The 144179-nt window shown below is 34.1% G+C and overlaps 5 protein-coding genes across 6 annotated transcripts; 2 read left to right on the top strand and 3 right to left on the bottom strand.

Annotated features, from left to right (window-relative positions):
• The first annotated feature begins 28963 nt into the window (after positions 1-28963).
• On the top strand, positions 28964-32336 carry LOC145583097 (abscisic acid 8'-hydroxylase CYP707A2-like). The gene is made up of 7 exons (XM_081640246.1): positions 28964-29283; positions 29394-29712; positions 29924-30310; positions 30544-30718; positions 30836-30942; positions 31370-31488; positions 31639-32336. Exons 1-7 carry the CDS (start codon positions 29078-29080, stop codon positions 31736-31738), a joined length of 1413 nt encoding a protein of 470 aa, XP_081496372.1. The 5' UTR covers positions 28964-29077; the 3' UTR covers positions 31739-32336.
• Positions 32337-47499: 15163 nt separating this feature from the next.
• Positions 47500-69957, bottom strand: LOC145583088 (uncharacterized). 2 transcript variants are annotated; one of them, XM_081640233.1, is made up of 10 exons: positions 69868-69957; positions 69486-69612; positions 69181-69249; positions 67322-67351; positions 64860-64892; positions 61650-61720; positions 56945-57026; positions 55707-55808; positions 54504-54593; positions 47500-47721 (listed from the first exon to the last, which is right to left on the bottom strand). In XM_081640233.1, exons 2-9 carry the CDS (start codon positions 69588-69590, stop codon positions 54531-54533), a joined length of 555 nt encoding a protein of 184 aa, XP_081496359.1. In that variant the 5' UTR covers positions 69591-69612; positions 69868-69957; the 3' UTR covers positions 47500-47721; positions 54504-54530. The 2 variants fall into 2 exon arrangements, with proteins under 2 accessions (XP_081496359.1, XP_081496350.1); XM_081640224.1 differs by lacking the exon at positions 69868-69957 and adding an exon at positions 69739-69830 and having other exon boundaries at positions 47501-47721.
• Positions 69958-70356: 399 nt separating this feature from the next.
• Positions 70357-73473, bottom strand: LOC145568507 (uncharacterized). The gene is made up of 6 exons (XM_081627935.1): positions 73321-73473; positions 72986-73141; positions 71296-72338; positions 71052-71198; positions 70563-70905; positions 70357-70467 (listed from the first exon to the last, which is right to left on the bottom strand). Exons 1-6 carry the CDS (start codon positions 73471-73473, stop codon positions 70357-70359), a joined length of 1953 nt encoding a protein of 650 aa, XP_081484061.1.
• A 16901-nt stretch (positions 73474-90374) lies between these two features.
• LOC145568498 (protein FAR1-RELATED SEQUENCE 5-like) lies at positions 90375-94596 on the bottom strand. The gene is made up of 3 exons (XM_081627924.1): positions 94488-94596; positions 93618-93979; positions 90375-90917 (listed from the first exon to the last, which is right to left on the bottom strand). The coding sequence occupies exons 1-3, from the start codon at positions 94594-94596 to the stop codon at positions 90375-90377; spliced, it is 1014 nt and encodes a 337-aa protein (XP_081484050.1).
• A 43090-nt stretch (positions 94597-137686) lies between these two features.
• Positions 137687-141869, top strand: LOC145583082 (protein MODIFYING WALL LIGNIN-2-like). Its single transcript, XM_081640210.1, has 3 exons — positions 137687-138151; positions 138243-138454; positions 141587-141869. Exons 1-3 carry the CDS (start codon positions 138044-138046, stop codon positions 141807-141809), a joined length of 543 nt encoding a protein of 180 aa, XP_081496336.1. The 5' UTR covers positions 137687-138043; the 3' UTR covers positions 141810-141869.
• Positions 141870-144179: the final 2310 nt, after the last annotated feature.

The raw sequence follows: 144179 nt of genomic DNA, 5'->3' as shown, positions 1-144179 counted from the left end.
CAATTAATAGCTGACACATGGCACGTAACTTACAAAAACCGGTCATCAACAGGTAATGGATCTGTCAAAGAAGGTGGGGGGCAAAGGTTGGATTTTTGTAAGATTAATGGAAGGTTGGATTTTTATTGTCAGACCGGCCAAAGGTTGAATTTTTAGATTCCATTTTTCCTTTAGTAACAGTCAAATTAATATTACAATATTATGCAATCCGAATTGCCGAGTACATCAATCATATATATTGTATATCTCTTTAACATAAAATCTAATAAGCCATATCGAATTTCATCACGATTTAATAAGGTAAAAAACATACAAATAGTTGTCAAATATATCCATATAGGTAGATAAATGTCGATGAACAAAACGATGAAAATTATTACTTTCTCAAGTATTAATTGTTCCTTTTGGTTCTATTATTTGTTCCTTCTTTCCATTTGAAATCTTTTAGCAAGAAAATAAAAATTATTTTTACCTGTTTGCTTTTATACATATTCCAATGCTAACTTTTCTATACATTAAACCAATAATTAAACAACTGTAAATTTACAAATTATAATTTAATAAAAGACTAACATACTAAGACGGATCTATCAAGATAATTTTACATAATATCATACGAGTAATGTTTTACCTTATGTATTGACAAGGATATGTTTAATGTTATAATCGACACATTCCAAATGGAAAGAACAAAAATAACTGAAAGAGTATATTTGATTTGTAACTTTACTCACATCATATAGTGGAGTGTTACATGCACGCGTATATGTAAAAAAAATTAAATAATATAAGTACGTGCATAATGACATGGAGATGTGATGTATATTTGATATTTGTCTATTATTGTAGAATTAAAGTAGCTGTTATTGTGACTAGGCTAGATTCTTATCCTTCTTTTTTCTCCTTTAGGTTATACACACAAAATCATATTTTTAATTTTAACTTGTCACATAGTATAATAATAATTTAGACTTTTACAACCTTTTGGTATGATAATAGTATGATTTTATAAACTTTTGGTGATGTACCAAATCTTTGGAAGTTGGCCATCACTGTTTAAGGTTGGAAATTCCAGCTATATCACACCGTGCGCACCTTTTACTCATTGCAAATCTTTGTATATCAAATTTAGAGTGGCTTATATGCCCTACATGATGAGAATGTTAATAGACATTTCAGTTTTTCATTTACCAATAATCACATACTCTGTATTAAACCTAGCAATTAGGTTGTGCTTAGCTTAGTACAGAGTAGTAGTGTTTGGCCTAGTGATGCAGTACTGAAGTGTTTGGTCGATTATGGGATCGGATTAGATTCTAATAGGGGCTCTTTGGATGTGAGGATTCTCATTATCCTTCTCCCTCACTTTTGATGAGTCTGACCTATAATAGATATCGATCGATCGACCGATTCAGTAGAGTCCCGGTCTCTTACCTTTTTTTAAAAAAATAATCGCATATTAAAAGAAAATAATCACCTATAAGTTCAATTGTATATTTGATATGTATGTTCAATTTTTTTTTTTTTTTTTTTTTTTTTTTTTTTTTTTTTTTTGTCAATTCTAAAACATTTGATCTATTGTTACTTTATTTTATTTTTTTCATATTAACCATTAAAACTTTAATATGAAAGTATTGAGCATATATTTATACTTTGTAATTTTAAGATGTATCTAATCCAAAAATCACCTTGACATTATAAGAATTGATTGATTGAATAAAAAAAATTAGTTTGATAAAAATCAGTTTCTCAAAATTAGTTCAATTTTATAATATATTGCTCAATCATAGATTGGTTGACGATTTGACATATACATTATTAGTGCACACCATAAATTAATACTATGATGCATGTAGTTATTTGGTTCACAATAAGTCTATAAGTACAATTTCATTGGAAGTTGTACTTCCCAACATATAATGGACGAAGTTCCTAGCTTAACTCCCTCTTAGAATGTACTTTCCGAAAAAGTCAAAGTTATTGCATCTCGCCAAAAAAAAAATAAATTGGCAAACCAAACAACATGTCATGATTGCAATCAATAGTTAGATTAGTTGCTAAAGTTATTTTGACAATATTAATTAGGATCACCATTACTATTAAGTTCTACATGAGATAATTGTTATAGCAACTAATTAGATTTAAGTTAATCTAGGCTCTATAAAATCATGGATACAAACATTGGTATACCATACAAGCAAGAGAATAAAAAATAGAACAAAAAAAAGAACATAAAGTATGTGAAAACATGTTTTGTTTTTAAATAATTCATGTGTTTGAAATCATTTATTTTTTACAAGAATTTTTTGTATGTTTTAATTAAGTTTTTATATATTTCTATATTTTTTCCTATTTAACATACAAACAGGTAAAAATAATCATTTAATTAGAGCTTATTAGGCAAGAAAGGATTTTGAATCGGTATGCATGTGACGATGATGATGATTGTGTGTGTACATACGGAGTACCTTTTTTGTTAAAAACAATCACTTTTAGCAAACTTTATTAGATCAGTAAATCATAAAGTTATTCTTTGAGTGTTAGAGTCATGTATAGAAATATCTTAGTTAGATATTTGATACTCAAATTGATAAATAAGAAATACCTGAACATGATGTTTAATTTGATAAGTTCAACACATTTTTAATGTGTATGGCATGCATATTGAGTTGTTAACCGTATGCATATGTATGTGTCACTCACAAATTAAATACCCTAAATTGGGTGGTTTGGGAGAAACTTCTTAGGATTGGTGAAAGTGTGTTTGCCTCCTAATTCCAATTGTTGATTTTGTGTTGTTGATACATGTGTGATTCCTCTTTTTGAAATTGCTAATAAAGGAAAATTATTCAAACACTTTTATAGCAATAAATATGTTTACCCTTTAGGAAAGGTGAGAGTCGAACGCAAGCCTCATTTTTTGAATTTATTCAACTTTGATTTTTCATAGACTTTTTCTAAATCTAGATTTAAACTTGAATATGACATCATAGCTTGCACGTTGATGCATGATGTTTGTACCTTAAAACAACACAGATATTCTCTTTTTATTTATAAAATTGAAGTATTATTATGCTCATCATCCATTTTTAAAAATTTAGCATTGATTTGCCTTCGGATTGATGTTGGGAAGTAGTGATGTGCATGGCACAAATTATGTCACTAAGTCGTACGTAGGTATAAAAGAAATAGCTATGTTACTTCAACTTAGGAGCAAATTTCTTTTAAAAAAAACCAAGTAAACGCTTGTTTCATTTCGGATCAAAAACATACAAAAAGTCAACCACCCTTGAATAATTTTTATAATTAGCAACTAAATCATAGTACTACGTTTCTTTAAAATACATGAAAAAACTTCAACGGTTAAAAAGTCTTAAGTAGAGTTATACGTGTAATACTCTCAAGAAGCCATTTGTAGGCAATTAGTAAGCCATTGCCAGTTTGCAACATTATTTAATTATGTCTATAATTGAAAGTCAACCAATAAGGAGCTTCATTCTAGGTATGATTGCATGTGTAATTAACATTTTTGGTACTTTCGTATACACTTAAAATAGAGTTCTAACAATTAAATATCATAATGATTGATGTATAAGCTAAGCCGCAAGTGTAGCATTTGTAGCTACTAAGAGTCTAAGATGGGCATACAATGCCAAAGATCTAATTAAATATTATTAGACAATAAGAGTTGTCTACTAATTAAGATGATGTAATCATGAGTAGACCTAACACTCGAGTGTCAAATTATACGGTATTTTTTTTTTCTTTTTGTTATGTGCACAACGCATGATGATTACTCGATGAGCATGTTAAAATACTTGAGTCTGATCTCAATGAATATTGTAAAGCTAGATGTTGTTTGGTATATTAGAAGTTTAGCAACAAATTCCGCTATTAGTTATAAATTTCCCCGTTCCTTAAAATCTTAAAATTTACTTCCTCCGATTTTAAATACTTGCTCCACTTTCTTTTTGCTGTCATTTTTAAATACTTGCTCCATTTCCTTATCTGGAAAGCTTTTATAATATTTAATTCATTTCTCTCAGTTAGTGGAACCTAATTTTATTACTATTGTATTAGATTCTCTCTCCTCCAATTTACCTTCCACTAACTCACTACCTTTATATTTTATTACTTTCTCCCATTTCTACTAAAGATCTGCATATGGAGAAATGAATCAAGTATTTAAAAATGGAGGGAGTAGAACTTTGTATCATTACACCATTTAGTATGATATAGGTGTAAGGAAAAACAAGAACATGTGAGGTCTTGGTATATGTACTTTTAAAATATCTTTTTTGTTTTTATGACTTTTACTTATTAATTTTATACTAAGAATGATTAAAGTAGGTGTATAAAAGCATGAAATTCTATTGGAAAAGCATTCCTAATTATTCTCCTAATATGACATACCATTTGTTTGTGTCTCTCATTGGTAAAGATATTTTAATTTGTGATAAATTAGGTCAAAAAAATTTTATGTTATGGGGAGGTCTATCTAATAGAAACATCTATAATAATTATTGGTAGAATAAGAGTTCAAATTTGTATTCTGTTTTTAGATATGATTTCTATTAGGCAAGATTTTCATTGTAAGTGTAATTTGGCTTAGCTTATCATTAATTATAATGATCCTTTATCCATGAGTTGCAAAAGCACAATGTATAGTTAGAGGAATTAGAGCTAGACATGTTGTGTATGAAACGAGTCAGGGTATATTTGTGTTCGTTGGGTCAAGCTTTTGCCGATCTTCTCCATTTGTGAGGTCAATGCACGATCTGACGCATATGTAGTACCATGTTGGGCTAATAGACCCCGACCTAAATCATTTTTAGAATTTTTGTTAATCAAACAAACCATGTGTTGGCTCAGCCATACTCAGCACTAATCATAGATAATTAAAACTTTATAAATCAATCTAATGTCGGTGTCTTCCTCCATCCATAATTTAGTTCAAATTAAACATTTAACATTGTCGTCCAAGATGTAAAATATATGAATTTGAATAATATATGAAATATTCAATTATTTGGTGCAGCTATATCTGAATGAGTACCCGTTCCTTCTAGTCATTAAACCCATGCATGTGGCATATTGACAATCACCAAATATATATCCAATCCTATTGGATTAGATTGTACATACGATTAAGAATAAGAACCTATTATCGAACTCACACCTCGGACTATTAAGCCAAATATATAATTTCATTGGATCAATACGTACCAATCACATACATTATCCATTACTTGCAAGATTAAATCATAACATTTGCCCCAAACTTTAAAACCTAACTAAGAGCTATCCAATTTTGCCCAGTCTTACAACTTCCTACCAAATCCATAACATTGAAATTTCAGCCTCCTAATAAAGTCGGTCAATGTTGAAAGTATGGACTAAGTAAAACAAATATAAATGAAATAAAATAAAATAAAAGGTATGCATGATATTGGGGTACGGAACTCTACGTACCAAATGAAACTACTTTGGGGCCCTAAAAATAAAAATGCACCAAACAGACAAATAATCGACAATTTAAGCCCCCACCATTTTTTGTTTTGGCTTTTTTTCATCCCCAACTATATTTTTTTTTTTTTTTTTTTTTTTTTGCTGAGTTTATTAGTTTAAGCCCCCACCTTTTTACGCGTATCAAACGTATGTAAATAGAGTATAGATTACTCCCTTTGTTGAGTGAAGGGGTCGTCACTTTGTAACACTCTAATAATTAATATATCGAATGTAATTGATGTAACAATAGCCGTTTAGATAAAATAAATGTATCCCCATTCTAGTCCTTTTAGCTCCAGTCTTTCTCAGATGTGCGATTGGCCGCGCTTATTGTACGTCCTTTTGGTATTGATGGGGGGCTTGGGGGGTTGCTCTGGTGATCACGAGAAAAGGGAAGAGACGGGGAACACTTTAGTCGCTTTTACTATGGGCGTACGAGCCAAGTTTAGTTGAGTATTTACCTTGTCAGTCCTATTTAAGTTAAGTTAATTTAATTAGGAGCATTTAACCATGTTGAAATGGTTGTTAAAATTTTCTTAGGAATACTATCCTAATAATCGAATCCTATTTACATAATGTCCAAATTTTATCAAGATAAAGCAGTGTCAATTTTTTTTTTTTTTTTTTTTTTGGTGTTTAGAGAGCCACAAAGATGGGGGTGAGAATCAGTCCTAAGATCTCCTAGAATTGAAAGGGAAGCTCTAACCACTTCAGCTACCCCTCACTCTCTTTCAATTTAAATTTATAATTGTGAAAGAGTCAATAAAGTTTACTCTGTACAAACATGCTTTGATCAAGTTTCATTGTTAACTAACAAGCTAGCTCATTAATATATCAACGAGTTATTTCATAATATATATTCATGTTCAAGCTCATCTAATAGACGAATTTAAAGATTGTCCAACCTTGACTCGTTGGGATTTAATTGAAATCAAGCACGAGAATTACATTGAGAGTTTAAGCTTGTATATGTCCCTACATATGTTAGCTCATCTAATAGTCTTGGTCATATTAATGTTCATAGGCCCATAGCCTTATAATGAATATACGGAGTAATGGGTTCACATTATTATAACACTTAACTAATTTTTATCTTTACATCTTTGATCACTTAACACTAAACTGAAAATGTATGATAACTTAATTAGGTTATTATTAAGTTATACAACAACTAATTGATGATCATCAAGTTCAAAAGTATTTGCACAAAAACGACTTATTAAATGCACTAGAGTTGATTGACCTAGAATAGCTTGTTGTACCATTTAAGAGTACACGCACTTTCTTTAATTCCAAAATTTCTTGCATAGTAATGAAGCTCAATGAATATGAAAAGATGAGTAGGTGACGTACCATCCAAGATGATTGAGTATGATAGTACAATTTGATGATGATTTATTATTATGGGGAGCAATTGTGATGTCTCAACTGTTCTTTTTGCACTAATATGGAGGCAAAAAAAAAAAATGGTTCTAGTTGTTTTTTTTTTTTTTTTTTTTTTTTTTTTTTATTGTTTTTTTTTTAAAATAATTAAATATTAAACAAAAAAAATCATTCTTCATTAATGGGGGCCTTGGAGGAAAGTGTTAGGTGAAGGACAAGGTCCAAGACATGGTGACGTACTTACATTAGTTACATCCTCTAAATAAGTACTAACCTTTTTCTTCGATTATGACTATTAACCTAATCAATCCTCTAAATAAGTACACTAATTTGTGTGTCATATATTCTTAAATTAATATCCGATTAGAAAAATATTATATGTTTATTTTTAGCCCTACGGTCTATAATCTCTATATATAACATTTACCCTATATTATTTATTTATTTATTTATATAATTTTTTTGTTTCAAAATAAAATTTGAAACACTATTAAACACTTAGCCTGGTTGTCATGCAGAATTTTAACCATAAATGTATTTATTTATTTTACTTTGAAATATAAACTTAATATTATAAAAATTTGTAAGGAAATAAATTTAACAATCAATAAAATTAGTAATTAGGTCAAAACTTAGTGTTGTTGCAATTATTTTTAAACAATATATGACATATGTTTAATTGTTTTTTACGTAATAATAAGAAAAATATAGTCATAATTACAATAGTTGATACTCCCTCTTCCCCCCCCCCCCCCGGTTTGCCTTGTCATTCCATGCCCATGAGAAGCCAATTCGTAAATGATTTAAACCTCGTAGCTAAAAGGTAGCTTATTTATTACCTAATCAATGATGTATATTGTCCTTCTTTCCAACAATTGAGAGATTTGAAAGGAAAACTCCTAATTATTCCGCGTCCCTCCCCCCCCCCCCCCCCCTCCCTCCCACTTCCCTTTCTCTATCCAAACACACCGCAAGTCTCATTATCATTATCAAGACCAAGGCAACGCTAAGGAATGATAATTTGGCTTTGGCGAGAGTAAAAATTTATAGGACTAAGCTAGCATTAGAAATAATGTGAGAATAAAGTAGTGGACTCATGGTCCCTCATACTCAATTATGGTATACAGGAAATTTAAAAGGATATTTTCAAGGTTGAAAAGTAGGGCAATTTTTAAGGAACAGAGAGAGCGTAGTAAGATTTTATGATCTTACAACTAGAATTTTCAAAGTGTAGACCTATAACTCTAAGTGAATGTCATTGTTATCATCTACCCCTTGGAATGATGCTAATATCACCATTTACCACATCTAAATTTTCACACATAATAAGATCAAAAGTTGATGACATCCTAATTTAATTAAAAGGCCAAATATGAAATTAGTAAATATAAAAGGATCATAAATTAGTAAATGTCTTCTCCTGAAATGTTCAAACAAAGCATTAACTAATGAAGTGTTTGTTTCAACTTCAACTTTTGAACTACGAATGAAGTGTTTGTTTCCTTGCACTAATTAATGCTGAAACTAAGTTTAAATAAAAACAACTCTTCCATAAAATTACTCCACTATATTATACACTAATCTATTTGTAACTAACAGTCACACTGACCTGTTCCCCAACTTGAGCTACAATCAAAATAAAATTTGTTCAAAAATAGTCTCAACAGCTCATAATTTTGCAAATTACATGATTTTACCTATAGACACCTCGTAATGACTAGACCACATTTCCATATATACTCTATGTACTTAAAATTAGTAAAAATACATTTATTAAATCAGTTACAAACATTACCATTTTAGAATAGACGATTTTTTTTCTTCAAAGATTCGAAAATATTAATACGTGTATGTGACAACTAGTTATGATCACGTACGTGTAGAGTATTGAGTTCAAAAATCTAAATAATAGCGAAATGTAGGACCTAAATAACTATAATAGGTCCCTACTAAGCTACTAACCACTTATCACACAAATTTGACTAATTTGATTCAAACAACGAGACCTCTTCATTCAATTCTTCAATTCAAACGATTAATTATTAATTTAGGTTCATTACTAACATAATTGACTAAGATAATTTTATGATATTGTAGTAGTCTAATCAATGGTGGTCGAAAGAATAATAACGTGTCACTACGTGACAATTTTATTAGCAGCCTTGGAGCATAAAATCAATTATTTGATGGGAAATTAGTGAATCCAGCATATTTTTCACCATTTTTGTAACTTTAAATGCAATGCTGCTTAATTTGACTAAAGGGGCAACATTGCTCACGTGAATGATTGATTGCTTGTTGAAAAAAAATGTTAATCAACTATCTTAATTAATTAACATTATTTTTGCCATGCAAATAACAAAACAATTAACGTACCAATTGCTTAGAATAATTTAAATTTCATGCTACCTTCATTCGGCACCGAAATTAAAGAGTTAATTACTACATAAAAAAAAAATAGACGTGTACTAAGTTGCCAATTCATCGTTTTAGGAACATTATTGATGAGAAATACATAATATAAGTATATTCTTAACCTATATTTCTGAAAAAATTATTCAACATATTCCGTTGTTAATCAGAGATTACGTGGTTAGTATAATTTCAAATCCTGCAAGATCCTCGTCGTCAAATAGATTTTATTATAAATTCAACAACCAACAATTTTTTACATGGTCATTGTTGGACAATTTTAGAGCCAGGTGACAACATTGTAAATGACTATAAGCTGCTATCAAAAATGAATTTTTGACCATAATATTTGACTATGGTAGTTATTTATCCTTATTAAAAAAAACCAAGAAGTTGTTAGTTTTGAATGATCTTCCTTAATTTTGATTATGTGGTAACATTTTATCCTTACAGCTTACAAAATATTATTGGGTGTTGTGTTATATTATAGTTGAATTTATTCATTTCACAAATACGACGTTGGAATTTGCCATATAGAATGCGCCACCTTTGATCATTTGGATATTATTATACTACATTATTACGTATGTTTTGCTCTAAAAATGTATTTTTAAACTTATCTTCATCTTCAAAGTACTTACTTTAACAAAGATTATGAATTTAGCTTTAATTAAGATAAAAAAAAAAAAAAAAAATCAATTGATTATTCCCTCTCCACCGTACAACAAAGTTGGGATAGGAGTTTTTTTATGTTATAATAATAAAGAACAAATGTACAAAACAATGATGAACTCGAATTGCATGATATGCCATGGCAATTTAGGACCATTGAATTGAAAATGATAATTTAGTACCAAGGTGTTTAATTGTATTTGACAATTCATCATTATCAATATCTATTTTTTTTTTCTCGAAAAATTATAATTGATACGATACATTTCATTACTCAAAATCTTATTAGATACAGTACAAAGCTACATATGCGACATAAGTTTTATTTCGATCAACATTTACTATAACCTTTGCACTATATATATTCAATATTTCTTTGGTACCGTGAATATTAATTATTAGAAGAAAACTTAATCATGCAAGACCATCTCAAAGTACAATTTCAATTTAAAATTATTAAAAATTTTAATTTTTACTTATTGAGAATAAAGATAATACGGAGTAATGATAAATTTATGTATTGACATGCCAAAAAATTCAACGTATTGTCGATATATATTCAGATGAAGTATAAAATTGGTCTAATTTAATTAGCAAGCCAAAAAGTGATCATCTACCTTAGATTGGTTAACTTGGATGCCAAGTTGGATAGTCCAACCCCTAGTCGACCATAAAACTAGATTCAAAGTGAAACTCATCTTGCAATTTTTGATCAAGCATTGTTACATTTGGCATTATTTCTCCTTTAATTTGGAAATATGCACGAACTAATTATAAGATAGTGTATTAATGGTGTCTACGGTTGTCGAATAGAAATTGGCTAAAGCCTCTTCTAGAAAGTTTTGTTTGGCTGGCAATATAATGCCTAAGCTATCTACATACTCACACAATGCCGTGAACACTTATGTTTCTCGTAACCAAACTCGTTGGCACGCATTTTAAAAAAGAAATACATTTGATAAGTTAAACAGACATACTGATCTAAATACCTTAAACATCTGTAAAAAAGATGTGTTTCTCTTCTTAAATCTCTATCACAAAGTACTTATGTGTCAGATAGATTGATAGCAAATGAAGTACGTATAATAAATAAAAGAAGTACATCCAAAATAATTAATTTTTACATTTGTATAACTCAATAAACGCTACTTTCACTTATAATTCAAGGTTGAGTGAGATTTTGCTAGAATTAACTTATTCTTGATTCCCCTCAAAACACCTAGAAAATTGTCCCAATAACTAGAAGACATGCTCAAATGCTCAAAAGTGAGAAAAGAAAACAATTATAGACAAAAAAGTAAGAATTAGAATCAAAAGAAAATAAATCAAGAAAAAGGAAAATGAAACATATGATGTGTTAGTGTTACCAACAAATTTCAAAAGTCATAGAATTTTGCATCCCATGCAAGCTACACAAATGACGAAGAGACATGTGAGTCATTAGTGGCAAATTTGCATGGTTGTGACACTTGTAAAAATATTAGACATTCAAAAAAAAAAAAAAACAAAAAAAAGAAAGAAAGAAAGAAAATGTCGAGTAAGAAAAACAAAACAACATTATACCCATAAATATATAAGATAAGATCAATTGACGCGTGTATAATATTATAAATATATGGTTTCTTTTTATGTGTAAAAATAAAATAATTAAAGCTGCAAGAAGATCTGATCTCCCATTAATGTTTCATACTGTGTAATTTGTAGTTGATGAATATGACATTTGATAACCACAACTTTTATGTATGAGTATGTGTAATGTGTTTGCCTGATAAATGTGCATGGATTATTGCATCGTTGAATATTATGGATCCACCGGTGAAAGTTATCATAGGCAATACTCGTTTCTTTTCGATTCTAAACCAAACGGTTTTTTTTCTACTCTCTATCTCTTTATTAGAAGCCTATTTCTAATATTTATTACTCACTTAATAAAGCTAAATAGATTTCTTATTAAAGGAACGGAGGGATTAGCTGATAAACTGTACTCTAAAGATTTTCATTACAGGGAATAACAAAGTTTTGAATAGGTTGTGTTTGGAAGATAGCTAATTGGCTATTAGATAAGCCAATTTGGAGTGTTTGTTGGAGAGCTTATATTCAAACAACTTAGTTCAATAAATAACTTTTATTAAATAATAATAATAATAATAATAATAATAATAATAATAATAATAATAATAATAATAATAAATAAATAAATAAAACCTTATTAGTAGTTTTTTCATTAGTTTATTGAATATTTTAAGGTGAAATTATACTTATTATACCTCAATTTACTCTAAAACTTTATTTCAACTACATAATCCCACAATTAGCTTATTGGTTATTTCACATAGTCAACCAACTTTTAGTAATTTTCTATTTACCAAACACTTTTTATATATACAATCAGTTAGTCAAATCCATTAACATAATAATCTAGTCAGCAACAACTAACACACTAACACAGTCAGCTTTAGTTTTAAACTTTTAGCTTTTCACCAAATACAGTCTTAGTGTTGATAAGTTATAATGAGCTTCATCATCAGCATAAAAAATTGGTTGAGTTAGCCATTTGGTAAGGTATTAGAGCCAACGTATGAAAAAACCTAAAAATATGTCACAGATTTATAATTCATTCACCCTTCATTTGAATTCAAGTGCAATATCTAGCATAAATGTGAAAAAGGCTATGCTACATCCACATGTTAAATCCAAATGGCCCTCATCATGTTCAATATAATGTTTGTATCACATAAAAAGTTTACTAGAGTCTAGTAATTAGTCCAAATTTGAGCTAGGGCGGGACTTAGGATTCAAATGAGAAAGACCTTATCATCATCAACAACAACAACAACAACAACAAATAGCTTAGCAATAGTAGATGCATTCATCAAGTTCAAATTGGAAATCCCGAACAACCTTTACCCAAAGTCAGAAGGATACGATACAAAGTTTACATTGTTACAAAAACTCGTGTTATTAGTATAGATACGTTCATCAAGTTCATATTGAAAATCTTGTTAACATGAAACAACCCCTTTACTCGATAGTGGTCCAAGCGAGAATTAGTGCAATGTGCGTGTTAGGAATTAGGATACCACCGGTGCAAAAATGTTGTACTTAGAATTGTGAAAATTAAAACTTAGAAAAGTATTTGCTCAATTTGGGGAACATCGTAATCCAACTTCGTTGACATCATAAATGACAAGTTGCTTATCCAAAAAGGTGTTGCTCATCTTTTTCTTCCTTCTCAATACGTAGTACTCTATATTTTGAACGGTTTTCTAATATTGTGGGTCTTGCTCATAACATTTCCAAAGGACAATAATAAAAGTCGTTGAATTACATAAATATATTGTAGGGTCGCAAATATAGTGAAGTGATTTATGTAGATATGTCACTATTATCTGTTATGCAATCCAATATATCAATCTTAGTCCATGATAGTTGTAATTTGTAAAATTGTAATGTTTGAAGGAGTAATTAGTTAGTGATATATGTGTAGATTTGTCTAATCATGCTTTATATAGCTATTCATAAAAGTGATTAGAGTTAATTTGATCCATTACTTAGATTTTAACTTTATTGTATTGCCTATTTCAAATCTCCAACTAGTTCCCATTAATTTTATGGTACATTATATCATCATGAATCTTTCATGGTTGTTAAGTATTCCAAGTTACCTTGGATTTGATATTAGGGTGAAAGTTTGTCATCTACAATCTATTGATATGATGTTGTTACTTATCATTTCATGTATTTGCATAAAGCTAATTAAGATAACCATTTTAGCAAGGATTTACCTGATTTGCCCTTTTTTATAATAGAATGTTATTGAGGCCTTGAGGGGATATGGACCAATATTACAAGAAATATCAATGAATTAAGCTAAACAAGATGATGATCTAAATACACTTTTTTTTTTTTGACAAGGATGATCTACATACACTAGCAACCCATAGTTCCATAGCTAAAAAATGTATCTAATAAGCCCTAATATATAGAGTGATTAATTACTAATATATATAAGATAACCATTGTCAAATTTCACAAACTAAGACATCAAATTTCTAATTTGTATCACATAATTCACATTAGTATATTTTTGTTAGCCTTTGAGAAGATTTGATTATAACTGTCTAGTATGTATAACAAATAGTAATGTATATGTATTGAATGGCTGATTAGTTTTAGATTAAATATGTACTTCTATGTAAATGTAACTTTGTATTGCGCTATGTAATACTTATAAGTAGAGGTGGTTATTGGACAGGGTAATCCAATGATAATAGGGTCAGGGCCAAGCTTATAGGGCTTTTAATGGGCAGGGTTATTAATGGACAGGGCTCTTATTGGGTAGGGTCAATATAGGGCCAACATGTTTTTCCAATTTAGTTGATAAAAAAAAATACATAATGTAAAAATAATTATATAGATTAAGTTGTATTCATTTGTATTTAATAATGGCTTTGTCCAATATTTATTTTAATTGATATTTTGTAGGCCCGCCCATTATCGACCCGCGGCCCGCATTGTCCCAACCCTATATTGACCCTATAAAATGTGACCCTCTTTGACCCTGACCCGCAACCGACCCGCACCGACCCTGACCCGACCCGCCAAATAACCAGGTCTACTTATAAGTACTCAAAAGAGAATGAATTGCCTGTATGATGACAACCTTATATTAAAAAATATATAAAATACTGAAATGTTAATGTAATAGTAAATTAAAAAAAATTGGTTAAGTTACTCAAAAAATTGTATGTTGTCCAATCAACATACTCCAATCAACTTACTAATGCCAATAGATTTTGACAAATTCGATTGATCACCGATTTAAAATCGAATTGATTTATCTAATTGCAGCCATTCGAGTAAATAAGAGAAAGAACAATGATAAAATTAAAGTTGACTTCAAGTGATTCAAACTCTCGGGATGACTACATTCTTATATACTTAACCTAACCAATTTAAATTTAATATTGATTTAGTTGATGGCTAGATATAGTGTAGATAGATTACCCTAATTCTAACTCTACAATTAGGGTGCAATAGTGTTCTCACAACTTAACCTAGTCATACAAACTTCCATGCTCAAGTACAATTTTACAATATATATAATATAGATGCTAAATCAAGCACATATTAATGTAGTAACTAACAATGCGAAGATACTAACTAGTAACTATGTACTTTCTGCAATTTACAAATTTGAAATGAGACCATAGTATCTTAATTACTCCATAATATGTTTCAATTCAAAGGGTAAAATTTTATATTTTGCTAAGATACTATATTCCGCATTTACCATTGATTATGACCTATTATTGAAGATTTGCCATGTAAAATACTATAATTGTATCATTTTGGTGGTGATAATTCAAATAGAGGTAGCTATCATTGTGCACTGCCCAAGTCATTGATTAGGAAATAATAAAATTACCTATGCAATATCCACGCACATTATTGATTGTGGATTTGTGGTTAGTAAAAATGTTGCTAATTTGAGGTGTATAAAGTAATTTTTTTTTAATAAGCCATATATATTGTATTGAAACAAAACTTTTTCAAGATTAATCCCTTAGAGTGGAAAGAATAAGGGAATTCCGTCTAAATTTTATAAATGCACTATATCAAACCTGTAAAAGTTGTATCAACTATTTTAAGTACTAGTTCGCTTTAAGAAGCATAAAAAGTAAATGTTGCACTTCTAAAAGTCATCAAGTATATAATTCTATGAGTGGAATATACACAGTGGAATTCAAAGATGCTATAAATGCTGCCAAAACTCAACAATAGTCATATAAATGTTGTAATGTTAACATTGCACAAAAGATGCTAAGATTAACTTTTTTGACAACATATAATAACAACCTCACTTTACAATATATAGTACTAGATTGTATTTTGAAGATAGTGGAATATATACCAACTTAGTGCTAATAAATTAAAGCTTCTAGATGAAAATGGTCCTCAAAAATCTTTCAAAAACTCTGAACTTATAAATTCTATTATATTATATAATTTTAATAATAATTAAAAAGTTAGTGGATTGATCTTATACTAAGTATTATTATAAATAATTTTTCTAGCCTTCTTGTTATTGCTCCCGCCATTTTTTACTTGTTAAAAAATTCCACTTGTTTCCTGTATTAGCTTTGAGTGATGCATATTAAATATTTTCATGTGCTAACTTTTTGACCTAAAAGGAACACATCATAGTGACCATATTCCACAATATTAGCCATCACAACCTAATGCTATTGTACAAGAATAATAACTCGGCCACGTTTAAATTAAAATTAAAGTAAGATTATATATAGCTGCCTTTGTTTGAATACAACTTTAGAGATTAAACTGGTATTCAATTTCGCGTGTATTGTATTAAACAGTCTTTAAATTGCAATATAATTGTGTTAAAATACACGTGTTATTGTGTTAGTCATACAATGAAATTGTAGTTTGATCTAGTGAAAAATGCGGAGATAAGTCTTAATTTACCATGCAACTCAATGGCGTAGTAAAATAGACCTGCATGCCTTAATGTTTTACTTATGCAGGTAGAGAGAGTTGGCAAAATATTGTATGACTAGGGTGTCTTAGCCGGCCCTAACCCCATCTTTATTTATAATGCAAGATCTTTCTTGTTCTTAATTGTCCATTTAAAGTAGACGAAAGTGGATAGGTCTTTTGTCTTCACAGTGTTTATAATCATATGTATTAAAATAAATATCCCATAAATCTAATAAACTAAACCTAGTTGATCCCTTTATTGTTGACTAATTACAACTTTAAATTTGATTTACATCTAATTTTACATACATGCACAACTATATGATTAATTTTTTAGCAATCATCATAGCATAACACAACCTAGAAAAATACTTGAATTGTATAGTACTAAAGTACAGTACGTATTTGTACAATTATACACACACTATCTAGAATTTGTATTTTAATTTATCTTGCTATTTTATTTCTATAATTGGAATTGGACAGTGTATCAAATTAATGTCACGTGCTTGAACCCTTGTATTAAATGGTCAAACATGAAGTAATGCAAAAATAAGATTATTATAATTAGGAAAGATCTACGTACCACGGAATACTAATTATGGTATTAATTTCAGATTTATTATTGGTTTTGTAAATACCGGAATTATGCGCCAATAGAATTCTTCTATTAAGCCCACAGGAGCTATTCCTATTGGTTGGCATTGCATGTTATTATGTAACTATGCATGAAAAAATATATATTTAAAATTATAAGTTTGTTAAGACTTTACTTGACTTGTCACGTGACATTCTGTTAATGTAGTTAGAGTGTTAATTCTCTCTTAATCCATCAAGAAAGACATCAAGTTGATTCATATCCTCAAAGTACAAGTAATAGTACAAAGCTAAGAATAAGGAGTGAAACATTAATCATCAATAATGCTTGATTTGTGGAAAGAAATTAGGCCAATTGTTTAGGTAAACCTAAGAACAAGTTGTTGTATGCTTTGACTTCTTAATGAGTTTTAAAATCTCTTAGTTTTGTTCTTTATTTAGAGATTGACACACTCAGACTTGTTTATTTCATCGGATTCTAATCTATGGAACGAGGGAAAAATATATTTTTATTGAAAAAAAGAAGTAAATAGCTACTTGTAGTAAAGATTATTCTATAACTTATTAATGATTAGAAAAAATATGGATGAAAGTTTTGTTTAACATATATCTTTATTTTGATATTTTGTTTAAATTTATTATCGGTATATATAATTAATAGAAAAACTTTTGTATACATCCGGTTTACACTAATATTAGTGTACATCATATCAATAATCAATCAATAAATCTATACTAAAGGCGAAACCAGGAATGACACTTGTCATTTTTTAGTTAAAAATTTTCCCGCCTTTATTTTTTCTTTCCTTTTTAGTTTTTTGCCATATTTTAATAACATCCATTTTATAACCTAAGATAATAGTTATTTCCATTTTGACAATATATTTAATTCAATTATAATTAATTAAATTTCTTACATATATACTAGGAAACTTTAAGTTACAAACATACTAACATAAATTGTATTGGAATATATTATTTCCAAGATTATTATAATATTATCAATATCATTTTTTTTCTTCAACTTTTATCATATGATAATAAAATTTATTTTAATTAAAAAAGAAAAATTATTTTGGAAGCATACTTTGTATTAATTTTAAAATAATACATAAAATTTATAAGAACAAAATAATTTTGTTATAGTATACCTTATACATAACATATATTATATTGGAAAATTAAACCTAATTATTCTAAATATTTATGTGATTATTTAAACATAAAAAAAAATTAAAAAAAAAAACCTACTATTCACTAAAAACACATTTAAAAAGTTGATTATTGAATACTAATTATCCTAAAGTAAAATGAACTCAACTTAATTTTCATATTATGCCGATCAAAGTATATATGTTAACAATTTAAGGACAAATGTATATGAGTATATGGGTACTAACCTAAGCTAATTTTTTAATTTTCTTATATAAAAGTTTATAGCTTCTAAGGGTCTGTTCACATTTACTGAACTGAACTTGACTGAACTGAATCGAACTGATTGGAGCTGAACTGAACTGGAATGAACTGGATATTTTATGGGAGAAGGAATCAATAAACCTATACTAAAGGCGAAACCAGGAATGACAACACTTGTCATTTTTTAGTTAAAAATTTTCCAGCCTTTATTTTTTCTTTCCTTTTTAGTTTTTTGCCATATTTTAATAACATCCATTTTATAACCTAAGATAATATTTATTTCCATTTTGACAATATATTTAATTCAATTATAATTAATTAAATTTCTTACATATATACTAGGAAACTTTAAGTTACAAACATACTAACATAAATTGTATTGGAATATATTATTTCCAAGATTATTATAATATTATCAATATCATTTTTTTTCTTCAACTTTTATCATATGATAATAAAATTTATTTTAATTAAAAAAAGAAAAATTATTTTGGAAGCATACTTTGTATTAATTTTAAAATAATACATAAAATTTATAAGAACAAAATAATTTTGTTATAGTATACCTTATACATAACATATATTATATTGGAAAATTAAACCTAATTATTCTAAATATTTATGTGATTATTTTAAAAAAAAAAAAAAAAAAACCCCTTACTACTCACTAAAAACACATTTAAAAAGTTGATTATTGAATACTAATTATCCTAAAGTAAAATGAACTCAACTTAATTTTCATATTATGCCGATCAAAGTATATATATATGTTAACAATTTAAGGACAAATGTATATGAGTATATGGGTACTAACCTAAGCTAATTTTTTAATTTTCTTATATAAAAGTTTATAACTTCTAAGGGCATGTTCACATTTACTGAACTGAACTTGACTGAACTGAATCGAACTGATTGGAGCTGAACTGAACTGGAATGAACTGGATATTTTATGGGAGAAGGAAATTAGGAGATGAACTGAACTGAACTGATTGGAGGTGAACTGAATTGAGCTGAATGAATATTTTATGAGAGAAGGAAACTAGGAGCTGAACTGAACTAAACTGATTGGAGCTGAACTGAACTAAATTGAGTTGAATTGAACTGAACAGAAATTAAGCTGAAGTGAACAGGTCCTTGTACAATTCAATTCAATAACCTTTACGTATTTGGGATTGGTATAAACTAATTAAAATTCAAGTTATTTTGTAACAAATAATTTTTTTTGGATAAATTATTGTTGAATTAACACCATTATTTATTATTTATTTGCGATACATTTAATTATGAACGTGCATGGCACAGGACTTAACCTAGTCGAGCAATATAAGGGTAACTTTTAGCTAATTTAGGGTAATTTTTTGCCTTTTTTGGGTAACATTAAATATAATACAATTTTTATATAAATAAACAACAAGAAAAGTTTATAAAGGTAATTTAATTACATTCAATCATTAATAATTGAATTTTAGTCATTTAAAATGTGATTCTTTAATAATAAAGCGTAGATAATTTTTTTTTTGTATTGGGTTACTTTTATGCATATTGGGGTAACTTTTATACATTTCAGAGGTAACTTTAAATCACTTAGGGTCTGTTCTCATTGACTGAACTCAGCTGAACTGAACTGAGCTGAACTGAACTGAAATGAATATTTTATAAGAGAAGGAAATTAGGAGCTGAACTGAACTGAACTGATTTGAATTGAGCTGAACTGAACTGAACTGAACTGAATTTCAACGTATGAGAACAGGCCCTTAAGGCTATTTTTATAATGGATGTACAAAAACTATTGTACACCCGATTTTTTTAAAATTTTGTGTAATTAATAAGCGTTATGAGGTGGTTAGATAATAATAGCTAGATAAACCTTGTCATTAAAATTATAAATATTCATTTATTGATGAATGATATACCTATTGTCTTTTGCAACCGGTTGTATAAGTTTTTACAAATTATTATTCTATTAATACCAATCAACATGCCTAGCTAGTGTTTGGTAAAATCACAAACGGAGTAATTTGGTTGTGATTGTATGTGATAGATATTCTTCTCATAAATAATGTGCTTGAAAATAATTAAGAAATCAACTTCTATGATCCTTATCCTTAATTATACACATATAAGATATAACTTCATTCTTGAGATGCTAAATTAGTGGATATATAATAGCCAAGTGTTGAGCTAAAATTGGTTTAAAAACACTTGAAATAATGAGCATGAAAGTCTTGGAACAAAGTTCTGCATTTTTATTTATTTATTTAAAAAAATTAAAATTTTCTTTTAGGTTTAAAATTTTTCTTTTAGGTTTTGGATTGGAACAAACTGTGGTTTAATTCAAGTCTTGGCAGTCTTGCCACTTGTAGCAAATTATTATGTATAGCGCCCCTTCATGCATCAAAGTTTATCATAAACCAAGCAATATTCACAATTCCAAAATTTGTACAACAGGTCATAAAATAGCTATTACTTCAATGAAAAGGAAAACTCAATGATGAATAATGAAGCTTGCTCAGCTTATGTCAATTCTTTTCTTATAATGGAACAGTATAAATGTATAATATCACATTTTAGAATTTAACAACTGCTTTAAAAGAAAAGAAAAAAAGGAAAAGTTTGACAAAGATTGAAAAAAAAGAAGAAGAGAGACAAAATGAGAAGTATTTCCTTTAATTTGTTTTCTCAGTCGACATGTTTTGACTTTTAACATTATTCACAAAATATGCTTTGACTAGCTTTTGTGATTAGTAAAATTTAGTTAAACATGATTTTGTTAGAACAATGTATATTTTAACAAAGAATCAAATTTTTATGACTTTTTTACTCAATGGTAATAAGATAAATCAATCATTAATCTTGTGCTTTGATAAACATGATAAAAAAAAACGTCAACTAAAAAATAGAGAAAGTAAGGTGAATAGTTTATATAGCTATATATCCGTAAAAAAAATTAAATAAAAATAAGTAACTGGCTATATTTTCAAGTAGAGTAATAAACTAAGGGTGCAGTGTAATCCACCTGGTTTTCTCTTATTTCGAACTTATTAGAACTTTTCTAAACTTAATAAATCTTATAATAACTTTTAATAGTTTATTGTAAATTAAACTTGGGATACTTTTATCAATACACCTAAAATAAGTGAAATAAGGTGAATAGAATAGGTCCTAATTGTTCTTAAAATATGTCTAGCACTCACGTGTCACAATCTAGACCCTATTCTTGTAAAAATATAAATAATTTGAATTGAGCTAAGCCGAAACAACTTGGATGAACTAAATTATTTATACTTGTCCTCCTAGTACATATGAGGAAGCTCAGCACACATTCGATGGGGCCCTTCGATCTTCCTTGGAGCGTATTGTTACTGCTTCAGTGTCTGGGTTTGGCGATTGGCAGTGGCGACTTGCCACCTTACTATTTGCGTTTGGAGACCTTGGTGTTTATTCTGTAGAAGATGATGTTCATCATTATGGTTTTCTTGCATCTCGATTACAGTCTGCTGGGTTGCAGACTAAGCTTCTATGTCATGTTGGTATTGTTGGTCTTAGTCAAGTTTTTGAGGATGCGTTGAGTCTGTTTAATCAAACTGAGTTTGACATTTTGAGTAACCCTAGTGAGGTCGCTACTCCGAAACTCGTGAAGAAATTGGAAGATATATATTTCACAAAGGTTACCGCTTCTGCAGAATCCGTCTTTTCTTTATCTCCTCGACAATCAGCCTTGTGGAAAATTGCATCAGGGACTTGGCTTCGGGCGGTCCCTATTTCGAGGTTGGTCAGACGATGAACGTAAAGACTTACCGATCCGTGTTATTGTGCTACCGGTTAGGTGCTCTTTGTATCGACTTCATGCTCTGCTTGTTCAAGGGGTTTTTCTGGGGATATTTTCGATGATCACGTGGTGTCATGTTCTAGTTTGGTGGGTATTAAGAATCGACATAATTTTTTTTAGGATACCTTGTTGATGTTTGCTATCAATTTGGGATTTCAGCGAGAAAGGAGGTTGACATTGGATTATTTTCTAGATGGAACGACGGGCCTCTTAGACATGCAGATGTGTTACTTTATTCATGGGATCGTGGTCGCGATGTTTGTGTTGACTTGACACGGTCTTCTCCTTTGACACAGTTTGGGCTATCTGACTTTGTTCCTGGACGGGCTGTGGTTGATGCGGCTCATCGAAAGCGGGTCAAGTACGAATCTAGTTGTCAGGCGTTTGGATATGGTTTCATTCCCTTCTCCTTTTCTTCACTTGAGAAATTAAAGAAGGAGGTTGTTGAATTGCTGAAACGGGTTCAAAAATTCTCGACAACGTAAGACATTGGGGCATGAGCTGCTGCTCATATATTTACTAGGATAGAATTTTCTATAGCTAAAGGAGTGGGGGCCTAGATTGTATCTCGGCTTCCTACTAATTTTTTGTAAGTTGACTTTGTAGGGTTTTTGATGATAATAATAATAATAATAATAATAATAATAATAATAATAATAATAATAATTATAATAATAATAATAATAATAATAATAATATAATAATAATAATATATTTAAACTAATTAAAACGACCTAGACTAAACTAAGCTTCATTACAAATAAGTCTAAAGAACAAAACCTGGCCTTAATTTTCTATTGGGATTCCAAAATTATTTTCACATTTTTATTTTTCCCTTTACACTCATCTTCACTATAATAAATACTCACATAATAATGAAATATTTGTTATTATTTTCTCAAAAAAAGATAACAAGTTGAACTCAGATGAATAAAATATTCATGTAGAACATTTTCTTAATCATAAATGGGAAATGCATGCATATGACATTTTGCTCATGGAATCAATTTATTATGAATAAATAAAAATATAGCTAATCATGTAATGCTTCACTATTCTTAATGTGAAAAGTTTATAATAGAAAAAAAAATATAAAAAAGATGGAAACTATAAAATAGTATAATTATATTCTTTGAAACAAATGGAAATTGGTTGATAAATCTGTTGAGCAATCAAATATAACTAATTAACTAAGAAAATTTCATGGTCAATCAATAGATATACCCATTAAATAATACTCCACTTCATATAAATCTAAATTACATGAGTCATTTTTTGAATTTTATATGGCCGTCAACAAGTTACTACAAGCTATTCCAACCTTTAAAGTTTGCTTATGCAACATTGTAAAGTAGCACCATGCTTATGATGCTCACACACCCATTATAAACCTTATGGTGGGTTTTCTCATGATGTGACTTTGGTGCTATAAATATCCCCTTAATTTAATCTAATTTCTTTGATATTATTTTGTCCATGAAATGATACTATAATTAAACCTATATTTCCAAAAAAAACTTTACCAAAAACGCGCCAACAAATATACATGATGTTAACAACCTTATCTTCAAAATAAAAACAAAAAAAAAAAAAAAAAAAAAAAAAAAAATCATAAACAATATAAATAAATAAATAATAATCATAATATAAATAATAAAAATCCAGTTGTAATATTGGGTAAAAACAAAGGGTAGAGCCAAAATGAATAGTCCCTACACTCTACTTCCTACTGGTGTACTTAAAAATCTTTTTAAAAGTCAGTAATTCACTCCTTTAGCGTTGCTTAAGGGTCGTTGGCTCTTACCACTTTCATGATCACCTTTAAATCTTCCTATTATTAATATAAATATATATCATTTTCTTTGCTAAACCTTACCTTATGATTAAAATATTCCTTATATTATACTTGTACCATTTCCTATCTTCTTGTTTATCTTTAAAATTCTCCCTATTTTCTGTCTTCATATCTTTTATGAGGTTTTACCTCCAACTCTGTTTTTTTGTTTTATCTATTATTATAAATTATACACATGCCTTTGAAAATTTATAAATTCATCTTGTGTTTTCTCAAACTTGTGTGTTAGAATAGTTAACTAAATTTATACATGTATAGATTTTGTTAGGGTATCTAGATGTTTCCAAGCTTGGAATTAGTTTATTGCAGAGAATATAGTCTCTATGTCCCACTAATTACTCCTATTCCACCAAAATTCTTTCACATACAAAAATTGGTCAAATAAGATGGTTTAAGTAGGACAGATGAAGTAAGGAAAATGAAAAAAAAAAATTATTGTTATATTGAATGATATAACCTAATTACTATACTAAGTCTAAAAGCAGTAAATGTATGCATGAAAATTTTAAGATCATGTTTGCAACTTCAAATTAATATTAAAGGCGTTTTATAAACAGTTGTATGTATTAAGTGTAAATCAAGAATATAAAGTACTCTTAAGTATAAATACATATGTATCTATAAATACTATACTATGAGTATAAATAAACAAAATTAACAGGATGTAGTTTAGATAATTGAAACTGAACAAATAAGACGGGATGAGTCACTTTGTCTCTTGATTAAAATCGAAAGCAAATGAAATTCTAAATTTAATTATGTACTTTACTAAGAATATAATTAACCGGATATATATATATATATGTAATATCTTTATTGTATTTGCATTAACTTCTTATTTATTGATTCTTCTTTATCTAATGGTTGTATAAAACTAATTTAAAAAGAGATAATGGAGTACATATTAATTATAAGAATAACTAACTATACATTGATTATATTGATCTATGTGTGTTTTTCTCATGAGTTTCTAAATTTATACCAATTTAGAATAAGCATTTAATACTTATACGTGACCTTAATTTTCACGGCTAATTATTTTATTTATTTAGATTCTTGTGAAGAGTAAAATTAAAAACACTTAAAATTTGGCCATTTATATCTTAGAATTCCTTTAAAGCAAAAAAATATATTACACCCTCTGGTTTTTTTTGTTTGTGTCCCTCTCTTCCAATTGAAAAGTTTCTAAGTAGGAGGAATCTTTCTACTAATAAAATATACTCTGGACATAAACCTTATTGTAATTTTAAGTGGATAAAAAAAAAAATTACATTTTATCACCCAAAAAAATATTTAATTCTACATTTTACCACCTCCTAAAAAATTATGTCCATAAATTCGTTGATTGGGCTTATCTAATGATTTTTTTCCCCCTATTTTTCCCACAATTCTGATACCACTGAAATCACTCATCTTCAAAATTAACTAAAAATGAAACATACACATTCGACAAGTCTTGTGATGGCATGACCATATTTGTTTATATGAATAATATTTATTTATATATTCATTCATAAGGACCTTATTTTATCCATACGAGTAACCTTAATTCATTTTACAAGTAACAACAATTAACTACAAAAAAATAACTCCATCCATATATTTACTTGAATAACTTTTTTTTTTTTAATTACTCCCTTAGTTTTTTTTTTTTAAAAATTGTTACACTTATCACAAATGCGGTTGTTATTCACTGTAGCCCCTATTAAACAATAAACTTGTAATATATATCACATAATATAATAAGAATTTGTTAATGTTAAATACGGGTCTGAGCCGCATCCGTCACGGAAGAGTGTAAGTCCACCACTTTACAAGACCAAGGAGGTTCCACCTCAAAACCATATGATAATGAAGGGAGTAGCCCCTTAGTCTTATATAGTGGTGGTAACTCTTGCATTCTTTCAATATGTGATTCTATTACCATTACACTCCCTCTCTTTAGTCTTTTAGTGTGGGACAAGAGAATGCTCACATATGAGTTGTTCATGGGCTCAACAGTTAAAATCAAATTTAATCAAAGAAAGGAAAAATTAGAAAATAACACCACAAAAAAGCCACGATTTTGATAATAACACCACATAAAAAAAAGTTTTGATTATAACACCTCCAAAAATCTCAAAAAATTGATTTCACCACCGCATAGAGGATGCCGTCAAAAAAACCGTTTGTGGACCCACCAAATACACGTGTCACTTATATATTGGTTAAAAAAATTATAAAAAAAAAAAAAAAAAAAACTAAATCCTAAGCCCAGCCACGAATGAAGCTCACCACCGGTAGCCCCTACATCCCACCACCGGCACTACCCCCCACTGCCGCCAAGCCACACCAGTGTCCAACTAGCCACCCCCACCCTCCTTAACCAACCCCGAAAATCCCTATAGACCATCAAACGCAGCGGTTGAGACCCTAGCTCGCAACTCCATAAACCCTAGCCACCACAAAAATGGTGACTAGTGGTTGAAATCGGCCAGGTTAGGGCCTGAGTGGTCAAATTCGACCCTAAATTGGCCGATCTCGACCACTAGTTGCTAATTTTGTTGTGAAATGGAAGAAAAACGGTGGTGGTTGTCGGTTTTGAGTGGGAAAAAAGAGGTGGTTGCGGGGGTTGTTCGGTGTGAATTTCGTGGTTTTCGGTTGCTGGAGGGGTGTCGGAAGTGGTTCAAGGGGTGTCGCAGGGGGTTTTCGGTGGCTGGAGGGGTGTCGGAAGTGGTGTAAGGGATGGGAATTCGTTGTGTGTGGTGGCGGAGGTGATGGTTGCGGGGGTTTTCCGATGCGAATAACGTGGTTGATGGTGGGGCAAGGCCGAGCTGGGGCACGGGTTCGTGGTTTCGCCGGTTTTGGTGGGGCAGGGGTATCGACGGCTTGGGTTAGGCTGTCGGCGGTGGTGGACAGGTTGTGCCAGTGGTGGGGTTGGGCTGGGTTTGGTTGTTGAGGGTTTTTTTTTATATATTAATTTTTTGTTAAACCAATAGGATAGTGACACGTGTCTGTTATGGGCCCACTAACGGATTCCATCCAAAAATCCGTTAAGTGGTGGTGAAATCAATTTTTTGGTTTTTTTTTGTGGTGTTATAATAAAAGTTTTTTTTTTTTATTTTTTTTTTATGGTGTTATTATCAAAATTTGTGTTTTGGTGGTGTTATTTTCTAAAATTTCCTGAAAGAAATTGTAATTTATTTATTTATTTTTACAAGAAAGAAATTGTAATTTTGAATATACTAATGATAGATATACTCATATACACGTGTACCAAATTTTATGACATAACTTTTAGAATTTTTGTTTAGGTGTAAAAACTAGATTAGCTACCTAGATAAGGATAACAAATCACAGTAATTTCTAACACTGAAAGGGAAATAAATCATAGTGGGAACTAAATTTACAATAACTAGAGACAGCACAACGATTATATCTTACAATGATCTGATCTTACCCTACATAACAAAATCTCATATAAATTTACTTAGGTAATTAACTAAGATTTAAAAGAGTACTCTATATATTTCATAATAATGGATTAGAGTCAAAATTATTACATTTGAAACTCATATCAATTATCTTAGATAACTGAGATAAGATTACTCTATCTATTTCATAATAATGGATAGAGTCAAAATAATTACATGTGTTAATGTAAGAGTTTGACAATCTACAATTAAACCTTACTATAATAAAAATTACTAAGGTCATATTCAAGTTTATCAAACAAAAGTGAAAAAGGTTTTTTTTTTTTTTTTTTTTTTTTTTTTTTTTTTTTTTTGAGAAGAAGTGAAAAAGGTTAAAATGTGGCAATTATTATAAAATAGGGGGACTATCATCAAACAAAGTCTTGTGATTGTAAACTCAATGATAAAATAAATACTCCCTGGATTTTTTTTTTTTTTAAGTGTATCATTTCTCCTGACACACATATTGATGCAAAAATTTGACTAATAATATCTTTAATTATTAATAAGTAATAATTAAACCGATTACTATTCATTAAGATGGTTCCAATAAGTATCCACATAATTATATTTTATTTCTTATATGGCAAAGCTAATAAGCGCCTCCGGGGCATTAGATAAGAGAATTAAATTGCAAATATTAGAGTAAAATTAACATTAATTACACCGAACGACGCATGATTTTGTCAAGAATTCCTAATTTAATATCATTTCAACCAATATAATTTATCCATATGTAACGCCCCGGGGCGCTCGTTAGCAAGATCCTTCTTATATATAAATCAGTAACATTAGTCAAAATGAATTCCACAAATAGTGCAAAAAGTCAAAACATTACACTTTAATTAGAAAACAGAGAGAGTATATTATTGTAGTTTTTTTTTTTTTTTTGAAAGCATATTATTGTAGTTAAGCTAATACCAGTACAAAGTAGTTTCTACTAATTGTTTAATCAAATAAATATAGTAATTAAAATAATGAATAGAATAATGATAGTCAACCAATAGCTCTTAAATGAGCTCTATAACTATTCAAAAAAAAAAAAAAAAAAAAAGAGCTCTATAAGCTCAAGAAGTGACACGTGCAATTTCTCTCTCTAAGTTTTCTCTCTCTAGAAAGAGAGATGACATGAGCTGGAGGGAGAATCCGTGTGTGGAATTCGAGCTGTAATTGAAAGACTCATTCACCTCTTCTTCCTTTCTTTCGTTCCCTATAAATACACCTAAACATCTTCACAATTTCATCGCAAACTTATTTTTTTTGTCTCAAAACATTACTACTAGTAATTAACTTACTACTACTTACTAGTTAATTTTTATCATTATCATTATCATTCTTATTCATTAATATTCTTATTCTTATTCTTATTCTTATTCTTATTCTTATTCATTCTTTCTCTTATATACTATAAATAACAAAACTCACTACAACATCATACAATACAAACATATAAAAATGGTGATCATTTTGGTGGCTTTTGTAACATTAGGTGCAATTTTGATCCTCAATTATGCCCTGAAATCCCCTGTTTTCGCCTTCTCCGGTCGCCGATTTCCTAAACTATCCCTTCCTCCGGGTACCTTAGGATGGCCTTACATAGGCGAAACTTTCCAACTCTACTCACAAAACCCAAATGTCTTCTTTGCAGACAAAGTTAAAAAGTTAGTCATTTTTTCATCTTTTTTGTGTGTTATCTATCATTTTTTAGGCAGTATCTTAATTTTCCAGTTATAATTAGGTACTAAACTTCTCTATTTTAATTTTGTTATAGGTATGGTTCCGTTTTTAAGACACACATATTGGGATGTCCATGTGTGATGATTTCTAGCCCGGATGCAGCTAAATTTGTTCTTTCAACTCGATCAAATTTGTTCAAACCAACATTTCCTGCTAGTAAAGAAAGGATGTTGGGTAAACAAGCTATCTTTTTCCACCAAGGTGATTACCATGCCAAACTTAGGAAGCTTGTTCTTCAATCCTTCATGCCTGGGGCTATCAGAAGCTTTGTTCCTGATATCGACTTGATTGCTTCACAATCCCTTAAGTCTCTTGAAGGATCCTTCATCAACACCTTCCAAGAGATGAAAACTGTAAGTTTCACCCGAAAAAAATAAAAATAAAAATGTGCGGATTTAGTTGTCACATTACAGAAAAGTTCAGAATACATTCTGAACACGACATTTACTAGTTCAGATTGTATTCTGAACGTCACAACTAATTCCGGACAGTAATCATTTAAGGATTATTTTGTATTTATGTAAATTGGGATAATTTATTTTTTTTAATTTTTGTTGTTTGCAGTACACATTCAATGTGGCTCTGTTGTCAATATTTGGAAAGGATGAGGTGAACTACAGAGAAGATCTAAAGAGGTGTTACTACATATTAGAAAAAGGGTATAATTCAATGCCAATCAATTTACCAGGAACACTTTTCAATAAATCCATGAAAGCTAGGAAAGAATTGGCCCAAATATTGGCCCAAATCATATCAACTAGAAGAGAGATGAAAAAGGACCACCAAGACTTGCTATCCTCCTTTATGGGTGACAAAGAATCCCTCACCGACGAACAAATTGCTGACAACGTCATTGGTGTCATTTTTGCCGCGAGAGACACTACCGCGAGTGTCCTTACTTGGATCCTTAAGTACCTCGCGGACAACCCCTCTGTACTTCAAGCTGTCACGGTATATACACAGTGATTATTTCAACGTACTTCCAAATCAATCATATATATATAATTTTATCGACTGATAGTTCTCTTATGCGACACTGTAATTAAACAGTCGTCGAGTAAGAGGACTACATACGTGGTCGTAATTGATCTTATCTAACAAAATAGGAACCATTAAAAGTTTTCCAAATGTTAAGGTTATGTGGGGCTAATAAAAAGATTTGTGGAATGGTGACATTTTTTCAGGAAGAACAAGAAGCAATAATTAAAGAAAAAAAGGAAAGTGGTGAAGAAAAGGTACTTTGTTGGGCAGATACCAAGAAAATGCCCTTAACAATAAGGGTATTCCAAGAAACATTAAGGGTAGCATCAATTTTATCCTTCACTTTTAGGGAAGCTGTTGAAGATGTTGAGTATGAAGGTCAGTATTTTTGTTTCCCTACCCTAATTAGTTTTCCCACTTTTTTCTCTCTCTAAATCTATATTTGTTTTTCTCTCTCTAACAATTTTTTTTTTTTTTTTTTTTTTTGGATTATAGGGTACCTAATTCCTAAAGGGTGGAAAGTACTCCCATTATTCAGGAATATTCACCATAGTCCTGAAAATTTCCCTGAGCCTGAGAAGTTTGACCCTTCTAGATTTGAGGTAATTATCAAAAGTTTTTCTCTTTTTATTTTTACCTTTTCTAAATTAAATAATTTATCGGACATACTAGAAATAACCTTACTATATTAAGGGTATATTTCACCAACCTTTTTAAAGGTCCATGTTTTTACATTAAGTTTACATTTTGAATCAACTCAATATTTTACTTAATTCAGCGTTAAATTCTCATAATAATCTCAAACTCTATGTATGATGAAAGGTTTTTTTGAAATAAAATATGTATTTTCACTATCATTCACTTTGTATTTGAATTTTAGCAAGTTGGTTGACCAATCTTGCTAATAAGTTTACTCATGATTTTCATGATCTACCTATGTTGCATATCTTCATATTTTCATGAACTTATTTGATACAATCAAGTCAAATCAAGATTTTGTACTCAAAGTGTTATTTTTATTTTCTACAGGTGGCACCAAAACCCAATACATTTTTGCCATTTGGCAGTGGGATCCACTCATGTCCTGGCAATGAACTGGCAAAGCTAGAGATTCTTGTTATGTTACATCACATAACCACAAAGTACAGGTACATTTTTATCACTATTATCTAACTTTGAAAAAAAAAAAAAATTACATGAAAAAAATAAAATAAATTATTAGTTTCTATAAATAGTGTATTTAATGTTAGTTAAATAGTTGTGATATTTTTCTGATCATGGTTTTATTTTTTTTGCAGATGGTCTATCATTGGCCCACAAAACGAAATTCAGTATGGCCCATTTGCACTTCCCCAGAATGGTCTTCCCATTAAATTATCCCTCAAAAGTCAAGATTAGCTTAAGAGTCCTAAAATTGGGATCTTATTATGATCAAGAGGAACACAAAATTAAATGATATTGGATTTGAGATGAGGAAAACAATCTTTATTCATATCCAAAGTGTTTTCTAAGTCCGGAAAAAGAATTCTTGGATGAGAAAAATAACGAGTAAAGTAGAGCTGATAACTCAATTAAACGGATTGGATCGTGTTCTTTATGTTATGATTTGAAGTGAACGGAAGAGATCAAGACAAGAACCAGCCTTCAAGGAAATAAATAGTACTCCGTAAATGGGAAATAAGAAGAGAGGAGCCACAGCAATTGTACAAAAGGTTCTCCTCATAGCAACAAATTTTGAAAGGAACTTTCTTAGTTTCAAGCTATAGTAGGTTAATAGTAGTCATAATATTTTTTATTGTTTCTTTGTTTTAGCCCTAATTATTTTTAGACTGTAATTCTTTCCTAAGGGTAGGAAAAAAAACAAGAAGTCCGTAAAGAATAATTCTTGAAAAATTGTAAATTTAGATTAGGTCGTGATGATCAGGGTTAGTATGATTTTTACAAGATGCCGCAAGGCAAGTGAATGAGAATTCTATTTGACAATAAATTTCTTACCTTTGCATGTTGGTAGAATGGCTATAAGCCTAATAAGTTTCATGATTACATAATTTCATCAAAAAAAAAAAAAAAAAAAAAAAAAAAAAAAAAAAAAACAACAACAACCACACTACGGGACTATTCTCCTACTATTTTTCAGTTCAGCTCTAATAAGTTCACTTCAGTTCAGCTCTAATAAGTTTAGTTCATTGCAGCTCCTAATTTTCTTCTCTTATAAAATATTCATTTGAGTTCAATTCAGTTCAGCTCTAATCAGTTCAGTTCAGTTCAGCTCAGTTCAGTCAATGAGAATAGGCCCTACGTATGTGATTTAATATTATTAAGTAATACTCCTATTTGACCAAAAAAATCACTGCGATAACTTGCCTCGTTGATACTTCAACTTTTATCAATCGAAAATTAGAACTTTTAACTTTGCATAACTAATTTTTGTGGAGTTAAGATAACAAATAGGGTCCAACTTTTTGATAAATACGGTATTTGGGGTCCAACTTTTTTTTACTTTGTTTTTGGGATCTAGGTTAGAAATTCCGGTGAGTAAACCTTAGTTTAACTCACCATTAACCTTAGATAAAAAAGTTAGACTCTTGTAAAAAAGTTAGACCCCTTATCTAATAAATTTATACCCTTAATGCATTTAATTATAGAAATAACTAATAAAACAAACTTTTAAAAAAATCGGGTGTACAATAATTATTGTACATCCATTATAAAGATAACCTAAAGTGATTAAAAGTTACCCCTGAAATGAATAAAAGTTACCCCAATATGAGTTAAAGTAACCAATTCAAATAAAAATTATCTACGCTTTATTAGTAAAGAATTAAATTTTAAATGACTAAAAATCAATTATTAGTGATTGAATGTAATTAAATTACCTTTATAAAAGTTTTCTTGTTGTTGATTTATATAAAAATTGTATTATGTTTAAAGTTACCCAAAAAAAGGCAAAAAGTTACCCTAAAATTAGCTAAAAGTTACCCTTATACTGCTCGATGTACACTAATATTAGTGTAAACCGGAGGTATACAAAAGTTTTTGTAAATTTTATACAAAGATTCCAAATCATATAACTAATATATAAAGCTAAACTTTTAGCCAGGTCACGAAATTGTGACACTTGGCATTCTAACTTTTCGCCAAGTGTCGCATCACCTTGGATAGATTAAAATAGATTCATAATTAAGATAAAAAAAGTTAGTTAAAAATTCTTTTTTCAAACAAATTAGGATAGAATTTTAGAATAAGAGGGTTAGTTTAGAGTTTTATTTTCGATAAAATACCAAATAATAAACTTATAATTAAGCCACAAGACAACATCGTATACCATTTTAACTTTTCGCCAAGTGTCGTACCACGTTGGATAAATAAAGATAGACTTTGTAGAAAAAAAAAAGTTAATTAAGAATTCTATTTTCAATCAATTAAATTGAATTATAATATAATTTTATCTTAAAATTCCATAAACAACCCGGGCATCGTACAGGGTACAAAACTAGTTAATAATAAAATTTAATACAATGTGGAATACATATACCACTTTTTCAAATTAATTTAGTTCTCTAAATTATTGTGAATAATTTAGACGCTTTTAAGAATTTTTTTTTTTTAATTTGACAAAAACACTTTTTTTTATGGCTGACAAATTATCTGATTTATTTCAAACAATAAAATAATTATAATACTCCGTAAGACTTAGTAATTTATAAAAATAAATATTTTTCATAAAAAAATTAATATCATAATTATTTACAAAATAATATTTGATTTTTTGCTGTATCTGAATTCTCTAAAATAAGGGTGCGATAAAATCTATAAAAAAAATCACAATAAGGGTCTATTCACTTCAGCTTAATTTTAATTCAGTTTAGCTCAGTTCAACTCCAATCAGTTCAGTTCAATTCAGTTAACCTCCAAATTTCCTTCTCTCATAAAATATTCATTTCAACTCAGTTCAGTTCAGCTCATCTCAGTAAATGTGAACAGACCCTAATACGATATGTCAATTATGCATATTTTTTTTTTTATTAAAATTTAAGTTTAATAAATAAGATTCATATTTTATTAGATTGTTTCAAATCTTAGTATATTAAAAGATTTTACTATTAATTTAATTCTTAGTATTATTATCAATGTAACACTTTTAATTAATGAAAAATTATCTTAAAAATTGTGAAATATAACAATATTTATTGATTCTCTTTTTATTACATATTTATTGAAATGAAACATGAATTATTATTAAATAACAAATAAGCTAAATATATAATTTACTTACAAAAAAAAAAAGTTAATTATTATCAATAATAAAAAGTATCATCATATAGGAAATGATATCCCTATAACTAAAAACAAAATACTAGAAGGGTCCAAGTTTTTCAATTTTTCTAATTGGTTGTTTTTTCAATTTTTGCACACAATCAATTAAATCTCACCGGAAAAACTATTCTAGACCCCAAACAGGCAAACACTAAGGGTCTGTTCTCATACAATTATTTTCAGTTCAGTTCATTTCAGCTCTAATAAGTTCAGTTCAATTCAACTCCTAATTTCCTTCTCTTATAAAATATTCATTTCATTTCAGTTCAGTTCAGTTCATCTGAGTTCAGTCAATTAAAACAGACCCTAAGTAGAAAAAAGTTAGATCGGAAATACAATATTTTCCAAAAAGTTGGACCCAACTATGATCTTATCAAAAAAAAAAAAAAAAACTATGATCTTAACTTAATTTTTGTGCGAAAAGGCATATCTACAGTAAAATTGATTGAGATTGTAATTTTCTTATTAAAACATAGTTTCACAAATCAAACTTTTTCCTCGTTGGTACTTAAACTTTGACCAATCAAAAATTGTGTTTTGTTGAACAAAGTGTTTTTATATATGTGAAGTAGAATTTTGCAAACAAATATGACTATCTTTTGCCTTAAAAAAAATGTACTCCGATGAGTCTGATCCATACAATTTATATTTGCATAAATTATGAACTAACTAAATTTGCAAAAATAAATAAATAAATAAATAAAGGTTAAATTTGGGTTACTCCGAAAAGTCTGATCCATACAATTTATATTTATGGTTTTTTCTACAAGTTTAAAACAATAGAAAAGGAAAATTTGCGTGCCCAGAATAAACTCAATTTTGTCTATTTTGCTGGAATAAATCCGAAAATAATCCCAATTTTGAATTATTTTTTTAATAATCTGAACTTTAATTTGAATTTGCTTCTAGTGGTCTCACTTGACTAGTGACCGGTTAAACAAGTAAACTTTTTTGGGTTTAGTGTCACGTGTTACCACGTAATTGGTCATAAATTAAAATTTTTTAAAAAATTGAATTCAAATGAAATCGATGTCATTTTTTTGGTAAAAAAATAAGCCAACCACTAACCCAGCCACCCTCTTCCCTAGCCCCACCCTCAAAACCACCCTAAACAAGGGGTGGTAAATGGTTGACGGGGAAGGGAAGGGGGCCAACATCAGGACGAAATAGGGAGGGGAGCTGGAATTTGGAATCCGTACAGGGAAAGGGGCCAAAACATGGAATGGAATGGAGGGGCCGATATCTAGACGGGGAAGAGAAGGGGGTTGCGAAGGTGGAAGGGGCAGAGGAGGTTTCGGTGGTGGCAGGTCTGTCACTTTTTAAAAAAAATTTTTTTACCAATCACGTGGTGACACGAGTTCGGTAACTTGTTATAACCAATTGGATGACTGGTTTGCCGTTTAAATGCAAAATATTAAGCATTAATCCGAACTTGAGATTATTTTCATCAAATAAGGCAGAGTTGGGATTATTCTAGACAATATTTGTAATTGAAAATTGTAAACATGTTGACATAAATAGGTGGTATATTTGTGCCACTTGTCCCACATTCATGGACGAGCGGATATATGCTTCCTATGTTTCTTTATAGTTGTAACATTTTTCTAAAATAGAAATGTCACAATAATTCAACACACTATAAAAGACAGGTTTATATGGTGAAAATTGTACATTACTTTTTTTAAAGCTCATGATCCACTTGAATATATACTCCTCATATTAAGTGTATTATATCATGTGAGGTCCACTTTTCTTAAATATTGTGATAAAATGTGTGTTGCAGCTGAAAAAAAAGGAGAAATATAATAGACATGGGCGTAGAATAGGGAGTACAAGTGCTCCATAGCATAGGGCTCCGGTTATTAGAGGGCCTATATATATATCGATCTTGCTAACGAGCGCCCCGGGGCGTTAGATAAAGATAAATTATATTGGTTGAAATGGTATTAAGTTAGGAATTCATGACAAAATCACGCGTCGTTCAGTGTAATTAATGTTAATTTTACTCTAATATTTGCATTTTAATTATCTTATCCAACGCCCCGGGGGCGCTCATTAGCTTTTGCCTATATATATATATATATATATATATATATATATATATATATATATATATATATATATATATATATATATATATATATTCAATTCTTATTTAATTTTTTTTAATGCTACAACTCTCAAGAGCCTCCTTATTTGTAATGCACAACATATTCCCTCTATTAATCCAAGTTACCATATTAATTTCTAACACTTTTCATATTCTTCTATCAATTCAAATTAGTATTTTCACAATTTCATCAATTCAATTCCATGAAATTGTAATGTACATTTCTCCATTCCAAAATTTTCGACGTAAAAAAGTTAATTTCAGCCAAATTAAAGATAAACGATTCGTATTCTGTAACAACGACAAATCATTTAAGCAATTAATTTTTATTTTTCATAATTATTCTTATCAAGCTGCTAAATATCTTCCCAATATATAAGGATTATCTAATTGTGTATGGCATAAATAATAGGTTAAAAATTAAAATTTTGTATGATTTCAAATTATTAAGGGCCTATTTTTTTCATTTTAGAATAGGACCCTTAAAATCATTGCAATGGCCTTGACAATAGAGTCATCCCAATTACTTCGTTATCACCAAAATTTACTAAAAGTAAAATTATTGTGATTGCTGGTTGAAACTAATTTTTACTATTGCCACCTTCTCCAACTATAGCCTCATTTTATCCAATTTTCCCCCCTTTAAAGTCTAATCGTTTTGCCGCCTTCGATCATTACAATCAAACATCACTTTTTATTTAAACTGAACTTTAATAAACCCAACTTCACTAGCTACCTTAATTTATTTAACCAATTTTCACTATCTTATTTTTATTGGAAAAATTAGTAAAAATAACCCCAACTTTCTTGTATTCGTTTTAAATAATCCCAATTTTCGATTATTATTAAATAATCCCAACTTTGGGGGTCATCTGCTCAAATAGGCCTAAGTGACTGGTAACCGGTTAAAGAGGTAAAAATAAAATGGCTTTTTCGTAACATGTGTCGTCGTGTGAGCGCTGAAAATTAAAAAATATATATTAATTTTTTTTTAAAAAAAAAAAACCTAAAACAAAAAAATCATCCCCAATCCCAACTCACGACAACCACCACCACCAGCCGAATTTCCGACAGACTTCTCCTAACGGCTTGCCCAGACACTGCACCTCTCCCCTACGACGACGCCAAAGCCGGCACTACCCCCTCCCCATAACCCTAAACCACCCAACCGCCACCACAAAACCTCCTTTTTAATTAACCCTAACAATTTTCCCCAGATCTTGCAGCAATTTCTAGATTAATCTTCGTAGAATCATCAATTGAAGCTTTAACAGAACGTTGAGACTTGAATAATGCGAAGATTCCAAATTAATTTAAGAAGAAATTTGGTGGATTTGTGGTCGTTTTCCTTCATTTGCGTCAGGCTTCTTGTGGTGGCAATTTGGGTGCAATTGCCATTGAGAGGTTGGGCTGTCAGAGGTTGGGTGACTGGTTTTTTACAGGGCTGCTGCACGGTGGTTTCGCTGGTGGGGATGTCGTTTTTAGGGATTAGTTAAACCTAAGGAGTAATTTTTCTTGATCGATTAAAAGTAAAAATTAAATGTTCAATTTTGTTTGTTTATTGATCAAACGATTTTTACTAATTAAAACTATAAGGATATTTTGCAAAATTACACTACAAAAAAGATGAAAAATGGATTAGAACATTAAAAAAAACTTTTATTATAACACCACAAAAAAACGCAAAAATTAGGTTCCACCACCACATAACGAATTCTTGGATGGAATCCGTTAGTGGGGCCCACAATAGACACGTATAAATTGAATTCCACAACCACATAATGGATTATTGGATGTAATCCGTTAGTGGGGCCCACAACAGACACGTGTCACATACTTATTGGTTTAAAAAAAGATAAAAAAAAAAATAAAAAAAAAAAAACTAAAACCTAACCCAGCCACCACCTCCACCACCGACTTTCCTACACACCATCGCCGGCCAGCCCCATGCCGCAAACCCAACCAAGTTGTCGGAACTCCATCGCCTCACCAACCGCTAACACCATCGTCGCCAAAATCGTACCATCACCACTTGCCTCAGCAACATCACCCCCACAGTCGCCGAACTCCCCTCCTCTACCCAAAACTGTCGTCGAAACCCCAATTCACACCCAGGCCCAAAAAATCTCCCTAGTCCTTTCACCTTCACCCTCACTTGAACCAAACCCACGCCCATAAATTATATCGGGGTTGAGGTTGGGTACAGTTGAGCTGGTTTTGATGGTCGAGGGTTGTCGGTTGGGCTGGTTTTGTCGGTCGAGGGTGGTCATCTAGGGGAGCCGACAACGGGGTTTGGGGTGATGGCGGTAGGGGAGGGGGAACTAGCGCTGCCGACGGTGGGGGTGGTGGCTAGGTTAGGATTTTAGGTTTTTTTTTAGGAAAAATGGAAAAGAAAAATCCAACCTTTGCACTTTTTCCTCCCAAAAATCCAACCTTCATTTTATTCCTCAAAAATCCAACCTTTATACCTCACCTTCTCCAAAATATCCATTACCTGTTGATGACCGATTTTTGCAAGTTATATGCCAAGTGTCAGCCATTAATTGGTCAATAATTTTTTTTATTATTAAAAAACAAAAATAATTAAAAGAAAAAAAAAAGCAAAACAAATTCTGAAAACCCCGCCCCACCCTCCCCACCCTCCTTCCCTGACCACCCTATCCCCACCGCGCACCGCCCACCTGAACCTAGAAACCCCATTCTCCCACCGTACCAACTCCAAACCACCGTACCAACTCTAAACCACCCAGCCAATCGAATCACCAACAACCAAATCAATGAATAACCTCTCCAACATCTGCTTGTTAATCACCAACTACCAAATTCTAATTTTGTTCTTGTTCTTCACCCCAATTAACTCGTATTGTAAACAAATTCTAGGGGTTCTAATTCATGAATCAACCAAGAATACATCTTCGCTTAATCTAAGAACATTGGCTTGTAATGAATTTTCGCTGCTTACTTTGAAGCTTGAATTCGATTTGGGGAATAATTGATTCATGTAAACACCGTGGTTTGAACCAGAGATTTGCGAAGATGAAGAAAATGGCTGAAATTGTTCGGCATTTTTGAGTTAATTGAGTCGAGTCGGCCCGAGTGCGAAGCCATGGTTGGAGAGAAGATTAGAGCTCCGATGGAGGAGCGCGGCAGAGTCGGGGTTGGATATTGGAGCGGCAGGAGGGTGGCATTGGGGATTTCGGGGCGGCAGGTGGGTGGGTCTTGGGGTTTCGGGGTGGCAGGTGGGCGGATCTTAGGGTTTCGGGGCAGCAGGTGGTTGGGTTTTGGGGAGGCAAGGAGGTGAGCAGTGGCTGCATTTTATGATGTGGAGGGTTGTTGGGGTTGTTTTCCGTTTTGTGGTGGAGGAATTGGTGGGTGGGTTGGTTGTTTCCGTTTATGAGGAGGAGAGAGAAAGAGGGTGAGTGAGAAGGGAAATTTGTAGAATTAAAAAAAATAATAATTATTATAAACTGCCTGTTAAACAAGTTAAAGGTCAAATGGATCTTTTAGAGAAGGTGGGGTATAAAGGTTGGATTTTTGAGGAATAAAATGAAGGTTGGATTTTTGGGAGGAAAAAGTGCAAAGGTTGGATTTTTCTTTTCCATTTTTCCTTTTTTTTTTATTTCTTTTATTCCAATAGATAACTGACACGTGTACGTTATGAGATCCAGTGTTGTTTTTTTGGATGACGTTAGTAAAGTGGTGGTGAAATTCAATTTTTTGATTTTTGTTGTAGTGTTATCATAAAGGTGGTGGTTTTTTTAAGGAAAAATAATGGAGGTTATATCAAGATAAGCTTTGTTTGGCAAATGGTTGTTGGTGGTTGACAATTGATTGGTTCACAAGGCTTGTTTGACCAGTTGGAATATTTGGCTATTTAATAATGACTTCTGAATTGATTGTTTAAGCTAGTTGTTTATAAAAGTGTTTGATAAATTTAATTGTTAGCTGTTTATTAGATGATTTATGGGCCAACAAACCAAAAGCCAACAAAAAAGCTACTCATTGTAGCTTTTTCACCGAAAAAAAAGACAATTTATCAAATATTTTTGTAGCCAAAAGCTAATAAAAAAGCTACCAAAAAACCAATTATCAAACAGGACCATAGTCTGAAGATAAAACTACCCTCTATAAATATGTAAATCACATAAGAGAAATCAAAACTACTCCGTAATAACATACGAAGTGACATACTTTCATCACCAAGCTTACAATCAACATCAAAATCCACCAAAATCAATTAAAATCAAAATCACTATAAACTCCAAAAGTAGCATCGACATAATTGACCAATTAATTCCTGGTTTCCTTCAACGGATTGAAAGTAAAAGCTTAAATTTTGTTGACAAAAAGACTTTTTTGAATAATTTCTATCATTAAAAAATAAAAATAATTCCATAATTGTTGTTTATAGTCTAAGATTGTGTTCCCAAAGTAGAACCTGGTCCCTTACTACTTGCTACTCTACGTAAGTCCAAGTTGATGCCGTGGACCTTGAATTTTGTGCCTTTGCCTTTTTTTTTTTTAATTTTTTTTTTTAATTTTTATTTTTTTATTTTTAATATCCAATAATTATACCCATATAATTAAATAAAATATTAAATAAACATATAAATAAATAAATAAGTGGCCCATCCAGCTAAAAACCTTCGAAAATGTTCAAAAATTATTTGTTTAATACATTTAGTATAGGACAAAAATAGGCGGTCTAGAAGAAGGAAGCAACTAGGATCTAGCCTCATTAGGACTAGGAATAAATTGCTTTGATAAACTCCCACTTTAGCTACTTGCAACTTTACTAAATGATTGGAAGTGATTATGGATCTGTGATTTTATGTATCAATTTATTCCATATAATTGGCTATGAACCAACAATTACTAGCTTATGAATCACTCATCTAATAATAAATTTATCTTAGCTTATTATTTTTTTTTTTACTTATTTATTTCAAAGTTCAATGAACCATTGTTTGTTAATTACTTAAGTGTTTAGTCAATCATATTGAATAATTTATGTTCATATTATCTAATAATATTGTTTTACTATTGATAATAGTAAACCAAATTATTAGTCTCTATATATATTATTGTACTCTTTTCATATTAATCCCAACAACTTAAATGACTAAGTATTTCCCATCTTAAGTAGAGTGTAAAGTGAAGTCTCGTATTTTTTACAAGAGAATTCGAGTGTCTAGTAATGTCTAAGTACAAGATTATGATGATATCTTACATCTTTGTTTTTTGTCTTAACTAACCAACAAAAAAAACGCAAGTAAGAAGGAGAAAGCGGTCTGCTAGAGGACACAAAGATATCAAATGACCAGCTAGCAAACAACAAATCCACTTACAATCCTTGGATTTAGGGTTGTTTTTAGACTTAAGAAAGATGGTTTTTCTAGATTAACACTAGATGAAATGCACATAGTAAGATGAATACATACATCAAAGATCAAAATAAGGTAGTGGCCTTAAAATTCTACCAACATAAAAAATTAGTAAATCCACATTGCTAGGTGTGATTTGTGAATCCCAATGAGGCTATGTTCAATATATAGGAAGTACGATTTGCAACTTGACTTAATCATTTATGATTAGTTATGTTGTCCTTATCACCTTGGACTTAGAGTACTAATTTATACGTATACATGATATGTGACTCAAGTTTGTAGCTCTTCTAACTCTGTAATCTCAAAGCTAGATTAGTTAACACTATCTTAGTTTCTTAGTTTCCTTATAGATGCACTGTTTTGACTTTTTACACTATATATATTCTAACAATGACTATTTTTACTTACTGGTATATACTGATAAGTTAAAATATGCATATATTAAAAAGTGGAGGAAAACTCTATTATCTTAAGCTGAACTAAATTGAATTATTATTATTAATAAAACTATACTAAATAGAGCTAAACTAAATAGAGCCAAAGTGAGCTTAATTGAACTGAATTAAACTTTAGCCTTATTTAAAAATCAATTACTGAAGATAACGTTGTACGAGATATGATTTAATATATAATTCCCCGTTTCCAATTATGATGTTCAAATTTATATAATAACAAAAGGAAAAGTAATTAGCGATTGACAAACCCAAATATAAATGTAAGTATATGATATGATTCAGTATGGTTTTATGAGATCACTTACGAAATACAAATGCAAAAGACGATATTTGCTTAAAAAGTTGAATTGAACATAGCCCATAGTTAAACCCCTCTTCTACTGTTAACCACTTTTCAAATTATTACAGTAAAACAATACCCCCTTCGTCTCTAATTACATTTCTACTTCTCTCTATTATGTGAGGAATAAATGTTAGAAGTAGAAATGTAATATAAAGACCGAGAGAGTACATAATTTTAATTTTAAATTTAAATGCTTGTTTTGAAAGTAGACTAGATGTCTAGATGTTTCCATAATTAGACCGTATGATACAAGAGCTGCTGTCATAATAAATACGAGAATCAATAATTTTGGAATGCAGTGCAGCGTATTCGTACAGGCCGTATTGTACAGATTGTGGGGACACGTGATACCTTACAAATTTGCTGGAGATGACTAACGCAAGTGGCAGACCGTACGCTTTACACGTAATTATGATATTATGTTTTCATAATAATAATAATAATAATAATAATAATAATAATAGTAATAATGACTAATTAATCATAGCCGTCTATGCTTTAGATCTTTCTTTGACTATCTTTGCTCTTTGACACTCCTAAACCGTCCGTACCTCTTACATGAGTTACATCTAATTATTGATTTATGGCTTTAAATAATCACATTTTTTTTTAAAAATTATTATTATGATGGCCCTCCATAACCATCAAGTTGCATTGATCTTTCTTTGACTTGATTAGTGCAATGTGGAGTACTATTCAAATATCTGTATCAAATTAATTGTGACATTTGACTTTTACAATTTTCAGAATACTTTTTATTTTATTTACGCAGTAAAATAAATTATAAAAAAATTTAATAATCTAAAATTGAAATTAAATATGTCTTAACTAGATCTCAATTAATAATGTTGTTTTTTTTGTAAATTAGTTTTAAAGTATGGTACAAGTTTATATAACATTTGACCTTAAAAAATATAACATTTGACCTTAAAAAGTCAAATATGGCAATTTTTTGGAGGGAGGATTATTAAGGACTTAAGAGTAGAACGAGTAGAATTTTCACTAAGCTTTAGGAACTCTAAGTAAAGTATTCTTTAGTGTAATTAAGATTCAGCAAAAGTAACCCAAACACGATTATCTGATCCGAATATTAATGTGACATATTAATAAAATTAGCATGTAAATAATAGGCGGAGGAAGTATTACATATATACTAGGGATCTATAGGGAACAACATAGATCGAAGTAGAGATAGGGAAAACATAGAGTGCAAGAAAGTCATGGAAAGGGTGATAAATCATCCTATGAAAGAGATAACAAGTTGAAGAAGTATCAAGAGGACAAACTAATGAATCGTAAAATCATTGCGTATTTCTTTACTACAATGGATTCCTCAATCAAACAACACTTAATTATTTGTTTATTGTTAAATCTTATCGTTGCCCTTAAAAACAAAATTGATATTTGATATAAAATTCTAAAGCATTGACAAAGGCATAACATATTTACAAATTACAAGTCAAATCGACAACTCTTATAGCTAATTATTTTTTATTAACACTATGTGATGCGGTTAATGCCCCCATACCGTTGACTTTTTTAGGCAATAATTATTAACATAAACAATATCAAAGGTTAACGGTTTGTTTGGATAGCAAAGAAGGAAAGAAAAGAAGGGGAGGGAGAATGGAGGAAGGGAAGGGAAAAGAAAGGGAGGGAGAGGTGAGCTCCATTTTTCCTCCAAATCTCTCCAATTTTGGAGAGATTATGGTTATTATAGAGAGAGGGAAAATAGATCCCTCCCTCTCCTTCCCTTTCCTTCCCCCAATCTTTTACCCAAACAAGAGATTTTGTCCCCCTCCATTTCTCTTCTCTTCTTTTCCTTCCATTTCTTCCTATCCAAACAAAGTGTAAATAAGGATGCTTCTAGGAATGTTCTTATAAAGAGACTCTATCCATGAATCTCTATAACTTGTCAACTTCACTTGAATTATTATAGGGATTCAACTAACAATAATACTCACTTTTATTGTGTGTATTAGTAATTTAGAACTAGCTTTTATTATACTTGAGAGTAAAATTAGATCTTGCTTTACATACTCCTTCTAAAGGATTTAATAAAGTTGGATTCAATTAGTCATTATAATGTAACTTTTTATACTACAAGGAAGGTATGAAAAATGTGAATTAGAGTAAGAAAAGGTAGATAAAGTGGGACGACATAAATAAAAAAAAAAGATATGTGAAGATGATGTAAAAATTAAAAATAAAAATATAAAAAAATAGAATTATTAATATCCCACAAAAATGATCTAGATTGCGTGTGAGATTGGTCAAACACTTAGGGAGGAGGTAAGGCCGTGGCGATTCTAGGAATTGCTTGTTATGGGTTCGGACTCTCCAAGCAAATACTAGATATCAAATAGTGTCATATAATTCAAAATAAAATTTGCATTTGCTAATTCGGGTGTGCACAATATATGTCATGTACAACAACAATAAAAAAAAAAAAAAACACACAATAAAAAGTTTAACAAAATTACAATTAAACTCGACTTTCTACGATTTTTGCGATTTTGACACATGTTCTTTCCAAAAATACTCTAATCCTTTCATCTCCAAACTATAAGACACAATTCCAAAATATATACACATTAACATTCTACTTTCTACTTCACGAATTCTGATTTCACATTTTCACAATTCACATCATTTACCCAAATACCCATTTATTAATTAACAACTTTACAATTCCAATCAACACAACTTCAAATCTTCAATTAACAATATAACTGAAAATATAATTATATAACAAATTTTGAATTCAATAATAATTTAAAACTTAAAAATAAAATTAAAAATTAAAAGCGAAACTTAAATTGAAGAACAGATACAAACTTTCAAGATATGAAAAGAAGTTCACGAATTGAAGGGTGTTAGACTGTGAGGGTGATGCTTCGTATAATTGGGATTTGGGGGGAATTGGAGATTTTGAGATAAGTTTTTTTTGTAAAAAAAAAAACAAAAAAAAACAAAAAAACAAAAAGGAAAAAAACCGAGATTTGGGGTTTGGAACCCCTGACTTTTCTCCTTAAAAGTAATGCTCTAACCAGCAGTCCACATGTTGTGTATTGTATTTATGCGCATAATTTAATATTTAACCCTTTATAAATTATTATTATTTTTTTTTTACAGAAAATCTATTTGTTTTTTTCCAGATCTAGTATGGGTTCAGCTGAACCCACTGAACCCATACTAGAATCGCCACTGAGGTAAGGAACACCAAGAGCTAGATTCATCAAACTCAATACAGATGGGGCTTGGAAGAATGCTGAGGAAGGAGGAGGTGGAGGAGGTTTCAGAGAGTGGTACTTTGGCTACTCCAACAAGTACAATGCCAAATCGGCTCTTCAAGTAGAATTGTATTGCTTTGAGGGAGGGTCTTAACTTTGCTCGTGCTTTTCCAGTGCATATCTTGAGGTGAAAATTGATGCTGAAGTTATTGGAGCTATGTTCAACCGAGAGTCTGATAATATGCACCATGAATTGGCAATTGTTATTATTGACATTAGGAGGGACTTAAACAAGGATATGACAGTCATCCTTAGTCATATTTCCAGGGAACGTAATTCTGTGGCCCACTACTTGAGTCAGCTTGCGATTCGTATGAAGGGGCCATATTCCACACTTAGGCCATGTTTGGTTTGATGTAAAAGGTTTTTAAGGAAAATGAATTTTCCATGTTTTCGCATGTTCCTTTGTTTGGTTTGTTAAGGGGTGGAAAACAATTTTTCCAAGGGTGGAAAATTCCATCCTTAATAATGGAAAGCATTTTCCTTCCCAAAATAACGGAAGCCATATTTTCCTCTCTTATCCTTACCTTTTTTTTTTCTTCCCTTTCATTCATCCTTACATTTCCACTCTTATTTTTTTATTATTTTTTTTCTTGGACTTTTCTTGTATGCAACCAAACAAAGAAAAACTAATTTGCAATTGTGTTTTTCTTTGAAAATATGTTTTCCATGAAAACTAATTTTCCATTGAAAATGTTTTACATTAAACCAAACGGGGCCTTTGTTAAACTTGGTACAGGGTTAGAATTTTGGGTTTATTCAAATCTTTGGACGTTAGAATGTAATATATTTAGGGCTTTGTCCAAGTAATCCATGCTATGTTTTATGTTAAAAAAATAAGGAATCCTTGTGCTCCCAAACAAATGTAGCTAGTATAACTCGATTTTATGACCTCAAAGTTATGAGGTAAGTTCACCACCAAACTCAACCAATGTCTTTTACAATGATTACTTTATTAGTTTTCAAAAAAAAAAAAAAATGATTACTTTATTAAGTAATCTACAATTGGATCATGTATATAGTTTGTAACTATATCTTTTGATGAGAAGATTAACGACACAGCTAGAATTGCCGAAGGCTTTTTCATGTGATCATATTTATTGGTTCCTTGGGTGTGAGGGGGGAAGAAGTGATATGTGAGTAAAAGGTTCAACTTTCCAAAAACTGCCCATAACCCTTCTGTTACATTGGCTGTGATACAAAGATTGAGGATCTAACTTAACCAAAAGCTTAAATCTATAGATAAAGCTCGAGATTGGTTTATATATTCTATTAGTTACCATGAAAGATCAGTCTACTTATATTTATCAGAAAATATAGAAGATTTGATTAAAAGACAATGCATGGATATTAGGATATACTTTGTATAAAGAAGACTTCATTACGTCATAACATACAAATATCATAGGAGTGAGTGGAACATGTAAATGTTCAAATACTAATCAATCTCCTATGATCATTGCTTCACGTTTGTGCCTACAATTTTCACGTATTAGATGAAAATAATAAATATATTTTTTAAGAGAATAAACTTCTTTGATACAAAATGCTATAATGTCAACTAATTAAATAATGCTTATTGACTTTATTCTAGAATATAGACAAAATAAGCTACATATTAGTTAAGCTAATCAATATTTTAATGATTTTTTGTGCGCAAATTAAAGTCAAATCGTATTAGCAAGTAACAGTACGTCATTCACACCGTCATCACTATAGCTGGAAATCACCATTGTTTTGGCCTTACATATATGATCATCGATTAAATTATTACACAAGTCATTACCATATTACCTCATTCCTTTATTAGAAATAAAATAAAATAATACAAAGTATAAATTTAAGTTTATAGAGACCGGGTGGTTATACTATCTTGATATCTATTACGAGTAACTATTACTAAAATAGGTCAAGTTTACATTATCAATGGATACACGTCACCTTCTTACAAAAGCTTTCTCTTCCACTATGCTATCCAAACAGACTTAAAGTATGAGTTTTAACTATTCCAAACTTATGTTTGGTAACCAACAAGAGTTGGCTCAAGTGGTATGTCGTTTAAGGGAGATCTCGGATTTGAGCCTCATTGTATGCAGAAACTCTTGAAAACGAATTCATTTAAACTATTACCATTACCAATATTGGTTAAAAGGTTTGGGTAACCATTACCATTACCTAAAGACAATGGCTCAATGCTGCACATAAGCTCCGAAGCACCTCTTTCTAGAATATGTTTTCGGCTCTCCAGCACCATTCATTACAAGTTGCAAAGCTCCTAAAATCCATTTCTTGATAATGTCCTGTAATAAACTAAGCAACTTCTGACTCTAATCACATTCAAAGAGGATATGCTCATATGTCTTAGAGAGATTTCCACATAAAGGGCATATATCATCACCAAGCACCCCATACTGCATCAGTTTATTCTTAATTCTAAGTCTCCCCCGAGCTGCAATCCATATAATAAATCATATCAAGGAATATTGAACCTATTCCAAATCCAATTACACCAATTGACTTCAGGTTTAGAATTTTACAACCATCTGTAGCTGAAGACATTGTAAAGCCAGCAGTGTTATGATGCCAAGTGTTTCCTGTAAAGCCATGTTCAATCTGCTCCTTCACTCTCTCCAAATCTGCTTCCATTGCCAACTAGCTTAAGAAGGACATCCAACTCTCTTTCAGTTACTGTCTTTAATGTAATGATGATCGACCCATCTAGCCAAAGACTATCAATCTTATTTGTAATATCCCATATATAATTACCCATAGCAGCAATATTCCAAATAATACAGTCTTGAACCCCTAATCCACCTTGCTTCTTAGGTTTGCAGGTAATGGGAGGAGTTCTACCACATACTTTCCCATCCCACATACTACCTCCATTTCTTATTATGTGCAACAAAGGGGTATTATTTGTGAGACATAAAATATTCTTTTGTTGCACATAATAAGAAACGGAGGTAGTAAAATTTCTGCATACGGCCATCACACCTTCCATCACTCTTTTAGGCAGGATAAAAAGAGAAGCCCATTAAGTGTGCAAATACATAAGCACAAAACTAACAATACAAGACATAGTTATCCTACCCCAAGATCTCAGTATAAGACATAGTTATCCTACCCCAAGATCTTATTATGGCTACTATTTTGTCAATCAAAATATAACAATCATCCTTAGATAGTTTCTTGGCATCAACCTTGATATATGTGTTTATATGCTATTTTATCCCCCGTCCCACGATTATTTTTATGCATATTTGAGCTCTTCGGGGCTATTTTTAATACTAATGTGTGGGTTCGAGTGTTTTGTAGAGTTGACATCTATTTTGTAGGAATTTCCTGATTGTTGGTGATTTCTAATGGTTTTCCGGCCACTATGAGATATCGAAGCTATGATTACATTCATGACCATCTCTTGTACCCAAGACCGATTATTCCAGTAATTAAGGGCTTGGTTCGTAGAAATGGTCCAAGTAATGGACCAAGGAAGAGGAATTGGGTCACAAGTAGTTGGATCCCAAAGGATAAAAAAAAAAAGGAAACTCGGCCAAGAAAAAGACCGGAACCGATCAAAGCAGCGAGAAGAAAAGGCGGGCCCGATCGGGCGGCCCTTCGCCTGATCGAGCGCGAGTTTTTCCAGTGGTATTTAGGATTTCCGTTTTGAGTTAATTTTGCGATTAAGTATTTAAACTCTTTTGTAAGCTTTATTAGTTACGTTTTTTGGATTACAATTTTCATTCTTACGCTTTTACAGAGATTTTAGTGAGAAATTATGTTGAACTCAAGTTTACCCTTTTAGTGTAATTTCATATGTCTTACATATAGTATTATTTTTCCTCTCTTTCATTGCTTTGTTTATTGCTTTGATCTTAATTGATTTGTTATTTTGTGCTTTGATTTCAATCATGTTTTTTATATATGCTTTGATTAGTTTAGATTTAAATATGTGTGAGTTGTTAATTTCTAAGGTTCTTCGGAGATTTATGGTTAATACGAATGGATAATTTGTTATTATTAATTATTGATATTGCATGATAATTTCTTATTGAATTGTTTTAATTCTTTACAATTGGATTATAAATCGAGCAGATGTGATTTGATAGTAAAAGTATAACAATATTGAATTGATGAATCGAGCAAATGTTAATTTGATATTAAAGACTATTCTCAATAGTAACTTAAAACTAGTAAATTGCGAGAGCCTGTTAGATTTATGTTGATTAATAAATTGCGAGAGTCTGTTAATCATGTTATGTTTGCATTATTAATGGTTAATTGTTATGTTTTATCTCGAAGTATTAATTATTGGTGAACTTGTGACCTAGACTTTTTATTATTGATTTCTTCCTTAAATTAATTCATTCAAACCTTATTTGTTTCGTGATAATTTAGATTATTTTTATTAATTAAGAATAGAAGAACGTTGTTTCAATATGGATTTGACCCTACTTCCCTATCTATTTTAGTTTGTGGTTTTAGGAATTACTTTTAATAAAGTGATACGACTTTAGCCTATCAAACCTTCACCCCAAGATATTTTAAAGGTAAAACCCCCTCCTTAAACAAAAGATATTTCTAATGTCCTTCTTCTCACTTTGATGAACATTACAAAAATAAACATTTAATTTCCCTCCATTTACAACAAGACTAGAAGCAGCAACAAAAGTAGCTAATCTTCTCATCAAAAGAGAAGCAGAGCTAACATCACCCTTACTCATGACAATTAACTCATCTACAAACACTAAATGATTAAGCCTCACACCTCTACACCTAGGGTGAAACTTGAAATCTTTGTGCTCACCACTCTTCTGCAAGAGCCTTGTCAAATACTCCATACAGATAACAAACAAGAGAGGAGACAAAAGATCACCTTGTCTCAAATCTTTCTTACTGGGAAAAAGACATGAAACTCCCCATTAATCCCCGATGAAAAACTCGGAGAAGGGCACTCCATAATCAGTTTGACAGACTAATTCCCTTAAAAAGCTCCAATTCACATAATCATAAGCCTTTCTTATGTCCACCAAACATACAACCATGAGGGACAATTTTCCGTTGATATTTCCGAATTAGATCTTTCTTATGTCCACCTTAAACATACAACAATGCAAATATTACGACAGTTCCTCCTTTCTTGTACAAAACCAAACTGGTTAGAAGAAATAATAAGGCAACACCATTGTAAGTTTAAAGCAAATCAGCTTGGTGATTACCTTATAGATCACATTGCAACAAGCAATTGGTCTATAAATCAGTTACTGAGACAAGCTGGTCACTCTTAGAAAGCTAGTCCAGATTTGTGCTATTAATCTCTCTTAAAATATTTCCACTGCAAAACAACATTGCAAACATCCTCCCCTACAATACTCCGGAGCCTTAACTCTAGGAATACTGAACAAAGCTTTCTTGATCTCTTCCCTTGTAAAAGGAGCAGTAAAAAAATCCCCTTGCTCCCTAGTAACAACAGGCTCTAAATCAACAACATTTTGATCCATTTTCACCTCACAAACATTCTCAATACCTAAAAAACACTTATAGTTATCAACAAAAGCCTTAGCCACATGTTATCTATCATCACATCTATTCCCATTCATGTTTGAAATAAAGATCACTTTTTTTCTTATAAGCTTGTATTTTAATACTCTTATGAAAGAAAGAAGTAATATCATCACCAAGCTCTCCTAAGCCTCCAAAAATCTAGCTCCAATTCCAGAATACTCAATTCTATTCAAATTCTTTAGAGCTTTAATTTCTTCACTTTTTTCGGTTGAAACATTTTCTTGCCCCTCACATCTATATTCCAAGCATTCTTCATTATATCTCCAAAAGTAGGATAATTACCCCCACATATCAAAGAATTTAAAGGCTCTAGGACTAGTGAAGATTTGCTCCTCAAAATAAATAAGAGCAAGACAATGATCATACCACATCTTAGAGTTATAATGAACAAAAGAACTAGGAAAAGGATTAGATATGTCAATCTAGCTATAAACTCTAGCTTCCCCAAACTGCATATGTGTTACATTTCTAAAACCTAATGTAATAATTACCTTTAGCCTCTTTAAAAAGAGAGAGAGAGAGAGAGAGAAAGAGAGAGAGAGAGTTAGGTTTAAGTGATTCATTTCCATGGTCAAACCAATCAAAAGAAAAAGTAAGCATTAGAAAATTTCTTTCCTTCCTCATGTTGGTTTTCTTTCCACCCCATTTCTAATATTCATACCAGCAATCCCTTTATATCTACAAAATAAACACCCCCTGAAAGTCTATTGCCTATCCATTTTCTTTAAAACAAATGAATGAATTTGTCTTCCCAATTATAGTAAAGCTTTGCAAAGTTTTCAAATTTCTCCTAATATGGAGATATAAAACCGATATTGCCTTATTAGATTTTAGGTAGGATCTACTAGTTGTTTGGATTACTTTAAGCTAATTTTTCATGTCAATGACAATACAGGGAAAGCAGTTAAGCTCTATCATTGCCGTACTGTCAAAGTGGACACACAACAAGTTTAGAGAGCTCATGATATTGCAACTTTTGTCGCATTAATCTTTTCATGTTTAGTAATTCCTTCCTTTTCAGCCTTACTCTTAAGGAAATATAAAACACACTTCATTTAACTATGGTAGGAGTAAAACTATGATTAGGGAACTTAGACCTTTTAAAGTCTATTGCCCATCCATTTCCTTTAATTGTGGTTAAGGGTGTAAATGAACCGGAATCATCAATAAACTACTCGGGTTCGAACTCGCCGAGTACAATCTTATATAGTATTGCCCTTAATTTCTGAATTTCGGGGGTGAGAATATCTAAGTATCTTTATTACTTTCTTCATCTCTATTTTTTTTTTTTTGCCCCATTGGGTTTTTAGGGGTTAGGATTTGAAAACATTGACCGTAACTTTTCACTATTTTATACTCCCTCCGTACTTTATTACTTACTTAATTTCTCCACATACAGAGTTTTAGGAGGAATAGTAAATAATATTATTTTATAATTGAAGTGGGGTTGGTTAAAGAATAAAAAAAATCTGAAAAAGAAAAAGTGGGTATAAAAGGGAGGAGAGAAAATATGTAAAATATTTAAATATAATATGAGTGGTCCACTACGAAGAAGAAAATAGTTAAATATTATTGAAAGTTTACTAAAAAGAAAATAAAGCCAGTAATAAAGTATGACCACAGAAAGAAGAAGAAAAAAAAAAGGTGGAGCAAGTGGGGTCTTGGCATTTGTTAGATTCATTACAACATCTACTCTTTTTTTTTTTTTTTTTTTTTTTAATGAGTACAACATCTACTTTAAGAATATCAAATTTTTATAATTTTTAGACATGGAATTTAGATAAATACTTCGTATTTTTTAAGATGTAACTTGGAGATTGTGGCAAGTCAAATGGGAGAAAACATTAAAACGGAGGAAGTATATAAGCATTCATCATGTGGCACCTCTTTCATACACTATAAGCCAAGCATGTAACATCAATACATCATCCATCAGCTCTTTTTTTTTTTTTTTTTTTTTTTTTTTTTTTTTTGTGACAAGTCCGTTCATTCAACTATGAAATTATTAAGACTATAGATTAGTAAAAAAACGCTTCTAATAGTGTTTTAACTCATGACCTTAGAAATGTTAGCCATCTTTTTATTCATGCTTTCTATATCCATATAACTCAAATACATCAAGCTTTGATTAGGGGGCGTTTATTTTGTATTTCTTTAAATTAATTCCTCTATTGCTTGCTTATTTTCATTATGTAATTTATACATGGAACTCAAGTACCACAATATGATTTTTAAAGTAACAAGACAAGACATAACTAGTTTCATTTCATGAATAAAAGACTTGCGTAATGTTGTTAACATTAATTAGTGACAAAACCCTTGACATCATATTAAGTTACAGTGAGACCACATTATCTCATACGGGTTTTTGCCTTAATAGAAGATGACACTCAAATTTAGTTGGGGTTTTTGGAGTGGGTTGGAATAGAGCATTTTTTGGTGGAACAATTTTTTCCATGTAATCCCATACCACTAGTATAATCCCATTCCAAACCCCTACAATTTCATACCCACTTTACCCTCTAAGAATCTACGTATATATTCCACCCTAAATACAAATTTTAACTAGAACATTGTTTAAATCAAACAAATATAGCATAGTATTCCCAATCCATTCCATTTTAGTTTGCTGAGCCAAACAACTACTAAAACGATAACACATGTAATAAATATCATTGTATATTTTTGCAACGCACCAGTTAGACATGCCTACTTGAAATGCCTCATCTATGATCAGAATTCCCTTTGTCACTGTAACTCCCATAGCTAACCATCATAGATCTCAACTGCAATCATCACAGAAGTTTCAGAACATTAAAAATTAATTAAATGTTATCACTCTAGGATATATAACGTAATAAACCAGCACAAGAAATTCTGTTAGAGAGGAACTAGATTGAAAAAGTAAATTCTACAAAACAGTTAAAGCAGAAGCAATGATAAATCAAAGGCTCAAAGCAAAGAACCAGATCAGGGATCTGGTCTATATATGGCAGCTTTGTTATGCAAACAAATCAGTATTGTCCAGTAATCATATTAATTGCATTCTTTCACCAGACTGGAACATGCTTATTTTACCTCAAGGATATCTATAGCATATATGTAGTATAAGAGATTTATATTGTAACTTTCTATTGTCCACATAATCTTTCCAATCATTATATGTTAGGTTTGAGATATGGGCTTAGATTCTAAAGATCATCAACCAAATACATGGAAAGGGTTTAAATACTTTAAACAATTCTAAACCCATACCAAATACCTAGATTTTGTGAACCAAACCAGCCCTTGATATGTTACATGAGGAACATTCCCTGTGTTTTACTTCTTCAATAAGAAAGATTTGCTCAAGTTTCAAATTATTATTTATGTTCTTCAAGCTACTATGCTGGTTAACAGAATAGTCATAAATGATTGGCCAGAAAGTCGTTAAAGATCTAACAAATTTGTAGAAACCTCCATATTAAGAATATCATATATCAGTGAACATCATTTCATAAATGCAGAATGAAAAACTAAGAGAGTAAATTATACACCCCCCATTTTGTGTCCAAGAAATGTTATTGTGCAACTAACTCGCATTTTGTCACTAAAGATGGTGCCTAAACAGGTCTGGTTCCAGTCTGGTTTCAGGTTGAGGTCTTAATCTGCACACCCCTAATAAGAGTTACCAATGGTCTTTTTAAAACTTATAAGGGGCAATTCTTACATGGTCACTCAAAAGCATAAATGGTCTCTTAAACCCCCTTATGCATTATGATAATGATGATATACATTTATCACATTCACATAAAATACCAAATGAAATAATACAATTAAATTTCTACAAATTGTCAAATACTCTTTGGCATGACACAAAATTTGCATATAAGTGATAGGTTAAAAATTCAGAACTGCACCTTTTCTATAGTTTCTGTAGGGCCTGATGTGTCATCAGACGCTTCATGTTTCTTTTTGAGAAGTTTGATCTGCGCTTTGACTTTATGTTTCTGGTCTTCAACCTGGTTACACAAAAAAAAAAAAAAAAAAAAAAAAAAAAAAAAAAAGTAGCTGTGTTTAGAAAACATGAGGCAAAGTCATATACAAAACTGCAAGGTGCAAAGGCTAGACATAAAAATAATTAATAGCAATGTTTTTCTTAAAAAAAAGAAAGAAAAAAGAGGAGATGAATATAAGATCGTAATGCTGAGAAAATGAACGAAACAATAATACAAACCAGAAGAATCAGGAGGATTAAGTGTCATGCACTCAATTGGTGCTGCAAAGTAACTAATCTTAGTACAGCTTTCAAAATTTATCACACAATTTGACAGTGTGTACAGTGCAAACATCCATTAAAACATGTGTAGATCCCAATGCAGACATTGAACTTGCACCTCCTCAGACATGCTGACTATAACAAACTGAAATAGCATCAGATAACTCCCTCACACCAATTATTGCAAATGCAGGCTTTGCTGTTATTATCATATAGCTGTGGAAAGGTTGGAGCAGGGCATTTTACCCACACAAGCAAGACATGGCGGCACGGGTCATACACCCCAAACAATTGAAATAAAAACCCATAAACCCTAAAACTCTCGAAAAAAAACAAGCAAAAAGGAAAATTCTATTCGTATCATCGATTGTGATTTTAAATGGTCAAATTCGATCATGAAAAATCTATATCAAGAAGTTTTATGTTTAAATTTGACCTTAAAAATCTTAAATATTAAAGTTTACCCGTTCCTGCCGCCCTTTATGACCGTCACTACTTTAAAAACCAAGGAAAATTCGGATTTAATGACACCAAATATGACATTTAAGTATTTAACCAAGGAGCCTTGGGCAAAGTGTTATATGAGCTTCCAACTTCCTAGAGGAAAGCCTGAGATCAAAGGAGGAATAATGTACAGGGGGAGTTTTGGGATGTGCCTTCCTAAATTGGGCTGATAAGCCTCAGATTGGGCAGCCCGACTTGATCCCTAAATATAAGTCCGACATTACTTAAAAATTGAACAACACAACAAAATGATAGCATTGACATAATAAGTTTAGTAATGTCAGTCCTCAATCAAATAACCAGTACAAAAAGTGCACATTTACAGAATATTACATGCTATATATCCTTTTAAATTCAGAATAATTTGAATTTTACCTTATCTAGCAACTCCTCCAATGCCTGGACCTCATTCTCCTTTGTAGCTAAAAGATCATGCTTGAGATGAACTAAATTCGTTCTGCACACATGAACAATAAGTACCCAAAGGAGCACACACTTAGAGTTGATTGAGACAAGTTAATCAAAATCTTTCCATTTAAAAAAAACAAAATAATCGCTATAATTCATTTAAACTAGTACTATGACAATTAATATCAGATTAAGGTTATAGCTTACAATCAGCATCTAGGCACACACTTAGAGTTGATTGAGACAAGTTAATCAAAATCTCAATTAGAATAGAGGTTAGTAACCAAAAGTCCACTAAACATTTAAGATATAGTAGCTTAAAGAAAAAGTGGTCATACAACAATGTCAGAAGCTTCCAGGGACAATCTAAACTCACGCAACCCCTTAAAATCCATTCCCCCTCCTGCATAAAATTAAGTACTTAAAAGACAATTAAGGAACTAAGGAAGCTACAAAGTTCCATAAAGTTAATCTAATAGCTTAAGCCACATAGTAAGCCATTGATGACTATCTTCACTACAATATACAAAGGAAAGAAAAACAATCTACATCGATTGAAACATACTCCAAACAACTAGCCCCAAGAAGAAACATAATTCTTTTGATCATCCACATACAATATATATATATATATATATATATATATATATATATATATATATATATATATATATATATATATATATATATATATATATATATATATATATATATATATATAGATATATATAGGGGAGGGATCCGGTGAGAATAGGTCCATATGTGAGAATTTATACTTATTTGAGAACTTATCTAAAATTTAGAACATGTGAGTAAAAATTTAAAGGGTTTTTGTACACAGTATCCCTAAGGTATTCACTTTTCTAAGCTGTGCCCACCCATTTTCAAAATTCCACACTGTAACCTAAGGTATCTTTAGTGTGTACGATGTAACCCCCCACTAATCCTAAAGTTAACATCGTTAACTTTTGTTAAAAAATCTGTTTGAAAAAAAATACCCCCCTCCCTCCTGCAGAACCACCCACGCACCACCAACCCTTCCCTCCTCCAAACTCACCCACCCAATGAACCACCCACCGGACTTCAACCCAATCACCGGACTTCACCCAAGCCACCGCACCCACCCTATGAACCGCACCCACCCTGCAAACCGCAACCAACACAACGCACAACAATTCGCCGCCGATTCGACCACCAAAAATCCGATGCTTGAACCCTAAAGGACGAAAAACTCCAATCCTTTACCCTTTCACCCTCAAATTGACCGGAATCGACCACTGAAGAATAGTCGATTTGGCCGTTCAAAGGGTGAGGGAAAAGGCAGTGGTTTTGCACGGTAGTGGTTGGGCCTGAGGTGTTTTGGGTTGGGCTAGGGTGGTGCGTCGGCTGGGAGTTTGGGGTTGAGCTAAGGTGGTGCATCGGCGGGGTAGATGGGGATGGGAGTGCTGGTAACCGTTGACGGCAGTGGCAGTGGTGGTGGTGGGGCTAGTTAGGGTTAGGGCTGGATTCAATTTTCTTCATGGTGGTTGGTGTGTGGCGGTTGTGCTGGGTGTGGTGGTTGTTGGTGTATGGCGGTTGCTGGGTGTGGCGATGGTTGGGTGCGTTAGTTAGGGTGGTTAGGGCTGGGTCGTGAGGGATGGGTTTTGGTGGTGAGGCGACATAAAACTAACGGTAATAGCTAACGGCAACTTAACTACATCGTACACACTAAACGTACCTTCGGGTTACAGCGTGGAATTTTGAAAATGGGTGGGCATAGCTTAGAAAAGTGAATACTTTAGGGGTATTGTGTAGAAAAACCCAGATTTAGAACATATGAATTAAATATTAAAAAATGTGACTCAAATTAAAATTCACAACGTATGAGTAATAATTTAAAATATCTGCATGAGTAATAAATTAGAACATCTGCGTAAGTAATAATTTAGAATATCTGATTTAAGAATTAGAACAAGTAACTAAAAATTTATAAAATCTGCTTAATGAAATTTAGAACAAATGAGTGAAATTTAGAACATCTGATTTAAAATTATGAACATGTGAATAAAAATTTAGAACAACTGATATAAAGCATAGAAAACGTGAGTAAAAAAATTTAGAGCATATGCTTTAAAATCTGGATCAGATAATTAAAAAAAATTAGAACACACGTTTTAAAATTTAGAACATATAAGTTAAAATTTTGGAACAAATTTAAAATTTATAACATCAAACCCTATGTTACATGGACTCGGGTACGTATGTCAGACACGGACACGTGTCCAATTCGTCAATTTCCAAAATTTTAGGACACAGGAACTCTGTCCAATATTTGGACACGGGTGTGAGGACACGACACTTTCATTTTTTTGCAATAAAATTATAGTTTTATAATTTTATATGTTTTTATAAATAGTGAACAAAAAATGAAATACTCCGTAGTGTAATCACACACAAGGAATACAAGTATTACAATGAGTGAATGAGGGAGTACATTAAAAATAAAAAATTGAATCGAGATAGTGGAGTGTGGGTCCATACAGTAAAAAAAAAAAAAAAAAATAAATAAATAAATAAATAAATAAAATAAAAGTTATTTGAGATCTAGTGTCACTCAAACATTTAATTTCAGCCATAAATTTCTGAATTCTCTCTCCTCTTTCCTATACCCTCTCTCTTCTCTTAAATGGAGTAAATTTGAACGGTTTTTATCCTAGAACTTGCTTTTTGAAGCTTCAAGTACATGAAGCTCAAGTTGTCAACTGCTTTGAGTGCAATCAGGTGAGTCAGATCCGAATTTCGCACCGGTGCCCGTGTCGTGTCGATACGGGTACGTGATGATTTTTGCCAAGTCCATGTAACAGAGATCAAACTTAACTAATTAATGGTTTAGAACAAGTGAGTACTAAATTAGAACATTTGATTTAATTTAGAACACATATGGAAAAGTTTAGAACATCTAATTTAAATTTAGAAAATATGAGTAAAAAATTAGAACATAAAGAGTGTTCTCACATAAGAAAAATTCTCACATAAAGGAGTTCTCACGAGAGTCTTCCCCATATAGGGGAGGGATCCGGTGAGAATATGTTCATATGTGAGAATTCATACTTATATGAGAACTGATTTATAATTTAGAACACATGAATAAAAATTTAGAACATGCGACTCAAATTTAAATTTAGAACATATGACTAATAATTTAGAACATATGTCTAATAATTTTGAACATGTGTGTAAGCAATAATTTAGAAAATCTGATTCAAGAATTAGAACATGTGAGTAAAAATTTTAAAAATTTGCTTTATGAAATTTAGAACATATGATTAAAATTTAGAACATTTGATTTAAAATTTAGAACACGTGAATAAAAAATTTAGAACACTTGATATAAAATATAGAAAATGGGAGTAAAAATATTGAAAATATAAATAAAAATATAGAACATGTGAGTAAAAATTGGAACATATGCTTTCGAATTTAGAACATATAACTAAAAATCTTAGAACACACGCACGTTTTAAAATACATATAAGTTAAAATTTCGGAATAAGTCATTCGAAATTTATAACATCTAACTTAACTAAATTATGGTTTAGAACATGTGAGTACTAATTTAGAACACCTGGGAAAAAGTTTAGAACATCAGATTTAAAATTTAGAACATACGAGTAAAAATTTAGAACATAAAAAGTGTTCTCACATAAGAAAAATTCTCACGAGAGCCTCCCCCTATATATATACTTGTCGGGTAAATGATGAAACCCTACTCATGAAAGTTTAAAGCTCTACAATACTAAAAATAGATGCTACATTAGCCAATGTCTTTGTCTCTTTTCTTGATGCTCTAATTCATCACTTGCTTATTTCTTCTACCAACTCTTCCTCATAATTTCAAAAATATGACCTTACAATGTTCATTTTCTCTCTCTTAGCCCCAACCCCATACTTGGTCAATACGCAATCATGTAGACATAGATTCAAATACATTTCATTAGAAAGATTATAATAAAAGAGTTTGGTATATAATTATCAAATTGACTTTAAAAAACACAAAATAGAGACATCATTAACCAACTCCATTAGATTACAAATGGAAGAGTACCACATTAATGGAATTCTAGTCTTCAAGAATACCATTTAGATTTTAATATTTTTATTATCTAACCACTTATGCCTCCTCAATTCATCATCTTCTCACTCCTCTATCATACAGTATACCAGCTCTCTCTTGTGGCAAAGCAAGTTAGGAGATAGATGAACTCTAATCCACTACTTTAACCATATTGTCTTTTGGAGCAAGATTTGGCCATGAGTATCCACAGGATCATAGCAGGCTAATTAGAAAATATCTATGAGAAAAGAATAAAAACCAGTTAAGGCATTCCTTCTCTCACCTTTTATTTAGGGTACTTCTAAAGTGGAAAACTGGAAATTCTACAAAGCCTCCACACTACACACTTGCAACAGTGTAAGCTACCTAAGACCTGCGCAGACCTAAATAACCCGTCTGTTATAATAGGACAACATCAAAGAGTGACACTGGATAATTACCAAGCTCACACCCTCAGAAAAAGTCTACACAAGATCTCATGGTCTCAAAGTGACAAAGTGTAATTATAAACACTTGAAAAATTGGATAAGATTGACCATTTAGAACTCATAAGACAAATTGTTTCTTAGAAATGCATACTTCTTTGAAAATAAAGGATCCAGATTTTGCTGCTCCACAAGGTGCTCAACAGTGTCCAATGTGGTACCCACCTGCAGAACAAAGGAAGCACGTAAATGCATGTTGCATTAATACAGATGCTGTGGCAGCAATAGTAAAGCCAACTGCCATGAGAGTTATTCATTGCCAAAAGCTGTGCTTTTATTAGTGTTCCACAGGGACTAATCGTGTCTTCAATTTAAGATTTATGAATAGTAGGCAAAGTTGGGTTGACATGCAACATCAACCTCCCATCTTGATTAAATACTTGGACTTGAGAGCAAGGACCTGTACAAGTGTGGATCCAAGAGACCAAATTGCTATTCTGAAAATTTTATGTGCTTGAATCTAATTTGGAGTTTCTGAACATTAAACCCTATCCCTGAGGTTACTATGGAATGAATTATAAAGTAAACCTAATTTCCTCCCATTCCTGACTACTCTCCGCATGCTCAGGTCCCTTTTCAAGCTTTGAACCAAGCAAACATAAAAGTTAAATTCAATTGTTACAAACCTCAGAACTACAAATTGGTAGGACATGCTCTTCCAATGCCTCAAAGAGTCTAATTGTCTACACCTATTACACTTTGAAGTGCAAAGTATCCAACAAGATATTTGAGTTGAATTGAAAAGAGAGTCAGCATCATAAGCTGAATTTATCCCTCTGAGGCTATTTCACCTATTTTGAGGTTTAAGGGGTCTCCTAAAGCATGCAGTGGATGCTACAAAAAGCACAATACCTACAGATGATGAGCTCAATAAAAAAAAAAAAAAAAAGTTTCAGCCTTGCACTATGTCCTAATAGCTGAAAAAAGGGTGCTAATGGAACAAGGGATACAGGGTTTGTATGCTAAGAGGGGAGGCATATGCAAACTGTATAGGGGAAAGCCCGACAACTCCAAAAATTCAAAGTATATTTTCCTGAAAATCTTCTACAATGCAATTATGCGAGTCAAGTACTTTGACAGGAGTATTAGTTATCTTTTAAGATTTTGTAGATAAAACCATGCATTGTTCTACACCCAAAAAAACAAAAAAAAAAAAAAAAAAAAAAACACTTGCCAATATTGTCTATAGATTTTCCAAAATGTGAGGCTCGTGTATAGGATTAAAAAATCAGAAATGTTTATTGGTGGTGAGCTAATAATCTGACACACAATCAGCCCTAATTTTTGAAAGTTCAATAGGCCTTCTCATGTAAGTTGCTTGAGTGTTCTACCTTCACAAAACAAGTTGCATATGAGGCATAATGATTATCCAATAGAAAAGAATGATTGAAATATGGCTTAACAGAAAAAATAGTTGTCAATACACTCCTATTAGTGTCGGTGTTTTGTGCTTCTGAAAGCCATAACCTAGATAATTTAACAGCCATGTAGAACAATCATCTGGCAAAAAGAAAAGTCCCATTATCTGGAGGCAGTGTATATCCGAAGATTTTCTAAAAAAATGATTTGACTGATGTTAATCAGATACCATGGGAGGATAAGTATGCTGTGTCAAAGTAAAAGCAGAGGATCAGCTGAGTATTTTGTGAAGAATGTGATTTCACATATTTTGAACCGAAAATAAAAAAAATTCTACCGAAATATTGGACTTCTTTTTAAAATGATATAACAATTTTTTTTACAAGTACCACATAATAGGAGTACTAGATATGCACACGTTATTCTGTTGATATTGCGTTCAAAGACAAACCATAAACTTCAAAAAAAAAATATGTAAAGGCAATATACTTAAATATACTATGGCCTCTGTTGCACTTCTTCAATTGTGAAATTCCCTTCTGTTGGGAATCTTGGGATAAGTCCTTTATATAATAGAATGTTTGTTATAAGTCCTTTATACCATATCACTCCAAAAACCTCAATCAGACAATTCTAAGAAATAACCTCCAAACCCATTCAAAAAGTAAACATTACCTTAATCTCTACAAAATTATTCAATTACTACTTTAAAATAATAATCTCTTAAAATATTAATCACTCATCCTACCACAAAATCAACTGCCAATCATTGCAGAACATGAAAATTTAATAAGTATTATGTTATCAGTGTAATACCTATACGTGCATTTGCACGGTTACACTCTACTACTCTAGTGTGTATAAAAGTCTGTTGATTGCTGATTAGTCAACAGCTCAGCATGTGGCAGCAGTTTTGCTATATTTGCTTATCCCTCGCGAGCCCTTGAACCCCTAGGCCTTGGAACTTTATTATCTTCTGGGAAATCATTTGCCTTTACTCATTTTAACTTGGTCAACACCCAATCATTGTGAAATTCTGTTCACCTTATTTTCACTTATTTCAAGTCTAATAAGTTCAAATTAGTTCAGATAAGTTCACTTCGGGAAAATAAGTTCTAATAAGGGTTGCCCAAGTTCAAATTACAACTTGAGGCCCGCCTGAAGCTGGCTTGGGATTTGGACCACCCTTATAATACTAAAGAGGGCATTATGGAGTAAAGGCGAAGCTAGGGATGGCTAAATGGTTGTTTAACGCTGTCGCCCTACCAAATTAAGCAGTCAATTTTCATGGAAGACTTACTCTTCCCCTGCTTTGTAATACCACTTTTCATTCATGTGAGTGAATATATATTTCTCATCCCTCTCTCCAACACCTCCCCTAAAAAAAAGAGTAAGCAATTGTTTTTAAGACACAGTTCCCATGACCTTTGCAGAGTATCACTACCTAATCCTGACCTAACACAACATCAAGGATAATTTAAGCAAATGCTGAAAATGCAAGACATAATTTAATCATCAAAAAATTACATAATTGATTGGTACAGCTGGTCCCTTGCAGTGCACCAGTGTAGCAGATGATAATAAAAACAAGATGAAAGAGAAATAAGGTATAAGGAGTAGTTGATTGCAACCATAATTTAGTTTCAAGGCTCAATAGAAAAGAGAGAATTGCTAGTTAACCAAAGTAGACTTAGTCCACATAGATTTCAACAAGCACGGCAATATAACAACAAACAAAATTTGACAGGAAATTTCTGGTCTCTTATAACATAGGCTATGTACCACTTGTTTGTGAAAGACATCACCATCATGCTCTCTATTGTATCAATCAGCCAAATGATAGCAATAATTCATTGTAAGTATCAATCAATCAGTATCAACAATGCAAGCTTTGTAATTAGTTTGGCAATAGCTATTTAATTTAACAAGATATTATAAAGCATACCTGTGTTTCATGACATATTAAATCGAACTCATCCTGAAAAAGTGCAACATTTAAACTAGTATTAACAGCAGCTTGAGATGTTTCACACAACTTCCAAATGCATAGAGAAGGTTTCCAGAGTACTTATTAGATGCACATGGATTAATAATTTATATAGTCCTCAATCACAAAATAATTCAAACACTTATCAATGCATCGAGTTTTAGAAGGGCAGTTGAGTTGTCTTATCTATTGTTATTTTAATAAAACTGCTGATATAATAGGATATAGAGGGATAAGCAAATTGTTTTTAAAATGGAAAAGTAGATGTAAAAAGAGATGGTGAGTCCAAAAAGGAAAATAAAATATAAGTGTTAGGACACTAGGACCGTAAAAGTAAGGGTTGAAACTATTATGAAACAAATAGAAAAAATAAGTGTTCAAAATATTATGGGATGGAAGAAGAATACATTAGTATGGCAAACATTTAGAGACCAACATACTATTGATTTGACAAGAAAACACAGTATCTTGATTCTTGAGGGAAAGGGGGGAGAAGGGAGGTTAACTAGAGAAAGAATATTAATAAGCATGAGTAGATGAGTTAAAATAATGCACAAGCTTATTGCACAATTGAACAAAAAATAATTAGCTTCTATTTCTTTGGGAAAAAAAGGTGAGGAAGGAGATAAATTTTCACAATTTTTTATATGTGGCTGGTCACACCATATGGCAGGGGTTACACGTTTGGTAAGGGGTTACTCATTCTAGGGTTACTTATTCAAGGGTTACTCGTATGATCAGGGCTTACTTATTCAAGGGTTACTCGTATGATCAGGGCTTACTTATTCAAGGGTTACTCGTATGATCAGGGCTTACTTATTCAAGAGTTACTCGTTTAGCCGGGGATAAATTATAAGGGTTACTTATTCAGGGGTTACTCCGTCTGGTCAGGGGTTACTCTCATACAGAAAACGTGCTAACCGACTGAGGGGTTACTCTCATACAGAAAACATGCTAACCGACTGAGTAAGTAAGTCCTACAAGTAACCTCTGAATAAGTAGCTCATACAAGAATAAGTAACTCTGGCTTACAAGTAACCCCTGAATAAGTAACTCATACAAGTAACTCTTAAATAAGTAACCCCTACAAGTAACCCCCGCCACACGATGTGGCGGTAAATTTTTGAATCGGAATTAAGGAGGAAAGCATATAGAGAATAAAGAGACAGAGGCATAAGTAGAATAAATCAAATAATGCAATCTTGGAGACATTAGGGATGGCAACGGGTCGGACTCGGAGCGGATTATGCTCAATCCGACTCCGACCCGACAGGAAGTCGGAGGTTAAATCCGACTCCGACTCCGACATCCGACTCCGACTCCGACTCCAATATCCGACCTCTGACTCCGACTCCGATCCGACCCGACTCCGAGTTTTTTTTTTTCATTATTCAATATACTTTGAGATGTTGGGCTATTTGGGCCTTTACAACCCACACCCAATGCCACCATGACCCACACAAAAATCCACTATCTATTAGAGTCGGAGTCGAATAATCCGTTAAAGTCGGACATTTGTCGGAGTCGGATTTTTTCCTCGGATTTTTTTTAGGATCCGACTCCGACCCTCCTCCGACTCGGAGTCGGATTATTTTAACGGAGTCGAACTCGGATTACTTTTTTCTCGGACTCGGGGCGGATATTTTACCTCGGATCGGGGCGGAGTAGGGTCGGATCCGGACTAGATTGCCATCCCTAGGAGACATTGATACAATCCAAGGCATAGTGGAAAGGTAAAGGATCAAAGGGCACTCTGTTTCCATTTAAAGAGAAATCTTTAGTTAAATTCAATAAGAAGGCTATCATGGACCAAGATTCAAATTTATCAATTTTGTTGAAATAGTTAGAATATTGAGCAAATAAATCAAACTAATAAACACGAGTTAGCAAGACGGTGGTGGAAAAGAATACTTTTAAAACAGTGAAACAATTACAAAAATGAGAGCATGCTGATTTTTTGTTTTAGCATTCGCTAAGCAAAGAAATTCTTGTGGCCTTCTGGGTAATAAGAGACATGCCCTCTAGAGCTTCTACTCCTCTTGCTTTTGTAAAATATGTTTCCAAGTTGGGAAAATATCATTTTCATCCATAAGGCGGCTTGCAAATTTAACAAGCATAAAAGGGAAAATGATGAACTTAAAAAATTAAATATAAAAACAATCCATTCGTCCTTAGAAAATCCATTTTTACATCATTTTGTGCCGAAATCTCACTGAAAAATTGTTATTTAGCAAGATTATTAAAGAAGAGAGATTGAAAAGCGGAAATCTTTCCTACCAAGAAAGGAATACCTCTCTTATACTGAAGCAGGAAATGAAGAAGAAGAAAATATTGGGACAGAAAAGTAAATATTTTGCATGTGAAATAAAATAAAATTGCAAATAAAAACAGTTGAAGAAGAAAAGAGCAAAAAACAATACCTGCATATTTTCATGTAGTGATGTAATGACCTGTTAAAAATAGAGAGAGAGAGTGAATATGAAAGTCAGATAGCTCAATCTCGCTTAAAGAATAATAGAGGACTGGGCCAATTCAGTTTGAACCATATTGTGTTTTCTTCCAGTAAACAAAGATGTCACATACATGTAATTATGCTCTTTATATTTGAGGTATATTATACAACATAAAATGTCACTCTAATATTGAAAAATTCTGCTTAGTGACACTCATTCATAGAATGTAAACTTTATTTAGAATTAAACTGTATTTACTATATAATAATTGTTATGTGGATATTGAACTATTGTTTGTGGTCGACGTGATAGACAGCTAAACCTTTTACAAATTTTCTGCTATTCCTCTAAAAAGTACTTGATTTGATTTCACATTTAGGGGATTTCAGAAAGCTACAGGGCCATGTAAACTTTCACTAATTGTAAGAGCTTAGATTGGGTTGTCCTAGCAAATGACTAGAGCACTAAATTGCAACATATTTGAGACCAGAGTCCACCAGACATGTTTGTGGAGGCGAAGCCAATTAGGGACCGGATAGAATAGCAATTCAGCTGATATAAGAGTTAGCTAAACGAGATTTTGAGTTAATAGCAAGTGTTTCAAATATGTAGTAAACAATATCCAATCCTACAGACAGAAATACAATTGAAACTGCTGACCATAAAGCTCGTCATCTAACTAATGAGCATGTTTCTGGTCTAAGGGCTAAGTTGACGTCCTACTGTCCTAGTGAGGCATGGGTTTACTTATAGGTTTACATACCTGTACTGCTATGTTATTTCTAGTCTCTTAGAAAGTTATGAACTTCAGAAGTAGCCTCCAATAATCAATAAACAGAGGGCCAGAAGTTATACAATAAGTAAAGCTGGCTATAGAAAGCTTATGGCATAGTTTGATAATATGGTGCAAAGAAGATGACAAATTGATTATTTGCAGTTTCGTTTTCTCACTCTAGTACTCCTTAACTTCTCCAAAAGCCTTTCAGTAGTAAAATCAAAATTTCTTTTGACTAGATACAGTAATCTACATGGCACCAATATACAAAGCTCAATTTCAAAAAATTGAAGAGCCACTACGCCACTACAGGCTACATGATGTCAAATGTATCACAGAAATATCCCTGACAAACAATGCAAAGTTGAAATGTTCTACTTGATGAACATAATAGTCTTAGTAGATGCTAAACCTGAAGTTGCAATTAACAATGCAGATCTTCCATTATTATAGAGGATCCCCAAAAAACACTAAACAAAAGAAGCACCGCTTAGTACATAAATCACATTGACAACCGAACCAATAGCCTTAAGTGACTCCTGCAACATTTTCTCAGATTATAAAATCAAGCACATCATCCATTGCATTCCAGCAACTACAAAAAAACATGTCCTAATTTGGAGTAAGTTATGCAAGGCCAATCAATGCTACCATCAGCAGATTTATGAAGATCGCACAATTTATTTGACTGGACTTGCGATGTCACCTAGGTGCTATGGAAGAACTAACATGAAGGAGCCTGTGATGCAAGTAGTATGCCAAATTTCCAACAGAACTAAATTTCCCGGCAAATTTCTACCTGTCAAATGATCAAGTCATTCATGTGGAGGATCTAACCGACATCTTTCTTCTAACCTAAATTATGTTACGTGACACTAAGAATTTTATAGTCTCATTTGAGCTCCAAAATAATTGATATCCCATTACACTTATCACTGTATTAGACATATCAATTTACCACTAGACGAATAACTTGCAACATACGGAGCACATTACAACTACAAGAAAATGTTTAAGCAAACATCTATTTATACAATGTTGAGAAAATTACCTGAATATATAGCTGATAAAGTCGATCGTGTTCTGCTCCTGTGAACCTTGGAAATGCTCTACAGAAATCCTAACAAAAAAAACCAAAATTAAATAACTCGAAACATCAATATAAATACAAACTATACTGAATTCCATCCCTACCTCCGGATTTAGTTGTCACATTACATATTCAAATTACAACATCAATCAATGCGATAATCAATTCTTAACAAAACGAACTCAAACTCGAACTCGTGAAACAGAATACACAATCAAAAACTGGAAATTAAAAACCACAAAAATTACAATTTGGTTTAAAATTACCTCGAAAGGAAAAGCCGTTAGCAGAAAACCTAAGCAATGCTTAAACGATTTCTTCAAATTGGAGTGTCTGGTTCCAGGAATTGCAGTTTCAACTGACTTCTCCATTTATCTACCTTACGAGCTAAACCTACACAATAATGGCAGAATTTCGACTTACAATTGAAGAAAATTCACTCTCAAATTTCCAAAAACCCTAAATTTGCAATGTTTAATATGCAGAATTTCAGTCGGTTAATCGGTAAAATGAACTCACGTTTCAAATTAAGTATACTACGAAGTAATTACGAAAGATTAAACTGCAAAAAAATGATGATGAATATATTGGAGTTGACACCATTAGTAAAGTTGAAGAGAAAGAGTAAAAAATAGGAAAATAAATTACCTGAAAGTCTGAAATGAATTCAATTTTCTCCCCGCCTTCACTATTTTTTGAGGTAAGCAATTAAACGGCAATCCCGGCATCTTTGAAAAAAAAATTAAGGGGGGGTGTTTGGCAATTGGAAATTGAGGGTGGGATTGGGAATTTTAATCCCAATTGAAAAAAGTGAACTACTATTCATCGCTTCCATTTTACATAGTAACGCTCCCATTTTGACTTGAATGGACAAATATGCCCTTTATGCAATTTGTGTTATAAAAAGGACTTTTTTTTTTGGTAGAAAGGAACAATATATTACGCCATTAAGGGCTTAAAACTAGCAGTTAAGTAATTACAAATCATAAGTAGTATCATCAGAGCAGCTAGCTAGAGTTAGTGCCCATTAGTGGGCCAAAAGTGGGTCTATTGTTCACCCCTACATAATTAGATGGATCAGGAGGGCCATATATTACATTAAAGTGATCCAAATACAAAAGATTGTTGATGAAGACATCAGATAGAGTTAGAGTCCACCTTGCTTGTTTGGCCAGAAAATCTGCTTCCTTCACCTTCCTCCTCGACACATTCATTAGTGATATGGAGGGATTTGCTTGAACTAGGCCCCTGCACGTATCATATATAAAACAAGCTTCATCAGTTGGAGTCTGGCTGGAATTTATACCTAGGACCCCCCTTTGATAGTCAGAATAAATGCAAACCGAGTTACATTCCTTATATGAGCACAAGGTCAAGGCAACCAGAATAGCAAATAACTCAGCTTGAAAGGCACTAACAGCTGGTATATGGGCCCCTATTCCTTGAACCCACTCTCCTTTGTCATTTCTACACAGGCAAGCTATACCAGCAGAAGAGGTGTTTGTACAGAAAGCAGCATCCACATAAAGGGACAGAGCAAGAGAAGGGATAGGTTTACTGATCAAGGGTTTTATAGAAGAAGTACCCTGGTTACACAAGAAGCTAATCTCTTGAATAGAGGATTTCACCCCTTTTATCCACCGATCAGGGTGCCAAGCTTTTTTATTGAACACCCATAAATTTCTCCTGGACCATAGTTTCCATAGAATGACAGCAAAAGACAGATTCCATGGGGCATTGAAAACAGGGATAGGTGAGGGAATTTGAAGGTTAGAGATCATCCATGTCTGGAAGCAGGAAGGGTTTAGAGATGAATAGGTGGGGGAATGTACCTTCTCCCACACCTCCTTGGCTCGAGGGCAGTGTAAGAAAATATGGAGTGCATCCTCCAAGATACCAGGGCAAAAGGAGCAATGAGGAGAGGGGATAATATTTCTTTGGTGGAGACACAAAGTAGTGGGTAGCCTATCCTAAAAGGCCTGCCATAGAAAGGAATTTAGAGAGGGGATAGCCTTGAGGTCCCATATAGACTGCCAGTCTTCAAAATAGGTTTGGGATTGGTGTTGATTTTCCCACAGGAAAGAATATGCCCTTTTCAGATTGAAGTAGGAGCCCTCCCAAAGGGAGCAAAATGGGAGGTCCTCCTTGTAAGGAAAAATTGGGATTCCTCTAATTCTTTGCAAAATATTAGGGGGTAGGCAGAAGGGGAGAGAATCAAGATTCCAATGCCCATTAGATATGATACTTGACACAGCCTTGTTTTCATCCTGAAGAGGGAGGGGGCCTGGAATAAGATTCCTAAGAGGGTCAAGGCCAGTCCAGTTATCTAACCAGAGGAGACAAGAGTGACCATTCCCAATCAGCCATTGGGTGAATTGTTTAAAAATTGGCCATCCTTTACCCATGGCTTGCCATATATGAGATCCCTTAGAGAAGGATATAGGTAGTTGCCTATAACAATATTTATCTCTGATGATATTGGAGGAAATGTTGGAGGAGTTATGAACTTTCCAGCAGAGTTTGGCAAGGAGAGAAAGATTGTGGAGATGACAATCTCTAAAGGATAGGCCTCCCTTATTAAAAGGCCCACAGAGTTTGGTCCAGGCTATAAGAGGAGTCTTCCTATCATCATCTATGGTTCCCCAGAAGAACCTGCTACAAACTTGGTCCACCTGATGACATAGTTTTTTAGGAAGGACAAGGACTTGCATTGAATATTGGGGAATATAAGTGAGGATAGATTTGATGAGGGTGGCTCTTCCAGCTGTTGAGAGACATCTAGCTTTCCAAGATGAGAGCTTGGCCTTCATTTTTCTAATTATGTAGCTTACTTGGGAGGGTGAAGGCCTTTTATCAGTAAGAGGGAACCCAAGATATGTGCCTAGATCATCAGTGACAGCAATATGGAGGGAGGAGGAGAACCAATCCCTAATATGGGGAGTTGCATTCCTTGAGAAATAGAGGAAGCTCTTGGAAGAGTTCATTTTTTGGCCAGACAGGGAGAAGAAAAGGTCAAGAGTAGTGTTAAGAGAAGAGAGGGTTTGGTAGGAAGCTTCCCCAAATAAGATCAAGTCATCAACAAAGAGGAGGTGTGAGACTGAGATGGAATTCATCTGAAGCTAAAAGGAATCCAGGATCCATTATCACAAGCATCAGAGATAAGAGTGGACAGGTACTCCATGTAGAGTATGAATATGTAGGGGGAGATGGGATCCCCTTGCCTGAATATGTAGGGGGAGATGGGATCCCCTTGCCTGATTCCCCTGGAGGCATTGAAGGAAGGAGAAAGAGACCCATTAACCATTACTTGGAAGGAGGGGGTAGAAATGCAACTCATAATCAGATCAGTAGAGGGTTTATCAAGACCACTTCTCACTAGGCAAGCCTCAATGAAAGACCACTCAAGCCCATCATAAGCTTTTTCAAGGTCCAGTTTTAAAGCAAACTAAGCCCTTTTCCCATATTTTTTCCTCATTGAATGGAGAATCTCAGAGGCTGCAATATAGTTATTCTCACAACCTCTACCAGGGAGAAAGCTACTCTGGTTGGGAGAGATAATAGAGTCCAAGAAAGGTCTTAGCCTATTCACAAGAATCTTGGAAATGACTTTATAGGAAGAGTTGCAAAGGCTAATGGGCCTATACTGTTTAATGGTTTCAGGAAATTCCACTTTTGGAATAAGGGTAATAGAGGTTGTGTTCACCTCCTTAGGGACAGTTTTGTTGATGAAGCAAGATTAGGCAAAGGCATGGATGTCATGCCATACAGTACCCCAATGGTCTTGGAGGAAGAAGGGGTGGAATCCATCAGGGCCAAGAGCCTTGAACCTACCCATGCCAAAAACAGCAGAATAAGTTTCATGAATGGATGTAGGATGGGAAATAGAGATTGTATCCCCATAGGTTAGGTGATGATGTTGGCCCTGTATTTCAGAAGTAAAGAGGGAGGAGAAATATGAGTTTACATGAAAGAGGAAAAAGGAATCTGGGATAGCTTCCCCTACTTCATTTCTTAGATTGAAAATTCTGTTTCTCCTTCTTCTTATCAGGACAGAAGTGTGGAAAAATTTGGTGTTCTGTCACCATTTGAGAGCCAATTTACCCTTGATCTAATGGCCCGAAAATCTTGTTTCTGGCAGTGAATGGTATAAAGCTCCTCTAATAATTTCTCTTCCAGAGAATGAAGAAACTGATTATGAGGATCAGATTCAAGTGCAGCCTGAGTGCCAGCAAGTCTTTTTGAGAGGGTTGACATCCTTTTGAAGGGGGAGGCTCCATTGGATTTTAACCAGGATTTGATAGAGAAGGTAAGGAGGGATAGCTTGGAGTGAAGTGGAGCATTACCTCTAGGCCAGACAGACACTGAGGATCATAGTTCTAAAGGAGGGTTCAAAGTACTAGAGGGTTTCAAGCTTAAACTGTTTAAGGGAGTGGTGAGGGGTGGAAGGTGGGGAGGAAGAGAATTTAATTGGGGCATGGTCAGAGGAGGTTCTGGGAGGTAGGTGAGAGAGGAATCAGGAAAGGAATGCAGCCAAGAAGAGTTAACAAGGGCCCTGTCCAATCTTTGCATGATAGGCCTAGATTTCCTTTTATTAGTCCAGGTGAATTTATTGCCCACAAAACCCACATCAATTAGGCCAGAATTTGATATGCAATTTTGAAAGTTAAGAGCTCTTCTGCTATTCAAAGCTCTCCCCCCTAGCTTTTCAGCTTGAGATAGGATTTCATTAAAATCACCAATTACTAACCAAGGTAGGGAGATATGGGCAGAGATTTTCTCCAAGTCAGACCAAGTATCTAATCTACTTTTATAATCAGGACTGACATAAATAGCAGATAAAAAATAAACTTGGTTAGATGCTTTTACCTTGAACACTCCATGGATAGCATGTAGGTCTCTGCTGAATGAGTAGAATTCCAGAACAACATAATTCCAGAGAAGGAGAATGCCTCTAGAGAACCCCCGAGGTTCAGCCAGATGGTAGGAGTAAAAAGGAAGGCCCTTGATTATCTTTCTTGTATGAGCCCGACTTGTCTTTGTTTCAGAGATAAACAGGAGGTCAGGAGAGTGCTCGGCAACTAGGTGGAGGGCATTGGACAGAAACCCCTTCCTGGCAATACCTCTTGCATTCTAGGCTATGACTATCATAGGTTCAGGCACGAAATTTTGAAGGAACAATTCCTTCCTCGTCTCTTGGACAGTTGACGTCCCTACTGTTATGAATTTTCCCTCCACCACACTGTGAAGGTAGGAGTTTCTGGGGGTGAGAACTGCCTCCATTATCCCCTGATTCAACTTCAGGTCGAACATGCAATTCGCAAACACTTCTAGTTGCCTGAAGCCCATCTGTGTTTGAGCAACCACTAAGGAATTTGAAAACTCCCCTGACGTTATCTTCAGAGCACAGTCTCTGAGGGTGTAGATGTTCCGAACCTGAGGTAGGATTGGAGCTGGGTCTACCAGGAAGGCCAGCTGAGGTGGTACACACCATGGGAATGAGTTGAGCTGAGCTTGGTGAAGCCACTAGTTCACAAACGCTTCCAGCACTGGGCACATTGATTTTAGTGCAGGAAGATCCGACAGATGGGCAGGAACCATCTCTCCGCCGTCTTTTCCGACCATTACCATTTCCTGGTATGGAGGGCTTACCAGATGAGGGTAGAGGAGGAAGTGTCAAAGCTCCGATAGAGAGATCTTGTGCAGTTTGGATGGTGTAGGGAATAATTTCAAGACTTTAAATCCCACTAGCTTGAACCCCACTATGATCATACACTAAAGTACGGTGGCGTCCAAAAGGGAAGAAGATAGAGCAAAAGAGTCGCCAACAAGTTTTTTAGGAACTTGTAAACCGTTCACAGGGTGAAGGTTACACCCCTTAACGATCCAAGAGATCGTCAACTCCATAAGGTCATGAACCAAATAAGGGTTCGGGGATGAAGATACAAATCCAACCTAAAAGAGATTGAACCTGCCCTAATAATAGGCCTCTACTTTATTCTGATCGTATTCATGTGCGCTTTCTAATTAACATGCAATCAATAGGATTAACCTAAACCTGTTTATCTATGTTGGTTGAATTTTAATGCACAAATAAATCTATTATTGGCGATCACTTGACATTATAATCATAATTAATCCTAACAAGATTATTAATTATCTTATTAAGCGTGATTACAAGTACAAATTCCCTTAAACATGCATAAAAGGTGATCAAGCAATAACAATAAAATATATCAAGCAACATGATAAATAATCATAATCATGAATAATAATTAATAATCATAACCATCATTAATTATAACAATTATAATCATAATCATAATCATGTTAATATTAAAGCATAATAATAGCAAGATCCTAGGCATGATACTAACAAGATTAATAACAAACCCTAGCATGTCACTAAGCAATAAAAATCAAATCTTTAACCCTAACATGATACTAACAACCATAAATATTAGGAAGAACATAGGAAGCATCATAGGAATCATATTAAATATTAAAATATCCTAGACATGATACTAGGAATATCATAATAACAATATAAACATGATGTCTACATCATAATATCAATAAAAACCATTAAAGCAATTACTTTGATGCCTCGTACCTCTTTCTAATAACAAAATACACACGTTAGTAACTTCAAGGAAAATAATAAACAAAAAAATTAAATTAAATAATTAAAAGAGAGATTTGGGACCAAACCCTCAGAAATTAAACCTTTCACGTCTAGGGCGAAGGCAACTTCGAATATGGCTAGATGTTTCAAGATCTTGTGAATGCGGAATTTTGTATGTAAAAAGCAAAGTTTGAAAAAGAAAGAAAGAGAGAGATGAATGAATGATTAGTGAGAATAGGTATGATGAATGAAAACAATTGGTGAATGAATGATTCAAAACGGAGTTTTTAATGCGATATTTATAAAGAAAATCATCCAAAAAGATAAATTAAACAAAACAAAGTATGACGCTCAGAAAACAGAGCTGGCGCCAACCCTGGCTAGCTGGCGCCAGGCACCAACACCAGCGCCAGGCGCCAATGGCTAGCGCCAGGCGCCAAGCCTTATTTTAACGCGTTTTCGAAAATCCGATAAGTTTACCGTACTGGAGGATAAAATCATATAATTTCTTCGAAAATGCTATTTGATTTTGATTAAAACTCTGAAAAGTTAACAAAAGTCAATTTATCAATGCTAATTGAATTAGGAATGAAAAGAACCTTCTAGAATATTCTAGAATACTAAAACCATTCCTAATTGCATTAGGAATGATAAATCATATTAGGCCCTCCCCTAGATCATTGGGCCGTACATAAAAGCTCAAACCGGGCCCAGTTTGGTAAATTGGCCATAACTTCTTCAATATTCATCGGAATTGGGCTTATAATATATCGTTGGAAAGGTCTTTGCAAGCCCCATCCAACTACACTACTATTGGACCCATATCATGGACCAACCAAAATGGATTGGCTATTTTCCTTAAAATAAGTTTTCAAAAACAGAGAGAAGAGAAAAGAAATAAAAACTTTCCGCAACACTAGACTTTCCACACTTTCGTTTCATTCGATTATGATTCGACGTGAAAGGTACTCATCACTGGGTTTGGTTTTGGGGAGACACAAATGGGTGTCTACAGATGGGGTTATCAAGTAAAAGTCCATCATGTTGACATTCACTTCTAAGAAGGTGGGAATCGGAGGGTCCAGATGAATGAGCTCCAGAGGGGTTGGAACCGCCGTTTTGCAAATTACAGGGTGAGGTGGAGGGAGGGGGGGTTGCTGGTAGGGAAGAGTGAAACGAGGGTTGGGAGTGACATGCCTAAGAGTGAACATTTCTGCTATTTAGACTGACTGGCTTGATTCCTCCTCCGACTCGCTTCCGTGAACGAAGGGGCACCAGCCGTCGGAGAACTGGTCGGAGCCGTTGCTTGATGGGGCCATTTTTGAGGTTTTTTTGGTGATTGCTTTTTTGGAAGGGAAGTTTGGACAGAGATGGAAGGTGACGGCTTGGAGAGAGGGGTTTTTTTTATTAGGTTTTAGAATTAGGTTGTTGAGGAGATCCAAGGGCTGAGTTTGAAAAGGGGGGTTTTGAGGAGGACGATTGAGATGATGCCACGTGGCCTAATTATTGTTCTTTCTGTGAAAATTGGTGATTTTTTATTGGAGGCTGAATTTTGTCCTTTTTTGGATATTGGACTATGTTCTTCCCCTTTGCTGAGACCCTTTTCGTAGGTTGTCGTTCTCTGGTGACCGTCGCCCACCCCTCCTCAGGTGCAGATGCGATAACAGGGTCAGGGACCTGGCCTTGAGTGGTGTCCATATTCGATTAAGTATTATGAGCTTGCTGGTGATCCCTGAGGGATTGTTTTAGACACGAAGCGTCTGAGTGGCCTATCGTCTTACAGAATGAGCAAAACGGCGGAGCTATTCCATACTCAACCGGTTGAAGACAGTTCCCAATCCAGATTGAGTCTTTCCGGGGTTTGGCTAGGTCAACAAGGACCATAATTCTGGCTGCTTGAACTTGTTTAGATAATAGAGGGGAAGAGTCTACCTTAACAAAGGAGCCTAGAGCATTACCCACTTTTTGGAGGATTGACTGGAGATGGAGTTTTATCGGAAGTTCCGGAAGATTAACCCAGAGAGGGACTGAAGAGAAGGTTGCTTCCGAGGGCTTGAAGGCCGGTGTCCGTGGTTGAACATAGATAGGAAGTTTCCTGATGAACCAAGGTCCATCAGAAATAATGGAGCTTTGGAAAGCCTTAGAGGGTAGGGGGAGGTTGTAGAAACCTTTACCCAGAGTAAAGAGTTTAGCTTCTGCCGGAATGTTCCAGAGTTTTGAGATACTCTATTTTAGGAAGTCGAAGGAGAGGGACTTACCAATCACCTTAAAAATGATTGCATTAAGCCAAGGAGAGAGGGCTGAAGATGCTTCATATTCCGGGAGAGAAATAAAGGATTGGGTTTCCGAATTGAAGGATGAGGGGGGGGGGGGGGTAGTGGAGGATATGCAAGAGATTTGTGAGGCAGAGGGTGGTTAAGGAGGGGCATTTTAATTTGGTGGAGGCTACCAAGATACGATTTTTTTGGAGGGGAAGACTGATTTTGGTCATTGGCGGAGGAGGGATGAGAGGCAGGATAGAGAGGAGGTGAGAGAGAAGGAGTTGCAGGATGTTTTTCAGGTGAAATTGGCGGCGGAGGGGGAGGAAAGGCAGAAGAATTTTCTCTCTCTAGAAAATCCTCTCTCATCTCTTTATTTTTTTTTACTAATAAATAGTCTTTTGCTAGCCGGCTTATAAAAAGGACTTTGTTCCCCATATGGACACATTTTATCAAACGGTCCCCTCAAAGTAAGACGTGAATATCCCGAGTCCACTAAATCGGTCCCCACGACCACCTTAATTCCTTTTTACTTTTTTTAAAAAATTAATCTTAAAATTTTTCCGACAGGTCTTGGATCATGGACTACGAGTGGAACATTCGTACGCCGGAGAATGCGTCGGAACATTCTATAAGTTTTTTGTTTTTTTTATTTTCTGGAAATAGGACATCCGCCTAAAAAATCCGGATGTCCCATGGTGGATCCACCTAAAATTTTCGGATCCACCATGGAACATTCGGAAATTTCAAGCGGAAGTAGGAATCCGCCTGAAATTTCCTGATGTTCCAAGGTGGATCCGGAAATTTTAGGCGGATCCACCTTGAGACATCCGGATTTTTCAGGCAGATGTCCCTTTTCCAGTTTTTTTTTTTTTTTTTTTTTTTTTTTTTTTTTTTTTTTTTTTTTTTTTTTGCGATTGTTGTTGTGATTAAGTTTTTGATAATAAATGTAATTATTATTGTTTTGTATTAATATGATTAGTAGTAATATGATTTTTTTTTGGAAAAATTGAAAAGATAATCCCACCTTTACTTGATCTGCTCAAAACGAGCCAACCTTTAAGTATTCCGGGAACAAGCTATCCTTTGCCCCCTATTTTCTCAAAACAAGCCCTTGACCGGTTTTATAATTTGGCTACTGGTTTTCAATGCTTGGTCCTTGCAACCATTCAAAGCGACATCAGTTTGTAAATAAAACGCTGAGGTATTTTGGCTGCTTTGATTAATAAAAAGGCGGAAAAAACATATACTATGAAACAAAAGAACATGGGTGTTTAAAGAACATAGCTCTATTTTATAAAGAACGCGAAAAATAAAGAGGTAAAAAGTAAAAAGTAAAAGGTAAATTATTTTTTTACAGTATAATACTTTCTCTAGAATTTTGACAAAACAATAGTTTCTCTCTCTAGAAATGTTTTTCTCTCTCAAAAAATTAAAAAAAAAAACCCATAAAAACTCAAAAAAACTTCAAACTTCAAAACCGGACAAAAACTGCATGTAAGTATTATTTTCGCAATGCCTAAGTGTTTAATTTGGAATTTGATTGGGTTCTTTTTTTGCAATTCATACGGAAATTGTTTGTTACACTTTGTTACTTTTTTTGTTGTTTGATTTTCGATTTTTTTTGCAATTCGTTTGATATTTTTTGTGATTTTGGGTTCATTTGTTTGTGCTACAGTGATAAACAAGTTGAAGATGGAGATATTAAAGACAATCAATCCTTTAAAATATATAAGAAGAATGGAAAAAAGAAAAAAAGTGATTAAGTTGCAAAGAGTTTTGAAGAAGCTATTGTGGACCCATTAATTTTACTAGAAATTGGAAAAGAAAGCATTGTTGAAGAGGAAAATACAAAGTAAGTACAAAGTACATTATATTATATGTATATAATTGAAGCCTTTTTTGTTCTTTTCTTATCTTGGATCTGTTGTGAATATCAATATTTATTTGAATAATGGTTGAAGTATAAAGTATTGATGTTCTTTGTATATAAAACTCATGTTCATTATATATAGGAAAAATTAGAAAAAATAATCCCAACTTTCTTCAATTTTCGTAGAATAATCCCAACTTTCATTTATTCTGGAATAATCCGAACTTTGGGGGGTCTTCTTTTTCTTCAATCCCAAACCGGTCAACGAAAGTCAATGACCTGCTGTAATAGGTTATGTGCCACGTGTCAAGCTGCAATTGGTCCAAAAACAAATAATTTAATCTAAAAAAAATAAATTTTTTTTAAAAAAAAAACCAAAAAACCCTTAATACCCTGCCTGCCACCGTAACCCCCACCCCCACCACCAATTGCCACCGCCAGCCGCGCCAACCCCTCCCTTCCCCTGCCCAAAATGTGCGCCCCTTTCCCCCCAAACCCTCTGTGCCGGCGTTTCGACCCACCTCCACCCCCAATCTCCTCCTTTTCCATTCGAAACCCCTTCCGAAAACCCCCAACAACCACTTCCTCACCGTCGAAAACCCTAGCGGCTAGGATTTTCGATGGTGGGGGAAGGGTGTTTAGAGGTTTTCGGGAGTTGGGGAGACATTTAAAGGAAGTTTCGAGTGCTTGTGGTGGTTGGAAAAGGAGTTGCGATTGGTGGTGGCGGCGGAAATGGAGAGGAGGAAGTTGGGTCGCATCACCAGCGTTGGGGGAAGGGGAATCCGGCGCAGGGGAGGGGGGAAGGAAACCGGCGCAGGGGAGGGGGGAAACCAGCGTCGGGGTTTGGGTAGGGGAGGGGAGTAGCAGCAGCCGCCGGAGATGGCTCGAATCACCAGCGCAGGGTGGCCGGATTTGGGGTTTTGCTGATTTTTTTTATTTTGTTTTTTTTTAATTTTTTTGTTTTTATATTTTTTAACCAATTAACGAGTGACACGTGTCACTTTAAATAAAAAAAAACCAGGAAACCCATTCAACCGGTAACCGGTGTTTGGGATTGAAGAAAAAGAAGACCCCCCAAAGTTCGGATTATTCCAGAATAAATGAAAGTTGGGATTATTCTACGAAAATTGAAGAAAGTTGGGATTATTTTTTCTAATTTTTCCTTATATAAATTCACATGATGTTCCTTTTAAATGGGTAGAATGTACTTTATTCTTATTGCTTGATTTTATGAATATAATACTTGTGTATTTGTTAAATTTATATAATGTTCTTTGCATGTAATACTCCCGTTCTTTAATGAAACATTCCTCATTTGTTATGTGAGAAAGAAATATAGTTAGGAGGTTGCTTAGATTAAAAAGTCAACTATCATATATTAATTATTGTCTTGCTATTTTTTGTTCTGTGGTTCTATTTTATGGCATGGTTAGCACCTTTAGTGGTGAGCTAGTGGGGAGTGGGGACCTTTTTTTGTTCATTCTATGTACATTGAACTATGATGTGGACAAAAAATGCTATTAATAAAGTCTAAACTTTGATGTGGACCTTTTTACCCCATATAGAATTTGTTTGAATGCTAAAGCAACTAAGCAAGTATTTCGTGGAAAAGAGTATGATACCTGCTTCTAGAGTAATAGAGTATATGGGGGTTTACTAGTATTTTAAGCTAGTCAATATACTATGAGTAATTAAGTTTTTAATAGACTCCAATCTGTATTAGGGACAATTGCTAATATAAAATGTTAATGTGAATTCACTAGAGTCAAAAAGGAAAGAGGAATAGAAGGAGGATACTAGGAGTCTAGAGTTCGTTAAAATAGGGTAAAGGTAACAAAGTGTTGCTACCTTAGCTGGTGTATAAACCAGTTACCAAGATAAAGTGGTCATGATGCATATCATGCTAAATGCTCATGTTCGTTGCTTCAAAAGCTATTTAACACTACTATTTGAAACTTATTGCAACCTTTACACATTACTACCTTATTTGACAAAAATGACAATCTGATTTTGTTCAAATTTTGAGCCTTTTAATATTTGATATTATGATATATAAATATATATGTGTGTGTCTCTTCAGATTTGGAGAAGAATCATATGGACTTGAACAATCAAAAGATGAACCTCCCATAACACAGTTAATTGATCAACAAGAAGATGAACATCCCACGGTAGGTGAAGCTGGAAAAAATGTGACCAAGCCAGAGGAGTCGAATTCAATTACTGTACTTATGAAGGAGCCGAAAACAGAAAAAAAAAAAAAATCACAGCCAACACAAGGAGGTGACGATGCTTCCAAGAAGATAAAACCTAATGGCTTTAAGCAAATAACATAAAAAAAAAAGGTGAGAACCAAATATGTTGTAATTATTTTTATTGTTGTATCATTATTGTTATACTAATATTCATGATATATTAATAATATATTTACATATTTGCATGCACAATTAGATAAAAAAAGAGGAAATAAAAAAGTCAGGCTCCTGTAGAGGTTGATGATGATGAGAAAGAAGCTGAAGAAAAAGTATTTGAGACAGCTCCTGTGGAAGCTCATGAATCTGAGAAAGGTCTTATGGATGCTCATGAAAAAACTAAATAAAAAAATTGTTCTAAAAAAGAGGAGGGCTCCAATGGGTGAACCTTACTTTGAGGTAAGGGAACCACCTGAAAAAGGTGTTCCTCAATCTATTTCACAAGCAATTAATGAATCATCAATAGTTGTGGTACCACCAAAGCCGGTTGCTATTGTGAAGCAATCAAAGGCGAAGAGAGCAAGAAGGGAAATAGTTCTTGCAAGTGATGATGAAGTAGAACAAGATGAAGATGAGGAAGATGAATATGAGCAAGATGAAGATGGAGATACCAATCAAAGAAATTTGCAGACTAGGCAAACTGTACAACCTTTGATGATATTGACCAGAAATTTGCAAGAGCAAGAGCAGCAAGATGAATTGCAAGCCATCAAGGATATGGGTTTTGGTGGATTCCTAGATCTTGATTTTCCAAAAAGCAAGCCAAATTTTTGTGCTATGTTAGTTCAGGAGTTTGAAGAGAATGGGATGTACATTAAGTGTGATAGGAATCGATCTCTTGATATAACGCTTATGGATGTACATTTGGTATATGGGATTCCATATGGAGGAGAAGACATTGTGGAAGCTAAGCTTGATGATCCCATGTTCAAGGAGGTATTTGAAGGTTTTAAGAGGTACCATGGGGGTAGAATCCCTACATTGGGCGCAATATGCAGTAAATTAGCCAAAGTAGAAACTCCTCTTACTAATGATTGGAAGAGAAGTTTCCTAGTTCTGGTTGTAAATTGTTGCATCAAACACATAACCAACCCACAACCTTATTTCAGGTATTAGTTGTTACTTTATAATGGATGTTCATTTATTTTCTACTCAATGTACTTTTTTTTTTCTACTGAATGTTCTTTACATTTCTCATTAAAATGCTTTTAAAAAATGAATTTTCACTTATTTTATATTGAATGTTCTTTACTCATTATAATGTTATTTTTATTTATTCAAAATGTTTTTTTTTTTTTTACTGTAAACTGTATGTTCATTAATAAATTATATTATGTTATTTCGTGAATATGGTCGTCACTTCAAATAACTAATATTATATGCATTAATTGTTTAGGTTTTTGAACATTGCTATTGACACAAGTAAAATAGCCCATTTTAATTGGTGTAAATACACCATTGAAAGCTTGATTGAGGCTACAACTTACTGGAAAGGTGATGCCAAAAGATATTTTTTTCCTGGCCCACTTCCTTTTCTCATGGTAAAAATACTATTTATTATGCTCTTTTGTAAGCTAAATGTAATTTATTTTTTTTAAAAAAAAATAAATAAATAAATTTAGTATGTTGATGGAGTTGTGATTGAAAATTAGGTTTGTTACTTTGATCGATTGAAGAAAAAGTTAACCTTCGATGAGCCAAGAGATTTTCCACTCCTCAAGGTTTGGAAAGGAAAGAAGATCAGAGATAGAATTAAACTTGAGTTGAAGTCGGGTATTGGGCTTGGGATTATGTTAGATAGGATCAAGGTCCCATGGATAGTGGAAAATCAGAATTTGCTTCTTAAAGAACCTCAACAACAAGAACCCAGTCTAAAAGAGCAGCATCAGGAAGAAGGTTTCAATCAAAAATATGAGACAAAAGAACAACATCAGGAACATGACAATACACATCTGAATTCCCCTACAAACATGCAGATATTATGAAGGCAATAATTTGTTCTTTGGATTTATTATATTTATTTATTTACGTCAAAATTACCATACTAAAGATAATAATCATTATGGTATAATAATATGTTCTTTATTAAACATTATAATTTATGCTTTCTTTTAATGTCATATTATTATTATATTTGTAGGAATATAATCAATTGTTGCGTGAGGCAACAGAAAGAGTTGCAGCGGGGTTTGTTAACCTCTCTAATGTACTGAAGTTGGGTGAGAAATTCTACACTACACCATTGGTTGAGGAAAATGCAATGTACAATGTGGCAGCCATGTGGTCAAAGTGCTTTGGGTATAGACTGCCCCAAGAAATTCAACCACAAACTCAATTTCAAAGAGGGGAAGGGAGCTCAATTCTAAGTCAAGACAACGACTTCTTTGAAACAGACTGGTTTGGGAATATGATTGATGATGTTGTGATGAATGTCCTGAAAAGTAACGAAACTATTGAAGGTAGACAACCAATCAATCCCTAAGACTGGGAACCAATCAATCCCCAAGACCATGAGCAATTCTTAAGCACTGCGATTCAGTCCCCAAGTTTGACCCCACTCATTTTCAGCCAAGAGTTGCCTCCCACTACTTACGAGATGCCTACACTCCCATTTGATTTGACTCTAAAACTTTGTTTAGGCAGTGAGTTTAAAGATATGGACTATGATAAAATCTTTAAGGAAGCACAATTGGGAAATAATGCAGTTGATAGTGTGTTCACAAACACAAAAAATGTTGTGGAAAATATTGGGTAACATATTGACCTCTTGTTTGTGTTTGATATGTCTTGGTCTGTAATAAATATATGTGTAGTTATTAGTGTAATAAATACTATTATAATCTTTGATAGTTTGTATTATTTTCTTTAGTATAATATGAAATGTTCTCTAGATTAATATATGATGTTCTTTATTTGATGCTAAATGTTCTTTATATAAATCAGGTGTTCTTTTATATTTATATGGATGTTCTTTTCTGAATAATGTCATGTTCTTTGATGGTTTGTAGTATGTTCTTTAGTATAATACAAACTGTTCTCTAAACTAATATGTAATGTTCTTTATTAGATGCTAAATGTTCTTTATATAAGTAAGGTGTTATATTCTGTATAATTTCATGTTCTTTGATGATAACCAGTGAAGAAAATATTGATGATGATAAAAAAGGTGGTGTTTAAAGTACAACAGATGTGAAAGATTTAGAGAGGTATGATCTGTTATAGTTTTTTTAATTTGATTTATATTTATTAATGTTTATATATAAAATTAAAGATTTAATATATTGTTTTAAAGTGAATCAAGACAATCAGAGTCAAAGAAGGAAAAAGTGCAAGGATGTGAAGAAAAAAATAAAACAGGAGGAAATGGAAAAAAGAGGTATAATATTTATAAATATATAATATGTTCTTTGGAATAATATGTAATGATCTTTTCTTTTTAGTTCTTTATATTCTAGTATGTTATTTTCTCTTAAATTTAATACTACGCAATATCTTTTGCACTATAGTGAAGAAGTGTTGATGTTGGTAAAAAAGAAGAGGATTTTCAAAATATTTTGATAAGTTAGAAAGATGTGTTTTTAGTTGATGATCTTTTGTTTATAATGTAATGATCTTGTGATTAAAATGTGTTATTTTTTGTTTAAATTGTAGAGATGTGAGTCTAGAAAAAACAATTAACGAGGAGGATGAGAATAAAAAGGAAAGAAGATTGAAAGGTAATAAATCTGAAATCTTTTGTTACTAATATTATGTTCTTCAAATCATTAGATTATGTTCTTTTTGTAAACAGTATGTTCATTATATATTAATCATATTATTTTATAGTGATTAATCCCCAAAAAATGTCAAGAGAAAAAGAAAATTGCCAATGAACTTCAAGTCTCCATTCTTGATCAAGTATGCCCATTTGTGGGAAGGTTCAGAAGAAGAAAAACAAATGATGTGGGAATTTGCGCTTGCACCTGAACTTCCTCTTAAGTAAGTTTAATTTACATATTCTTTTTAATAAACTTAAATTTTATTCAACTTTACGATCCCAAATTTATTAAATATATTTTTATAGTGATAAATTATATGATGATGGGCAAGTCATGTTGAATCGCAAACAGTTCAAGACACTCTTGAACGATGTGTATGTGTACTATGAATTTGTTGATGCTTGGTCAAATGTTATGAAGTGGAGGAATGCTGAACTTAACGAGAGCAGAATATTTTTTCCCAGTGAAGCATTTGTAAGCAGAATTTCTTGTGCATGAATGATGGATATAAGGACAGTAGTCAAGATATAACTGATGAACATAGGCTAAATCAGTTCGTTGACATACTCAAATTTTACATGGAAGCATTAGAGATTGAAATGACAAATCAATTTTAATTGGTAAGCTTCATTTTCTTTTACTATATCATACATGTTCTTTAGTATTGTAATATATACATGTTCTGTTGATTTTAGTTAAATGGTCTTTAATTCTCAACGAAATGTTTTGTATACTATTTTGCAGATTTTCATTCCAGTGTATGAATCTGACCACTTCTATATATTTTGCATAAACATGAAGGGTAAATCTTTGGAAATTATCGACAATATTCCTCTTCGAGAAGGTGTGAATATTGAAGATAAATATAAGGATTACCCACAAAAAGTAGTAAGTAGTTTGTATACTATACAAAAGACTATGTTCTTTTTCAGAAGTTATAATGTTCTTTTCCTAAAAACTTAATGTTCATTGATGAAATACCTAACAATTTATATTTTGCGTGCAGTTAAATGCTTATGCAACTTTTCTTGAGACAAAGAAGTTGAAGAGTCATGGGAGGGTCCGAAAATTTTTCGTTAATTTGTTAAAATTGCCGTGGCAGACAACTACAAATAAGATCGATTATGCTATATACACAATGAGGCATATGGAAACTTATTACGGAAAAAAGAGATGGACTTGTGGGTTACAAGCCAATAACGTAAGTATTATAATGTGTTAATATTTACTTTTTTGGAAATGTGAACTTTTATGAATTATTCTAATTTATTTTCAGGAAAATCCTATGAAGAAGTTGAGGACTCAATATGCATATGACTTGATGATGCATGAAAAAAACAAGATGAAACCAGAGATACATTTTCTTGCTAAGAAACATAGCCATGGTTGATGCTGATGGATTCATATTAGGTTTTCATATGATGATATTTATATCAAAAGAGCATGTTCTTTTGATTCATACACTATGTTCTTTGGATTCATACAATATGTTTTTTTTATTCCTACAGTATGTTCTTTTGATTCAAACAACATTATGTTTATATGATAACAGGATGTTTAATAGTATATTTCTTTATATTAAGGCCCTGTTTGATTCACCTTAATTTTGCTGAACTGAAATTATTTTTACTGAACTGAACTGAACTTAATTTTATTAAGCTGAAATTATTTTTACCGAACTTATATTATTTTTACTGAACTGAAATTATTTTTACTGATTTTCTATTATAATTCTTCTTTAAGAAAACTGAATTTTACTGAACTGAACTTATTTTTACTGAACTGAAATTATTTTTACTGAACTGAAATTAATTTTACTGAACTAAACTTATTTTTACTGAACTTAAATTATTTTTACTTAATATTATTTTTTTAAGGTGAAGAGAACAGGGCCTAAGTGTAAAATAATATTATAATGTTTTATAGTACGTTTTTTGAAATCACATAGAATGCTCTTTTTTGTATAATACTATTTTAAGGTCAATTATAAAATGAATTGCATAATTATTAAAGTTAGTGATAGGTAAATTTTAAAAAATAAAGATATAACAAACAAAAATTGTATATTGAATTACGTGAAAGACTAATGTCATTTATTACAAGATTTCAAGGTAATATACTTTGAAAAATAAAGGTATTGTTTGAAGGAATCAATGAATTATGAAGTACAATGGTTAACGAAATGTATTCTCCAAACCCGACTACATTGATTATAAACCCTACAAAAAAATTAAATCAAAAACATAAGTAATGATCCAATGAAATTTAAATTTTAATATTAAATAATTAAATTTAGTAACAAAATTGTTACTTGTTATTATGTAAATGGTGTAACATGTACTTCAAAATATTCATCAGGTTCAAAATACTCAATTGAACCACCAAACAAAGAAGAATGAGCCAATGTATTTCCTTCGGGAACTGTTAAAGAGTCCTACACATGTAAGGAAAATTATTAGAAATCAATACTTTATAAATATCATAGATTGTAAATGAAAAGAACCAAAAAAAAAATATATATATATATAAATGTAAGGAACATACTTTTTAAAAAACAAAATAAAAAAAATAAATAAAAATGAGTAAAAGAATATAAGTGCAATTTAGAATGAACATTCATCTTCAACCTTATTAAAAATATAAAGAACATGTAAGGAACCTTATTAAAAATATATAGAACATTATGAATAAAATTAAAATACGTCATTACAAATATAAATTACCTTTATTGTATCTTGTGCTTTCTTTTTCATTATAGACACACCCTTTGCACTTTTCTTCTTCCATGAATTAATCTTCTGCCCTTTTAGCTTGTTGCATATTTTTTCTTGTGTGCTCTTAAGTCGGTTGTTCTTTTGTCCTTTCTTCCTCCTACTAATGGGGTCTTTTTACCATACATTTCTTCTCATTTTCAATGGGGTTTTCAGCAAATGTTGGTGGGTCTTGAACGACGTACATTAGCTTGAATCACATCTTGTGGCTCTAATAGATTACCACTTTCCGAGCATTGGGCAGCAGCTTGAGCATCTGTGTTATCATCATTTTCTTTCCCGTGACCTTCTTCATTTCCATCTTTTCTCAACAATATTTCAATTCTACTAGCACACTCATTAATAGCTTCTTCAATTACATTACGAGTGCTTAAATCATGTTGTTCACGATCTATTAAACGAATGAAAGTCCTTACATATTATAGTCTCCAAACACTTGAAGGTGTCACACCATCTTTTTCAACAACATGGTCATCCACCTTAGTGCACATAGCTGCCTTAGTCCACCTTTTCAAGATATATCTTTTTGGTATGTAAGTCACATTGTTGAGATGAAGAACATGAAGGGAATGCTTGCAAAGTAACCCAACTTCACCAAAGTACTTACAAGTACACTCAACCGTAACCTTTGACTCATCAAAAGTTACCGTGTGTGCAATCAAGTCCCTTTTGGGATGTCCAACATGATACTTATAAAGAGGAGGCTGCATTGCAATAACCCTAGCGGTACATGGAACACCATTTACAAAGTTATCTTCAAATTGAAGATACATTTGAATGGTGTAAATTCTTCTAGCATGCTCCAACAGACCACATCAGCCCAAACCAGATGACGGTTTCCCGTGATACTACCATACTCATGGTCATTTTCTTTGCTCCTCCATTCTTCAACAACCTCAATGAAAGTCTTGTAAAAATCACATAAACTATGGGTGCGTGAAGTGAAGTCTACGTGAAACAGATTTAGTTGTTGTTTCACTCCTTTGAGAAAAAAGAATTCCTCCACTAAAATAGTCTTTTGAATATGCAAGACACCACATCTCCCGAATGTTATGCAAATTGTTGAGCCATTTGTTATTATTGTACTTGTATTTGGTAAGCATGCTGCATATTAACAACAAAGAACATAATCATGAATGCAAATGAACATAATATTGTACCATAAAGAATAGACAATTTAAATAGGAAGTACATTGGTATAATTAGAATCTTATATTGAAGAAAGAACATATTATAATGAAAAAAATGTTTAAATAAATATATAAAGAACAGTGCAAATTAATCAAAGAGCACACTTAACCAATGAAGAGAAAATATACTATTTAACAAAGAACATAAAAGTAAACAATAAAGAACATAATGGTGATGATTTATAATCATGAGTCTAACTAGAAAAGAACATATATTATTTTAGAGCAATTATAAATTGTGAGATATTAAAGGTTACCTGGACCAATAGTGCTCAAACTCAGCCATTGTATCAGTGTACTTCAAAATAATATCAAATAAATAATTGAAACCTTCCTTTGCTCTTAGTCCCTTTATGTTCTTTTTAGCATTCTCTCCAATGTGCCAAGTACATAATCGATGACGACTATTAGGAAATACAGTCCTATTGGCTTTAGCCATTGATTGAGTTTGGTCGGTCATTATAGTGTGGATGTTTGTCACCCATTGATCTCAAAAAAGTGTTGAATAGCCACTCAAAAGACTCCCACTTTTCATTGATCACAAATCCAATACCAAACATGACATTCTTGTTATGGTGATTCATGCCAACAAAAGGACCACATATCATACCGTATTTATTAGTCCAATATGTAGTATCATGTACCAAAAGATCTCCAAATGCATCATAATCAACTTTCATCCTACTATCACGAAAGAAAAAGGACTGTAGATGACCTTTTTCATCAACATCAAAATCATAGTAAAAATCATACTCCTTTGACTTCCTTTCTTTAAAGTAAGAAATCAATTGTTTTGTGTCACAACCATCAAACTTCTTTTTCTTTTCCCCACTCAAAGCAACATAAAGATCTCTTTGAAGAAAACTAAGATTGGTTTCACCACCAGCTTGATCCCTTATAACACGATATGCATCAGCAATAGGTATACCATTTTCAGACAAACTAGTAACCATGGCAAGCTGATCACCACTGACCTGTATATAGTATACCATTTTCAGACAAACTAGTAACCATGGCAAGCTGATCACCACTGACCTGTATATAGTATATTTTAACACATGTTCATTATCGTTTCACATAATGTACATTGAAACAAGGAAAAATTGTAAATAACCACCCCTTAAATCACCAAAAATTGATTTTACCACCTATTTTTTTTCTTTATTAAAAATAACCACCTCTAAAAGTGAAAAACATTAGAAATCAACACCTTTTAGCATTGGTCCGATCATATTTTCGACTATCTATATATTATACTAAAAGACAAGCGCCTCAATGTGAGACTGACAAATGTCTCTTTATGATTCACTGTCTTTTTTAATTTTTTTATTATACATTTATGTTTCCATATAAAAAAATATTCTAAATAACTACATAAACTATTATAATAAAGTCTAGCAATATTATTTCTAAAATAGTGTTAGGATTATTTTTGGGAATTGCCTTTATTAATAGCATACTAGCATAGAGTGATATTTCTTTGCTCATTAGTCATAATGTAATCTATATATTATACTAAAAGACAAGCGCCTCAATGTGAGACTGACAAATTTCTCTTTATGATTCGCTGTCTTTTTTAATTTTTTTATTATACATTTATGTTTCCATATAAAAAAATATTCTAAATAACTACATAAACTATTATAATAAAGTCTAGCAATATTATTTCTAAAATAGTGTTAGGATTATTTTTGGGAATTGCCTTTATTAATAGCATACTAGCATAGAGTGATATTTCTTTGCTCATTAGTCATAATGTAATCAGTTACTATAATAGATGGTCGTGAAAATGATCAGAGCATCTATTATAGTAAAGTCTAGCAATATTATTGTGACATAATGAACAAAGAAAAGAATTATACAAGTATTTCATATTACATAATACGAGCATAATGGTAAGAACATCTATTATAGTAAAGTCTAGAAATATTATTTCTCAAATAAATAAATAAAAAGTCTACAAATATAATGGTAGCGTGATAAGGTAAAAATACAATATTAAAAAAATACATTAATAATAATAATAAAATATTCTTAAAATATTCAATTCAAATCATAGTATTCAAATAATAAAATAAGATACAATTTTTTTTTTTTTGTATTATCATCTATATAAATAATAGCCATAGTCATAACATATATGTCTTTATATTTTTCATTTCAAGGCCATATTATGGAAAGATTAATATATTGTTCTTCAATATGACATTCACTATGATGTTTGACCATACCCCTCTTAAAGAATCATGGTGAATAAATTAATTTAACTTTGATTAAAAAAATATATATCTAATAATTTAATTTTAGATTAATGTAGAGTCTATGAATTGTTAATATACAATTTATTGAAATTTTTTTTGAGGGGAATACAATTTATTGAAATTAAATTAACTTAGATTAAAAATATATATCTAATGTAACTTTTTATTACAAAAGAGTTAAACAATATTTTCCTAACAATAATTATGCCAAAAATTTACGCATATATAATAATTAAAGATTTCGCACACTTTTAAAATATTATTTTTCTATAACCATTAATTTTTCATATTTCCTTACTAATTTAATGCTAATATTCAAAATTTAAATAATTATAGTATAAGAATACATATCCATAAAAAAATATATTTACATACATGATTGGGTAGTTGATAAAATTTGTCTTTTATTTTTAAAAATATTAATAAATATCTTTCATTCGTATAAAAATTTACCAAATCATATCTATATATTTGTGTTGTATATTCTATCAGTTATTGATTGGTTGTATGGATATTATGTACTCCGTAATTGTTTTTGACACAATGATTTGCTTAGGAAAAATGTATATAGTGATGGGTCAAATATAAGGTAAGTTATTATTGTGTCTAAAATTTGGTGAATACAACGAGTAAAACAAATATTCGATTGTATAGCTGCTTATGTTAAGAAAATTTTAGTTTATATCTATGGGAGGTAGGAAAGATTTAGTTTATATCTCTTATAATTATGTGAGTATTATTCATTTATTTTTCAAATAAACAAATAACATTATATAAAAAAGGAAATAAAATAAATCTAAATGACAAAATTAATTTGTTAGTAAAAATGAACCCTTTATTACTAATTGAATTATGTTAGTTTTTTTTCCCTACGGGATTAATAATACCTTATTCAAAAAATCAATAAGTTGATTTATAAATCGTGCATCGCACGGGCACTATGCTAGTTTATAAGCTAATTTTTGAAGTTTCTTCTTCCTTCTTTAGTGTACTTTCTCCACTTTTTGTCCTAGTTGAATTAAAATTTGGCTAAAAGTGGTGATTTTTATTGTTTTTCAATTTTAGAGGTGGTTATTTATAATAAAGAAAAAAAGGGGTAGTAAAATCAATTTTGGGTGATTTGAGGGGTGGTTATTTACAATTTTTCCTTGAAACAAATCATAATGTTCTTTGTCATATATACATGTACATTAATTCTGAATTAGAAAAATGAGCAACAGAAACTCATATTCATTATCATTTTACACATTGTACATTGAAACAAAACCATAATGTTCTTTTCCATATATATACATGTACATTAATTCTGAATTAAAAAATGAGCAGAAGAAACGAATGTACATTACAAAATTACAAAATGTTCATTAAATATAGGAATTATGTTCATTAAAATAATATATAATATTCACTAACCTTTCTGTGAGATCTTATCAAATGTCTCTTTGAAACGGGAATCCTGCTGTGATTATGCTCCATTTCATGTTTCACCACGCAATATAAACTAGACTCCTTATCAACATCAAACTGGATGTATGCTTTGCAATCAGTACGAAAATCCCTTTTTGGGTATAAAACATCACTCTTTATTTTTTTGAAACCAGCATAAGAACATGTAAAAAATCGCTGCCTTACTGTCTTATCATTCCTTGTTTTTTTGTCTCCTTTATGTGTACCGAATCCATGCTTAAAAGCATATGAATTGTATAATTCACAAACTTCTTCATCAGACTTCACTTTTCTAAAAAGTAACTCTGAACTAGTAGATTCTGTGAAGGCTAAATATAAATGAATATTGTAGTTATATTAAATGTATATTATAATAAAGATAAATATAACTTTGATGTAATGCTCATTGTATAATATTATAAAGAACATAGAGTTTAAATCAAATGTACATAATGTAATACAATAAAGAACATTATAACTATTGTAAACGGACAAAAAAAGAAACTGTGTAAAAGTACATAATTGCAATTTAGAATTAACATCATCTTCAACCATTGTACAATTATTGAAAAAAAAAAAACCAGAGCAGAATGAACATAAATGCAATTTAGAATGAACATCATCTTCAATCTTTGTATGATTAAAAAAAAAGAGCATAAACTAATGCAATAATTATTGATTAAAATTTAACATAAATACAATAAAAAGGTCAGGATTCAATACAATTATATATATATTTAGCAATTAATTAATAATTTGTATAAAATTCAATAAAATTTTCAATTACATTCATCAAATTCAATAAGATTACAAAATCAATGCGAAAAATAAATTTACCTTTTCCTTCGATTACAATATCGTGAAATTCACCACCATCATCATTCTCATGATCATCATCACCGACAAATCGACGATCGAAATCATGTTTAAATTCACGAGCAACCATTTTCTCTCTCCAAAAACTTGAAATTCTCTCTCTATCAATGAAGTTCTCTCTCTAGAAAATTCTCTCTCAAGAAATTCATATCTAAATTGAAAATATGTTTTCTAATTTATGAACATCCTAATTCAATCAACATATATATGGAAAGATCCTCTTACGTAATTCATGTAAAAACAGAGGTAAAAAAAAAGGAAAGTAGCTGCTGTGATTTTTAAAGAGATTTACCAAGCAGCATACCACCTGTTGTATGGTAAAATTTTCACTGGTTTTAGAAGGTGACTTGCCACGTGTCACCATCTAATTGGTCATATTTTAATAATTAAAAAAAAACAAAAACAAAACAAAATTAATTAAAAAAAAAGAAAAACACCAACAACCTTACTGCCTTAGCCCTGCCCCCGCCTGAATGCCGTCATTCGCTAGCCTCTCCGGCAACCCCATCCCTACTCAGCTGGTTATGGCGGCAGCAGTTTCTTTGACATCGAAGGTAATTGAATTAATTGATTGATTGGTTTTTGTTTTTATGGTTTCTTTGTTTTATAATCGGGTTTTGTTTCAAGAAGATGAAATCATAAAGTACAAATTTCATGTTTTTGCGGCGAATCTACAGGGAATAGCAGAGGAAAGAGTCGTTTTAGGATGGCGGGATGGGGGATTCGAGGGGGTGGGTGGGGTTTATGGGGAGGGCTACTTTTTCGAGGTTGTTGGGGCGTTTTTGGGGTGGCTGGGGTTTTTGGGATGGCAAGATGGAAAATTGTGAATGTTGATGGGGTTATCGGGAGTGGAGATGGGGTTTTCGTGGTGGCTGGTAGGGTCACCGAGAGTGGAGGTGGGTTTTCGGGGTGGCTGGGTGGTGTTTTGTATTGGAGGAGGTTTTGGGGTGGTTGAGAGAGGTTATTCCGGTGAGAATGGAATTTGTGGGGTGGATTCCATGGTGGGAGTGTCAGGGAAGGCGGCTAGGGGTGGGGCTGCCAATGAAGCTGGTTGTGTTGTGGTGGTAGGGTGGGAAAAGAGAGATTAAAGGAAAAAATAAAAATAAAATTAAAAAATTAACCTGTTGAATAGGTAATAGGTAAAAAGGCTTGTTTTGAGAAAATAGGAGGCAAAGGTTGGCTTGTTCCCAGAATATGTAAAGGTTGAATTGTTTTGAGCAGGTGAAGCAAAGGTGGGATTATTCTTTTCAATTTTTCTTTTTTTTTAACATTATTATTATTATTATTATTGTTGTTGTTGTTGTTGTTGTTGTTATTATTATTGTTGTTGTTGTTGTTGTTGTTGTTGTTGTTGTTGTTGTTGTTGTTGTTGTTGTTGTTGTTCTTATTATTAATTAGTAAAAATATAATTATTATAAATATTATTATTATATTAATTAGTAATTATTGTTATGGTATTATTGTTTTGTAAATGTTGTTATTATTGTTGTTGTTGTTAGTGTTATTGTTCTGTAGTAGAAATATTATTATTATTATTATTATTATTGTTGTTGTTGTTGTTGTTGTTGTTGTTGTTGTTGTTGTTGTTGTTTGTAAACACAAATTTTAAATCTGCAAAATATAGATTCAAAATAAATGCAACAAAATGTTAATTTTATTAATTTAATGATTTTGGGTACAATCTCTAATTTTCTCCTCTGATTCGATCTCCACTTTGACTTTGACGTAATTCACGAGGGTCGACGAGGCTTGATCTCGATTAAAGATTTGATGCAGAACTTTGACTTATTGTTGATGTAGACCATTGACTTGTTGTTGATGTAGACCTTTGACTTGAATTCTTGATTGAGGGCCGACGAGGCTTGATCTCAATCAATGACTATTTGATGTAGAGATTGAAATGGTGTTCTTGATGATTTGAATTCCTTCTTTCTTTCGTGTTGAGGGCCGTCGGGCTTGATCTCTTCCACGGGTGATCTTTTAGAGTAGAACGACACGTCAAATGCTTGTTGTTCTTCCTCTAGGTTTTGAGAGGATTTCTTTGGAGAAGTTTAGAGTATTTGATGAGAAGTTTTCTCTGCAGAGGTTTTCTCTATATTTTGAATCTCTTTGTTTTCTCTCTCTTTTTAGGTTTTTCCTTTCTCTAGATTTTTCTCCTCCTTTTCAAATGAAATAGAGAGCTCCTATTTATAGGGTAAATACACCCCTAGGGTTAGGGTTAGATGTATACATTGGAGTTGGGCTTGATGACAATAATATAACACTAATTAAAATGGGCTAATTTAAGTTATTTGACCCAAAATAATTAATTCTAATTAAAGTCAAATAAACATGAGTCAATACTTTGACTTTGATCCGTATAATATCCAATGTGGCACTTGTATAAAAATTACGTGCCTACAAATTGCCCCCTTCGAGACCGGTCACGAATACGACTTTAAAGTGTTAGATCGTGATCGGGCTTGAAATCCTTTTTTTTTTTTTTTTTTTTTGGTAAAACAAATTTAGTTAATTTAGTCAACCAAATTTGGCTACTTGAATTGCAAATTGCAACGATCACCTCAACACAATATGTGGGGCTATGGGTTGACTTTTAACACTTTAGATTTTTTTTTAGAAAGATATTCTTGGCCATTAGGGATGGCAATTTAATCCGAGTTCGATTCGAATCCGAAGGAAAAAATCCGATTCGAATCCGTTTAAAATTAGTCCGAATCCGAATAGGAGGTGGATCGGACTTGGACCCTACGCAAAGTCCGACGGAGTTCGATCCGAGTCCAAATCCGAGAGTATAAGCATATGCTCTATAACTTGGGACAATTATTTGCTTGTTTTGTAGCAAAATTTTGTTATGTAACTTAGTTTATAATTTAAATATGTTATGTTTATACTTTAATTGGTATGACAATACAAGCAATTATAAGTATATGACATTACAAAAAATAATAAAAAAATATTCGGACCATTTCGGAGGTCCGAATAAACGGACCGGATTCGGATCCGAGAATTACGAGTCGGATCGGATTCGGACTCGGATTTTTCGGATTCGGACTCGGATTCGGATCCAAGTCCAGGGTCCGTTTACTAAATGGATCGGATTCGGATTTAGCCACATCCGACCCGAATCCGATCCGTTGCCATTCCTATTGGCCATGTACCATGTTAGAGATAAACTTTGAAGTTCTACTTATATTCTCGAGATGCCGCCATGTTTATCTTTCTCTTTTTTTTTTTTAATTTTTTTTTATTATTATTATTATCTTGGCAGCAAATTGAATGGTAGCTAACTCCCATAATATGCTCAACAAATCGTAAAGATAAGTTTAGCACCCTCAACATGTATCTTATTGGAGATTATCACCTATCATTTGCAAACTCTGTGGCTATAAATATGTGCCTAGAATATTAGTAAGTTTGCTCCATACATGACAAAGTCGATGTGTAGACTCAAACTAAAGCCACACAAGAGGGAGCCGCCATGCCACGCCGCAACACTTACTTTGATGCCACACCACAACCCAAATTGATGCCATACAAGAGGGAGCCGCCATGCCATGCCACGCCTCAACACTTACTTTGAAGCCACGCCTTGACTCAAATTGATGCCATGGAGGAGCCGCTAGCTATTGTCTTTGTCAAATCGTCGATGCCTTGGTGATTTTTTTATCGAGCATCACAACCCGAAACTCGACAACTTGAAGTTACGCAACTCATCTCCCGCAAAGCCATTGTCTCTCCAATGTATTACCATTTTTTTTTTTTTTGCAGGTTTGTGCTCTTTCTTGTTCCATGAAAAACCATCATCCTTAGCTTCCATCACGGAGTCAACACGTGGCGTGGCATTGTACCTTAGAGTTACATGTTGAGCGTCACAACGAACCTTGTCACCCCGGAGTCATGTAATCGAGCCTCACAACTCGAGCCTTGACACCTTGAAGCTGGAATCACATCATCAACTTTGACATTGAAGTGTTTCATTCTCTAGCCTTGCATCCTAAACTCGACAAATTAAAGCTACATATGGAGCCTCACAGCCGAACTTTGTCATATTGGAGTTATACTCGAACCTCGCAAATTCATGCACGCACATAACAACTCAAAGATGAAGCTTATGTCCAGCCTCTATTTCCAGCAAACCGGAGGACATTTGCACGATGATACCGTCCAAATTGCAAATCTATGTTTTTTCAACCATGTGTCAAAATTTCAAGCGAATCGGACCACGTTTGCCCATCCGATCGAGTGATTGGTTATAGCTGCTCCAAGTACTTCGTGACTATGTTGTGAGTAGGGAATATTTCAAGCATTATCCCTACCTTGAACCCCACTGTGATCATACACTAAAGTACGGTGGCGTCCAAAGGGAAATAAGATAGAGTAAAAGAGTCGCCAACAAGTTTTAGGAACTTGTAAACCGTACACAAGGTGAAGGTTACACCCTTAACGAACCAAGAGATCGTTAACTCCAATAGATATGGAACCATAACTGGTAGTTTGGGGATGAAGGTACAAATCCAACCTAAAAGAGATTGATCCTGCCCTAATAATAGGCCTCTACTTTATTCTGATCGTATTCGTGTGCGCTTTCTGACTAACATGCAATAATTAGGTTAACCCTAAACTTGTTTAATCTATGTTGGTTGATTATTAATGTACAAACAAATCTATTATTGGCAATCACTTGAAATATAATCATATTAACCCTAAACAAGATTATTAATTATCTTATTAAACATGATTACAAGTACAAATTCCCTTTAAACATGCATAAAAGGTGTGATCAACTAATAACAATAAATAAGTATCAAGCAACATAATAATAATCATAACAAAAATAAATCATAATAATTAAAATAATCATAATCATAATTATCAACCATGTTAAAGCATAATATTAATAGCAAGATCCTAGGCATGATACTAACCAGATTAATAATAAACCCTAGCATGTCACTAAACAATAAAAATCAAATATATAGCCCTAACATGATACTAACATGAATATTAGAAAAGACAATAAAAGGTATCATAGAAATCATAATTGATATAAACAAATCACCCTAAATATCATACTAAAGAAAGCATCCTAACATGATACTAGGAACATCCTTAACATGATACTAGGAATCAATAAAACATCATAACATGATATTAGGAATCAAAATAACAATCTAAGCATGATTTCTATATCATAAAATCAATAAATAAATTAAAGCACTTACTTGGATGCATCGTATCTCTTTATAATAACAAAATACACGCGTTAGTAACTTCAAGGAAAATAAAAACCAAACAATTAAATTAAATAATTGAAATAGAGATTTGGGATCAAACCCTCAAAAATTAAAACCTTTCACGTCTAGGGCGAAGGCAACTTTGAACTTGGCTAGGTGTTTCTAGTCTAATGTATGAGGAATTGTGTTTGTAAAAGGGTTGGTTTAGAAAGAGAGAGAGAGATTATCAAGAGAGTTGGTGGAAATTGATTATTGTTGAGAATTGATGATTGAAAACGGAGGTTTAAGAGGCTATTTATAGAGAAAATCAGTCGGATGGATAAAAAAACGAATTAGAGTTTCAACGAGAATAAAACACGATTAGCGCCAGACGCTGGTCATTAGCGCCAGGCGCCAAGCCTTAGCGCCAGACGCTAATAATCAGTTTCACGCGTTTTTTTTTTATCATATCTTTTGATACATAATTCCAAATAAGACATATAATATGTCGTTGGAAATCTCTTAAAGTTTAATTTCCAACCCAATTGGAATTAGATTAAAATATTTTGTAGATAAAAAGATATGGCCGAAATAGTGGAAGGGTGTCAATTTTGGATAGAGTTTCATATTCCATTCATATATTTTTCGTTATAACTCGGATTTAATATTATAATATATTATTGGAAAGATAATTTCAAGATCTATCCAACCATATAAAATTTGGATAAATATTATGAGGCACAAAAATAAAATCTGAATATATTCCACTTCGTACAAAACAAGGATTCTAAAAAGGAGTAGTTTTATTCAATTTCAAACTCTTTAAAACATAATTATCAATCCTAACTCCATTAGGATTTAAAAGAACCTTGTAGAGTATTATAGAATACTATAATCAATCCTAATAGCTTTAGGAATGATAATTAATAATAGGCCCTCCTCTAGATCATTGGGCCGCATATAAAAACCAAACCGGGCCCAATTTAGTATTTTGGCCATAACTTCCTCATTATTCATCGGAATTGGGCTTATAATATATCGTTGGAAAGGTCTTTTCAAACCCCATCCAACTACACTATTATTAGACCCTTATCATGGGCCAAACTAAATTGGAATGCACGTTTTTCATAAATAAGGTAAGAAAAGAAATATTTTCAAAAACAGAAACAAGAGATATTTTAATAAAAACATCCTTATCACTAGACTTTTCACATTTTCGCTTCGTTCGATAATCAAATGACATGAAAGGTATTCATCAATGGGTTTAGTTTTGGGGAGACACATTTGGGTGTCTACATTATGCTACTTACCTTATGTCGTCTTTGTATTTTTATTTTTATTTTTCTTTTTATTTTTACTTTCTTTTAATTAATGAAGGATAAATGATCATGAATTCATGATCATTATCCTTGATTAATTTGATGAGTGGAAAGTGGAGTACCATGCCTATTTCCAGTACACGTGAACTTTTTTTTTTTAGGTGCAACAAGAACAACTTTATCGACATTCAACTCGCAGGAAACCATGTCAATGATGAGTTTGCTTTCCCGACATTGTGTCTGGATGCTGACCAAGAAGTGATTTAACTACATTAAGTAGGAGGCAATATTGTCGAGAAGTAAAGATGACAACAAGAAACTTTTTGTGGTCTTCCATATGTGCCCCTATTGATGATAACGGTGATTTGGTGCTCGAAGTTTTCTCCAAATCGTTTAGATGCCGAGACAACCTCACCTTTTTTTTTTTTTTTTTTTTTTTTTTTTTTTTTGTGTGTGTGTGTGCAGATCTTTGGTGCTTTGGCAGCCTTTTCTTGATCTTCAAAATTTGTCGGTGAAGTATTGGTGCTTGACAGCTTTCTCCAATCTTCGTGTTTAATGTTTTGGGTTGATCAATCTCTGGTGCTTGGAATCTTTCTCCAGATCTCAAAAATTTTGGTGGACTACCGGTGCTTGGAAGCTTTCTCCAATGTCCATGTTCGACAATTTACGAATCTCCAGTGCTTGCAGCTTTCTCCTGATCATCTAGTAAATTTGGTGAAGTATTGGTGCTTGATAGCTTTCTCCAATCTCCGTGTGTTTTGAGTTGATCTCAGGTGCCTGAAAGATTCCTCCAGATCTCGAGAACGTCGATGGACCTTTGCTTGGTAGCTTTCTTCGATCTTCATGATTAACACTCTGAGTTGATGATCTCAGGTGCTTAGAAGCTTTCTCCAGATCTCAAAAACTTTGGTGGACTGCCGGTGTTTGGAAGCTTTTTCCAAACGTCCATGTTAGATCAATTTACGAATATCCAGTGCTTGCAGCTTTCTCTAGATCTTCAAGTAAATTTGGTGAAGTATTGGTGCTTGGTAGCTTTCTCCAATCTTCGTGTTGAACGCTTTGAGTTGACCTCCGGTGCTTGAAAGCTTTCTCCAGATCTCAAGAACTTTGGGGGATCGGTGCTTCGTAGTTTTCTCCGATGTCCATGTTCAACTTGATTTGTGAATCTCTGGTGCTTGCTTCTTTCTCCGGATTTCCAAGTAAATTTGGCGAAGTATTAGAGCTTGATAGATTTCTTTAATCTCCAAATGACATCATTCGACTTTCTGGGAACAAATTGATACTTGCCCCTAATCTTGTAGTTTATCATTTTTTTAATGGCCGCCCTTGAATAAATTTTATATATCCAAGATGCCTACATACCAATAAGTAATTGAAATTTACTTTTTAGATCAAGCCGAACGTAGTTCAATTTATGTGATTTTGTTTTTTGTTTTTTGTTTTTTTTGTTGTGCAGTTTAAGCTCTTGCTTAGGAGCGTTGAGGACCGCTTTTTTCATCTTTGCCCCCTTTGGATGTTGATGACAGTTTAATCAGATCCGCCTTCATGATTGGCTATCGTAAGCTCCATCTCATGAGCTCGAGTCGCCAAGTCTTGGAATGTATTGGGTTTGATTCCTTGCAAAATGTAAGCAAGATCCCAATTCATGCCTTGGATGCACATCTCGATTGCCGAAGTGTCGGACAAATGATCTTTGCATTAAAGACTTAATCCTCGCCATCAATTGATGTAGTCCACGACTGATTCATCTTCCAACTGGTTGGTTTGTGTCAACTCAGTCACGCTGACAACGCGTCGAGTGCTGAAGAAGCGATCGAGGAACATTTCTTCCATTTGCTTCCAGCTGTCGATGGATTTTCGAGGCAGATCCGTGTAGAAAGCAATACTCTTGAGAGAGCGGACAAATTGCTTTACAAGAAAATCTTCAAAGGTCCCAACATTATTGCAGGTCTCTATGAAATGCGCAATATGTTGCTTGGGGTTGCCTGTCCCATCGAATTGCTGAAGTTTCGGAGGTTGATAGCCGCTTGGCATTCTCATCTTATCAATCCTCTTGGTGAAAGGTTTGTTGTAGCGACCATCTTCGTTGACGTCTCTACTAAGTTGTTGTTTAATAACATTGGCTATCATCTCTTGGATTGCTTGGAAGCTGAATGAATCACCATTGGGCCTTTCATTTTTTGAACTTTGTTTTGTCTTCATGCTAAGTTTTGACCCAATGCTATCACCTTCACGTTCTTCGATTGGGCGATTCTCGAGTCTTCTTTCGAGTGCAGCAATTTGTTTGCTGTGGAGCTTAATTTGTGCCCCCTTTTCTTCGTTATCCTTGACGAGTTTTTCAAGAAGCAACTTCATATTTGCTAACTCTTCCTTTATGGTGTTTGCTTCAATTGCCATGACATTGTTGATGTCGTCTTGTGCACTGTCTTTTGTCATCATTTCTTCTATGTGCTTCGTCGTTTCGATTTGTGGAGAAAGAGATGAGAGGTAGAAATTGTCCCACTGGGCGTGCCAAATTTGTAAACACAAATTTTAAATCTGCAAAATATAGATTCAAAATAAATGCAACAAAATGTTAATTTTATTAATTTAATGATTTTGGGTATGTAGGGAATATTTCAAGCATTATCCCAAACTTGAACCCCACTGTGATCATACACTAAAGTACGGTGGCGTCCAAAGGGAAAGAAGATCGAGCAAAAGAGTCGCCAACAAGTTTTAGGAACTTGTAAACTGTTCATTTGGTGAAGGTTAAACCCCTTAACGATCCAGGAGATCGCCAACTCCAATAGGTCTGGAACCATTACTGGTAGTTCGGGGATGAAGGTACAAATACAACCTAAAAGAGATTGAACCTGCCCTAATAATAGGCCTCTACTTTATTCTGATCGTATTCATGTGCGCTTTCTGACTAACATGCAATCAATAGGATTAACCCTAAACCTGGTTATCTATGTTGGTTGAATATTAATGCACAAACAAAACTATTATTGGCGATCACTTGAATTATAATCAAATTAACTCTAAACAAGATTATTAATTATCTTATTAAGCGTGATTACAAGTTCCAATTCCCTTTAAACATGCATATAGGCGTGATCAACCAATAACAATAAATATAATATATCAAGCAACATAATAATAATAATAATAAATATATAGTAAATAATTATAATCATGGAAATAAATATGTTCATGTTAAAGCATAATAATAGCAAGATCCTAGGCAGGATACTAACAAGATTAATAACAAACCCTAGCATGTCACTAAACATTAAAAATCAAAGCTTTAACCCTAACATGAAACTAACATGAATATTAGGAAAGAAAATAAAAGGCATCATAAAAATCACAATTGATTTAAGGAACTTATTCTTTACCCTAAACATGATACTAGGAAGCATTCTTTTAATCATACTTGATATTAGAAATTACCCTAAACATGATACTACGAATCAAAATAATAACCTAAACATGATTTCTATATCAAAATATCAATTAAATAATTACAGAACTTACTTGGATGCCTCGTATATCTTTCTACTAACAAAATACACACGTTAGTAACTTCAAGGAAAATATAAAATCAAAAGAATTAAATTAAATAATTGAAATAGAGAATTAAAGAAAGTTTAGACTAGATTTGGGACCAAACCCTCAGAAATATCAAACCTTTCACGTCTAGGGCGAAGACAACTTCGAACTTGGCTAGGTGTGTCTAGTGCTAATATGAGGAATTGTGTTTGTAAAAGGATAAGCTAGAAAGAGGGAGAGAGAATCAAGAAATTCTTGATGAGAATTGATGAGAATAATTGATGATAATTGATGATGAAAAACGAAGGTTTTAGGAGGCTATTTATAGAGAAAATCAGCCGGAAGGATAAAAAACGAATCATAGTTTAGACGAGAATAAAACAGTTTAGCGCCAGACGCTGTAAATTAGCGCTAGACGCTGAAGGTTAGCGCCAGGCGCTAATACTTGTCGTCAGGCGCTAATAATCAGTTTCACGCATTTTTTGTTTTATCATATCTTTTGATCCGAAAGTTTAAATAAGGCATATAATATGTCGTTGGAAAGCTCTTGAAGTCTACTTTCCAACCCAATTAAAATCAGATTGAAATATTTTGTAGATAAAAATATATGGCCGAAATAGTGGAAGGGTGTCAGTTTTGGATAGAGTTTCATATTCCATTCATATATTTTTCGTTATAGCTCGGGTTTAATATTATAATATATCATTGGAAAGATAATTTCAAGATTATCCAACCACATAAATTTTGGATAAAGATTATGAGGCACAAAAATAAAATGTAAATATATTTCACTTCGTACAAAACAAGGATTCTAAAAAGGAGTAGTTTTATTCAATTTCAAACTCTTTAAAACATAATTATCAATCCTAATTCCATTAGGATTTAAAAGAACCTTCTAGAGTATTCTAGAAGACTATAATCAATCCTAATAGCTTTAGGAATGATAATTAATAATAGGCCCTCGTCTAGATCATTGGACCGCATATAAAAACCACATCGGGCCTAGTTTAGTATTTTGGCCATAACTTCCTCATTATTCATCGGAATTGGGCTTATAATATACCGTTGGAAAGGTCTTTTCAAGCCCTATCCAATTACACCATTATTGGACCCTAATAATGGACCAAACTAAACTGGAATGCCCGTTTTTCATAAATAAGGTAAGAAAAGAAATATTTTCAAAAACAGAAAGAAGAGATATTTTAATAAAAACATTCTTGTAGACACCCAAATGTGTCTCCCCAAAACCAAACCCAGTCATGAATACCTTTCATGTCATTTGATTATTGTAGGCGTCGTTTGAAGTGCGCCTACGTTAAAAGCATGTGTGAATATGCTTGGCACTCATAGGAAGTGGGAATTGACATAATACGATTAGGGACAAATAAAGTAGGGAGCCGCCAACAAGTTTTTAAGGAACTTGTAAACCGTTCACGGATCATAAAAGGCAACCACGATAAAGGGACAACGATAGGCAACAACGATTGACCCGTGAAGGTTACACCCCATTCATAATCCATGAGATTACTAACTCCATATGGTTCGGAACCACGAAAGGAGGATCGGGGATGATGGTACGAAGTGAGTCATGGAGTCACATTCGCCCGTATTGGCCTCTACTCGATTCTTATATTGAAAAAGCATTCCTGTGATCTCAAAGGCATACAAACAATAATTCAATTCGCTCCAAACTATTATTTAACTAAATTGGTTCAAGATTAATGCACACATAATTCTAAAAATTTGGTGATCACTTCAATTAATATTAAGATTAAAAGGATCCTAATCCGGTTGTCCAAATTATCTTATTAGTCGTGATTTTCAATTACATATTCCCTTTAAACATGCAATATGGTGATCAAAATAAATATAAGAATCAATATTAATATATAAACCAATTTAATCACAATTCCAACAACATAAAATCGTTAGAAAAATAATAATAATAATAATAATAAAAAGAGCATGATCCTTACTTTGAATCTGTTTGCTTGCAACTACAAAATAATAAACGAGTTAGTAACTTCAAGGAAATAATAAAACAATAACTAAATTAAATTAAATAAAACTAAAGTTGATTTTGGGGCCAAAACCTCAAACGATTCTACCTTTCACGCCTTGGCTTAAGGACAGAACCTCGAGTAAAATATGGACTCCTTTGAGTGCTTGAAGAAGGAATTTTGAAGTGAAAAGGGTAGGCTAGTGTTTAGGTTAATAGCATAGAAGGGAGAAAAATAAGAATAATAAAATTCTAGTTGCCCCGTACATCAGAAATGAGGGGGTATTTATCGGGAAAATGTGCTGAGGGAGCACACGGAACCCTAAAATAATAAAAACCCTAAAAAAGTATCCCGTGACACGGTCAGACTGTACCGTGACACGGTCAGACTGTACCGTCAGACGGTACACTTTCCCGTGACACGGTACAGTTTTGGAGTGACGCGGGAAATTTTCAGAAAACGGAATGAAAAACGCGTTAAGGGTTTACGCGGAAAGGACACGGAACATCCCGTGTCACGGCAGACCTCCCGTGTCACGTGAAGTCCCACCGTCAGACGGGAAGGGTTCCCGTGACACGGTTAGGCTATACCGTGATACGGTCAGTTCCAGTCCATTTTTCCGTCTAAATCCATTTTTAACCCTAATTTCTTTCGGCTTTTTAAGTGCCGATTGATAATTTCGGGCTTTTTCCTGATTTTTATTATTCGGGCTAAAATAATAAAATAATAAAATAAATAAAATAAAATGTTTGGGCCAAAAATAAATAATAAAATAATAAAATAAAAAGGTTTGGGCTTAAAATTAATTAATAAGCTTGGGCTAAAATCAAAACTATGCTTTTACCAAACATCAAGACTAATCCATAGACCTTTCAAAAATATGAATTTAATAAAATACGATTTTTTAAGCACTCTCGGGATTAAATATTAAACCCGACCAATAGTGGCGGTGAAAGGTTATTTATCATCGGGTTTGGTTTTGGGGAGACATTTTTAGGTGTCTACAGAAGCCCCCACTTTGACTGAGTTTGTAGAAACGTCAGTTTCGAAAACGATAGTCAAAGTAGCCGATAGGGACGGAGAATGATTCAAGACGTTATGCGATCCTAAATCATTCTGTGTACGCCGATACCTGCAGAAAAATGTTAATTCCACAGATAAAAGAGTAAAGGGATAAAATACGTATCTGGCACCAGTGTGTCGGTGACAAACGAGTTTGGCAGCTTCCTAAGCTTGAAGGAATCTACCGAGTGACATTGGTTGAAACGCTTTCCATGCTTGAGGAAAGCCGACTGAAGAGTTTGGCAGTTTTCTAAGCCTGAAGAAAACTACCGGATAATACCTTCCATGCCTGAGGAAAGTCGACGAACGAATTTGGTGTCATTCTATGCTTGAAGAATTCCACCGATAATGCCTTCCATGCTTGAGGAAAGCCGACAAAGGAATTTTGTGGTTTTCTATACTTGAAGAAAAATCCACTGATGATGCTTTCCATGCCTGAGGAAAGCCGACTTGGCGGTTTTCTATACTTGAAGAAAAAATCCACCGATAACGCTTTCCAAGCCTGAGGAAAGCCGACTTGGCGGTTTTCTATACTTGAAGAATAATCCACCGATAACGCTTTCCAAGCCTGAGGAAAGCCGACTATTGCTGAAAATTGATAAGTGTATGGTGATTCGATTATCCCCGAACGTGGGCCGCAGATGATTCACAATTTTAAGTCGATTATCCGACCATATTAAATGCTTAAAATGCCGAAAAATAGGCTTTGACGCTTGCCAGGGGTAAAATGGTAATTTTAGTCCCCCTTAAATATCAGTTGGGATTTCCCGCGTAACTGCAGCAAAAAATAATCGCCCAATAAACTCGAAAAATCAGTCAAACTAGTCAAAAAGCCAAGAATATTCCCTGACCAAGCACAGTTTTGCCGCGCCACGTCAGCAAGTTCCCGTGACACGGTCAGCACTTCCCGTCAGACGGGACAAGGATCCCGTGTCACGGGAATTTTTTTTTTCCTTTTTTTTTATTCTGCTGCTTTTGAATCAGTCACATGCAACGGTTACTTCTCCTTTGTCCTTTTCTGTCTTTAAATTCGCATACCCTGCTTTCATACTTCACCATTTCACATCTCCTCTTCATTTCTCCATTTTTGCTCCTTGCTTACAAAAAATCGCCGCGCCACGCTTGAGGTTAACCGTCGGCCGTCGAAGCCCACCGTGACACGGTAACAGCGACCGTGACACGGTTAGTCTACAGATCTGATTTTTTCCTTCTTTTTTTTTTGTTTTGCTGCGCTTTGTTGCTGCTGTTCTGCGCTGCTGCTGTCTGCCGTTGTTGTTTCTGTCCCGGAGCTGCCGCCTGGGTCGTCGGAGCTCCGTCAGCTTTGAAGTTCACCGTGACACGGGACTTCTTCTCCGTGTCACGGTTAGTGTTGACCGTGTCGCGGCAGTCGCGCTGGTGGCCGGAAATTTTTTCAAGTTTTGGAGCTCGAATTTCACCAATTTTGCGGTAATTTCTCGATCTTCTCCTCATTTTCAACCCTCTACAAACATTCATGTAAGTTTCCTTTGATTTTTGCTTTGAATTTACTTCACATAAACAATTTCATGACAAACCCTAAAAATCAATTTGGGGTTTTTTTTATTTTGAAGCTTTATGTTGAAATTCTTGCCATGATTTTACTTGTATATGTATACATGTGTTTTTGTGAGAAATTTGAGACAAAAATTGCATGATTTGATGGAGAATTGAGCAAATCACCATTTTTGGGTGCTACTTTGTGGAATAATGTTCATGTTTTGAAATGGTGAAAAAATGGTGGTGAATCTTGTGAAATGATGTGTTGATTCATATTTTGCATATATACTATATTGTCATGGAGAACATAGTATCATGCGGCTAGGAGAACTGTAGTATTAGTTTGTCATGGAGAAACTAAGTACCTTAATTTTGCCAATTTTTAGCCTTGAGGTAAAAATTTAGCATATAATTCAATAAACAACTAAATAACTTAGGAAATGATGCCAAGTATTTATATTTTTATTATTATAAATACGCAATATAAAATGTTTAGGAAATGATGCTAAACACTTAGATTTTAATAAAATTTAGCATATAATTCAATAAACAACTAAATAGCTTAGGAAATGATGCTAAGTATTTAGATATTTATTTTTTTATTATAAATATGCAACTTAAAAATGTTAAGGAAATGATGCTAAACATTTAGATTTTTATAATAGCATGCCTAGACGACGAGATTGCGACCTTTCTACCCGCGGCTGGCGTCGGGCTTTTCGGGAGGACACTCCCACTGTCCCTGAGGGCGTGGACGACGACGTCTTGGAGTCCAAGCCTCGGACTTCTACGAGTAGGGGTAGGTGGGTTCCACCTCCGTGGACCCCAGACCAGTTGGTTTTCTGCCGTGAAAACCACGTCTCTCACCGCGCACTCTCCGGCATAGTCGATGGCACACTTCGCCAGCATGGTTTCGGGGCCGGTGATTTGATCCCTCGACTTCACCAGGTCATTACGAGGGATCCTGCTACGAGCGCCCTATGGGAGTCGTCTGGCTTGGTCGACTTCTACGCGGCGGTTGTAGGGTTTCGCAGCCCCCGGGGTTGCGGCGCGACGGTTGTTCGCGCATTGTTGGAGTATTTCTGGGATACTACCAACACGTTTCACTTTGCTTGGGGGGAGATGACGGTGACCCCCCTGGACTTCAGCATGATCAGCGGACTGCGCTTCACTGATCGGGCTGTAGGCCAGATGTCCGATCTATCTTGGACATCGGCTGAGGTAGCTGATTTGTTGGGTCCGGTTGTTCAGCACACAGGACCCGACCGGTGTCTCGAGGTGGTCCTAGGAGTGGACGATCGGAGTCGGCTTCAGTTCTTGCTCGCGGCTTCGAGATGGAGGATACGACGGCCGAGCAGCGGGTGCGGATCTTCATCTTGATCCTGATCTCTATGACCCTCTCTCCCGACAGGAGTTCACGCTTGCTCCTTTGCTACCTCCCCTCTTTGGCCAGGATTTCCGAGATAGGATCCTACAGCTGGGCCAGTCTTGGGTACGCGGATCTTCTTCTATCTCTACGTCATGGCTGCCGTCAGCTGAATGACGAGTCCCCTATCACCGTTTACGGCCTGTGGAGAGTCGTAGAGGTGATGATCTTTTCCCTTCTTGTTTCATTTCAGCTTATTCGATTTGTGTGCTGAATATTATTTTTGTTGCAGCTATGGTTCTACGAGTACTTCCCAGGCTTGGCTCCTCGCCGGCGTCGGGGAGCGGTCCATGACTTCCCCGTCGGGGCCAGCTGGCGTGACCGAGGAGAGTCACGAGTGGAGTCTGTTCCGGCGCTTCGTGGGCTACTACGCCGAGGCACCTCCTCCGTTGGCGTAAGGATTAGCTTTGTTACGTTTTTTTCTTCTGATGTTGTTTCCGTTGTTTCACGCCTAACTTTTTATGGTTTCCAGGTTCCCATCGATGTCCAGTACCGTCCTTGGGCCGGGATGACTGATCTACCCGAGGCCCTACGTCTTTCAGTGTACCGTACCATTTTGGTTGGTACTGGGCGCTTCGTTTGGTATTTGGGGGAGCGAGTCGTCCGTCAGCATAGCGGCGATCGCTTTGTGGTGCCTTCATCCCCGCCAGAGTCGATGTTGGACTCCCGCTTGATCAGAGAGTTGATCAACAGGGGAGAGCACTACACTCTTCCATGGCAGGAGCTCGTTCACATGGAGAGCGACTATGCGCGGGATTTACTTCCCTCTCTGGCTCCTCCACCCCGTCTTCCCGAGGTATGATTTCTTTCGAGAATCTTCTTTGCTAGTCTCTGTTTTAAATAGTCGAATAACTTGATTATTTGATCATATTTTCAGACGACCATCCACCCTGTGGGGAGGATTCAGATTCCTCCTCAGTCTGTTCGCTACCCTAGGCCGATCGGTATCACGGAGGACCATATTGCTGACGCGCCGGAGGGTTATAGACAGGCGCAGGAGTCAGTGCCCGAGGTTTTTGAGCCGGTGAGTTTTTCTTCAACGCATTATCCACTCTTTTAATGCTGCTTATTACTGATTTTTCTTTGTTTTATCCTCAGCCTAACCGCCCGGAGGTGATGGGAATCATGAAGCTGGTGGACGCGCTGAAGTATTGCATCATCAAGCTTCGGCGTGGTGCGAGTTGTCGAAGCTCTAGTGACGTTCTTGAGGTATCGCTTATTACTTTTTTCATTTCTACCATTTGTTTTATTTTGCATTGTTGACACCTTTTGATTTTGTGTCTTTCAGGAGCGACGGAGGTCCCGCTCGCGCTCGAGGCCTAGAGGCTCGGACGAGGAGGAGCTTGGTCGTGGTAGACGATCTCCTAAGGCTCACCGGCGTTCTCAGCGAGAGCCTCAGACTACTCAGCCATTCCAGGAGGCTCAGTGGCAGCAGGGTCAGTCTTCTCAGCATTTCCCGGGCCAGAGTCAGGGGCAGCGTCAGTCATTTTCACAGCCTCCAGTTCCCGAGTTTGGGTCTCCTTTGGATCCTGGTTCATTCTCGGCTCCATTATCCGGGATTCCTCCACCGCTGTCGGGCTTGTTCTCGGTTCCGATGTATGGGACGATGCCTTCGCCGACGATTCTAGTATCTTTGGGCCAGTCTACTCCGTTTTCCGGTTGGACGGGTCCTGCCTTGAGCTTGGCTACTGCTGGGCCTACGGGGACTAGTAGGGACGCTACTCCCCGTACTCGGATGGTCGAGGGACTCTTCGGATCGCCGTTCCCATATACACAGGGTGGACCGCATGCACAGGGCGGAGATGAGACTGATTCTAGCTCTAGGGATTTTTGACCGAGGGTTTTTTGTACATACTATGATGACACTTGACACATTTATGTATTATGACTCTTTGTACATTATTTACAGTTTATATATCTATTATTGTGTGTGTTAGTGTGTGTTTGAGACTCTTTGTGTGTGATTGTGTATTTATTAACGACACGACGAAAAAACATAAGTGGAGTAATGGAGGGTACCGACCTTCCCCAAAAGAAAAGAAATAAAAAAAACACTCAAAATAAAATTACTTTCCCCATAAGAAAAGAAAAGAAAAGAAATAAAAATAAAGTGATGAATAAAAAAATATCTTCCCCAAAATAAAAATAAAATAAAATAAAAAACAAAACAAATATCTTAAAAATCTTAAAACAAAATAAAGATAAAAAAGGTGAGAATTTTATTAGAAATAAAACTCTCAGAAAAGACTGAAAAATAAACGTTAAAGATAAAAAAATTAAAAAAAATCCGGATAGATACGGGAAAAGATGAAAAAAAGAAAGCGCGTAAAGTGCCGTGACACGGCACTGTGTACCGTGTCACGGCAGAGCTTGCCGTGTCACGGCAAAGGTTCCCGTGACACGGTGGAACTTCCCGTGTCACGGGACGCGTTTTATTCAGCGGTGTATTTTACGCGTATGAAAAGATAAATTCTGGGCAGTTTCGAGCGCTTTTTCTATAAAATAAGACCAGATTATTCACGATATGCATAATTACGAAACACAAAATAATTTAGAATTTCATATTTCAATAATCATGTCTCAGAATTTTGATAATACATTGCGCGACTGGTCTTATTCTTTGTCCAATGCTGAAAAAAGAGAGTTAGAATTATTTCATGTCAGGGGTTTGCTAGCCCTGCGACACGTAGCCATTGAACATGATTTTCTTAGGGCAGCATTAGATTATTGGAGTCCAGAAACGCACTGTTTCAAATTTGATTATGATGAAATTTGTCCTCTGCCGGAGGAATTTGGTGCAATCTTTCGATTTCCTGCTAGAAATCTTATTGCCATGCCTACCTTACGTGAATATTATTACCAAGACTTTGAACGCCATCTGAATCTAACAGATCCAGATTTAAATAGAATTGTTTGTGGTAATGAAGTAGACTTAGAAAAACTTGCTAACTTATATTTTAATCGCCCTATCTCTGAGTCTTATCATGTATATCGTAGAAGGGCATATATTTTTTGCATGTTTAGCAAGCTACTATTTGCAAACGGTAGGGTAGGACATGCTTGTCTAGCGTCTGTGCTTGAGCATGTTGAATCCGGAAGATCTCCTATGCCGACGTGCCTTGGAGAAACATTTCGTGGTCTTGACGAGGCAAAAGCTGACCGAAAAGCCATCAGGAAGGGCTCTCTGGTACTACTACAGGTAAAAATACGCTCCGAATAGCCCCCGTGACACAAAACAGGCACCGTGTCACGGCGGGGGTCTGCCGTGACACGGTTAAAACTGTCGTGTCACGGGAATCTGCAGCACTTCTTTTTTTTTTTTTTTTTTTTGATTCGATTTTGACTAATTTTCTTTTTTCTTTTTTTGCAGATTTGGTTGATGGAGCGTTTGGAATTATTTGAAGCCCCCTACGATATTGAAAAATATGGCCCCAACGACTTAGTCCGTAGGAAGAAGAATTACTCTGCGAATATGTCGTATGAAGATTGGAAAAATTTCTTTGCAAAGAGGGAATTTTCCATTCGTTGGGTGGTGCCTTGGTGGAGGCTTACTAGGATGGTCGGCACGAATGAAACTCCATATTGTCGCGTTCCTTGTATCTCCAAATTGACCTTTTACTGTCCCTCTCGACTGATGCGGCAGTATGGACTTGAACAAGTAATTCCACGCTATAACGATAGTCCTCGTGAAGTATCGTTGCATGAAAGTAACGTTCACAAGTACGAGGCTTATTGGATTGGAAGACCTTTGTGGACCGTTTCTGCAAGTGACCAAGCTCCTCTTCCTTTATCTAGTGCATACAAGGCATGGTTGAACCCTAGAAGTAGGAGGGAAAGATTTGGATCACGCAAGTCTGATGTGAAGAGTCGTCTTGGAGATAAGAAAGCTCCTCTTAAAGATCGTCTAGGTCCGAGAACACAAGGAATTGAGTTTAAGACTCCTAAGATGCCAAGAAAGAAGACCTATGTGAAAGGAAAGGGTAAAGAAAAGATGGTGTATAGGGAGAAACAACCGAAAAAGTTCAAGAAAGGTGAAAGGGGTAAAAGTTCGACTAGGGGTGTGACGGTTCGGGCTACAAAAGACACACTAATGGTGAAGGCCGACCTAATTGAGCAAGAGAAGGATGTTCCAAAAGAGAAGAGAGATTAGATCAATAGTGCTTTGCATTTTATAATTTATAATTTTTATTTTAAAATAAGGCATATGATGCCAATACTTGTAGTCGCATTTATTTTAATAATAGCACATTTATTTCAGCCTTAAAAATAAAAATTACAATGACTTTTATTTATTATTTAATTATCCGAGTCAAGGAGTCGGACGCAATGGAAGAGCGAAAATAAAAACTCGAACAATAAATTCGCGACGAATGCGCCACTAAATAAAACGGGAAACTGAAAATCCACCGTGTCACGGTGAAAGGGTCCCGTGACACGGTACAAATTCCCGCGTCACAAATTTCTCCCGTCAGACGGAATTAATTCCCGTGTCACGGGAGGTTACCTTTCCTGTTTTCTATTCAGAGGTTGACGTGACACGGGAATTTCTCCCGTCAGACGGGATTAATTCCCGTGTCGCGGCATTTCCCCCCCCCCCTTTTTTTTTTTTTCCGTGACGCAATGCTGAACCGACGCGCATATTAGATCAACAGAGGGAGGATTTTTTTTATTTTAAAGTGGCCGGGCCCCCTTGAGGGGTTGCCTACGTATCCTAAAAAGGAATCAGGCCAGACGTAGCTCTATTGGGTCATGAACCCATGCGACTAGGCGTAGAATTTTTTGAGTTGATCCAAGTTGATTAAATTATGGAAGCCGTTACCGTCCATGTCTACTAATTGTGCCCCTCCGCCAGACAGGATGGCTTTAACAATGTACGGCCCTGACCAGTTCGGTCTGAATTTCCCTCTTGGATCTAACACATTTTTACGAAGTGCCTTAAGCACTAGGTCACCCTCTTTGATATTCCTGGTCTTGACTTTTTTATTAAAATGTCGTGCCATACGCTGTTGGTAGGTTTGGACATGATGCAAAGCTGCCAAGCGTTTTTCATCAAGCAAGACCAGTTCGTCGTATCTTGCTCTAACCCAGTCGACTTCATCTAGTTGGCTTTCCAATGCGATCCGGAGAGAAGGTATCTCGAGCTCGATTGGTTGTACAGCTTCGACGCCATAGACTAAAGAGAAAGGGGTAGCCCCTGTCAATGTACGAACAGAGGTTCGATAACCCCAAAGGGCAAAATGTAGCTTACTTGGCCAATCCTTATAATTTTCCGTCATCTTTTCGATGATGGTCTTCACATTTTTGTTGGCCGATTCGACTGCTCCGTTTGTTTGTGGTCTAAAAGGTGATGATCGGTGATGTTTGATATGATATTTCTGCAACAATTCCGCGCATTCGGCTTGGAAATGTGTTCCATTGTCACTGATCATCTCATGTGGTACCCCATAGCGGCATATGATATTTTTCTCAATGAATTGAGCTACGTGTTTTGCCGTCATCTTGGCATATGAGGCAGCTTCGACCCATTTGGTGAAGTAGTCGATTGCTACGAGAATGAATTCATGCCCCCCTTGTCCTGGTGGTGTGATTTTTCCAATGATGTCAATGCCCCAAGTGGAGAAAGGCCATGAGAAGTATACGTGTAGAGAAGCGAAGGTGGAACATGCTGTAAGTTTGCGTAGATTTGACACTTCATACATTTCTTGACGTACTCGTGACAATCTCTCTCCATAGTAGTCCAATAGTAACCTTGTCGTTGAATCTTTTGGACTAGCGTTTTTGCATTCATGTGAGTTCCACATATACCAGCATGAAGGTTTTCCATGGTTTTATGTGCTTCTTTCTTGGCTATACATAAGAGATTCCTTCCCGTTGCGGTTCTCTTGTGGAGTTCTCCCCTGATGAGCACATACTGTGAGGCCAGGAGCCTCAAAGCACGGCGTGCCCGTTTATCAGTATTAGGAGGGTATTCTGCTTTTGTCACATAATTAAGGATGTCTGTATACCATGGTTCTTCATCCTATTCCTGTGGTTCTTGTTCATCGTCAAGTGCATGAACATAAGCTGGCTCATATCTTCTCTCTATGGTCAGTGGCATTCTGATCGTGTCAGCTGGAATTCGCACCATTGATGCTAACTTAGCTAGTGCGTCGGCGAACTGGTTTTCTTCTCTTGGCAAATACGTATATTCCACTTCATCTAGTTGCTCCGTGAGAGTTTCTAAATGAGCTTGATACGTAGCGAGACTTTCACTCCTCACTTTCCATCTCTTAGAGATTTGGTTAATGATTAGTGAAGAGTCACCGTAGATTCTGAGTTTCTTGATTCCCAAGGCGACAGCTGTTTCTAATCCCAAAATGCATGCTTCATATTCTGCGGCATTGTTGGTGACATCAAAGTCGAGCTTCATGGAAATTGGGATGTGTTCTTCATTGGGTGATACGAGTAAGACTCCCACACCACATCCTTTTTGGTTTGAAGCTCCATCGAAATAGAGCGTCCAACTGTCGTCTTCGGTCATGAGTAAATCTTCGTCAGGGAAATCGTACTCATCTTCTTCTTTTTCAGCTTCTTCTAGTGGAAAGTCTGCTAAGAAGTTAGAAACTGCAGAACCTTTGATGGCTTTTTGCGGCACGAATCTCAAGTCAAATTGAGCTAGATTGACTATCCACCTTGATAATCTGCCGTTGAGTGTTGCTTTCTCGAACAGGTACTTGAGAGGATCCATCTTAGACACGACATGCACTGTATGAGTGAGCATGTAATGTCTTAGTTTCTGTGCGACCCACACAAGTGCGAGACACAACTTCTCGAGTGGCGTGTATCGCGTCTCATATCCTTGGAGTTTCTTGCTCAAGTAATAGATTGCATTCTCTTTGCTTTCGATCTCTTGTGCTAGCATTGCCCCCATCGTTTCTCTTGTGACCGTAAGGTAGAGTCGAAGAGGAAAGTCAGGTATTGCCGGCGCTAGCACAGGTGGGTTTGCCAAATACTCTTTGATTTTGTTGAAAGCCTTTTGGCAATCATCATCCCATGTGACTGGGACATTCTTCTAAAGCTTCTTGAATATAGGTTCACATATTGCTGTGAGCTTTGATATGAACCTACTTATATACTGCAACCTTCCAATGAAGCCTCGAATCTCCTTCTCATTTTTGGGTGGTGCATGGCCATGATTGCTTTTACTTTTGAAGGATCTATTTCAATCCCTCGGGAACTGATCACATATCCAAGTAACTTTCCTGACGTGACTCCGAATGCACATTTTGCTGGATTTAATTGCATATTGTACTTACGGAGTCTTTCAAAGAACTTGCGAAGTGCAACAATATGGCCTGGGCGATCCTTGGACTTGACGATCATATCATCGACATAGACCTCCACCTCTTTGTGCATCATGTCATGTAACAATGCTGTAGCTGCTCTTTGGTATGTGGCACCCGCGTTTTTCAACCCGAATGGAATTACCGTATAGCAATATGTACCCCACTGTGTGATGAATGTGGTTTTCTCCATGTCTTCTTCGGCCATCAATACCTGATTATATCCGGCGTAACCATCCATGAATGACAGGAGTGCATGGTTTGCTGTATTATCGACCAGAATGTCAATGTGAGGTAGAGGGAACCCATCTTTTGGGCTTGCTTTATTGAGATCCCTGTAATCAACACACATTCTGACCCTTCCATCTTTCTTTGGAACTGGAACCACATTTGCTATCCATTCCGGATACTTGGATACTCTGATGAAACCTGCGGCCAATTGCTTCTTGATTTCTTCCTTGATTTTGAGAGCCACATCTGGTTTCATTCGGCGCAGCTTTTGTTTGACAGGCTTCATACCTGGAATGAGTGGTATCGTATGCTGAGCTATATCCCTGTCAATTCCTGGCATATCTTGGTATGACCAAGCAAATACATCAACAAATTCACTAAGCAAGTTAATTAGCTCTTTGCGTTCATCTTGACTTAGTGTTAATCCAATTTTTACTTCTTTAACAGTCGTATCATTGGAAATGTTAATTGTTTCTGTATCTTCAATAACTGCCGTTTTATTTTCGTGTTCTTCCATTGCTTTTATTATTTCTTTGTCATTTTTATCATTAGCAAAGCAATATTGATCAGGGCTAGGGGAATGGCACGCATCGTAAGCAAAGGTATTCATTTCATTGAATTTATTGGCTAATACATCAAGAGAAGCAAGGTCGGCTGCGACCTCACCAGAATTATTAGGACTAGAAGGAGAGGACTCAACAAGAGACTCAGGGTTGAACTCTATAGCAGAAAGAGGGTCGGCCTCAGACTCTAAGGACTCATCTACAGACTTAGACTCAGACTCGGACTCGGACCCGGACGATTCAGACTCATCAAACATAGGACCCTCGCCAGCAGTTATTTCCAATTTCTCTCCACTCGGCGTAGTGATCCTCAATGTCTTGCGCCATCCCCTTGAAATGTTGTCAGCTTGGATGATTAACTCGGAGGGGTTGAAATCCTTGTTCGCTATGACGGCTTGAACGAGCTCGGAGTTATCATTGCAGACCGGCTTGGATTCATTCTTCTCCATTCCAAAAAGAAGGTTGATTCCCAGATCGTCAGAGTTCAGGCTAGCTAACTTGTCGGCTGTGGAGAGCTCTTCATCGATGAAGTCACAATCGAGGAACACCTCGAATCCCGGTTCACGGATCCCATTATGGACAAATGGTTCGGGGAATTCATATCATGGGAAGTCTTCCCCTTCTTTGATGTACTGGCCATTGAGGGTGAACGGATATGGATCCATGGCCATTTTCATCTTCGTGATTCGAGCGTTGTTGCGAGCCTTCATTTTCAATGCAGCTTGTTTCAGATCTTCTTTTGTTGGCTCGAATCCTAAGCCGAAAGTGTCCTTCTTGAGCGCACCAGGATGGCCCCAAGATTTATCCATTTTCTTTTTGAGCCCAAGGGTCATTCCAGGAAAGTGACCTTGCTTCTTCAAAATGGCGTTGATACTGGTGTTTGAGTAGGGATCGAAGTCGAGATGGCACTTTTCCTCTTCTTCGATCACAAGAACATCATCTAGTGAAAACCCCCACAGATCTTCATCTTCCTCGTCATGTTCAACATGGACGATAGGAGTATCAATAACTTGAATGTGCATAGGAGAAGCGTCGATGGTAATCAGGACCCCTCCAACTATGGTTTTCACTTTCTGGTGAAGCGATGACGGAATCGCCTTTAGCTCATGAAGCCAAGGGCGTCCTAATAACAGATTGAAAAAGGCCTTAATATCCACCACCTGAAATTTGGTGCGACGTTCAATAGCCCCAGTAGTTATATTCGGTACGATAGTACCCACGGCTTGACGGCGAGTATTATCGTAAGCTCGAATCCCTTGAGTGGAGGGAATCAACTCTTCATTCTTTATACCCAACTTCCTTGCAGTACGGAGTGGGCACACATTGATTGCAGAACCATTATCAACCAAGCTCATAGGAACATTCATCTGCCTACACACTACAGTGAGGTGTAAGGCCTTATTATGTTGGTCCCCTTCCGGGGGTAGATCCTTATCAGAAAAGGAAATCAGATTGCTAGTACTCGGCAGTTCAGTAGTGAGAAAGTTGACCAACCCTTGAGGAGTCATGTCATCATCAACTCCTATCTTCACCAGAGCATTCATTACAGCCTTTCGATACTCGTGGGAAGTGGCCAAAAGCTTCCATACATTCATCTCCACCTTGGTCTTTTGCAGATGTTTGACCACATCGCTATTCGCAGGGTCGATGGGATCAACTATCGGATTTGATTGTGGTGGAGGTGGAGGTGGGTTAGGTTGTTGCAACCGTCCACTTCTGGTGAGAACCTTGACCTCAAGGTCCCCCCAAACATCTTCACTGGTGCCGAGAGATGAACAGGCTATGTCTTTGAGATAGACGTCTTCATCATCGCTATCCCAGATCCCATTCACTTCTTCAGTGCTTGAGATAAACACAACTTCCGGCAGAGGTTCATTCACAGATTGAATGAGTATTGACGGATCAAAAGAGACTTCATCTCCCATGATAGCCAGAGCATCAGAAAGAGGACCTGTTTGAATGTTAGGCTTCTTGCCCTCTGAAGGGACAGGAAGTTGGTTAGCATCAATCAGGTCTTGGATTGCGTCTTTCAGCCTCCAACACTTCTCAGTGTTATGACCCTTGCCTTGATGATACTTGCAATAAGCATTGGGGTCATAGTTAGCGGTCCTATTCTCAGGTCGAGGTTCTGGAAATGGTTCGATTGGCATAATCAGTCCCTGACCATGAAGACGGTCATAAGTAGCATCATAAGTCATTCCCAAAGGCGTATAAACCCTCCTTTGCCTTTGAAATCTTTGAGGAGGAGCATTAAGGGCTAGCACATCATTGATGTTGATATTGTTGGTAGCATTATTGGGCTTAGAAGATGAAGAAGAAGGAGTGTCGTTCTTCTTGTTTTTCCAAGTGCTGTTGTTATTGTTGCTACCAACTGACTTCATCAGTTCGTCTTCGATATTGATTCCAATATCGTATACAGCTTCAAAGGTACTTAGAGGCAGAAACTTCAGGTGTTGCTTGTACTTATGAGTCAGATTGGCAATGAACAAGCGAACCATTTCCTTCTCCTTGGGAGGATCCACCAAGAGCGCAGCTGTTTCTCTCCACCTGCTTAAGTAAGTGGTGAAGCCTTCATTCTCTTTCTGTTTGAGAATGGAGAGTTCACGTTCAGAAGTCTTGGCTTGGATGTTACACTTGTACCGATTCATAAAGCTTTCAGCAACATCTTCCCAGGTCGCGACATGCTTGGATTCCAGAGAATAGAACCACTGTTGACAGGCATGCTCTAAGGAAAGAGGAAACACCGTAGGGAAGAGTGTCACATCTACTCCCTTAAGAGCCATAGTTGCAGAAAAAGCCTTCAAATGGAAAAGTGGATTATCAGTAGGCTTGAACTTGGGAATATCAGCAGTGGAAAACTTCTCAGGAAGTTTCTCTCTTATGGACGAGGAGGTGATAGGTTGTTCCACATAAGTGAACTCTTCGGAAATCTTGCTCATTTGTTCCTTGATCTTGTCCATCGCAGCAGTAGTGACACTGTTTTGCTTGTCTTGCTCTACAGTGCTGACTCTAGTAGTGAGTGTCTGCATCATGTCAGACAGTCTTTCGATTGTCCTGTTGAGGTTCTCGATGTCTTCCTTAGTGGCCATTGGTTGAAAGTAGACTGGAGACGGATCTTGTGGAGATGACAAAGGTGGTTTCAATGTACGCCTCTTTGGTATAAGAGCTTGTTGAGGTATGGACTCGAACCGTAACAATCTACCCTTGCTTCTTGCCCAAGCGTTGTGACACCGAAACAAACACACCTTTAATGACCAAACTTGACCTTAACCTATCCGGATTAAAATTTTTTTTTTTTTTATTTTATTGAAGCTCTACTTATTAAAAAAAAAAAAGAAAACATGGGAGGATACCATCCGACTTACTCCGAAAAAAAAAACGACACAAAAAACGAAACTTCCCTAAAATACGGTCAAAAGTGGTGCATGACTATAAAAAAGTGTGTGGACATAATATGTGAGTGATTAGGTGAGGTTATAGACGCGTGTTTTGACCGTATAGCTAGACACGACTCAATACTGGACACAAAAATCGAGAAAAAAGACTGACAGGACACTTTCCTGGGCACCGTGTCACGGTGCAGACTGTCGTGACACGGTGCAGTCTACCGTCAGACGGTAGACTTTCCCGTGTCACGGCACTGTTCACCGTGACACGGCAGAACATGCCGTGACACGGTGCGCAGTTCCAGGTCAGTTTTGTGATTTTTTCAGATTTTAATCGATTTTAAGTCCGTACTAATTATTATGTGAGAATAAAAACCCTCGGTCATGGGTTAAACAAAAGAGCAAACACATGAGGTTAGCACCAAACAAACACATAGCATTTAGGCACGATGATGTAAAAAAAAGTTCGCAACCTAGAGTCAAGATCTATGTTCAACTATTGGTCTAGCTTTGGGTGTCAAAAGGGTACCATGGTTAAGAGTTTGGACGCGTTAGCAAGGCAGCCTCCCTTGAGGGTGTATGCCAACAGGCGGCTCCGCGAGTTCGTGATGAAATCGAACTCGACTCCATGGTTTGGATGGATTTAATAACTCGGATGAACCCTTATTGCCATGAGCGTTTTTGGGTTGATAGAGCTTAAATCCCCCGGGGCTAAGACGCATGTAGAACACATACGTTTTTTCAGAAAAATCGAAGGAAGTCGACTGTGAGAAAAGAAAATAAGCCACCGGACTGATTTTAGGACTGCCGTGACACGGCAGAAATTCCCGTGTCACGGTACAGTGTACCGTCCGTGACACGGCAGAAATTCCCGTGTCACGGTACAGTGTACCGTCAGACGGTACACTGTACCGTGACACGGCAGTCAGAAAATCTGACTGGTGCCCTGTTTGCTTTTGCGCGCAATCAAGTTATCCAATTTTTCTTACGGGACAGACCTGAGTGCGACGTTAAAACGTCTATGCAGATGCAAAAATGCCAAATTAATCACAGGAATATTTTTTCAAGAATCTTTCAAGTCTCATCCACTCATCTTAATTAAATACCGATCACTCAAATCGATAAATAATTAAGAATCATCCCCAGTGGAGTCGCCAAATTGTAGGCGTCGTTTGAAGTGCGCCTACGTTAAAAGCATGTGTGAATATGCTTGGCACTCTTAGGAAGTGGGAATTGACATAATACGATTAGGGACAAATAAAGTAGGGAGCCGCCAACAAGTTTTTAAGGAACTTGTAAACCGGTCACGGATCATAAAAGGCAACCACGATAAAGGGACAACGATAGGCAACAACGATTGACCCGTGAAGGTACACCCCATTCATAATCCATGAGATTACTAACTCCATATGGTTCGGAACCACGAAAGAAGGATCGGGGATGATGGTACGAAGTGAGTCATGGAGTCACATTCGCCCGTATTGGCCTCTACTCGATTCTTATATTGAAAAAGCATTCCTGTGATCTCAAAGGCATACAAACAATAATTCAATTCGCTCCAAACTATTATTTAACTAAATTGGTTCAATATTAATGCACACATAATTCTAAAAATTTGGTGATCACTTCAATTAATATTAAGATTAAAAGGATCCTAAACCGGTTGTCCAAATTATCTTATTAGTCGTGATTTTCAATTACATATCCCCTTTAAACATACAATATGGTGATCAAAATAAATATAAGAATCAATATTAATATAAAAACCAATTTAATCACAATTCCAACAACATAAAATCGTTAGAAAAATAATAATAATAAAAATAAAAAGAGCATGATCCTTACTTTGAATCTGTTTGCTTGCAACTACAAAATAATAAACGAGTTAGTAACTTCAAGGAAATAATAAAACAATAACTAAATTAAATTAAATAAAACTAAAGTTGATTTTGGGGCCAAACCCTCAAACGATTCTACCTTTCACGCCTTGGCTTAAGGACAGAACCTCGAGTAAAATATGGACTCCTTTGAGTGCTTGAAGAAGGAATTTTGAAGTGAAAAGGGTAGGCTAGTGTTTAGGTTAATAAAATTCTGGTTGCCCCGTACATCAGAAATGAGGGGGTATTTATAGGGAAAATGTGCTGAGGGAGCACACGGAACCCTAAAATATTAAAAACCCTAAAAAAGTATCCCGTGACACGGTACAGTTTTGGAGTGACGCGGGAAATTTTCAGAAAACGGAATGAAAAACGCGTTAAGGGTTTACGCGGAAAGGACACGGAACATCCCGTGTCACGGCAGACCTCCCGTGTCACGGGAAGTCCCACCGTCAGACGGGAAGGGTTCCCGTGACACGGTCAGTTCCAGTCCATTTTTCCGTCTAAATCCATTTTTAACCCTAATTTCTTTCGGCTTTTTAAGTGCCGATTGATAATTTCGGGCTTTTTCCTGATTTTTATTATTCGGGCTAAAATAATAAAATAATAAAATAAAATGTTTGAGCCAAAAATAAATAATAAAATAATAAAATAAAAAGGTTTGGGCTTAAAATTAATTAATAAGCTTGGGCTAAAATCAAAACTATGCTTTTACCAAACATCAAGACTAATCCATAGACCTTTCAAAAATATGAATTTAATAAAATACGATTTTTTAAGCACTCTCGGGATTAAATATTAAACCTGACCAATAGTGGCGGTGAAAGGTTATTTATCATCGGGTTTGGTTTTGGGGAGACATTTTTAGGTGTCTACAATTATCGAACAAAGCGAAAGTGTGAAAAGTCTAGTGATGAGGATGTTTTTATTAAAATATCTCTTCTTTCTATTTTTGAAAATATTTCTTTTCTTACCTTATTTATAAAAAACGTGCATTCCAGTTTAGTTTGGTCCATGATAAGGTTCCAATAATAGTGTAGTTGGATGGGCTTGAAAAGACCTTTTCAACGATATATTATAAGCCCAATTCCGATGAATAATGAGGAAGTTATTGCCAAAATACTAAACTAGGCCCAGTTTGGTTTTTACCTACGGCCCAACGATCTAGAGGAGGGCCTATTATTAATTATCATTCCTAAAGCTATTAGGATTGATTATAGTCTTCTAGAATACTCTAGAAGGTTCTTTTAAATCCTAATGGAGTTAGGATTGATAATTATGTTTCAAAGAGTTTGAAATTGAATAAAACAACTCCTTTTTAGAATCCTTGTTTTGTACGAAGTGGAATATATTTACATTTTATTTTCGTGCCTCACAATATTTATCCAAATTTTATATGGTTGGATAGATCTTGAAATTATCTTTCCAATGATATATTATAATATTAAATCCGATTTATAACAAAAAAAAATATGAATGAGATATGAAACTCTATCCAAAACTGACACCCTTCCTACTATTTCGGCCATATCGTTTTATGTACAAAATATTTTAATCTGATTTTAATTGGGTTAGAAAGTAGACTTCAAGAGCTTTCTAACGACATATTATATGTCTTATTAGGACTTCCGAATCAAAAGATATGATAAAAACAAAAACGCGTGAAACTGATTATTAGCGCATGACGACAAGCATTAGCGCTTGGCGCTAAGGCTTGGCGCCTGGCGCTAAACTTCAGCGCCGGGCGCTAATGAAAAGCGTCTGGCGCTAATGAATAGCGTCTGGCGCTAATCGAGTTTTATTCTCGTCGAAACTCTGATTTGTTTTTTTTATCCACCCGACTGATTTTCTCTATAAATAGTCTCTTAAAATTCTGTTTTCAATCATCAATTCTCATCAATCTTTCTCATCAAATTCTCTCTATCATCAACTCTCATCAAGAATTTCTTGATTCTCTGTCTCTTTTCTAAACTAGTTTTTGCATACAAAATTCCGCATTCACAAGATCTAGACACACCTAGCCTAATTCGAAGTTGCCTTCGCCCTAGACGTGAAAGGTTTTAATTTCTGAGGGTTTGGTCCCAAATCTCTCTTACAATTATTTAATTTAATTGTTTGATTTTATTATTTTCCTTGAAGTTACTAACGTGTGTATTTTGTTATTAGAAAGAGATACGAGGCATCCAAGTAAGTTTTTTAATTGATTTTATTGATATTATGATATAGAAATCATGTCTAGGTTGTTATTATGATTCCTAGCGTCATGTTAGGGTGTTTTGATCTTCCTAGTATCATGATTAGTGTAACTTTAATATCAAATATGACAATTGCGATGCTTCCTATTTTCTTTCCTAATAGCATGTTAGTATCATGTTAGGGTTAAAGCTTTGATTTTTATTGCTTAGTGACATGCTAGGGTTTGTTATTAATCTTGTTAGTATCATGCCTAGGATCTTGCTATTATGCTTTAACATGATTATTTTTATAATTATTATTAATTTTAATGATTATTATGTTGCTTGATATATATTGTTATTGCTTGATCACACCTTTTATGTATGTTAAAGGGAATTTGTACTTTTAATCACGCTTAATAAGATAATTAATAATCTTGTTTAGGGCTAATATGATTATGATTCAAGTGATCGCCAATAATAATTTTATTTCTGCATTAATATTCAACCAACATAGATAAATAGGTTTAGGGTTAATCCTATTGATTGTATGTTAGTCAGAAAGCGCACATGAATACGATCAGAATAAAGTAGAGGCCTATTATTAGGGCAGGTTCAATCTCTTTTAGGTTGGATTTGTACCTTCATCCCCGAACTACCAGTCATGGTTCCAGACCTATTGGAGTTGACGATCTCTTGGATCGTTAAGGGGTGTAACCTTCACCTCGTGAACGGTTTACAAGTTCCTAAAACTTGTTGGCGACTCTTTTGCTCTATCTTCTTTCCCTTTGGACGCCACCGTACTTTAGTGTATGATCACAGTGGGGTTCAAGTTTGAGGTAATGCTTGAAATATTCCCTACAATCCTCATCACTAGACTTTTCACACTTTCGCTTTGTTCGATAATCAAATGACATGAAAGGTATTCATCATTGGGTTTAGTTTTGGGGAGACACATTTGGGTGTCTACAGGGTACAATCTCTAATTTTCTCCTCTGATTCGATCTCCACTTTGACTTTGACGTAATTCACGAGGGCCGACGAGGCTTGATCTCGATTGAAGATTTGATGCAGAACTTTGACTTATTGTTGATGTAGACCTTTGACTTGAATTCTTGATTGAGGGCCAACGAGGCTTGATCTCAATCAATGACTATTAGATGTAGAGATTGAACTGGTGTTCTTGATGATTTGAATTCCTTCTTTCTTTCGTGTTGAGGGCCGTCGAGGCTTGATCTCTTCCACGGGTGATCTTTTAGAGTAGAACAACACGTCGAATGCTTGTTGTTCTTCCTCTAGGTTTTGAGAGGATTTCTTTGGAGAAGTTTAGAGTATTTGATGAGAAGTTTTCTCTATATTTTGAATCTCTTTGTTTTCTCTCTCTTTTTAGGTTTTTCCTTTCTCTAGGTTTTTCTCCTCCTTTTCAAATGAAATAGAGAGCTCCTATTTATAGGGTAAAGACACCCCTAGGATTAGGGTTAGATGTATACATTGGAGTTGGGCTTGATGACAATAATATAACACTAATTAAAATGGGCTAATTTAAGTTATTTGACCCAAAATAATTAATTCTAATTAAAGTCAAATAAACATGAGTCAATACTTTGACTTTGATCCGTATAATATCCAATGTGGCACTTGTATAAAATTTATGTGCCTACATTGTTATTATTATTATTATTATTATTATTATTATTATTATTATTATTATTATTATTATTATTATTATTATTATTATTATCAATTTTTAATTATTATTAGAGTATTATTGTTTTGTAATTGTTGTTATTATTGTTGGTGGTGATTATTGTTGTTGCTGTTATGATTGTTGTTATAAGTATTAGTTATTAATGTTAGTAATATTATTAGTTTTAATATTGTTTTATAAATATTATTATTAATATTATAAAAAATAACATAATGACATAAACCATTGTTTTGTTTAATTTGTATAGGATATGGAATTTGAAGACGGCGGTGACGGTGTGAATTATAATGGAATTTTGTCACGGATATGTTATTTCCAACATCTGAGGATGCAGTTACATGGGCTGATGGTGTTTCCATAAATTTGGGATTTATTTTGGTGAAATCGTCTTATAACAAAACCAGAGATGGTCGGCCGTATCGATATTTGCGATGTGATCGGTCATAGAGGAGCAAGCCGAGAGATTTGGAGAACGCGATACGGAAGGAAACAAAAACCAAAGCTAATGGTTGTCCATTCTACATCAAGATGTATTATGAAGTCAGCACTGACAGTTGGAAGATCTGTGCGAAAAATGATCGCACCGGGACACATAACCACCCAATGATTGTGTACCAAGAGGGTCACCGTAAAGTGAGCGGATTGAGTCCAGGTGAATAATAGGTTGTGCGTGACATGACAAAGTCCAAGGTTGCGCCCCGTAACATCATGGAAACTATTTCAGAGCAATTTCCTGATGATCGTCCAATCATCCGGCACATTTACAATTGCCGGAATGACTTCAGGATGGAGATTTCCGAAGGAAGAGGAGTTGTTCAGCAATTTCTTCATCTGGCGAGAGAGAGTAAGTATTACTAGGTCATGAACAATGATCTCGACGTCTTGCAACATGCATTTATGGTGCACCCGATCATGGTCAACATACTCCCCACATACCCACATGTCATAGGTATGGATTCTACTTACAAGACCAATCGATATGGGATGCCGTTCTTTGAGATAGTAGGTGTGACACCGACAAACCAGAATTTTCTAGTTGGTTATGTTTTCATGCGCGACGAGTGCACGGCTAGCTATCGGTGGGTGTTGTAGAGATTAAGGGAGTTGATTGGGTTTGATAAAGAGCCATCTGTATTTTTTTGTCAGACCGTGAACTTGGGCTATGTGCGGCTTTGAGAGAAGTGTTTCCAGGGACGTCATATTTACTTTGTACATGGCACATCAACAAAGACGTGGAGGCTAAGGTGACGAGGATGTTCAAAAGCAAGAAGGTTGGTGCCAGTTTTAAAAATGGCAAATGGAACAAAATCATGAATGCAACAACCCAGGCGGAGTATGATCATGCTCTAGCTACCATGAAAGTGAGGTGGGCAAGATATCCGGCAGTGATTCAGTATGTTGAGAGAACATGACTTTGTCATAAGGAGAAATTTGTGACATATTAGACGAACCAGGTTCTTCACTTTGGTAACACCACCAATTGTAGAGTTGAGAGCCAACATTCAGCAGTGAAAATGTGGTTTGAATCATCCACAGGTTAGTTGTTTTACTGTATTAGTTGTTTTCGTTATTACGTAATTGTAATTATAATAAAAAATTAAAATGTATTTACTAATTTGAATTAATGGCAGGTTCTTTGGATACCGTATGTGCCCGAGTCCATTGTCATATCGGTAATCGAATCATACAAATTTGTAATGAGTTGGAGGCATCAAGGTCTAAAATTGGTCAGATGTACAAACAATTGCCACTGTCACGTATAAATGGCAAAGTGTCTCAACATTGCTTGAAAGAACTTCATAACGAGACAAAAAGGATGCAGGATTTGAGTTACCAGGTTAGGTAGTTTGTAATGTTCATTCACTGACTTTGAACATTTGTAAGAAAAGTAGAATTAGAAATATAACTTTTAATGTGCTTGCTTTTAAGTTAGTTAAAATCTAACATGACATGCAACAAAACATAAAAATTAAAAGTGTCCAGTTTTTACATTACATGACAAATAAAAAAAATAAAAAAATAAACCAGTTCAAACAAGTAATTAAAAGTTTAAAACCACTAACACGACTTCTAATCAAATTAATCTAAAGCCCCATTTTTTACTTCCAATCGAATACAAGCTGCTCAGTTATTGTCCGAGTCTCACTCGACATGTGAGGATACTCAACCAGTGCTCTTTGGTGAATCTCCATGGACCGACCCATCCATTGCAAATCAGACAATAACATATTATATAAAGAACAATTAGTAGAATTCATTCTTAATATTATAATAAGCATAGAGACTTACATATTCAGTGTTAGTTCGATCAGGCAGGTTGCTTGTAACTCCTGCACCTGAAGATACCCGAGGGTGAGAAAACCTGTACAACCACTACATGTAACCAGGCGCAACCGAAGGAGCTGCAACACTAAGCCTGGTGAGGGCACCTAAAACTACACTCTGAGATACCCCAGCGACAAACCTCTTCCACATCACATCTGTCATCTCGGTCATCGGGAAGTGTACCCAGTACATCTTCAAGTTAGTCGGCCTCTTGGCCTTCTTTGGCCTGATGATCTCACGGGGAATTCCTTGCACAAAACCAAGCTATTGCACCACTCTATCAGGCATGTACGACTCAATGATGTTACGGTACTGGATGCAGCCAATGAATAAAGTGGGGGGCACTACTATTGCAGGATCAACTCCGTACGGTAGCCAGTTCACCTCATGGTCAGTCAGCGTATCAATTCTAGTACGAAAAGATAACAAGCGCTCCAAATTCTTGCTAGGACATCCCGCTCCAACATCCCAAGCAGACGCACGAGGCATAAGAAGGTCCCGGGTCAAGGTACCCTGTTGTGCCCGAAAGCATGGAAAGTACTCGTAAATCCACGCTTGCAGAAGCATGAGACAACCAACAATTGAATCAGCACCTTTTCGTGATGCCGTGCCCAATTGCCGATACAAGTAAGCCAGTGCAGATGTTCCCCAAGTGTACTCGTTAATAGGGACATCCATATAACATAGCTCGTGGAGGAAGGAAGGATGCGTACGGTTACCACTCTTGTCTACAAACAGTGTACCTCCAAGCACTAACCACAAGTATCCAGTAAACTGATCACTAAACTCCCGCTCAACCTCCAATGTCGACTCAAAAATCTTATCAGTCAACACCCCACTACCCTGCCAAATCGTCTTTGTGCCATAAATCTCAGACAAATCATCTGGAGTCATATCCATGGTAATCGAGCACGTGTCCCGTAACACGTCCGTGCTAGGAGTAGTGGTGACCATATTGCCTTGGACACGTAACCCAAGAATGTTGTACACGTCGTGCAACAAGATCGTAATCTCCCCAAATGGCATACGAAAGGTGTTTGTATCTGGCTGCCATCTCTCAACAAAAGCAGAAATCAATGGTCAATCAAGTCTTTTAAACATCAGAACGGCCAAGTGAGACAACCAACTACCATCAATCACCTCGAGGTTCTCCACTGATTGACAACCTCGCCACGTAACCAAGTCAGAACACAACTTTGACCTACTCAAACAGCGCGAAACACTCCGGTCCTGCTCGATTCATATATATCGTGCCACGTGACCACCAAAACTAGAGATAACAGTCCCATCCTCAAGACCACCCGACATCGGTTCCTGCACTAACCATGCCTCTGCAGAGCTGGTAGTAGGCTGACTCGATCCACTACCAACAAATCTCCCAAACTGACCCCTATATTCCATATGGTAATCCTGAGGGTCCGATTCTTCATCCCGGTCACCAGCATAACTAGCCGAGAATTCGTCTTCCTCGTCAGATGTAGGTACTCCACCTGGAGAGTACATGTGTCGACTACTTCCAGATTGTCGGTCTCCCGACCAACCACTAATAGACCCGTATTGCTGCTCGGGCTGAAACGGTGCTGAACGAGATGACTGTCTCCTAACAGACGCATTCAGACGTCGTGATATTGCATGTCGAGCACTTGAACCCTCGATCTACATAAAATAAGTACAAAATCCAATTTTAGTAATAATTACAAAAATACTACTTGTTTAAAGTTGGACTACAAAAAATACTATTCAAATTAATTAATTTCATACCATCACACCATTAACAATAATAATAATAATAATAATAATAATAATAATAATAATAATAATAATAATAATAATAATAATAATAATAATAATAATTATCAAACTCACAAAAATAATCATACCAACCACAAATTTTAAAATATAATCATAATCATAATAATCACAATAGCAAAAAGAATAATCATAATTACAAAAATAAACTAATAATAACATACTACTTCTAATAATAATAAGAATAATAAGGTTTCAACAAAAAAAAAGACTAATAATATAAATAATAATAATAATAATAATAATAATAATAATAATAATAATAATAATAATAATAATAATAATAATAATAATAATATTACTAGATATAACAATAACATTACAAATAATGTACTAATAACAAAATAATAAGAATAACGTTATACATTTACTAAATATAAAAATAACATTACAAATAATGTACTAATAACATAATAATCACAATAACAACAACAACAATCATAATCACAACAATAAAAAAACATAATCATAAAAATCATGCTAATAACAATAATAATAATAATAATAATAATAATAATAATAATAATAATAATAATAATAATAATAATCCGGAAATTCTAGGCAGATCCTCCAAGGGTCTTCCGGAATTTTTGGGTGGAAGTCCCAATTTCGTTATTTATTATTTTTTTCAAATTCTTTTACCTGTTCGCCGCCGCCGCCTAACCCACGACTATCGTAAGTTACCCTAAATCGCCTCGAATCAGCCATCCCTTTGCCTTGTTCTTCAAGTGGTGGTTGTAAGGTGGTTGTTTTTTTTTTTTTTTTTTTTTTTTTTTGAGATTTAAATTTCAGATTAAATTTTTTTTTTTCAAAATTTAAATTTCTAGAGAGATAAAATGAGAGTGAATGAGGTTAGAGAGTGTGTAACTCGTGAGTAGAAACTCCGTAATTATATGCTAGGGATAGAAAAGGAAATTCCTTATAAAAATGGGAGCGTTAGTATGTAATTTGTGAGCGACGTTTAACAACACCCTTGAAAAAATATGCCTTGTTTGTTTGGTGAGAATGTGAATAAAAAGTGGTTTGGGAATGGGATTATTTATGGGTGAATTCCCACCATTTTATTACCTAGGGAGGGTAGATAATAAAGGGATGGGAATGAGAATAGGGGTGAAATAACATTTTTGCCATTAATAAAAAGAATGAAATAGTAATCTTAGTAAGGGTATATTTGTAAAATTGTTATTTATTTCCTATATATTACCACCCACTATCCAAACAAGGTATTGACAATTTTTCATGTATTACCATCAATTAATTCCCAATCCCATTCACATCTTTTTTTTCCCCAAACTCCCATTCCCACAATCCAAACACCCCGTAAGGGTTTTTCTAAGTTATGCCCTCTAAATTTTTCGGTTTATAAGCTATACATGATTTTTTAATGTTATAAGTTGTGTCCTCCACCTAACGATATTTTATCAACAATACTTGTCATATTCGTTAACGAAAGTTAAGTTATTTTATCAACAATAGTGGCGTGACGTTATTAATTTGACACGTGTCCCGTTCTAATTGGTTTAACCATTTTTAAAAAATTTAAAATAGAAAATAAAATAATAAAAATTGTTATTGTTAACGTCAAAGGTTATTGTAAATAAAAATTAGTGAATTTGAGAGCACAGCTTACACGTTTAAAAAAACATAGACACAACTTAGAAACCGAACAAGTTTAGGGGCATAACTTAGAAAAACCCAAAAATTAAAGTACATTACTATTAAGAAATTTTGAATTTTAACACCACCAAAAAAAAATTTAACACCATTAAAATTTTTAAAAAATTGGCTTTTCACTGATTTATGGATGAAATTCGTTATGGGGTCACAATGTCTACGTGTCAGCATATTATTGGTCTAAAATGATTTTAAAAAATTAAAAAAAAAAACCTAAAACTAACCCAGTCACCCCACCCCCACTTACTGCCCCACCTTCGGCAACACGCCGCCACCAATCCCTAACCCTAACAGCCCCGTTCCCAGCCCTAGCCACCGAAAACATCGCCCACTCCCCTTCCCCCTCCCCAAAACCGGCAGCTCTCCCCATGGGCCACCAAAAACGACCACCGTTTTTCAAATCCCTTGAAAATGGTCATCGAAATCGACCGGTCTCGGGCCAAAATGGTCGATTTTGACCGCAAGTGGCAGTTTTTGTTGGCCTTTTTTGGTTGCTTGAAAAACGAACAACCTTAAATTACGGGGTGTTGGGGAGTGATCATCGGTTTTAGGGAGGGGGGAAAGGGAAGGAGGAGATATTCCAGTGGCTTTAGGTTAGGAACGGGAGGGTAAGGGTGAGGATATGGTGGCGATACGGTGCTCGCGGTGGGGATGGGGTGGCGAGGTTAGTTTAAGGGTTTATGGTTTTTTTTTTCTTTTTAAACTAATAATATGGCGACATATGGCACAATGGACACCACTTAATGAAAATTTGGACGGTAGCTGTTAAGTGGTGGTAAAATCTTTTTTTTTTTTTTTTTTTTTTTTTAATTTCAATGGTGTTAAAATAAAAGTTTTTTTTTGTTGTTTAAAACCATTTTCGCGTTTTTTTAGGTGTTAAAAATCAAAATTTCGTCACTATTATGTTTGGTGTAGGTCTATTCACCTTATTTTCCTTCAAAATAAGTAACTCGTAGTTAAGTTTAGACAAGATAAATATAAGAAAAAAAGTTCGAATAAGGGTTATCAAGATCAAATTACAACTAAAAAGATAAATTAAGTTTAGATATTTTAAAATTAGGTGAATAAAACACATCATACGTATGTCTCTATTAGTTTGCTGCATAAGTACATTTTTATAGTAAATTTGATGCTATAATGTAATGTGTGGCCCATCATAAAAAGGGAATTAAGGAGCATTTTTCCGATAATAATCTTGATGAGACACGACCCTTGACGTTAATTTTTTAAAAGAAACATTAGCATAGATTACTTGGGCTAACACCCTAAATATATTACAACGTACTCCCTCCGTATTCCACTTCTCTTGGGCACGTATGTCAATGCTAATGTTTGATCAGTAATATCTTTAAGGTAAAATTGGCCTCAACACTCTGAACTATGGCTTGGGTGCACCCAGCACTCTATTCTTTGCTTAGTGGTCAAAACACCACAAACTAATGACTTGGGTGCAAAGCGCACCTTTAGTGAGTTTTCCAGCCACCATTCTCACCAGAGCCGGTGAATTTTTTCTATTTGTGTTCCAAAAAATGTCTCGTAAAGGTTTTGAGGGTCATTTTGAACCTTAAGGAAACAAATTGAGCTCGAAACAAGAAAAAAAATAGCGTAAAAGACTCAATTCGACTTTAAAAACAATGACACACAAACCAAAATATTTTATAACATGCTAAACGAATCATGTACGCTATTTTTTTTCCTGTTTCGAGCTCAATTTGGAAACTTTTTTTTTTTTTTTTTTTTTTGTTTTGTATATAATCAACAATTTTTAAACCCACTAAATTTTTTATTTATTTTATTAGAATAAGGAGGATAAAATTTGACTGATTTCCATGGATATGGTTCAAAGAATTCAAAATTCCTTAATTACTCTACATACTGTCCATGTCATCCAACCTCTTAAAATTTGATTTTTTTTTTCCTAGTTAAAGGTAAAACCGCTAATTGAATTAGCGGTTTTACCTTGCATAAAACCGCTAATTCAATTAGCAGTTTTATGTTATATTAAACCCACACTTTTTGTAAGGTTATTTTTTTTACTAAGATAAACCGCTTATTGAGGGCTTGTTTGGCATCAGTTTTGGTTTTCAGTTTTCTGTTTTTTTGAAAACCAAAAACCAAAAACAGGAAACAAAAAAAAGGTGTTTCCACTTTTCTGTTGTCAGTTTTCAAAAATATCATGATTTTAATAAGTTTATAAAATTTTGATTCATTATAGGACACATATCATATACTTTAAAAAACAAAAAACCAAAAAACAGAAAACCACAACAATACCAAACAAACCCTGAATTAGCGGTTTTGTTCTACCAAAAAAAAGGTAGATGATGTGGACGGTATGTAAGGAGATTTTATAAAAAAATAGTGTAATCGTGGAATTTTGATTTCTTTGAACAATATTCATGGAAAACACTCATAAAATTTCCAAAAAAAAAAAAAAAAAAAAGAAGATAAATTGAGCATCATAGATTTTCTTATATTGGACACGCGCCTCTTAGCTTGTACTAAATAAAGTTATAAACTTCTTTTAAAAAAATATAAAGTTATAAGCTAATCGATTATCGTGTGTTTATGTCATTAATTTCAACTTTATACCCTTTAAAAAAATGAAAAATTGCCCGAAATAATCCCACTTTTAAGCCATTCGCTAAAAATAATCCCGCCTTTGACCCCCGATCTTTTTTAATGGTCCCATTTTACCTGGAACCGGTTATGTAGGTTTTTTTTTAAAAAAAAGTTTAATTGACACATGTAGCTACTTAATTGGTCAAATTTTTTTAAAAAAAAGTGGATAAAAAAACCAGCACCACCTAAGCCCCACCATCCCCACCACCACCCAAACCCAATCCCTAGCCCAAACGCAAACCCTAGAATTGAACCACCATCCCACCCAGACCCGAAACCACCGCCGCATCGCTGACCGGAATCCCACCTAGCCAACCCAATTCCAAAACCCATTAACTCAAGATCCTTTGAAAACCACCAAACAAATTCCGAAATTGGGCTCGATGTGGAATCAGGGCAGGGGAGTTCGACGAGGCTGGAATAAGGGGACTGGGGAGGTCGACGCGGACGGAGGGAGACCGGGAGGTTGGCGCGGCTGGAGGAGGATGGGGGATGTCGGTGAAGCTGAAATTGGGGGACGTGGGATGAGGGAGGTTAGCGAGCTTGAATACGGGGATGGGGTGGTCAACAAGCTTGTATAGCGGGATGGAGGTGATGGGAGGTGGTTGGATTTGTAGGACAACCAGATTCCTGGATCAAAGGGCGGTCGACGCGCGGAATCTACGCGTGGCAGGGGAGTTCGGGGCACGAGATCGGTGCGTGGCAAGGGTGGTCGGGGCGCGCGGGATCGGTGGCAGGGGAGGTGGTTTGGCTGGTTGTGGTTTATAAAATTAATTAATGTTTTTTTTTTTACTTTTTTTTTTAATTTAAATTTTGGACTAATTGGGTGCCGATACGTGTCAGATAACTTGCTATTATACTACGTATTACAAGTCAACTGACCGGTTGAGACCATTAAAAAAGAAAGAGGGTTAAAGGTGAGATTATTTTAAAATAATCCATAGGTGGGATTATTTTTAATGGACGGGCCAGAGGTAGGATTATTCCGGACAATTTTTCAATAAAAAAAACATTTAGTAATTATGCATAACCTTCCGAGATTTAAGGGTCATATACCTTTACCATTTTATTCATATACCATTTTTCAAGTTTTCTATATGAAAAGTCAATAATACAACACCACTTCTAGCCCATTTCATCACTCAGTTTGACTCGTCAAGTCCACCTTCCAATATCGATTGACATAAGTGATAACTACCTTGCTTCTTTCCCTTCTTGGATTTCTTTGCCATTCTAATGTCCTTTTATTTCTTTATTCACGGTTTTAAAATCAACTTTGGAATCAGTTGTTGTCAATGATGAAGGTTTCACAACCAATAAAGTAAACAAAAGTATACTTATTCCAAAACTCTTCTAAGACGACAAGATTGGGAATACTACTATTTTTTTTTTCTTTAACCAACTCTTAACATTTCATTGTAAGCAAACAGATAAGAAACCAACAACTCTTGCTTCAAAGAAACTCTCTTACTCTCTATTATTCAACCACCACATTCCCTAAACACCAACTTTGATCCAATAATCTGAGTTTAATAAACATTCAAATCACAACACAGATAATTAATTTACGTGGTTCACTACCAATGCATCAGTCACGTACTCACGTGGCCTAAGTTCATAGCCCATATGTAGATTCAGGGCGATCCTACATTCACAATAGCACAATTCTATCTCTCTCAACTGATCAATGCTCTGTTTTTATTCACCCTTTTAAAAGAAAAAACAGAGGAAACCCAATTATATTGCTTCATACCCATATGGAAAAAATACACATTTTGACATATTCATTATTACTATGTACCATATTATCTCTTGCTCTTCTTGCATTTGTTTTCTGCATCCTTGCCGAGTTCAAGAAGTCAAAGGTACGACGACTCGACAACGATCATTCATCAAATTTTCCATTCTTTTTTGATCTTTAACTGTAACTGATTTATCTGTTTGTTTGATGAGCAGGTTGAGGATGTGAAAATAGATGGGAAATTGTGTGAATTACCAGAAAACGAAGCTTTTTGGTTTGGAACAGCAGCTTTGATATGTTTTACAAATGCTCAAATCATAGGAAACTTCATCATTTTTGTAAGATATTGGTCAGATTCAAAGGAAAGAAGATCATGCTGTTTTTTTACAAGGCTGAATGTTGCTACCATACTCGTACTTATTTCCTGGTAAGCGAAAATACATTACTCTTCTTAAAAAAATATTGATAATGAAATAAGAGAAATAAATGAGATAATTTTAAATATTGATAATGAAATAAGAGAAAACAATATTGATAATGAAATAAATGAGATAACTTTTTTCATTAAATTTGACTAATCCATACCATTACATCACATTACTTTGTAATTTTAACAAAAATATTAAAAAATTAAAGACTCAAATTTTTTTTTCAATTTCATCTCTAACAATCTAATACACTACTCTATTTTGCCTTGTCCATGATGATCCCTTATGTTAAACTTAGGGTTATGTTCCAAAAAAATAGGAAAAAATACGAAAAAAAACCATCTTTTATAATACTTTTTTTTTTTTAAAGAACACCTTATAAAAATTTTCTTGTGAAAACACACCTAAATCCACTTTATTTTTTTATTTTTTTTGTGTGCAAAGTAACATCTTAACCTAATTTCCGGTGTTTGACTTTGGTTTTCAAGCATTGACCCTCACCTGAGTCACATGTGGTTTGGTTAAAGCCCCTCTTTCTTAATATTTCCCCCTTGTTCCCTCCAATTGAACTTTCTCTCTCCTTTATTTCTTCCAACCAAACCTTAATTACTCTCAATTGAACTCCATAGTTGAGCTCAAATTGCGAGGCTAGTAAGTTGTTTAATAAATGAAATTGCTTTTTAATTTTGTTAGGTTTTCAAAGATTTAATAAATAGGGTTTGTAATTGAAAATTTAGGTTACTATTTTGGGACTGATGCCCACCAATGTGTTTATGATGAAATTAGCAGTAATTTCGAGGGGCCAATGTTTTTATTATGCCACCAATACGGTCTTTGATTTTTTTATTTTTATTTTTATTTTTTTATTTTTTTTTATGTGCTTGCAATATTGGCTTCCATGGAGGAAGGGAGTGAGGAGGTGGGTGGGTTTTTGGGTGGATGGGGGTAAATTAACCAGGTTGGAATTTTCATGGGAGTAGATTTATTGGGTGAGATGGTGTTGGTGATGGTGGCAGTGAGGTGGTGGCGGCGGTGAGGTGGTGTTGGCGGGGGTGGCAATGAGGTGGTGGTGGCGGTGAGGTGGTGTTGGTGAGGGAAAGGGGAAAAATATAAAGGAAGGTGGTTTTATGAGATCACGTGACTCACACATGCAAAAGTCAACGCAGGAAAACCAAGTCAAACATTAGAAACCAGGTTAAGGTGTTATTTCGCATAGGGAAAAAAAAAAAAAAGCGGTTCTAGGTGTGGTTTCACAAGAAAATTTATATAAGGTTTTTTTTTTTTTTTTTTTTTACCAAAAAAGTGTTATAAGAGGTGGTTTTTTTTTGCAATTTTTCCAAAAAATACTGTAAAAAAATTTAGGAAGTTTAATTTATACCTAATCATATATTTTAAAAAAACTTTGAAAATTCTACTTGATAGCCTCTAAGAATTGAAAATTCTATATGGAAGACAATTTACATTTTACTGTGTGACCCTCTTCTTTTAAATAATTAAGTATAGTGTCATTTAATATGTTTTTTGGCCAACCTTCATAATTTAATGGTGAACCCTTAGTTAGTAAATCATATACCCTTTCCTCTTCCGCTAAACCACCACTAAACCTTTACCCCTTCCCCTTCCCCATCCCGGTCGCTTTCCCGCCTTCCCTGATCGTCGACACTGAAATTGGAGAGGGGTGATGGTTTTGGGGTGGGCCTGGGGAGATATATGAGAGGGAGAGAAAGAAGAGAGGCGATAATTTCGAGGGTAGGTTTTGGGAGGGGCGGTGGTTTTAAGACTGTGGAAGGGGATATGGTTAGTTTTCAAGACTTGGGAAATCGGAGAGGGCTATTTTCAGGATGGGGAAAGGTAAAGGGGTAGTTTCGGGGTAGGGAAAAAGAAGGCGGAGGTTTTCGGGGTTGGGTTGGAGGTGGGGGTAGTAGCTAGGCACTAGTGGTTGTTGGAAGGTAATGATGATGGTGGCTAAGGGACGGTGATGTGATTTCGTTGAGTTAGGTGGCGGGCCTATGTGGTGGTGTGGAGTTAACTAGGGGAATTAGTAATATTGTTATAATCGTTAAAATTTAGTCATTTTGTGGCTAAGGGTCTGTTCTCTTCGGCTTAATTTCAGTTCAGTTCAGCTCCAATCAGTTCAGTTCCTAATTTCCTTCTCTCATAATAATTCAATTCAGTTCAGCTCTGTTCACTTTAGCTCCAATCAGTTCAGTTCAATTCAGTTCAATTCATCACAATTCAGTAAATCAGAACAGGTCTTGAGTTAGCCATAAAAAACACATATCAGGTCACTCTACTTAATTATTCAAAAGTAGAGTGTCACTCAATAGATTACGCTCCAAAATCTAACTTCCTAACATAGGTCCAGGTTACTCGTGAAGGATTATGATCCAAATATACACTTTTTCATAGGGAGTACTTATTAAAATAAATTTACATCTAAATTATTTCTACCAGTACATTGTTGTACTCTGTCACAAAAATTGAATAAAGAGCTAAGTTGTTGTCTTGGAAAAAAATAGTCTTGAACATAAATTTAACTATAAATGACCTTTTAGTTATTTGCTATATAATAATGTCTTTTCCAATAGATATATGTGTATGGAGTATATAATGAAGTATAACCAAATTAAGATTGGCCTATTGAAAAAGAAAGCATCATCCGACCATGAGGTTGGACCGTTGGAGGTTCAATTTTCACTATTGACAATTATTAGAAATTAAAAGGGACAACAATGAAAAGAACTTAAAAGAACGGAGATTTATTTATAATTTAAAGTGAGTAATTTTCTTAACTTAGTTATATTGAATATTATTTGCATTACCTTTTATAAGAAGTGCAACATTGGAAATTTATATTCCCATGTATAATTTTTAATTAATAATCATGGGAAAAAGTCCTAAGAATGCCTACTTCCCATAAATTTGTCAACCAAACATCGTTAAAAAATTTCTAATTCCTACAGATTTTTATTTTCTATGTCAAACAAACAACACCTTGGTGTTTTTTTTTTCTTTTTCATACGTCTAAAAATTTACTTTTTATCGTTACTTTTATGTTTGATTAATTAATCGTCGATAATCGTTTATGTTAATTCACAAGAAAGTGATGTAGATTAACTACTTTGTAACAGGATCACCTTTGGAATTTCAATAATATTAATTAGCACAGCAACAAGCATGAATAGAAGGCAGCCTTATGGAAAAGGATGGCTAAATGGGGAATGTTATATTGTAAAAGATAGAGTTTTTCTTGGTGCATCTATTTCGGTTCTTATTACCTTGGGATGCACTTTAGCATCTGCAATTGCAACATTAAGGAAACAATATCAAGTCTTATCTATTGAAAAGGCTTAAAAAGGTGCATTCCCAAGCAAAATTTAGATAATTTCAAAATTTAATTCAACTAATTATGTGCAAAGCATATTTCTAAAATATATAATTTGTATAATATATAGGATTCAGTTTGCTGTTAGCATTTATTTAGCTATATACTGTATTTTTTTCTCCTATTATTTGAAGTGTATATATTTGAGGAGAAGTTTCTTAGCCTATACTTTATTTCTCACTTCTTTTCTCTCTTGAGTTTCAGTTTCAAAGAAAGTTGGTTAATTTCCCTTTTTTCCGATTAGATTATATTAGTCTTTGTACATGTTTGATTTTCAATAATTTTGTGTGTCATGACTTTTGAATGTAGTCGAGTTTCATTTTTATTTGTTATTTAGTTTACTATATAGGATGGAGTTATCGTTAAATTATCATGGGAAATCTAATATATATATATATATATATATATATATATATATATATATATATATATATATATATATATATATATATATATATATATATATATATATATATATATATATATATATATATAGCTAAACTTGAGATAGCGACACTTGGCGTTCTAACTTTTCGCCAAGTGTCGCGCCACGTAGGATAGAGTTATATAGAATTCAATTTATAGGATAAAAATTAAAAGTTAATTTAGAATTCTATTTTCAATCAAATTTGGATAGGATTTTAGGATAAAATTGTTAATTTAGAGTTTTATTTTCGATAAAGTACCAATATTTCATATGTACAAATTAAATTATAATTTTATTAAAAAAAATAAATTATAACACTCATAAATTATCATATAAATTTATTTTTTGTATCATAGTATTTTTTTTTGGAGCGAAGGAATTAGCTCAAAATGCACCACATCCATTATTTATAATATATTCTAATCAATTAAAACAATATATTTTAGAATCTAATATAATTTTATTATTGTGTGTAGACCTGTCAATCGGGTCGGGTCACGAGTTATTTCGGACAGGGTCATTATTTCAGGTTACGGGTTAAGAAATGTTTTTTCACCAATGTTATTATTATTATTAGTCATTACATGCATACTGTATAGTTTAAATCATCACAAAAACGCATCAATTTCTAATTAATTTTGTATCAATGATATTGTAGACATCTACTTTTAGCCTCCTGTCCCGACATGAAGTGCAATGCCGATAAATAAAACCATCTTCGTGTTGGATCAAAGTAAAGAATGCTTATGGATAACTGGTTAAGCCACAAAACACAAAAGACTAGCCCAGATAAAAGAACAAGGCCAACACAAGGTCCAAATTAACTAAACCCGATCATAATTAGGCTTAAGCCCGTGCTTAAAACCCAATAATGACGGATTTAGGAGCGTCTAGGTTAAAATAAAAGCTGCCGCGGAAAATATCGCGCGCATCTCACAAAGTCGCGCTCAACAGTCGCGCAACTTTCAGAGATGCGCTCACGTAAGATTCACAATATTAAAATATTGGAAAATCGAATCTTACCATAGAGCTACGCGCAAGACAAATAGTTGCGCGCGTATACCGCGCGCGACCTATTCACTTGCGCGCGACAGCCTCGCGCAACCTACTCAGTTGCGCGCGACACCTGCTGCGGCAGAATGCTCGAAACCCTAAACCTAAACATTCCCTATAAATAAAACCCTAATCCGAGGCTTCAAGACACATAAAATTAACCTAAACGCTGGCAGAATACTTGTGAACTTGTGCATCCAAACCCTCTTGTCCTAAACACTCACCCTTTTCGATATTTTGTTACTACGGTGGAGGTTCCCCAACAAGAAGGAGTCCATAAAAGTTCTAAACGGAGATCTAGCAAAGAGAAGTGGTAAATTCCCGAGCACTTAGTTAAATCACCATTATTTTTATTGTTTAAAAGGACTTTAATTAATTAATTAGTGTTGTTTGATCGCCTTAAAATAATAAATTAATTGATTTCACATAGTATTCTTTCGTTAATCAAGATTAGAATTGAATAAAATAATTGTTGGTTGATCACCTAAGTCAAGGCGAATATTGTTTATTTTATTGTTCTTTTCACGAATTTGATTAAATAAGAATAACGACCTTACGATGTAATTCCTATGTGAATTAATGTGTGAAAATAAAATCAATTAACATATTTTTTAGGTATCACGTTGCATATATTGTTTAGCAATGAAATTGTGCAAAGGAAGAGCCAGTAGAGGCCGCACTAGGGCTAGGATCGCGATTCCCCTCTAAAGGGAACATTATCTTAGTACCCTCGCTCCCGAACTCATTTCTGGTTTTCTAGACCAATTTGGGCATGGGTAAACTTATTATTCATGCTAAATATCCCATGAACTCTACTTAGGAGAAAGACATGAACAAGGTTTATGAGTTTTTCCTAAAA

This window comes from Chenopodium album, chromosome 2, assembly GCF_948465745.1.
Source record: "Chenopodium album chromosome 2, dcCheAlbu1.1, whole genome shotgun sequence".
NCBI classification, from domain to species: domain Eukaryota; kingdom Viridiplantae; phylum Streptophyta; class Magnoliopsida; order Caryophyllales; family Amaranthaceae; genus Chenopodium; species Chenopodium album.
Note: the sequence above shows the minus strand (reverse complement) of the source record. Positions and strands in the feature narration are given on the sequence as shown.

Bases quoted from the DNA above. Each gene is read 5' to 3' on its own strand.
- LOC145583097 (XM_081640246.1), top strand. From the start codon at position 29,078: ATGGTGATCATTTTGGTGGCTTTTGTAACATTAGGTGCAATTTTGATC. The intron at 29,284-29,393 runs GTTAGTCATTTT...ATTTTGTTATAG, and splicing joins TTTGCAGACAAAGTTAAAAA to GTATGGTTCCGTTTTTAAGA. The intron at 31,489-31,638 runs GTACATTTTTAT...TTTTTTTTGCAG, and splicing joins CACATAACCACAAAGTACAG to ATGGTCTATCATTGGCCCAC.
- LOC145583088 (XM_081640233.1), bottom strand. From the start codon at position 69,590: ATGGAGAAGTCAGTTGAAACTGCAATTCCTGGAACCAGACACTCCAAT. The intron at 61,721-64,859 runs GTATGCTTTATA...TTTGTTCTGCAG, and splicing joins TAATATGTCATGAAACACAG to GTGGGTACCACATTGGACAC. The intron at 54,594-55,706 runs GTGCAGTTCTGA...TGATGATTGCAG, and splicing joins CTACAGAAACTATAGAAAAG to TTGAGATCTATGATGGTTAG.
- LOC145568507 (XM_081627935.1), bottom strand. From the start codon at position 73,473: ATGTCAACCCTCTCAAAAAGACTTGCTGGCACTCAGGCTGCACTTGAA. The intron at 72,339-72,985 runs GTATGGCATGAC...GATTCCTTTTAG, and splicing joins TCCAAGACCATTGGGGTACT to CTTCAGATGAATTCCATCTC. The intron at 70,906-71,051 runs GTACATTCCCCC...ACTATGGTCCAG, and splicing joins CCAAGGAGGTGTGGGAGAAG to GAGAAATTTATGGGTGTTCA.
- LOC145568498 (XM_081627924.1), bottom strand. From the start codon at position 94,596: ATGGTTGCTCGTGAATTTAAACATGATTTCGATCGTCGATTTGTCGGT. The intron at 93,980-94,487 runs GTAAATTTATTT...ATTTATATTTAG, and splicing joins TATTGTAATCGAAGGAAAAG to CCTTCACAGAATCTACTAGT. The intron at 90,918-93,617 runs GTTAGTGAATAT...TACTATATACAG, and splicing joins TGATAAGATCTCACAGAAAG to GTCAGTGGTGATCAGCTTGC.
- LOC145583082 (XM_081640210.1), top strand. From the start codon at position 138,044: ATGGAAAAAATACACATTTTGACATATTCATTATTACTATGTACCATA. The intron at 138,152-138,242 runs GTACGACGACTC...TTTGATGAGCAG, and splicing joins CCGAGTTCAAGAAGTCAAAG to GTTGAGGATGTGAAAATAGA. The intron at 138,455-141,586 runs GTAAGCGAAAAT...ACTTTGTAACAG, and splicing joins ATACTCGTACTTATTTCCTG to GATCACCTTTGGAATTTCAA.